This window comes from Panicum hallii, chromosome 3 (assembly GCF_002211085.1).
Source record: "Panicum hallii strain FIL2 chromosome 3, PHallii_v3.1, whole genome shotgun sequence".
In the NCBI taxonomy this organism is placed as follows: Eukaryota; Viridiplantae; Streptophyta; class Magnoliopsida; order Poales; family Poaceae; genus Panicum; species Panicum hallii.
Genome location: NC_038044.1, coordinates 3,143,765 through 3,256,602, shown reverse-complemented (window position 1 = coordinate 3,256,602; position 112,838 = coordinate 3,143,765). Strand labels below are relative to the sequence as shown.

Below are 112,838 nucleotides of genomic sequence, written 5' to 3'. Positions count from 1 at the left end.
TTTATCTAATATTAGTATAAACGCACATTTAGAACTTCACTATGCGTACGCGTACATTGAAGTGAATCATCTATCATTAATTAAATCAACTTGCTTAGACTACAAACCCCAATCCTGGAGGTTAAGGCTATGCTTAGTTTTATCTCTTGACGTTGATTCCAAGTAAAGTGCCATTTTTAAACTTAGATCCCATGAATTACGCAATCAAATACGTGTTAATTTGCTATCGCTCTTGCAGTTAGCTAGATTGAATGTATACTCATTTACCAATTGATTGAAAATGTGATGTTTATGAGGAACAAGGTGGATACCCTCGAGGAAATGGGTCAACTCTTAAATGAAGAGGATGCATATTACCTAACTGAATCTTACAACTTAGATACTACCATTGAATAATAATTAATGGGTTTTAGGCAAGATGCCAAGACACATGCATTGTCATAGTAAAACTCAATGTTTCTTTTTGTCTTAAAATTTATTGTTTTTATTATGTTTACTTAGTACTCACAATGCTTACATTGTTTGCCACCTACATTTTTCTGAGAACAAAGAGGCCAATCTAGTTAGATTGCTAGCAATATCGTATAAGATTTGATATCCTCAACACGTTACTAAAATCTTAACCACCATGTACTTGTAGGCGGATTTGATTTATTTGCCTGAAAAGGAATACAAAGAGCTCCCCTTTGAAAAAATTGGGCATATCGTTTCCATGCTAACACCTTGAATAGTCTTGTTACTGTGGATGACGATTTTACTTGAAATTATCTATTATTCTTCTCCACTTGGTGTGAGATGACCACAGGTGGAGTATGGGTACGACGAATCCTTGATGCAAATATGCGGTGTTAGTGTAGCAGTTTTGGGACGTGTAAAGGAGGTGTACAGCAAAAGCGGGAAGCAAAGTTGCCGTTGCAGCCTTTGCGCGCAATGGCATTATTTTGCTCTCCGAGCCCCTCGCTCATGTCCACACATCTCACTCGCTTTCCTTGGTTTAAGCGGCAAAGGCTTGAGCTTTCGTGTAATCTTTCTTTCCCTCCCGTAGCTACGCATGCTAACCTCATCGCCGCTCAAAATTTCCTACCGTTGCGGGCTGCGCCTGCGCGCACGCTCTCATGATTTCTAGCTTGTGCAACTCCTCACGCAGCTCTGCTTTTCGTGTATACCTCTTTACCTTTCACGGAAGAAGTTCAAGACTTTTGGCGCTGCTGATATACATATACCCTGCCCCGCATCAAAAAAAAAGGAAGAAACTTTGCTGTGAAAATCTGTGTAGAATACATGTATTCCCCCCCCCCCCCTCTCTTGCAACTACTGAACTACGTAATGGTGCCTGGAACTTGATTAGTAATTGGTTAGGTTACTTAACTTGGAACTTGTCCATTCGGGTTTGGAGTTTCCAACTCAGCGAGCCACATCTAACTTTATCAGCTTCAAGATATGCCGGCAAAAATAGAAACTACACTTGGTGATTGATTATTATTATTTTTTCTTTTTCCAAATAATAACTTCCAGTGGCCTGAACCGTGATGGAAGCAAGCGGCCGGGGCGGCAGTTGGAACAGTAGCGAGCACGCTCAGCTTAGTAGTAGGTGCCCGTGAGCGGCCCGCCGCCGCGATCACCGGCGCGGCAGCTGCACCGGCGACGACCTGTGGCTGGGGTCAGCTCGCTCGCCAGCCTGACCCCCCCTAATAAACTAATGGCTCATGATTAAACAGCCATTACCAAACATTCCTGCAGCCATGCATCACCTCGAGGCGACGGATCCTGCCACGCCACACTGCAAGTGCCTGAAAAATAAAATTAAAGGTAAAATAGTGTCACGCGCCCAACCCATCATATCTCCTTCAATTTTTCCCAACCTCTCCGTCCTTTGAGCCCGTGCTCTCCAGCCCTGAACTAATCTAACAAATTAAACCCTAGCTGCTAGTGGTAGTGGCCACACGCGATACGTGGACTGCATCGACACGAATGGGACAGACGGTGTTGCAGGGCAGGAGCCGGTCGACCACCAAACAGTGGTTAGCTAGCTACTTCTTGGCCACCTGCAACAATTAATTAAGCTCCCGTTTGGTTTGGTTCGGGTTTATTTGAGAAAGATCATTTATTTTAACTGTATACATTATTGTCTCTGCATGGTTTGATGTGGCAGCAGTATGCAATTCGATCGATCGACCGGCCGCTAAGTGCTAATAATCATCATCACATGCTATTGCTAGCTGCTTGTACCAACGTACGGGCTCTATGTGTGTTCAGGAATCAGTAACAATACTAATAGCGTCCAGTATCAATCAGAGCTCTTCATGTTGCCCGCCTGCAGAGATACGAGATCGATGCTGCATGAATGCTTGTTTCTTGACGGCTATATTAAAGCAGTTCCAACAATTTCTTTTAAAGGTTTCTTTCTGATCGCCGCGCAACGCGCAGGCTTGCACCGGAGCGGCCGATCACGAAAGGTTTGTTTCAAAGAATCAGCTCTAATTTAATAAAATCTGTGGGGTATGTTAAAAAAAGTTTCAGCCAACCAGATTGGTGGTTAGCCACCTGCGATTAAACTAATTAAGCTCGCTCGGTTGGTCGGGAGTACACTAGTACTACTACTTGCATATATAGCTGTTTCCTAACAGATTTGGGGGTTGCAAAATAATAAACTATATGCATGCTCAACTAACCTTTTACCCACTCTAACGGCGCTGCAACTTATGAACATACAACTAACACCATTAATTACCTCGATATATATAACATGCTTAATGCAATCTTCTCCTAGCCGGCTAGCCTAGCTACTAGCCACTTGACAGACGAGCTACCTACTACTGGCCGTATACGTACTGTATACACTTGCACAGCCGTTCTACGCTAGCTCCTACCGATCATACACGGTGGTGGTACGTATACTAGCGTACACGCTAATATAAGTCGTCGCTTGTGCTATGCATGGAAATTTCACTACTGTAGAAACGATTTTTCGTCGTTCTCATTCGTTCCCATCAATTTTAAACCCAGGTTAATGAAAATGTTAATCCCGGGTCCAACGGCTAGGGGCCTATCGGGAGAGGGGAGGGTGGGAGGATATTTAGTCCCGGTGGAGGCTCCAACTGGGACTAAAAAAATATATTTATTCTGGATCAAGCCGACCACCGGGACTGAAAATGAAAGAAGTGGGACAAGTTTTTTTCATTCTCCGCGCCCCTCTATCCACACTGCTTATCTCTCCTCTTAATATTTTCCAAACCATCCTCTCCTTTCTTGCCCTGCCTTATCATCTTCCCTTCCCTCTCCCTCTCCCTCCCTTATCCTTTTCCTTTTCCAGGGGCGGCGCAGCCGGCCGGAGCTGCAGGGCCAGGGGCAAGGGCCGCCGCGGCCGGCAGAGCAGTGAGGCCAGGGGCCGCGTGGTGGCCGGAGCAGCGGGGCTTGGTAATGCTGCAGCTAGACAGTTTGAGTTTGCGTGAAAATAGAAAAGTATATATTCTTTTGGTGATGAAAATAGCAATACTTGTATGATTTCTTCATTTTCAGTTAAGTTTTGGGCGATGGTGCCATGGCTTCTTCGTTTTCAGTTTAAGTTTTGTGTGGGCACAGCTCCCCGCGGTGGCGAAGCTGGTGGCCGCAAGCAGGGCAAGCACAAGCACATGCCTTTTTTTATTATTTTTTAGTAGTGTTGGGTCCGGTTGGTAACCAACTCGGATTAAAGATTATTTTTGGTCCTGATTGTCTGATCTGAAATTAAAGGCTGGGATTAAAGGCTGGGACCTTTAGTCCCGGATTGACGATCTCAGTTGGAAAATCGGGATAACTAAATTTTCCCAACCGGAACTAATGGGCATTTATGTACCAGTGTTTCTCAATTGCCGCCAATACCACCGTGCAAGCTAGCGTGTCTGCGCACACACACACGTACACATGTGCTACCATAATATAATGATAGGGCATGTATATCTATACGAGATACGTACGTAGTACAGTGCTGCACTTTTGGATGGTCACGCTAGCTGTTGGCACCAAACGCTCCACGCGTGCAGGCAATAATGGCACGCCTAGTAGACAGGCACCTAGCTATAGCTCATCGTCGAGGCTTAGGCTAATTTCATTCCAGTTTCCTGCATGCTCTATGATTGTAGAGTACTTGTGCCTCTCCAACTAATTACCGTCCATGATGATAGCAGCGGTTCCTGTCTCAGGAATGGCACCCTACATCCATCGATCATTCGTGCCAATATGCATGGCGCACGCGCCCAGATTTGTTAAGAGCAAATTTAATGATCAGGAGCAAATTGGTTAGACGCATCAATGCAGATTTATTTATGTCCGATCGAGTAGCTCCAACAATGAGTAGCCTAGTGCTAGTGGCGCCCAACACACAACAGAGCGCAAACAAACGAGTAGCCGGTAGCCCCTGATGAACATGGGCCGGCGTAAAGGAGATTTGGGCCGTATTCAATCGGGCCCGCTCGTCACTCGACAAAACGCCAACCGTAATGCTGCTAGGCCGGACGCACAATGGACTGGACTGACGGCACACACGTTGGAGGAGGCGCCGGACTCGGTGGGCCCGATGCCGCCGGTGGACAGCACCGCGCCGGGCCGCCGCCGCTGCACCAAATCTCCACCGAAAACGTGAATAGGCCAACAACTGGATGGTGCCGACCTGCCGTCAGTCCTATCGCTCGCGCTCACGCCCCATGCCATGCCAAAATGGCCATCGACCCAGCCGGGCTTCAATCCAAACACAAGGCCAGCTCTAACAACTAGAAAGAGTTCTAGTTCTACAAGATAGTATCACTAAAGCTAATTTCTCTAACGTATTATCTCTAAATTTTCCTTTTATTGCTTTTTATTTACTAATGGTTGTATTTGTGTCGCAGATGACAAGGAGTCGGAAAAGATCGAGCCAAAGAACTTGTTGACTCTTATCACGAGGTCTTGTGAACGAGTCTACCATCGGAGATAGCTTGGTTGTCTTTTTTTGCCTTCTTATTCGTCCACGTAGGATAGGACAGATGATCACGTGTGCGTGCTAAAAGATGCTAGCTCAGTGGCAACCAACCGAGAGAAGGCGCCAAAGGTTTCATTTATTTCCGTTGACTAGGTAGATGAGCTCCGACCTACCTTACCTATTTAATGGCAAATGAATAAAGACCATGATGTATATATCATTCGTAGTGTTGTTGATGTTTTTCTTTTCTGGACCCAATTAATGTCATCAATTATTATTTTTTGCTATGCTTCCTTTGTAAGAGTTCGACATGACCGCTGAGCTCGTGAAACAAATTGGAAAGTTCAAATTAACTTACAGTTGGATCCTCGTCTGACTGTATCGCATTCGCCAACTCCTTAAGCTCCCATGGCAAATTTTCTTTTCTTTTTATTAGACTAAGGAAAAAACAAGAGTGGCTAGGTACGGGGTAGAAAGGCCATACGCTTTCATACGCAGGGGTTGAGCCCGGAGTAGAAATAATGGTAAGAGCATCTTCAAGAATTTTTTCTAAAATCTACTTTGTAAATTATCATTTAAAGAGTTATTTGAGTATAAATTATTTTATACTCTTCAACAACTTTTCTATATCCTGTGTGCAGTTTAAAGATCAATTCTCGCTCTCCATCTTTGGTTAGCGAGAAAATTAGAAAAAAGAGACTGTTAGAGGATATTTTTTAACTCAATCTCTATTTCTAAAGATATAAAGAGTCTTTTAGAGGTACAGCTCGTCAGTTTGTGGGGCCGGCTGGCCCGATCAGTAAAGCTTAGGAAGATGCATGACACCGATCCTCATAGTCGATAAAAACACCACTTTGATCTTGACAACACAACCATCAACTACTCAGATCATGTTTTCTTTGACGTTTGTTACTTGAAAAATAAACTAATCAACGTCGTCGAATATTATAGGTGGGTGGCCGGGAATATACGACAATTATGGTTTTTTTTTTAATGTGGATCCAGGCCGCAACCATGTGACTGGTCCATATCGAACTAAACCGTCCCAGCCGGCCCGGTCTCCACAAATGGCCGCAATTAGCATCGAACCGGTGGAAAACCAGTCGTTGGTTTTTCGTTAAAACCGAAGCACGTCAGGTTCGAATCAGGCAGGCTATTATTCCAAGGGTCCGACAGATCGCCCTTGCCACTCCACTGTCCACCACTCCTCCGTTACACCTCTCTTCCCTTGCGGCGACGACTGGGCTCGCCGGCTCTTCCCCGGCGACGAGCACCCCCAGGTATGCCCGCCCCCTTCTCTTCCCTTCCTCCTGCCGTGCGAAATCGAGCATCCCGACGTCAGAGAGAAACGAGGAGATCGAGAGAGAAAAAAATGTCGCTACATCTAGCGAGAGTCGACAGCACGCGGTTCGACGCAGCGGGTCCAACCTACGCCGTTTCACGCGCCAAGCGAGAGAATGGAGAGACGGAGGGACTCCAGCACGGGGCGAGGGGCAGCGCCGCCGAGCTGTGCTCCCACCACCCGCCCGTCGAGGGGTCAGGGGAGGCGGGGCGGATCGAGGCCGCAGGGGCGAGGAGGGGCCAGCGACCTCCAGCGCGGGGCGGGGGCTGGGCCTGAGGGCGAGGTAGAGCAAGGTCGCCGCCTAGCAGTTTTGAGGACGGGCGGAGCTTCGCTAGCCGCGCCGCCGGCCGAGCGGGCCGGACGGAGCTCAGCCACCAGCGAGGCGGGCAATGGAGGAGAAAGGGAGGGAGGGAGGAGGAGAGAGGATGTGGCTGGGATTGTGGACGACGAAGACTAGAGAGTATTAAACAAATACGATATGCTATAGCAGGACTACTGGACAGGTGGTATACAGTACTCCATGCTATATCCTACGTGGACACCGTTATAAAGATCACTTTACTATAACTATTGCGGGTGCCCTAATGGTCGGCTGTTTGTTTTCGGATCCGATCCAATTGCAGGTCGGTTGGTTAGGCAGTTCGGACCGGCGGCGCGGCCATGGCTTCCGACGGCATCGCCCCCAGAGGTATTGTTTGTTCCCTCCCATCTGTTCAAGCAGACTTCAAAGCCGCCTGGGAGATCTTGGGCAACGACTCGATGAGCATGCCATTATAGTTTTAGCGATCTGACATGCTGGGAGGCGGGCTTCGGTCTGTTGGGCCGAATTTTTGAGTTTATTATGTAGATTGCTTGCAAGGATTGGTTGCTTTCCGTGTAATTCTAGTGCCTGTCTGCGGCCATGGGGAGTTCTGGGTGCTCCATGCTCCTGCTCTTATCCAATTATCCTTGTGTTCCCCATAATCTGTTCGCTTGATGGCGCCCATTGCTTTCCAAAGTTTGTTGATAGTAGAAACTTCTGATTTCACTGCAAAATTCGTACATGTTAGCACAAGTTCTGTTTTCCCCCTTTTCGGGCTGCGCAGAAGGGAGTGCTAAACATGTACTTTTTTTTAAGGGAGGGAAGTGTTACACATGTACTTGGTTGTAGCAGCTCCTGTGATTATTTTTGTTTCATTATAATATAATGCCAACTGTAGTGTGGTATTTGCTTTCCACGTTTGTTTGTACCAATTGATGATGGGAGGCATGGTTTGCAATATATTGTAGATATAATGGGAGAGAGGTGTATTTTAGATGGTTTTGCTATATTCTGCTATCACTAACTTTTTCTTGCTTGCTCACAGATGTATGTGTTGTTGGGGTTGCACGCACACCTATGGGTGGTTTCCTTGGTGCCTTGTCTTCCTTGCCTGCAACAAAACTTGGCTCTATAGCAATTCAAGGTGATACACACATTTTCTCTGCATGTACATCGTCACTGAACAAGATGTAAATATTTGTTTTGCCCCCCACTAGCACACTGACATGACCACTGGTTGGGGCTGTTAGCCGCTCTGAAAAGAGCAAACGTGGATCCGTCCCTTGTGCAGGAGGTCTACTTTGGAAACGTCTTGAGTGCTAATTTGGGACAAGCTCCTGCAAGGCAAGCCGCTCTGGGTGCAGGGATACCAAACGCTGTTGTCTGTACCACTGTTAACAAAGTCTGCGCATCTGGCATGAAAGGTTTGAACCTAATTTATTTGTCCAGGCTATACTCTGCTCACAATTTACACAAGTGAGACATTTTATCTGACATGCTCTTGCTCTTCTTTCCTCTGTGCAGCTACTATGTTTGCAGCACAGTCAATTCAACTGGGTATCAATGATATTGTTGTGGCAGGTGGCATGGAAAGCATGTCCAATGCCCCAAAATACATTGCTGAAGCTAGGTATGCAAAGCACTGTTTTGATACATCCAATATTGTGCTGCATAACTGAAGCATATGCTTAGGTTATTTGGTGGATACATGCATATTTACTTATTTAAGTTGCATTTTCGGCACTAGTTAGTATTGATATGCCCATCCTCTATTGGCAAGGCAATTGACAAAGACACATGTTTTATTTTGAAATGATAGTAGGTTCTTGGTTAAAATGGATTTCAGCTGCAATAATCTGATAAGCTTGCTGGTTACAAATGCAGGAAAGGGTCTCGTTTTGGACATGACACACTTGTCGATGGCATGCTTAAGGATGGCCTTTGGGATGTATATGGTGATTGTGCCATGGGAATGTGTGCCGAGCTTTGTGCTGACAATCATGCCCTTACAAGAGAAGATCAGGTCTCTTACTTCGGATAATAGTGTCATAATTTTATTTCTATATTTGTCAACACATAAAGTGGTGTTATTCAATAGTGGTCAATAAGGCAATTCTTTTGAGAGTGCACTGATTTTTCTTTTCAATTACCATCACTTTAAACATCTTCTTTCATTATCTTGGTTATCGTTGTGAATGGTCTGGATCTGTATCAGCATTCCCAGTATCTTATGATGAACTTGTAGTTTGGACCCTTTTATGAGCAATGGTGTTTCTATTAGGATTTTCGTATGATTGCTAGGGTGGGCTTATGTGATGCTCTAGATCTGTAGAGTAACCATTCATTTGCTTGCTTCCAAAGATGAAAGTAGATGTGCCATACTAAAATGAGTACTATTTGTATCCTTGTTGAAGCAATATAGATTTAATCTCTTAGGAGCTGCTCTTCAGTACACAACATTACCCTTCTATACATCAAATATTTTCTTGTAGCCGTTTTCATTTTTGTTATCGATTATTTTCCTGTATCAGTTGCCTAGGAGTCTTCCTGTATCTGATGCAATTTATTTTCTTCTATAGCGCAATAAATATATTTGCCATTACTGGCAAATTTGATTTTACATTTTTTCCGTGCATAGGATGCTTTTGCTATCCAAAGCAACGAGCGTGGAATTGCTGCTCGTGACAGTGGTGCTTTTGCATGGGAGATTGTTCCGGTGATTTTCTCTCTTTCTTGGATCTAAATATTATATGTTTTGTTTGGTTTTTTCTTATGCTCAATGTTTTGTGAACCAGATTGAAGTTCCTGTTGGGAGGGGAAAACCACCAGTACTTATCGAAAAAGATGAAAGTCTGGACAAGGTAATTTTCTCATGTAACAAAGTTGTTATGAACGAAATAAAATTTGTAGTTGGTTATGAACAAGGTAATTACTGGCATGCACTTTTATCATAATTCTTGCTTCGCAGGAGTACAACGGGCCTCCTTACATAAAGAGCTTTCCAAACAGTTATTGTAAGGTCAATACACATGACAGTTTTACTTATCTTGTGTTATTTCTATGTCTCTTAGTTTGACCCCGTAAAACTGAAGAAACTCCGCCCAAGTTTCAAGGAGAATGGTGGTACTGTTACAGCTGGAAATGCTTCTAGTATAAGGTATAACTGCTTGACGTTTATTTTATTTTGTGAAATGTTTAAGTTTTTCCTGCAATATGCTGTTTTTTTGAAAGGTCTGACAAACAAAATGTTTCATTGTTAACAATTAATTCTTTTATTATATCACGCATGCATTCTGTTCTTTTTTGTTGTTTTCATATTTGACTTCTGTTTGTACTTACAAATTGCTTCGCCTATTTATGTTTGACTGCTTGTTATGCTCTAAATTGTATCTAATTTCTTTAGGATTGTAACATAAGTTGGTGTAAATCATTTATATCACATAAGAAAGTAAAAATATCTTTGTAATGCCTCATTCCCATTAAATCAAGGAAAATTAGCCTACCTGTATAATTTCTTCTCGGTTGTCATAGACACTCTTTATCACACTTTGCACTGTATATTTTTCCCCTTGACCGGTACTGTCAAGTGTGCTGCCTACTGTTCGCTTGTGTAGGCTTTTGCAATTAGTTACATCTAATTTGTTTTACGTGGATCAGTGATGGAGCTGCTGCATTAGTCTTGGTGAGTGGGCAGAAGGCTCAAGAGCTTGGCCTGCAAGTCCTTGCAAGGATCAAAGGATATGCAGATGCAGCTCAAGTAAGCTATAGTAACAGTTATCTCATTTAAGAGTAGAGTACGTTATCTCATTTAAGAGTAGAGTACGCTTCTAGATATATCATCATGATCTTAATATTGAAGGATGTAGGAAGTTATTTTCTCTTGAGCAGTTTATGCTACTATTTTAGATATCAAATTTTATCAATTCCTGTCATTCGTATTCTAAAATAGTAACTTTTCAACTATGAATGTTGTTTATACAGGCTCCAGAGCTTTTTACAACCACTCCGGCACTTGCCATACCAAAGGCTATCGCAAATGCTGGATTAGAGTCATCTCATGTTGATTTTTATGAGATTAATGAAGCCTTTTCGGTATGTATTGAGAGTTTCTTTAACTGGTTACTTATCTTTTGGTAACAATATCTATTTTTACTTCTCAATACAGGCCGTTGCACTTGCAAATCAAAAGCTTCTCGGGATTCCTTCAGTAAGTGACACCTATATCAAACTACCATTCATTTTAAAACATCTATTTCAGAAAATACACCCTGGTTCGTTTGTTATTTGCTATGCAGCTGCAACATTTAGTAGCATATAATTCTTCAAAAACATTTAGTAGCATCTAACAATATATTAGGAATTAACAACAATGTGCTTGCAGGAGAAGATTAATGTTCATGGAGGAGCTGTATCTTTAGGTCATCCTCTTGGGTGTAGTGGTGCTCGGATTTTGGTCACCCTTCTTGGAGTAAGTTTTATCTTATGATGCTAATTTTTCTATTATTCTGAGTTACAATCCCTTATTTCTTTAAGATGTGGAACATTTTTCTAGTATAAAACTAGAAGTTGATTCGTAAATAATTATGAATTTTGTCAAATACTTGAGCATGTCATAGGGTTTGCCATGTAGGGTAAATCATCTTCACTGCTGCTAGTGGGTTCTGTACTTCTGTTAGTGATTTTTCAAAGTGCGAAAATATCTTCAATTGTGGTGATCCTAGATAAAACTGCATATCCAACTGATGATCATTGTTTCTCTCTCTTTCTTAAAAAAATAAAAAATCTTGGGTATCTTCTTTAGTCATCATTTTGGGACATCATATCTGGTTCCTCATAGTCCTTGGTTCTTTTTAAACAGGTCCTTAGGGAGAAGGGTGGCAAGATCGGTGTTGCTGGTGTCTGCAATGGTGGAGGTGGAGCATCAGCCCTTGTTCTTGAGCTCGCATAAGAAATACTGACCTGTAAGACTGAGCACACTGAATATATCTAACCCATTATTTTTATTGCATGATGAAGTATTAAAAATGACAGTAAGCTGTGCGAGGTGCTAGTGCTACTTTTGCATTATTCAACTGATTCTGATGAGTAATCATTCAATCTTACAAGTTTTGTGCCATTTCGCTAACCGCAACGACTTTGACATTGCAGGTGCAATCCTTCCAGTAGTTAGCACAGGCTTCCTGAGGCAACCTTGTACTATTATATCGGTGTTCATTTTATGTTGTAGCTTGTTGAACATTCATAGATTAATTTAGCAATAAAGTTTGTTGTGCTTCAGTTACTTGCATAGTATCCTGCAATAAGAGAAATGGAGCAGAATCTTTGTGCAGTTCTTGTATGAAACCTTTACATCTGGTTCAGGCACTCAATAGCTGCAGTTTTTTTTCTTGAAATGTTTGTTATTTACTTGAAACTGTGAGGATGCTACAATGGTCATGGCGGGTTTCGTCAAGGGTAGTTTTGGGAACTGGTGATGTGTAGGTGGCTGCTTGGCTACCAACACATATATATGGAGCCTTTAGTCATCCTCGATTTCTGCTGGCTTCGTGTGTGTGTTGAGACTAGATAGAGTGCGTGAATGTAAATGAACCACATGTGTGGCAGAACAGTCACCTATTGTATAGACACTTATTGTATTTGGGTTTGATTATTATTAAATAATGTAAATACGGTTGTAAAAAAAGCAATTGAACACATAGAGCATTTAGCATCGACGGCGTATTGTATTTGGGGCTCATTCCTCATTGGGATTTGATAATGCTACTGTCCACTCATACTTTTGCTCTTATTACGAGGAATGGTAGCGACGGCGTACACGTCGAGCAACGACGCTAGGTCTGACACCGGTTCGTAGCAAGAGCTGTCACCTGCTGACGCTGGTGTTAGGCTAGCGGAAAGGCTCACCCCTTTCTAGCAATTCACATAGTTCCGAGCCAACTATATTCAGATACGGAACGGAATTTTAGCTGTGAAACAACAAAACAATCACCACCACCAATACCTGGTCTTGATCTATGCGAATTCATCTTAGGTGATATTGTTGTTCTTGTTACTGTTGGCCATGCTGCATCATGGATTATGGTATGGTAGCCCATCTCTTATCAATTTGGGTAGGCATTATGTGGTGACAGGAAACCGAAGCACCAAGTAAGTTGATACTCGATATAAGATTTGATTTGGTTGAAGTTATGAAATTAAGCAACATAATTTCTTATATGTTGATTTGGTTATGTTGGACATGGGAGTGGGTTTCCAATTCACACTAAAAGTTTAAGCCTATAGATCATCATCTCTTGTACCATAAAAGATAACGTATCAGGGTGAATATAGTTCAGGTATTACTTTTGGAAATAAAATTAATAATTTTGGAGGGTTATGGTCGATAGTCTATAGTTCTTTAAAACATATGTGTATTTTTCTTCCTTCCCTCCTATTTGACTTGGAAGGGGCTAGATGTTTATGGGCAATTGCAATCTTATTCGAATATTCATGTGTACAGTAATGGTAAGATTCATTATGAGAAGGTAAATATATTTAATGATTTTTTATCAACTCAAATTACTTATTGGAATCTACACTACATAAAATAGTTTTTCATGTGGAGTAGTGGGCAAGAAAGTATGATTTCTTAAACTGTGGACATATTTTTTATCAACGAGATATGAGGAAGACAAATATTCATTAGTTGATTCTTAATTATTACTAAAATCTTTTTAAACCATCCACCAGTTTTTCTAGACTTGGTAAATTTAGATTAAACCTTATACTTTTATATGATGAGGATGATGTTCATAGTTTCTTTAGTTGTGCTTGTGCAGATCTAGATTAGGATGTTTATTCTTTGTATAGGTTTTTTCTCCTGCTAATTCTTGAGACACATGAGGGAAGGTAGCAGAGAAGAATGCATCGCTGTAGAAAACTATTGATGTCATTGCAGCAGTGTGTGTTGTGGTGCCCACAGTTTGTCTTGGGACTCAAGTACTACTTAAAATAGAATTTAACCGTTCTTCAAAAGAATAGAATTGAACCCAGCAGGAAGGCCATACCTATATATGTTGAAAATAACAATGCACATTCAAGGAGGTTTTAGAAGAATTTGAAAATGGCAAAAGAGAGAAATTGCCATGCTTCACGGTAAAATAGAAATTCTCTAGAATTAAATATTCTGCATGGTTGGATAAGGTTGAGAGAAAATAAATCTAGAGTTAGATATTTTGTAAAGAAGAATGTAAAAGTTGCCATAATTTTACTCACGCCCCTGTCAAACTATAGGGAAACCTCGCGATAAGTTTTAGTGTTCGGTAAGACCTTCTTGAAGGAGCTGATTTAGCTAGCTCGTAATTATATCACAACAGTTTTTATTCATATGAAGGAGAGAGAAAGAATATCAATCTCTTGTTTAAGAGATCTTAAATCAGCGAGGTTGATATGTTAATCTATCTAAGCGGAAGGGTTAGTGTTAGTTGCAAACTATTGGAAGGCATGTCTCTTGCACCATGTACGAGCTATTAGCTGACATTAACTTATTGGACAAGACCTAATGGAGGATTCAAAAGGTGAGCCTCGCTCTTAAGAATTAGATCAAATCAGGTACAGGTCAGAGCTGTCCGGCCACGTGGAGCCGGGAGTAGTTGACTCAGATGCGGGCGCGCTTGGGGCGTGATGTGCTCGCGTGGGCCGGAGGCGCCTATGGGCTATGGCCTCATATGCGCGACGAGCTCGCATGGGCCGAACGCGTTTCTGGCTGGCTGAGGAGGCACAAAGTGCTCGCGTGGGCCTGATAGAGTCCACGGTCTCCTGCCTGCCTGATGGCTGCGGGCGCTGGGCCCGCTCACCCCCACCCCCCCGCGCGCAAGGTACACCCGGCCCTTTCCCTTGCCCCTTCCCTTCCCTTCATCTTCATTTTCTAGATTATTCGTTGCGGCCTCGACCTCGATTCGCCCCCCCCTCTTCCTTCGATCGGAGGCAACAAGGAACCCATCCCTCTCTCCCTTTCCCCACGAACCAAGCACGAGCTCTTCCTCCTCTTCTTCCCAGAGAGACCGAGAGGGAGGGTTCCGCTCTACTCTTCCCCGACTCCACTCCGCGCGCCGCCGCACCTCCAACTTCCGCAAGATCCGCCGGGTGCCCGGGCTGTCGATTTCTCGGTAAGCCTCGAGGCCCTCGACCGCTGACTCAATTTCGCTCCCCGTGTGATCCGGGGCCGCCCAACCGCGCTTGTACCATCCGGTTCCCGCACGAGAGGCCCTTTACCGCGCTTGTATTAGAATCTATAATCGCAGGGAATTGTGCGTGACAAAGTTCGTCGTCTTGTCAACTGTCGTCTTGTTAGTCTGCGCTAGCAATCTAGCCCCTTTGCGCGCATATACTGACAATTCATCCGTAATAGTTGCTGAAAGAGTGCTAGGCTAGCAGGCTTACACACTGTCTGTTGCTAAAGTAACATGTTCAATGTCCGTTCAAGTTGCACGCTTACCAGTTACCATGCCAATGAGTATTTCGAACTTCAAGTTTGCATTGCGCCTTTACCCAGATATACATGGTTATTAATTCTATTGGGCTTAAATAACTGAAGACTGTACCTTGGATGTCTATTTCTCTACCTTCATAACCAGTTTGTCATCATGTTCATGAGCAGCATTTTGCAACCATGTAATCTCCTTTGTGTGAGTGTTAATTCTCTGGTGTGATGTTGCGTATTTGTAGCCTCAGTCAAGATGAAGACTGACCAACACTTAATAACTGATATTGTCTTTCCTTTCTTGATTGTCACATTGGTCACAAGTGTGAGCGCAATTATTTCTGCACCCGTAATTTATGCTCGACACTTCGAGTGCCTACTTTTGTATCTCTGCCTGTGTCTGCATCATTTAATTTATTTCATTTGTTTCTCATATTCTAGGGAGCAGGAGGGGTTAACCTTCGTGGGGGGAAACAATGGTAAGTCCTTTAGCTGGAATCATGCAATTGGCTTTCTCCTCCCACTTGGGAATTTGCTGATAGCACTGGACAGTCAAACAATGTCAAGAGATATTCCCTAAGGTCTACATCACTATCTAATGTGCATCGTGCAGCGGTGAATTCAGATCCCCAAAAATTCTTCCTTGATACTTGCTGCCATTGCTTGACCGATATAATAGCATTTGATTTTGGATCTGAACCAAGCTACAGTTTCTTTTATGTATCATGTATGTTATTGATGTCCAAAACTTGAGGAGTTGCCTGTCTCTTGACTTGTTTCATACGTGCATGTTTTCATAATGAATCGTTAATTATTTTTTTTGTTGTGGAACCACAATGCCGTGTCCTCAATCCTTATAAGTTTCTTCATGATGAATAGTACTTTGAAGGCTATGGCTACCATGGAAACACTTTCGAGCAGACATATCGCTGCTACCCTGCATCTTTCATTGACAAGGTTTGTAAATCTTCTTCAGATGAGGTGCCATATTTTCTATTTGAATATACGTTTCCACTTCATCCGCTACCCAGTTTTATGGGACATATGACTAATGAGATAGTTGACTGTGATCAATAATTTAATGCCCATTTTCATTCAATTGTTGAATGAGGAACTTATCTTTCCTTAATCAACATGAGTTTTGGATTGAATCAAGTAAAATATCTTTCTATCATACTTTAGTAGCGACTTGTTGGCATGCTTATGTTGAGTCTTGCCTTTGTAAACAATGTCACTAAATTATTTTTAAGCTTGTAATGTTATGATTTACTAGAATAGCATCCTGCAGTAAATTCTATCAACATCTATTGCTAGAATAATTACCACCTTTCAATGTAATATTTCTAGTTTGTTTGTTTGGAATTTATTTTAAAATATCTTCTTCACCTTTTTTTTTGCAGCCACAACTTGAGGCTGGTGACAAAAGTATGCTCTCTGTTCAATGAGTTCAGAGTTCTGTATGTATTTTGTTTGCTGTTAGAAGATTACATGATTATTACTTTTCTTCTTTTCAGTTATTATGCCACCATCGGCTCTTGATCGTCTCGGTAAGTGAGGCGCATTTGACTACTTCTCTCCATCTTACAAGTTTTTAGCAATTTTTCCCGCACTCATTTGACAATAAGTTTGGTTTCTCTGCAGCATCTCTGCATATTGAGTATCCTATGCTTTTTGAAGTCCACAATGCGGCAGCAGAACGGACTTCACATTGTGGTGTTCTGGAGTTCATTGCAGAAGAAGGCATGATCTACATGCCATATTGGGTACGTTGAGATCTCTAGGATACTGTTGCACTTCTCTGTATATTATTATGTCAATAAAGCTAACTTGATGTACTCCATCAGATGATGCAAAATCTTCTTCTGCAAGAGGGAGATATGGTGTTCATAAAAAATGCGAACCTCCCCAAGGGCACATATGTCAAGTTGCAGCCTCATACAACAGACTTTTTGGATATCTCAAACCCCAAAGCAATGTTAGTATTTTTCTTATTAACAATTTCTTATCCTAGGGGAACATCTGTTTGCCCCTTCTCTCCCTATGTGACTGCTGTATTGTGACTGGGATTACATGGTATGAGTAGTGAGTAATGCAAGTATGAAATTGCTGAAGAACACTAATGATATGTTTGCTTCATTCTTGCAGCTTGGAGAAAACTTTGAGGAACTTTTCTTGTCTAACCACAGGAGACAGCATTATGGTAGCGTATAATAACAAGAAGTATTACATTGATATAGTGGAGACAAAACCTTCCAATGCTATAAGTATTATCGAGACTGATTGTGAGGTTGACTTTGCTCCACCACTTGACTATAAAGAGCCTGAGCCTGTAAAACCTGCTGTTCCTGCAAACAAAGAGCCTGCTACAGGTAGTGCTCTTTTTCTATACATCACTGGATGTGGTTACCCTTCTTGATGCCTTTTATTTTGTAATTATTGCACAAGAAACACTGGTCCTCCAATTCTTTTGCCTTTTTTTCTTATTTTTTTTGCAGAAGCTCCAGCTGAAGAAGAACCAAAATTCATCCCCTTCACCGGTTCAGGAAGACGTCTGGATGGGAAGCTGTCTAAGGATAAAGATGTGCTGGCCTCATCCCCTGCAAAGCGACAAGCTAATGCAACCAATGGTGCGCAGCCGTCAACAGCCAGCTCGTCACAGGGTGGTTCGTCGCGTAAGACCGCAGGAAAGCTTGTCTTCGGCGCCGGTGGAAGTCGAGCTGATAAGGTTGGTATTTTTCAACTACACACCTTGTAACCACTGTCCAAGATACCCAATGATAACTGCATTTTTTTTTCCTTCTCTTTTGAGAGCAAACCACCTTTCGCTTCCTGAGAAGGAATGTTGTGCTGTATTGTGTTTACATTTTGTCCATCAACTTGTAGGCGCCTGAGAAGGAAGCGAAGGAGGAACCGAAGAATGAGCCGAAATTTGCAGCGTTTACAGGAAAGAAGTACTCGCTGAAGGGCTGAAGCATAAATAGGCAGTAATGTATATTTAGCAGTATATTCCCAGCGACAAGGCATAACCAGGGAGAAGAGCTTGATGAGCTACTACTGACTTCGATTATCCTTATGTGGGATGGGCATCTTTGTTTGGGTTTGTGGCGTGCGTCTTGAAGTCGGATGTCTCTTCTGTGAGAAACTGTGATCCTTCCTTATTTGTCAGGCCGCAGTGGAGCAACTGATGTATAAAGCAGTCCATCCCCGGTTCAGTTCATCTGGTGATAAGCTTATTCAGCTGGCCAGGTCGATACTACTACGTCAATAATTGCACCATCACGGAGCCGATTGAGCGAGCATGATGCGTTAGTTGCTGCACAAACGTAACACAGGAGATCGATCCCCAGGGATCGTGACACGTGCGAATGGATAATTAAGGCCTTGATGGAGCTTCTGTCACTTGGAGGACCGGCCGGGCCAGCTGATAATCTGTTGGGTCTCAATCATTGCACACCGGGCGTTATGAAACAGAAACCTGAACTCAGAACTCTACACGTAGCCCATGCATGGCCCTACTCCTTTTTGGCGGTGGAAGTGCGACCGACCTCACCAAACTAAACTCCCAATCAGTTACGCGCGCCGCCTAACATGGCCTGGAAGATATTATTAGTCAACTCGACATCGCACACACTAGCTACAAAAATCAAAATAATGGAGTAGACCATGAAAAGATCTGATGATGCCAATGACTGTGAGTTCACCCCAATCATCATCACATATAGAGCCTGCAGGCGGCTGGCGGCACAGCATGGTGCGGCAGTAGGAGAGCCAGCGGTGGTGTGGTGTCGCCCAGTGGATTAATTAACACACTAATAACGTCGGTCATTTCTACTCGTGTCATGCTACAGACATCCCAGGATGATTTTATTGTAGAATAAACTCAACCGTTATTTAATTTGCACGTGTCATCAAGGCCTTATTAGTACGTGTCACCGATGATCGTTATTTCTAAATCATCAAGGCCTTTCTTTTTCCTCCACTACGGGGCGAGAAAACCCGAATGCCATTACTTAGAGCAATGAAATTATACAAAAGAGTTGAGGACAAATATTTGGAGCTGATGATTCAACTAAATACTTGTGGATGCGCCACGTGAATTGAAAAAAAAAACTATGGAAATGAAAAGAGTGATTAGTAGCTAATAAAGTTGGTCTCAATCATATATTGATTTCCATAAAAAAGAAACGGAATACATGCGGGCATGGGCATATATACCGATATATGGGCCGCGCGGGGCACGGCTAGGGGTGGTAATATATTATGATCCTAATGCATGCTTTTCATACCATCCAACTTGATCTTTATACATTTTTAATTTAAAATTATTATATAAAATTAGAGTCTAGTCTTTTTATGATCTAACTCTAAAATGTGAATGCTAAAATTTAAGATCCTACGCACGGCTGGTGTACATGTACGTACGTGTCCCGGAGCGTTGAAGGGGAAGCAGGACTGTGGCGAGCGACACACGTGTTGAGTGTTGTAGAGTCGAATCGAGGCGAAAGCGATGAGGACGATGGCCGCCGGGGGCGAGATCCGATGCGGGTCGACGTGGCGGGAGCTGGACGGGCGGGCGCGATCCCCGGCGAGTACGTGGTGCCGCGCGCGGACGTGGAGCGCCTCCCGGTCACAAGCTCCGTGTGCCCCACCACCAAATGAACGCACCACGCATGGCCCACCAAAGATCTTTCTCTCAAGCCCGGTTTTGCGAGCGCACGCGGTCCCTCTGGTTTCACCATATTGCAGATCAGTCCTCCACGATGGCGTGTGGTGCGTTTACGTTACGTTGCGTTCCGGGCCATGCATGCATGCGGTCGTGTCGTGTCGCGCTGGTTTGATTTTGCCGGCCGCTGCAGTACACGTTTTACGTAACGAGCATGGAAGAGTCACATGCAGCACATTCGTTCGTCACAAGTCCGTCTTGACCTCCTCCTCCTCCTCCTCTTCTTACTGTCGATCAGCAAATCAAATGTGAATCGTTCTTGTTCACGACTGCATGCAGCAAGCGTAGTACGTGCGAGCAGTGCATGCAGCTACGTATATGATCTGCATCACATCTGCTCCCAGATGTTTGGCGAACCATCCATGCACGTACACGCACCCGTACGTGTCTATCCACCGGAGCGGGCGGGCGAGCCACGTGCACACGCGATCAGATGCCGGCCGGTGTCTGACGGCGGCCCCGGCCCCCATCACAGGCATGCCGCATGCGGGATCCATGGGAGCATGGCAGGTAACTTCTAACGAACCCCAACGATCGAGCCGCAGCCGCGAACGCAACCGCCTGCCGGCCGGTGGCGCGGCGAGTCCTGGCACGCAATATCCCGGGACCCGGCGCCCCGCCGCGAGTAAACCGGCCTACGCGGCGGGCCACCGTTGGCCGGCGCCGCTGGCCACCACGGGGGCGCCACAACGTGTCCCCTGCCGGGGCTGACTCCGCACCACAGCCACAGGTACCTCGGACGACCGGTCCGGACGCGACGCCGGCCCGGGACGCGCCCGGCGCCGCCGCGTGGCCGCGCCGCGCCGCCGCCACGTGGCCCGCCCGTACGGAAGGGACACGTCGCGGCCGGTGTCTCCCCTGCCCGGGCCTCGTATATAAACCAGGCTGCGGCTTCCCGCGGCTCCATCGGCAGAGCAGAGCACCCGGAGAAGAAGCTAGGAGATCGATTCGAAGCTGCGCGGGGATTTACGTATGTATTACGCGTGGGGTATTTAATTTCGGTATTTATACGAGTGATAATCTACCGGAAAAGGAGGAGCGAGAGGAGAAGCAAGGTGGTGTAAGGAAACCAAGAAGAATCCATGGCGCCGTTGGAGGCGGTGGCAACGACGACGATGAGCAGCAGGGTGGAGGCGGCTGGGCGGATGCCGTCCATGGAGTGGGAGCCCAAGACGCTGACGCTTGACCAGATCAAGTTCGCAAGGGTAAGCGCATACTGTGTCGAGCCGCTGCATATGCATTGTTGTCCGTGCGTGCGTGCGTGCATCATCATAGAATAGAATCCTTCAATTTTTCATTCATCCTTGTCGTGCCAAAAAAGTTTGCGATGGATCTATCGTATTCGTATGTCGTGACTCAAAGATCTATCTTTTACCTCATCCAAAGGGCTCTTCTCATCAGTACTACTGCAACGATCTTGATCATGAATTTGTATTCCCACATAAATCAATGCCGGCCTGATCCAAAAACAATCCGAATTCAAGGCCTCCATCCTTGTTTTTAAAGATATTCTTTCATTCTCTAATAAGCAGACAAGCACGTATTCACATTTTCTGCTTGATTGGCGAGTGGAATACATCGATCTGTCCTCCCATCTTTTTCCTTATGATGAAAATCATATACCTTCACGAACTGAACTTACTGTAAAACAATAGAAAAATTAAACAGTGTATTTCCTTCCGCAAGTACTATGATACAAATTTTAAAATAATTCCCACTAATTGAAGTGTCACTGTTCCGGAAAGCCTATTCACTTGGGCAGCCCCTTTCCACGTGCTTAGGTACCATTGCATATTTGCATCGCTCCATCTCTCCCTCTAATGACTCACCTATCGCCTATTATGTGTACCTTTTTCCATCCACAAATGCACCAGAAGATAATTCCAAAAAGGCTCAATTTTTTCTAGTGCTTTGCACCATCTCATATTCCTTGGCGTAACAAACTCATCTTGTTCCAGCAGTCGCTTGGGGTCAGATGTAATTTATATTTTTATTATTAAAGAAAACAAATTAAAGGAAATGTAGCATATGGCTAATTACGCAGGCGAGCTTGTAGCATGTGCCCACAATGATTGCCGTGTGCTACGTGTCCATGGCGGGTCTCTGTCGCTTGACCTAAACGTGCACCCCATGCGCCCGACGGGTCACACGTCCGCGGACGTGACGGAGACGTGCCGGGCACAATCTAATCGCTGTCACTCGCCTGCTGTTCCAACACGTTGCACACCATGGCATTGGACTGACGACTATTCCTATTGTACGCTTCTTGCTAGACCTCGCGAGAGTACGTAGTACATGCTGCGTACACATCAAGTTGTGTATCTTCCGTGGACCACTACGTACGTCGTACATACGTGTCTTTGCATACGTATATACTGTACACGTAGGCACATACGTGTTAGGTGTTAACAACAGCTCGAGCGCCCACTAGCTACTTAGGTCTGAACTAAAGTGGATTATCAAACGACACAACCAAAAGCTAAAGGAAGATGAACAGCTAGTGGTTTGACGTTGTTTTCTTTGTTTTTTTTTTCAGGAGGCGGCGCTGTACGTGGTGAGCACCAAGACGGAGGAGGAGGCGATCCGGATCTTCACCGAGGGGCTCAAGCCCGTGGAGGTGACCGTCAGGAAGTCCAACTCCTTCGACTCCTCGTCCGACGATGACGTCGACCTCGGCTGCTCCTCCGACTCCACCAAGCAGGCCCGCGGCGGCGGCAGCAAAGGCGGCGCCCGCGGCGGCCACCGCGGGTGCCGACGGCGCTCCATCGACATCGAGAGGGACGTCACCACGGCGCCCTTCTAGCTAGCTCTTAGACGACGACGCTTCGATCGTGCGTACTTAGGAAGGGTCTCTTCTTTTTTCGTTCCTTTCTCCCTGCAGTTCCCTTTTGGCTTCTGGCCTCTTTTTTTTTTCTTTGACAAGGTTGGCTGCTGGCTTGGTTTGGTTGTTTAGAGGAGCCGGCGTTTAGCAACCAGCTAGCTAGTTAGCGCGGCAAATTTTGAAGGCGCAAAGACTTTAGCTGAAAGTCTAGATGTGAAGAGCAGCTAGCGTCCGTGTAAATATCAGAAGCTAGCACTGTAAATTACAGTTTTTTACCTTCTCGCAAAGTTCAGCGCTCCTGTTTTACTACATTTACGTTTTGCTGCATTTGAATTGTTATCTACGGCATTAGATAGGACACCTGTCTGCGCTGACGATGATTGGAATCTCCTATTACTGAGGAACAGAGCGCTTGAGGTGCGTCTGCATTAGGGACGCAACTACTCTGGGTCTCTGGTTTGATCAATACTTATCTAAATTCTAAAGCACGAAATTGAACCTTACAAACTACCATGGTATTTTGCTGTTCGATATTCTTACTATAACCAACTGAAGGGACTATTCATAAACCTTTTTTTCAAACAAAATTGCAGTCGAACTGTACTAGCCAGTATCAACTCTTTTCTAAGTACAGGGACAACCATCAGCCGTTTACTACTATAGCAGTTGCTAGTTGGTATCGATCTGCAATAATTCATTGGGACACAGGAGGCATCAAACTGACTAGTGGGATGATAGACTGAATCCTTGTGTTCTGACTGAATATCAGGCTGCTTTGGGACGCAGGAGGCAAAAACTGAAATATAATGGGATGGTAGGGTGAATCCTTACGTGCTTGAGCAACGTACAGAAAAGATTCAGAAAACATTTGTGCGGCTGAAGTGTGTGCATATCTATATCTATCTAGAGGAAAGATTCAGAAACGAAACACTTAACGCACAAGAGAATGGCCTTGTTGGTTCGGCTGCGGGCCTGCAACAACTTGTAACTGCAGTCCTGGAGTTCAGAAGTGTCAAGTGTGATGTTGGCTTGTTCAGTTCTGCATCCTAGTCTCAGGCTCCCAGCTGAGGCTTGTTCGACGGATTTGGTTTCTTCTTCCCAGCGAGTTGCCGTCCGGTATAATCAACTCGACGCCCTGGATCCATGCACGGCGTCCGCCGCCGCGGCCTTCGTGTCCTTGAGGAGAAACATGCCATGCCCCCAAGCCCTGCACGGCGTCCTCCGCCGCCGTGCTGGAATCCTTGCGGGGAGCATTCGATCGAGGCGAGCGCGGCTCCAGCTCAGATCAGAGGTGGCCTACAACTAGGCAGTTGCGGAGGCAGCAGCGCCAATTGCTGAATCCGCCGCCGCATACGGATGCGTCCTGTTCGCGATTGGTGGCGAAGGATGTACGCTGGGACCGGCGGCGGTCACCGATGGCAGCGCGGCTTCGCTGCCCTCCATGTCGCCGGCCTGAAGATTAATCAGGAGCTTTTTGAAAATATCGGACCGATATTTTACATATAACCCTCTAATTCGGATCACGATTAGGAGTTATATGTAAATATGCGTACAGTATTTTACATTTACCCCCTACTTTCCTGTAAATTTCACAAATGAAGCCCTCATTTGGATCAGATCAGATTGGCAGTTCATTGTCTCGTCCTCTCGACGACCCGCCGGCGCGGCGGCCGCCGCACGGTTCCTCCAGTACCGGCACATGGCCCAGCCTGCCACGACCCGCAAGCCCCAGCTACAGATCTCCGTCCGCTCTTCCACTCCGAAGCAGATTCACATGCTTCTGCCGCAAGGACCGGAAGCTCGCGATTCGCCGGCATTATGTACGCGCCGCCGCCAATCTTCGCCGCCGTTTGCTAGGCATGCTTTCTTTTTTACTAACACTAAAGAAAGAATGGGTGTTACCAAATTTCAGGTTGTTGATATGTTCTGCACAAAGCTTGTGAAGGCGTCAGTCAGTCCTGGGCCCTGGCAGTGGCAAAGGCAATCGATGTTCCAAGATTCTGAACCAGTTCAGGTTTACCCATCCAAACGCCGAACATCTTTTTTACTTCTAGTAGAGGTTAAATTTTTTATATATATAGCTAATAAGAAAGGTAGGGTAATTAGTAAGATCCTGCTTCCTGCAATGCTGATCTGATTAGGAACGAAATGCTATTCATGGTTTTTTTTGAAAAATAATGCATGCATCCGCCTACTGTGGCAGCCCACAAGACCCATCGGGCCACCTGGATCAGCGCTAGGGGCCTTGGGGGAGGGCAAAGAGAGTCCTCATGTGGGACCCACCTACTACTGCCGCTTCGCCTCCACCTCAGCATCTTTCCCGCCGCTCCTCCGCCTACGCCTCGCCGCCCGCCGCCCGCGCCGCAGCAGCCAGCAGATGGTGCCGGCCGTGAGCCTCCCATCTTCCCGCCGACAGTGATGCCCTCTCCCTCACCTCCTGCCTCTGCCAGGTGCTCGTCCTCACTCTTCAGGTTAGGCATCACCCTTTCCTCTTCAATGGCATATCAGCGAGCGCGCGACCGAGCGTCCAATTTTTCCCGTTTCGGATTTTCACGACCGGAAGGGGAATATGCAGTAACACAAATCGTGTAATGTGAGGTGGTATGGACGTGTTGCCGATTGGTATTCCAACTATATAACCAACTAAAGTCTGAAGAGACGAATTTAATTAAATCCATTTACTCGTACCAGTTAGAAGACAAAATCTTACATGCTGCCTGATCCTTTTTTCAGGCGAAACCTGCACAATAGCTCTTGGTAGAATAAAAATGTACAAAAAAGGTGTACCCAGATTGTTGAAAACTGATTCCTATCTCCTCAGCATGATGTGTTTTAGAGGATTATTTTTTCTTTAACAGAATGTTAGAGCATATGACTGTCTTCGGATTCTAAGGGCACAACCTGAGTTAGTCTTATTACAATGGGAGGCATATCAACTTTTGTTGTTCATGCGTTTTTCTTGAAATTTGAATGCTGGTACTGGATAGTTTGATATCCGGATTACAATTGTTCATAGAGTTTTCCGTTTCTTTCGTAATTCATTGATTTGGAATTACCATACCATAGGTACAAGTGCAACAGAGTTCAAAATGGGGAAAAAGAGTTCATAGTTTAAGGGTACCACCTGTGTCTCATTTTATTGCAATCGAAAGCATAACAAGTTTTGCTGTCCATGTATTTTCCCTGAAATTTCATGGTATGGGATAGAGTGATAATTCACTTACAGCTGTTTTTAGAGTTTTCCAAGTATTATGCATAAAAGAAAACAAGGAAAATTCTGAGAGACCTTGTCATCAGAATGATTGGTTGTGATCATGTAGTGTTTGAAGTTACATAACAAACAAACCCATCTGTCAATTCAAAATCATTTTACCTATACCATTATTTTTCCAGCTCCTTGTATGCAAAGTACACAACATAGAAGGAAATACAGGAAGAGTTGATCAGTTAAAAGTCCATGAGAGCTGGTACATAAAGCGATATCAAGTACTCAGCTGCAGACTCTAAGGAAAGAACTCTGTTGGCTGTGTCATAATGCCGTTGTGCGTCAACCAGGCCCATACATGTGTGATGAACTCACCACCTGTGGCAAGTTTCTTAACATGCTCCATCACATTATCCGATGGTGCGATAGACATGAGTTTCTCTGTCCACAGCATGGCAAGCATTTTCCATCGTGCTTTGTTGTCAGGAAACAGTCGAATGATATCAAATCCGAGCTTTCTTCCACTGGCCAAAATAGCTTCATACTTGTCATAATTGTCCTTTCCTCGGAAATTTCTGTATTGGGCATGGTCATCGTCATCATCTTGGCTGCCCTTTGGTTGGAAATTGGAGAGTTTATTTAACAACTCATCCGTAGAACGGCATCCTCCAAGGCACTGCTGCGCTGTGCTCTGCAGGACTTCCATTGATATTTGTGTGCTGCGGTAATTTTTCGTTACCAGTTCCGGTGCATAAAACAGAAGGTAAGCACAGTAGTCCGAGAGTGTGGTGGCCACCTCATGGTGTTTGATGGTGTCTCTCTCTGCTGCCACCATGCTGGCTTCTGATTTATAGCTACATAGTGTAGTAGCAATGTGCCAAATCAGCATGCTACGGATGACACTCTGATTGGAGATCGTTGGACAAAGCTCTTGAAGAATGCCCGTCTGAATTCTATCCACAGATTGCAAAGTGATCTGGCCGTGTAGAAGTGAAGATAAGCATGCACCATGGCTGTGGATTGAGTGCTTCACTGTCATGGGCAGATCCTTGCGAGTCATCATCATATTCCTCACCAGGAAACGTCTGATCAAACTGGGGAGCGGCAGGCGAAATATGAGCTCGTTTTCAGAGCGGATGCAGGTATGCAGAAGTGAGTACTGCCCAACCGAGTTGCTCCAGTACTGTCTTTTCAGTGTAACACGGCACATGAGACCTAGTAGCATCTCCAATATGGGACGCTTTTGCCACGATTTATTTTGGACATACCGGCTCAGCATTGTCACCTTGTGCCAGTCGGAGAACACAAGCATGGAGTACTGAAACGATTCCAGGAGCACAAACAAGATTATTACCATTCTAGTCAACCATATGTCGAAGCCCGTGGTGGAAATGTTCATGTCGCTGTCAGGGGAATGGTAGTTGAACAGGGTGAGGATGAAGAGGGTACAAAGACTTGTCGCCAGAACTGCCAAGAACAGAATGGTTTCAGGGACAAGACTTTCTCTGGGAGATGGGTACCTTGCATAGAAGAAATCGAAGAGAAAGCCAAGCTCGACCTCGACAATGCGGTACATCCTCTCCTGGGAGTCAACATCATTCCCAGTATCATGATCAGGAAAGATGTGTCTCTCATACTCAGCTGATCCATCAAAGTGCGTCTGCCCATGCAGGCGCAAAGAGCACCCACTGAGGCGTCGCCTTAGCTGTTTGAACAAGGCAAATGAGAGACAGAGATCTTTTAGTCTTCGTGCTTGTGGGTTGTCTGAGTTCAGTAACTGTCCCTTGCACTGCCAAACCATTTCGATGGTGACGACACTATTGGGGACATTGAACTTGTACTCCCCGCGCCCATCCTCCAGGTCTGCCTCACCGCTAACCAAGAGATTTTTCTTATCTCGCATATACATGGTGATGAGCCGGTTCTCGATAGAGAGGACTCGATCCCTACCAACTGACAAAAAGCTCTTCACGCGCACTCCAAGCTTGGCGACAATCAACAAGCAGATCAACAAGAGAATAATTTTCAGATGTGACGGCAAAGAACTGGCATAAGAAAAGAGGAGGAAGAACACATAGATGATCTGGGCAGTCTGGTTCAGCATGGTGCGGGCTTGCTGGTCAGAGTCGTCGACGCTGCAAGAAGCAATGCCATCGGCGCAACCAAGGAGGAAACAAGCCCAGACGACAATGAGCTCACTGCTGAAAGCGCCGGACTGCATCAGCCCAATGGTGTAGGACACCGCTGGATAACTCAACATGAGTGCTGACCAGACAACAAGGCGGAAGGCAGCACTGTGGCTGGCGCGCCGGCTGGAGCCTAGCAACACCAGTGTGATGAGGAGGGTGCAGCTAAGGGTGACCAGCACCTCCACACGGACCAGGCGCCCCACTGGGCTGGCCATCCATGCTCTCATGGCTTGAGTGGTGGAGGACCAGTGCTGCTGCATCTTTGGACAGTCTTGGCTTCTGTGGTTGTCAAGCTTCTCCCGGTGGATTTGTTAGAGCGCTAAACTCCGGGAGTCGCTGAAACTTCTGTCCTGACCCAGATTCGGAGCAAGGCACCTTAGAACAAAGCCTGTGGGGAGTCTCCTCCATGGTCCGTTTTTTTTTGTGGGGGGGGGGGTATTCTATGGTTGGATACTCTGATGGTCATTGATCAGCAACACTGCTTTAAGAAGGCTGGTAATCCTATCTTCTCTTTTGTTAAGTCCGTTTCTCTCGCTATTTTCAATAAGATGTTTGGTCAGAGGAGTCGGTGTGAATTATCATTTCACCAGCTAGAGTGTGCGAGCTTCTGCTGACTTGTTTTTTCTTTACATGTCTTAGAATGCGACATTCAATAGTTGAGACTTGGGGACCATCCTACTTAACTTTTTCTATAGCAGAGGCAGCATGGAACAAATGTTGGGTTTAGCTCACTTGCTGTTCCTTCAACCAATCAACCACCACATGCTAGTAGGTTTCCGAGAAACCCCTATGCAATCCCAATCTTGTACTTCTTTCAGGTCGGTAATTTTGTTTTGCTCATTTTGAATAATACCTATGTTTGTGTTCGTGATCTACAGCAAGATTGCATATCAGCTCATGAATCATCAAAATGTGGAGGTACGTGTGGCGCATGGAGTAGGTAACCCTTTTCAAGTCTCACGGATATGGATATATATATTGCTGATCGATCCACGGAAAGATTTTATTCTGATCGATCCCTAGTATATATATACACAACTTTTTTGAAGTCAAAAGGAATGCATCTTCTGTTCTTCTTCAAGGACAGGAGTGAAGAAACATATATGGCGAATCCGCTGACGTGCTGAACAGAGGTCAAAACCGTTTTGGGAGGAACAACTATCAGGATTTCCATGGAGCAGTTGCTGGTAAGTCATTTTGACAACTGTAGTCATTGTCTCTTGTGACTTTGATACACTTAGCTCTGCCGGCAGAGAGCCAGTCCCTAACTAGTTATTTGGCCTGTGTTTGCCAGCCGACCATTTTTATTTTAGACACTTGGCACAGCTGTCAGCTGACATGAAGTAATATACATTGCGATGACTCCACTCTAAAAAATATAATAAATAAATAAATAAATCAAACATAGACCAAACGGGATACTTCGGCCTCCATCTCTCTCATGATTTTTTGTACGGTTTGTTGCTTTGGTTTACTGCGCTAAGCACAAAGGGCTGGTTGCCACCACGATATGCCACTCCCGGCTCGGCCTGGGATGACGCCGTCATGGAGGATCACAAGGTGGCCACGACACTCTCAGCCTCTCCGGGCTGCTGCCGGACCACAGCTACTACGCTCATCTGATCTTCGAGTTCGAGGCCGTGCAGCTTTGACCTTGGAGCCTGACGACCTGTACCGAAACAAGCTGACGCGATCGTGAGGACGCCTGACTACGCCGCCATGTTGGCCGAAGGCAAGAGGCTCGGGGACAAGGTGGAGCAGAAGAAGCAGATGGATGATGAATCGGTACCAGCGGAGAGGCCCTTGAGATTGCAGTTGCAGGGGACGCTCTGCTTCTTCCTAAGAGCTTGGTGCACTTCCACGGTGCAAAGACCGTTGCATTTGATTGTTGGAGGGTCTTGTCTGGTCTTTTTCATGTGCGTTGCTAGTTGTGATTTGTTGTACAATCATTATCATGGTAAATGAAGCTTGTTCGTTATGTATTCGACTAAGATGGTGCATAAATCATTCGACTAAGCCGATCGGTGAGATGTCAACTGAAGCTTTATTTGTGTTCGAAATTGTTGCAGTTCGATCCTATGATGGAGCCGATTAAGCTCAATTGCCTCGGCCTCTTTGTGCTGCGCTTGTGAGTTGAGACTTCCTTCCATCTATTTTCGTGTCTTTTCTGGAACATGCCGAAGTTTATCATGTGTGAAATTGAATTGGCAGAGTTTCTCACTAAGGAACAGTCAATAAACAGAAGCAATAGCTCAGATTTAACTCGCTGTAGGATCCCTCCTGTTTGCCAATTTTTTGGATCATCCCCCAAACTGTGAAATCTCTCATGACTACTGCTTCCTGTTGGTAATACTCCTTTGTCTCGTGCCCACACTTCAGTCTCGCCCTTTCAGATTCTATCAATCTCCCTGCATCTCAGATGGATTTGCTGCTAGGAGTGCATGAGAAAAATCTCATCTTGGAAAATCGGTATGGCAGGTACTTCCACATGGTACATAGTGCTAGGGAAATGAGGTCTTACAGCCAGGACCAGTGACACAACAAGAGAGATTGAAATGATTCCAGGAGTAGGATTCAACGGGATTTGTTGCTATAGTGCTAGGGCTGCGTATTGCCAAGCATAGGAAACAAGTCTGACAAACACATATCATTAAAGTCTGCATGGAAATGAAGTCCTACAACCACGACGGTGACAGGAGGTAACAGAAGAGAGTTGCAACCAACAGATTCAAGGAGCAGTACAAAGTAACAAGATCTAGTGCTACAGAATAGAGTTGCAACTTGCAACCAACAGAAGACTCATGGAACAGTACATATCACAGAAGATATTCAGAGCAAATTGTCTGTCTTGTGAGGCAATCGCCAGTAGAAGTTGCCGACAAATGACGGTGTCTTCCGCCGAAGCTTTGGATGCCTCATGTTGTAGACTCCAGCTATCGCGACAAGAACTTTAGATGGTGTAAAACAGAGCATAATGGCTGCTGCCAGAGTAAAGAGCCCAAAATTGCTGTTGCTGTTGGATCCCTCCATGTTGTCAATGCATTAATCCTCTCCCCAAAGGATGCTACGTCTCCCATGACCCACTGTATCCTGCCGGCAACACTCCTTAGCCTATCATACCTCATCCTTACAAAATCAATGCTCTGAGAAGTAGGGAAGGTATCAAATTCCTCATCGAGCTCATCTGGATGTACTGTGTCTGCTAAAGATACCTTGATATCAGTGTGCGAAGGATAACTAGGCCGACACCGGTAGTTCCATATTGTAATGAAGAAGATATATAAGAGCATTGATGGGAGTATGAGCTGGTGAAACACAAGAGCTAGGAAGAAAACAGCATGTGCCAGCAAAGTGATTGCAGGATTCTGCCATGAACGACCATAGGAGAACCAGCTCCAAAATGTTATGAAGATTGAAAGGACTGACATGATTCTGTTCAAATTGACCTTGCTTTTCCTCATACTCCAAAAGTTGCTTTGTGCATCAAACATGTATTCCACGGCTTCCTTGCATAGGGGTGGATCCATCCGGCTCAGTCGGGATGCGACAATCTGGATAGTAGGGAGCCTCAAATTATCTTTCAGGATCACTGAAAGAGGGTCCTCATTGTGCATTGTTGGTAAAATCGAGGATGCATACATACGCACTGTGTTCACTAATGATCTTGTGGTAAATCTTACTGATAGGTACAGTTCACCCATTTTCTTGACCCCTGAAGGATGTAGGATGAGAAGAGGGTACCCGTGAGAATAGATCCGGCCAGGTTGGAGATTGGAAAGGCGTATCCTTACTTTCCCAATGTTGGCATCCTTGTACTTGCCTGAACTAGACTCTTACACCTGGCCATTATCAAACAGTCCAATAGTCAGGATGGTTGCTGTATCGTACACATCCCATGAGTACTGCTCATTGAATGAAGGATGGCAGTTGTTGATGATTGTATGACTTCGTACCCACTTCCGACCATATTTTGCCACACAATAGGGGTGCAGCGATAATCTCCCATTTCCTCTTCTTATAGGAGGAAGGCCTTTAGCTCCAAGAATCCAACCTCAAACAAGCCAACAAGTGGAGGATTTGAGGTTTCCTCAGCTGCTAGTCTCAAGTCGTTTCTGTACTCTCCAAAGCCATACTGGGCGTCATATCCACCATCGAGGCAGGTAGTGATATTAATCCGGCACAATGACTCAGTCAACTCATAATGATTAATGTAATGGATTATTCGTCTTCCACTTAAAGCATAGTATTCACCTAATTTCCAAATCTTTTTCATAGAAGTGATCGATGTGAATTGGATCTCTAAACTCCTATTTCTCATCCCATCAAAACTCTGGATCCCAGTGAACAAACAAAACTATTCTAAGCTTTATCTCTGAACTTTCATTCCCCAGTACAAATTACCCCTACCTTTACTACTCTTACCATCCTAAAATGTAAATATTTCTAGTCAACTGACCTTCAAGGAATAACTGCATTTACTTTATTAAACAAGTATTGTTGGATACATACAGTGCGCTCATCGATGAGTAGATATTAATACTCTTCCATATAAATTTGGCTAAATTTAATATAGTTTAGCTCAGAACAAAACTAGAAATGCTTATATTCTACGACAACTGAAGTAGTCCCTAATATGTAAAACAGAAAATCTGAACAATTGAACGCTGGATTCTGGGAGCAAGCTACGATAAGAAACCAAATTGTATGATTTTTACGAAACGTATTTGGTCGAAGCTCAATCTCTGGCGATTTGACTGACTCGAAGAGGCAGCAAAGGAGCATTATCATGGCTAAAGGTTCATCCAACAGGAGCATTATGCATGCATGGTGTCGATCAATAATACCTTGGGATCGAGCTTGCTCTCAGAGCTAGCTAGCTTAGCCTCCTCGGTCGAACGCTCGCCGCAGCAGGAACGTACGAACTCGCCCCAGAGTCGGCTCAGTCGTAGATCACTCTCGGAGCATAGATGTCTGACGGACGGATCGGGATGCGTTAATTATGTTTTATGTCGCCGTTGACCAGAGATGAAGCACGTATATATGCTTCGACATTGACAAATGACACCGGCCCGAAAGCGACAAAACCTGATGAACGAGAGTGGTTCATTAGTTGCGTTGGCTAAAAATGGCGTGTGCCAGAGAGCGTGTAGCGTGCAGCTCACGTGCACGAGCCTTGGCTAGGTCCAACGGGCAACGGCAAAAAAATGGATGAATTGAAGGATGATCGAGTGCACAACTCATGGGAAGACTAGACTGAAGAAGCTCCTTTATCTTAAAAGAAATGCCATCACCCCGAAGAAATTTGGGCTTGATGGGCCGCAGCTGCGGTCGCGATCGACAGCCATCCGATCGTGTTTGTGTGCTGCCAACAAAGTCGCATAGCTTGTCACTGTCAGCAAGTGTCACGCACATATATAGTATCATCGTGTTTGTGCAGTGACAGATAGAGTGCCAGCAGGTGAAAGAGAAACGAAAGAAGGCATGGCACACGATAAAGGTGATCGAGTGCCTTAATTTGGTTATTGCATAGAGGTTGGCGGCGTTTTGGCAAGAAATAATAAAGCAAAAAATGACTGAAACAACCAATGGAACACACTACGTTGGATCGTAAGCAGCAAGCGCAGCATGTGCGTGCGTGCATGATCCATCTGCTGGCTCTAGTGAGCGTCTTCCTCCTCGCAGTGCTTGGTGTACTTGGCGGCGTCCAGCAGGCCCTCCGCCGGGCTGCTGGGCTTCACCTTGATCATCCACCCCTCCTCGTACGGGCTTGAGTTGATCTGCATATACAATCCAGAGAGGAGTACCATGCGCATGATGGTGACATTATTGCAACAGCCATCACAAAGCATACTATTACCATCACAAGCAAGCATGGAGACAGAGAGACTACTTTGGCACCGAACAGGAAGTGGCATTGACGGCAACCGTATGTACGTACCAGGCCGGGCGTCTCCGACAGCTTGGAGTTGACCTCGACGACCTCGCCGGAGACCGGGGAGTTGACGTCGCTGGTGGCCTTCACACTCTCCACGTTGCCGAAGGATCCTCCCGCGGCGACCGTCGCGCCGGCTTCCGGCAGCTCCACGAACACCACCTCGCCAAGGTGGCTCTGCACCGAGTGAATCATCGAGGGGGTGGTTTCCGTTACGTTAAAAACATCCTCTCTCTCATGGACTAGCTAGCTAGACAGACCATATTGATTTTAACCAACCAACATATATATTTCTAAATAATTGTGTCTGCCTGTCTGTCTGTCTCTATCAAACTGAGCCTGCATCCGTCTATGATGTGACAATTCTGTCAGATTCTATATATGATGCATTGTTTACATACTGATGAGCTTTCTTCAGATCTTTTCTAGATAATAATTAATGTGCACTTTCTTCAGATAGAATTAATTGAAGAACACTGACGATGCATGAAAGTCTTCACCTGAGCATGGTCCGTGATGCCAACCGAGACGACGCCGTCCCCATGGTCCTTGAGCCACTCATGAGACGTAGTGTACGACAACCCATCATGAACTGCACAACAGCACATACCAAGCATGACCGTGTGTTAGGACATAGCTAGGAACCACCTGCATGCAGAGGCTGTGGTACGGTTACATTGCGGCATGCATTCTCGCTCGAAGACCAGCTAGCTTTCATCAGAGAGCAAGCTAAAGGTTCTAGCTAGCTAGCTACTCGATCTTTTGCAAGATCAGAGCTCTTTTGTTGCGAGTAGTTGTGACAGCAGCCACTCGATCTGAATGAACAGCTACCACATGTACATATACGAACAAATTAAGAAAAGACAAGTTAAGCTTGGCACAGTGCATGCAAGGATGTATATATAAATTGGAGATCACCAAGTATTTCTTTTTCCCCCGGAAACAGACAGAGTACCTTGATGAGTTCGATCTATATGATGATGATGACCTATAGAGAGATCGAGAGGGTACCACGCATACCTGTAGAGAAGAATCTGGAGATGGAGTAGGACGGAGCGGCAGCCCTGGCTCCGGAGAGCTTGAGCGCATTGGCTGCTGAGCTAGCCCACAGCCTGAGAGCCATCGTGTGTTGCACCAGCAACGCGAATGCGAGTGCTAGTTGGATCTTCTTCTTCTTCCCTTCTCTCTTAGCGTGCAGGATGGCCAGGCAGTAGTGATGGGCAGTGATGATGAACCAAGGGCACTGAGAGGATAGGGGTTTCTGATTGTTTGGCTCAGGAAGAAAGGGTGCGCAGGGATAGGGTTTGTATGGCCAGCCGCCGTTGCTCTTGGACGTTCATCACTGCAGTACTGTAGTGCATTTATCCCGGTACCAAAACAATGCTCGACTGCCCCTCCATTCAGTGCCGCCATATGCATGTGTCCCAAAACACTGGATTGGATTCTCGCTTTTTCCGAAACGCCAGACGGAGGATGCCACGGAACATCCTGTCTGCATCTCCGTGGAAACAGAATCCGGATTTTTAATTGTTGGCGCGAGCCTTCTTGTATATATCTGGACGGTTGCGATGATTATCAAGCGTAGCGATCTGTGTATAGAGGTGCAGTACCATTCTGTATTTTGGACGACAGGTTCGATCACACGCTTTATTTTATTTTATTACAAAAATTATGAGCTAGTTTTGGGTTTCTTTTAGAGGTGCATGCAGTGCCATCCTCTCCAAGGTGCCCCTGCCGGCCTGTAGCTCGTGCTCAGCTGCGCTCGTTTGGAGAAAGAGACGTCCAAGGGAGGATAGGCAGATCTCCTTCCTCATGGATCCGCCGGATCCTTCGTCCTTCACTTGGGAACATCTGATCATGAATCCAGCGGCTCAACTGGGTCCTTCACTTGCAAGAACACAGGAACATACATCGATCTTCATTCAAAATCGGGATCTGGTCTGTCTTGCTGCCGCCATGCTTAATTTGGACCAACCCGGAATCGACGGAGAGTCCATCCAGAAATGTGGCCCATGGACCCTGATGAAATGTACTAGTGACGACGGGCTGATGGCCCACTATAGGAGCCCATCGACCACACGGCGCGCATGCGGAATCTGATTGGGCTGGGCTGGGCTGGGCTAGATTCGTTGCTCGTCTCTCTGCTCAACAAAAGAACCTCGCCGCCAGCACACGGACAGAGAGGACCCACATGGACATGGCTGCGCGCTTGGGCCTCGTCCTCCCGCACGCGGCGCTCCTCGGCGGCTCCGCCGCTGCTTCCACCCGAGCTCTCAACCCGTCCCGTGCTCGCCTCCCTTATCCTACTCCTCCTCCTTTCCCCACCTGCTGCCGCCCCTCCTCCTCCTCCACCTACGCGGCGCGCCCCCGCTCCAGCCCCCGCTGCGGGTCGCCGCGTCTCCTGGCTGTCCGCGCCATGGCGTCGGGGAACCCCTACGCCGCCGAGCTCGCCGCGGCCAAGAAGGCCGTCACCCTCGCCGCCCACCTCTGCCAGGTGCCCCTCCCCGTCCTCCTCGTTTCTCCCCTTCTCTCTGCCTTTCGTGGGCGCGGCCCTCGCTGCTGGGCTCGTCCACACCGACTTCCCGTATCAGTGGCGGAGTGTCGGGAGGATGAAAAGTGTTGCTGGTTCGTGATTAACTGATTAACATGGTCCAGCCGCAGGCGTAATCCGCTGCTTAAGATTTCAAAAAATAAAACTTTCTGAGAACACAGAAATGGCCTGGAACCGTCTGAATTCTTGGGTTGTGCGCTCCAGGAACGGTGAAGACCCGTGCACGGTAGCGTAGCTTACACCTTACAGTTCGATATAATGCATTTCAAGGGACACCAGCTGCTGCAATGTATTCATGTTTTTAAGTTGTTGCCAAATTTGAATGCTGGTGTAGTCCTACAGGGCACGGGCTAGTATGGTCCTGGTAAAAGCCTTCAAATAGGACGATTGGGTCCCGTAATTGATTGTTTTGATTCTCGACACCGCAGTTTGAATCTATTGTATTTCTTTGTGTTTCCTCCTCAGGCAGTGCAACAGGACATTGTGCATTCAGGCATTCAGTCTAAGGCGGACAAAAGTCCTGTCACAGTGGCCGATTATGGTACATGCTGATCCTGCAAATGTATATCTGCAAGTGAATGAATTTTCTGTTTAGTAATGAACCATTGATGCTACTGAGTTGCATGCACAAGACTCCAAAACTTAAGTTGATGACCAAAAAATGGGAAACTCACTTATACTTCACCACTCATATGCATGCTTTCTTAGGTCTCAAACGTGGAATAAGGGTCGGCTGTAAGTTTTTATATGAATTGTGGCAGCTACGACTCCGTAGTAATGAGGAAAAGCAGTCCACTTAGCACCTCTGGCATGCGCTAACAAATTCACTCCAATAGCAGAAAAGCTTAAGTAATGAGGAGGGCAGATAATTCACATATAATTCAATATATGGCAGTACTAAAATCACATTTGGAGTTAGTTGAGTACCTTTTTAATGTAGAGATGTTTTTCCTCCAAACTTGCTGTTTACTTGTTACGTCTCATTTCACTCATGTAGGATCTCAAATATTGGTCAGCCTTGCCTTGAAGATGGAAGTATCACCTGGCCCGTTTTCATTGGTGGCTGAGGAGGTAACTATAAATTTTCTTTTACCTGTTTTTGTGTAGAACTCATGAATATATTTTGTAATTAACTGGCACTAATGCTTACATAGGACTCGGAAGAATTGAGAAAAGATGGCGCTGAAGAAATTTTGGAAGAAATTACTGATCTTGTGAATGACACCATCTTTGATACTGGTTCATATAACATTTCATTTACGAAGGAAGGTATTCTCTCAGCGATTGATGATGGAAAGTCCGAGGGAGGCCCATCTGGGAGACATTGGGTCCTAGATCCAATCGATGGTACTAAGGGGTGAGTTCAATAGCTTAAACCAACAGGTTCCAGATCCTTGTACTGCAATAAAATGAAAGATTTGTTGCACCATTCACCGCTCCATCTACTATAGCTTATGTAGAAATGTCATCCAGCTTCTGAAAACTAGTGTCACTGCTTTCATGTGCTCTTTTCTAATAGAATAAGGTAGCAGATACTACATTTATTTCAATTCATGGACTCGATTTTCTGGCCTATCTCTCTAATGTCTGCACACTAAGATGTGCTCATTTATTGTGATTGATTTCTTTATCACTGACATATAATGGAAACAGTAATCAATTTTTTTCAGATCTAGTTTAGATTGCACTAAAATTAGACTGTAAATTCAATATGAATAGAGTCATAGACAGATATGGCATGTGTGGACATTTTCTACACATGGACACTAGCTTTTATATAGTAAATGCCAAGTTATATTAATATGTATTCTTATTTTACTAATAATATACAAACAGCTCAGTAATTATCTATTTCATTATTTTTATGTTAGCCATAGACTAGGCACATAGAAACAGATGAGTTTGGTAAACTTAAAAATTAGTCATGGAAAACACTAAAAAATAGTACATCAAATTGTTACTTTCATAATGCTACATTGGAAAAACCTTTTTCCCCATTGACATACCATAGGACAAACAATTTCGTATGAATGATATAACATCTGACATGTCATAGCCCTAGTACCAGAACCATGAAGGCTGTGGAACCAGCAAAATTGTACCTAGTTGAATCACCAGTCTACTTAAAATGAACTACTTCTGAGCACACGTTGTGAGGTTCTCTTTCCAAATAAGAAATGTAAAGTGATGGTATACCAGTGGCTTCATTCCTATACTAGTTTCCAATAAACCATTGTGATATGTTCAGTCATAAACATGCATGGAATTGCTTCCAGTCATTCATTTTTCCTTTTTGTTTGCCTATTTGATACCACCTTTTGATACTACTGTTTATCATGCTAATAAATGCCCTTCTCTCATCCAAATTTTCTTTTTTGTAATTTGAATCAGTTTCTTAAGGGGTGACCAATATGCAATCGCACTGGCCCTGCTTGATGAAGGTAAAGTTGTTCTAGGTGTATTGGCTTGTCCAAATCTTCCTTTGTCATCAATAAGCAACCCAAATGGTAGCTCTTCGGGCCATCAAGTTGGTGCCCTTTTTTCTGCTACAATTGGTTGTGGGGCTGAAGTAGAGTCTCTAGACGGTTCTCCTCCACAAAAGGTTATAGCTCTTTTGATGTGATGCTTTTAACCTACTTCCTCCTCTCTGATGTTTATATTTTAATTTCTGTTGCTCATTTTTTGGTCTAATTTCTAATTTTAGTTTTTTTGCTGACTCCTGGCTGATTATAATTTCAGATTAGCATTTGCTCCATTGACAATCCAGTCAATGCCTCATTCTTCGAATCCTATGAAAGTGCACACTCCATGCATGATCTGACTGGCTCTATTGCAGAGGTTAGACCCGGACAATTATTTGCTTAGTCCAGGTCCACAAGAGTGCATACTTAATCCGTTGTTTGGATGCTATCAGAAACTCGGTGTCCTAGCTCCTCCAGTTAGAATTGACAGCCAAGCAAAATATGGTGCTCTGGCCCGAGGCGATGGTGCCATTTACTTGCGTTTTCCACACAAAGGTTACAAAGAGAAGATATGGGACCATGCGGCTGGCTCAATTGTCGTGACAGGTTAGTTTGAAGTTCTGTGTTTTTTTTTTCTTTTTCAAAATAACTAGTCCAAAATTTAGATTCACTCACGTTTTCTGTTGATGTTGGCTTTTACAGAAGCTGGAGGTATAGTAACAGATGCCGCTGGGAACGACTTGGATTTCTCCAAAGGGAGATTTCTTGATCTCGACACAGGCATCATCGCGACAAACAAGCAGTTGATGCCGTCACTCCTGAAGGCCGTTCAAGATGCTATTAAGGAGAAGAACCAGGCCGCCTCCCTCTTGTAGGCTGTAGCAGTCATAGTAATCAACAAAAAATGTTAGTTGCAATAATGTTTCATATTCATACTGCGTCATACATGTACCTGGCCTTTTGTTGTGACATTACAATTTCATGTTGTACCACTTGTGATGAGGCTCTTTCCTCTTGGCAATCAGATGTCTTTTTTATTACTGTTTTATGGGAAATTTTCGTTCAATTTGCTTCAGTATATGGTTCCAATTAATGTAAGTGGCTAAAATACTTCCATTTTTTTTTGCTAAAATCTTTCCAATTTTCTGGGGGCAAACTCACTCAAGCGTTTTCAAATACCCACATGTATGTTTCTTACGGTTATAATACAAATTTCTTACGGTTATAATACAACACATGTAAGTTTTATGTATTTTTCATGTTCCTTCTATGCTTATTGACCGTTCAATGTAGCTATCATTTGTTCTCTAATGACTCATTCGACATATACCACTAAGAAGTGCTCCTTGATGAATTGTGTAAAAGCTTACTCGAAGTAGTAAGAACCTAATCACCCACCTCAAGGAAAATATGATCGGTCTCAATGATAACATGCACGTGAGGGTATTTAAAAACGCATAATGCTTGCTAGAGTTGATTATAAGGAATTAAGTCATTAACGATTTTCAAAAGAAAAATATCTTGGAACTCACATGTCAATATAGATGATTTCGTACAGCTGTACTGTTTTGACTTTTGGTCCATGGAAAATTGTTTGCTAACCAAGAAAATCAAAATTCTTTTTTTAAAAAAGAAAAACTAACAACCCAGTTTGTTTCCATATATTTGATTATTGTGGCGTCACCAATGTTTGGCACGTGCGCGGTTTGTTTATTCCTTCCTGTGACTTCAGTCGCCAAGCCTACTCCGCCCGCATCCCCACTCTTCCCCACCATGTCGCAGCTTCCGGAGGTCGCCGGCAACCCGTACACCGCCGAGCTCGCCGCCGCCAAGAAGGCCGTCGCCCTCGCTGCCCGCCTCTGCCAGGTTAATTGGTTTTGATCCCACATCTTAACGCTCTGTTTTACACCGCGTCTTTTCGGGATCCGCTCGACTTGGAGTTGGATGGCACTTTGCCAGGACAGATCGCCCCCCAAGAGCACGTGGTTATTAGATTTTAGTTCAGTGAATGAGATGCAGTTAGATCGTTAGAACTTGGAACTTGCATAGGGGGAAAACAGGTCTTCAGTCTGTATTTGCCTTCTTGGAAACATGACTATGTTAGGGAGGAGAAAGATGCACAGAGATGCATGATGCCTTATTGCCCATTGCTTATGATCTTTGGCTCTTGGATGTGGTAGTTAAGTTTGCATTTGAACTTGAGAAGTCAATCTATGACTCAAAATGTGAACTCTGGAAAAAAATTAGAAATTCACTCGAGTTGCACGCTTTCTGAATTATTGTATGTTCCATTGGGGAAAAGATGGCAAGCCTTTAGGCCTAAGCCCTTCTTTCGTTGGGATGATAAATTTCATAGGGACAGGAAGATAGGCATGGATACCTTGCAAGCCGGTTCTTTTCTTGTCTTAGTTGTGATGATCAAATCGGGGTTACTCTTGAGATGGAATCTCTGACCCTAACAATTAACTGTAGCTTCTTTGGATACTTGCCGATAGCTGTTGTACTTACTTGTTTCCTCTTGCCCTGTGTTTCCTGCTGTTTCTTCAGAGAGTACAGCAGGGCATCTTGCAGTCTGATGTTCAATCGAAGGCAGACAGGACTCCAGTGACAGTTGCGGATTATGGTACATGGCGATACTTGATTTTTCTTAAAAATAATTATAGAAGAATTTGGAGAGCATGTTATTGATGTTTTGTTATTCATCAATTCTAGTTAATATGTGGAGCTCTTTGGAAGAGGAAAAATAAACATACAGCACTTTTTTGGTTCTTCTGAACTTTTGGTTTAAGTACTTTTTTTTTGTTTCATAACCAGGTTCACAAGTATTAGTAAGTCTGGTCCTGAAGAAGGAATTACCTTCTCACTCCTATTCAATGGTAGCTGAAGAGGTGACCCCCATATGCGCCCCTTTTGTTCCATTATTGTACGCAGACCACATAAGCATTTTCCTATAATAAATTGGTGAAATATATTTCTGCAGGATTCAAAAGACTTGAGAAAAGATGGTGCCCAAGAAGTTCTAGAACACATTACCAGCCTTGTAAACGAAACCATTGCAAATGATGGTTCATACAACATGTCGTTATCTAAGGAAGATGTGCTCGCTGCAATTGATGGCGGAAAATCTGAGGGAGGTCCATCTGGGCGACATTGGATACTGGACCCGATAGATGGCACTAAAGGGTGAGTTTGATAACTTACACCTACTAATTTCATGTTTTACCACTAATTATAGCTTATCCTGGCATGTAATGGATAGAACATGTACTCAGGTTCAGCAAAAGTAGGCCTTCCAAATTATATTGGCATACTGGGGTGAAGTCATCTACCATCACTTTACACTTTATCTCTGATTTCCTAGATCTCACTTAATTTAAACTAACACAATTGGAAGTCATAACATCAGATACACAGAAACAGAATTTTACATGGGAGAGCGGGGTGATATCCCATTATTTTTCTGTAAACTAGATACACTGGGCGACTTATTTATCAAATAACGATTTATATCATTTCAACTATTTGTTTTATAATACAAAATGCATCAGCTTCCCAAAGCTGAAGTTTTTATTAACACCTTGATTAACTATGAAATGCTTAAGATTAACAAAGTTGAATTTGTATTTTTAACAAATGATATTTGAAGAGATCATATAGTCATTCAATGCTTTTGTACCAATTAACGGAAAGCTACTGATAATGCAGCACCTTTGTTTACGCTGCCTTAATGTTTATTTATAATTATAATCTTTATCATGAAAATTCGATGCAGTTTCATAAGGGGGGATCAGTATGCAGTTGCACTTGGATTACTTGATGAGGGCAAAGTTGTTTTGGGTGTGTTGGGATGTCCAAATCTTCCACTGAAGTCAACAAACAAACACAATGGTGGCTCTTCTAGTGATCAAGTAGGTTCTCTATTTTTCGCTACAATTGGTTGTGGAGCCGAAGTTGAGGCCTTGGAGGGATCTGAGCCGCAAAAGGTAATTAGCGCTTTTGATTTTCTTAATGATCATAACCACTTCCTCATAAGTCCATTTCTTTCTTATTTTACCTCTTCTTTTTCTAACTTGCATTTTAGATTAGTGTCTGCTCTATCAACAATCCAGCCGATGCCTCATTCTTCGAGTCCTATGAAGCATCACACTCCAAGCGTGATTTAACTAGCTCCATTGCAGAGGTTGGTCCTTGATGACTATTTGCTTTGCCCAGAGATATCCAAATTATATAAGTAAATCCATTGTTCTTATGTTATTAGAAACTTGGTGTCCAAGCTCCTCCTGTTAGAATGGATAGCCAAGCAAAATATGGTGCTCTCGCACGTGGTGATGGTGCCATTTTTCTGCGCATTCCTCACAAAGGTTACATAGAAACAGTTTGGGACCATGCGGCTGGATCAATTATTGTCACAGGTATGATACAATATTCTATTCTAGAAAACTCTGAAAGATCCATTTCCTTATTGACCCAATCTGATGTTTTGCAGAAGCTGGTGGCATGGTAAAAGATGCCTCAGGAAATGATCTTGATTTTTCCAAAGGTAGATATCTTGATCGTGACAGAGGCATTATTGCAACAAATAAATATTTAATGCCAGTGGTTCTAAAGGCGTTTCAGGACGCTATGAAGGAGGAACAGTAGCGTGCTGTGCTTATGTAGCAATCTCTTCCAAAATTTCCTATTTGTATCACAATATCAGTTTTACACAATCTCATGTACAAAAAGGTACAACAATCACTGTTGCACGATATGCTATTATATCATGTTAATCATGTGGCAGTTACTTGTCCTTAACCTCAATAAATGGATATGAATTTATCCAATTGGGCCTACGGCTTACCATTCGTTATGTGCATTTTCCATCTTTCTAGAGAAATTCCTCGTGGAAATTGGTATTCCTGAGTTATCTTTGGGTCTACGATTGAAAATTAATTATTACATATGTGTGTGTGTGTGTGTGTTTAATACTGATTGTTAGACTGTATCTGTGCTTCCCTAGTATAAATGCACCGGCCTAGTGCCCTGTGCAGTATTAATGATAGTTATTAGGCTTAAACCTCTCTAGTATAGCGTTCACACTGTGGACCCTTGGCTCCTCAGCCTATTTATATGTAATCCCCTTTATACACCATGTATGAATACAAGTAGACAAGCTTTCACTGATTATTCAATTTTTTTAAAGAAAAGAAAGGGTAAAATATTTTTGGTACATATATATGTGTTTAATAATGATTATCATAAGCTTGCTATGATAATCGCATCAGGACAAAAGTACAGGCATAATATGGGAGATTGTGGTTCTAGTTCTGATATAGTCTACAGAACTGTGTATTTAGTAGCATGCAATATTTACCTTTAGATCAACTATTGTGCATATAGGGCCTTGAAATATGAAATTCAGATGTTCTAATTGTAAGTCTGTTATTCATTTTGTACTCCAACAATCCAATCTTTGGTTCTTCTCCTATCTCAACACATAAACAAGATATTGTCTCTTTTGCCTGTTTTGCTGTACAATGTTTTCTTTTTCCGACTCATCTTGTATAGCATCTTGTGGTCAGAGTTTTCAGAGTTTATTCTTTAGATGTCAAATTATGGAGGGCATCTGTGTGAATTCGAATAGTATCTGAACGTGGGAATTATTTGAGGTGATCTGTGTCTTTAGTTATATTTTGTGTTCGGCTTTAGCAGCTATTAAGGTATGTTGTGCATGCATGACATATCTCCTTATGACTCTATTCCACATAAATGCGAGCCACAGTACAAACATATATGAGCTTGTTGTAAACATCTGGCAGGTTGAATTATTGTTTTAGAGCCTATTGAATAAGGAGATTACTGGCTGAATCACTATATTGTTTATAATGCTATGGATCTCAATCATCACTACTTACACAATGATGTTGCTCATCTAAATCCTGGAAAACTAAACAGGTACATCAGTTGGGTAGTCTGCGGGGTGCTTCATGATTGTCTCCCGCAGCAATCGCTCTTGTTCTCGCAGGTTGGAAGGGATCTGATCATAAACATCAGTGAAAAGCTCAGCAATTGGTGGTTTTGGCATTCTTTCTGCAACCTGAATGGCTTGAAGAAGCTGCACAGAAGTTAACAGGCGGTTAAAAACGTATCACAGTGCTGTAGAAAGATGAAATCTTGGTTTTTAGACCTAGAAAGATGAATCTTTGTGCAGCAGAAATATTACCTCTTTTCTCACTCTCCTCCTTAGTTCAGATTCTTCAGCATCAGACCACCAGTCATTCCCCTGAACCCATTTTCTGTATCTGGAAATTGGATCCCTTGCTGTTCGCCAATGTTCGATCTCATCAACTGGCCTGTACTTGGTTGAATCATCAGATGTTGAGTGATGGCCGACTCTGTAAGTCAAGGCCTGAAAGTTCAATAGTCAATACTCGGATCAATTATATTATGAAATTTTGTTGTTTCAGGTAATGCAACTTGGTCGAATTATTCTGCACCTCAACTAAAATTGGTCTCCCTTCAGCTATAGCCATTTCTCGGGCAGCATGGACTGCACTGTAAACAGCAAGAGCATCATTGCCATCTACTCTGATACCACGGATCCCATAAGCCTGGCCACGGATAACCACTCCATCACCTGCATGAACACTTGATTTTAGTACGACATTCGTACCAATCACTTGTAAATGACATGGTTCACTATGATGAAACTTTTCATACTTCTGAACTGTTCAGTGGTCGGGGTGCTGATTGCCCAGCCATTGTTGCGGCAGAAGAAGACCACCGGTGCATCCATAACAGCTGCAAAGTTGAGCGCGGCATGGAAGTCTCCCTGAACATTTTTATCTGTCAGGAAGGCTGGATAAAATGTTAATGGTGAGCAACTGATTACTGATTGGTGACATTTCATCTACCTCACTTGTGCCGCCATCGCCGAAGTATGTGATGGCACATGCGTCCTTTTTATCCATCTTCAGAGAGTAGGCAGCTCCAACAGCATGAGGGAGCTGTGTTCTGACAAATAGCGAAGAAAGATAAGAATTCACTTGCCAGAATTTTCAGACATGAGAGAGATATTTCTACTTCAGACTTACGCAATAGGTGATGAGACCGTGAAATAGTTAAGACGGTTTGATCCATAGTGAATAGGCATTTGCCTCCCTTTACCATAATCCATACTGTTCCCAAAGCATTGGTTTGCAAACTCTTGCAGTGTGAAACCGCGCCACAGAAGAACACCAGGTTCCCTGTACTACATTTTGGCTCCACAGGTTCCAGAGAAGGAAAAGACAGTGGGTAAATCATTTGTATCAATAGTATTCCTAGATTAAGCTATACTATGTTGGAGTGATTGATGTTGTACCTGAGGCAGCACAATGTCGTCAATACTAAGTGCAGCAGCAGATGCTATGTTTATCGCTTCCTCACCATTGGAAGTGAGATAAAAGGAGATTCTACCCTGCCTCTGCGCTTCATAGAAGATGTTATCCATGATCTGGAGGGTGACCATCTCGATGTACATTTTCAGAGCCACCTCCTTACTGACCTGACAAGTGTGAGTAACATTAATCTTCAGAACAAAAGTCTTTCTCACAGTATGTCTCAAGGAATTTCTGAAAATGGTGCAGTGAGCAGTGTACCTCTTGGAATCTACTACCAGATATTGTTCTGCCATCATCGTCAAGAACACGATAACAGCTGATCCTTTCCCCGTGTGACTCCGGAAGGAAGTTCATTTCAGCTACAAATGAAACCTTCCCTCCAGGGAAGTCAATGGCCTGCAAAAAATTAGCAGTGCAAATTAAGCGTCACGTGTACGGACAAATTTACCTCAGCATCACTGACAGAAACCTAGTACCATTGAACTGAAAAGCACAGCAACAATAGTCTACCATTGACCTTGAAAGCAAGCAATGGACAAATTTACCCACGTTGAATACAGTTGACCACCTTGATCACGGAAAAGACAGCAGCATCAACAATTGTTTAAAACTAACAGAAATAGGGAAGACCTGGAGAGACTACTAATTTGAATTCGAAAGGGAAGGTAACATTTATTTCGAAAAGGTAAAATAAAGTTAATGTAAAACTAACATTAGTACATTATTACTTTATTAGTAGCAAGCACACGTTCCTATCTAGATTAGTATTTACAGACATCAGCTTACCGCACCTACCAAACCCATTGACCAAAAGAATCTGTCATCCTTATCAGCTTAGTTTACTGGTGGTTGTCAATTCTTTCCACAATTGTACTCTGCAACACCTTCCTCCACTTTTCACATGCCATGCTCGTGGAAAGAGTTGGCGATGATCTGATTCTGATCCACCACAAGTTGATCGATCAACGTGGACAAGTTTGGGACTGCAGGAGGAGAACGTGAAGAGTCCTAATGCAGTGGAAGAAATTGCTGAGAAGGAAAAGAAGGCGCCCGGCTACCGACAAATGACACCAAACAAGGAGCAGAAGAAGATTGGCAAAAAGATGCCCCGCTATCTTTTTCTGTACCAAAAAATCTTGTCAAACGCATATTCTAAGGCGCATCATCTTATTATAGTATCCAGGATGATCCTCCTACCTGCAATTTTGCTTAATCAAGGGGACAGCAATATTCAGAATTTGGGATTGTTAGTGCTAATCTATCCAGGTGAGACAAACTAACGGATTCCCAGGATAGAATACAGAAATCAAGAAGCATGTTACACGCCAGCCAGCGCGCGTGGGGGCCGGGGACCCATCACCTGACCGCCGCCGGCGAACCCGTTCTCCGGCTCCTCCTCGTCAGCGGCCGCGGCGGCGGCGCTGCTCTCCCCGGCGAAGCGCCGGACGGAGCAGAAGCCCCGGCGGGCGATTCTCTCCAACGGTGGCAGTGGTGGTGATCCAAGCACCGGCGGCGGCGCTGCCACCGATGAGCCCAAGAACCACGGGCTGGGTTCGCCGCCGTGGCGCGAAGGAAGCGGCGGGAGCCTCCTCGCGGCGCGGCGCGCCAGCTGGGACGACGCTCTCGCCAGCCACAGCGCCGCCATATCAGACGCTGCCGGCTGTTCCCAAGCTTGCTCTCTCAGCTAAGCTGGAATGCCCTCCAATGGTGGAACCTAGCTAGCTATAGCGCTTAGCTCCAGCGGATGTATTTATAGGTGGCCGTGTTGGAATTTGATAAAGCTAGACGACATGAGCAAGCAATGGAAGATGAGGGGGACAGAGGCACTGAGCTGGAAAGATAAGGGTGCGGAGAGGAGAGCGCGGCGGGGAGCATGGAGAGGAAGGGCAGGGAGGAGGAGCAGACGGGCACGGCTCACTGGGAGACGGAGAGCGACGACGAGCAGGTGGGCTCCCGGCCCACATGTCGGCGAGGGAGGCGGGCTAGGGGAACGGGACGCTGGAGGGTGGGGCCGGGACGGGGTTGATGAGCATGGGCGGGAGTGGTAACAGAGAGCGACGTCAGCTCCATCCTGGTAGGTTGGAGCTGAGGCAGGAGAGGGACCGGTGACAAGGCATGCTCATGAACAATGTGCTGTGAATACTATGATGTAGGGTATTTGAGAGTGAAAGAAAAGGGGAAAAAAGGACCATACAAAGAAATCAGTATTTTTCCAACCAGAGGAAAAAAATTTCATTTTAAAGAAGGACAAGAGTTTTGCGGCGAGTTTTATTCGACGAAAAAGAGGGAAAAGAAGGCAGGGATGGTGACATGGTGCAACCTCCTACGGCCAAGCTAAGAGAGAAAATTAATCTTCCTGCTTTGTCTAAGTAAACCAAAGTTAATATTCTTGTTCCGCCAAGGATTTTTTTACTTCGGAACAAAAAAATATTTTTTTTACTTTTTAATAAAATATTTATTATTGATCAATTGTAGACTATATTTTTGCATAATAACATTTTTGTCCATGTTATAACGCGTGGTGTGCAAAAAAAGACTAACACCATATGCATAGTGACAAGTTGTCCTACACTATATTGCGTGCAGAAAGGTTTTCCAGCTTATGTTCGTAATATACCATGTCGTGGGTTAGATTGAGAAAATGCTAGAATATACTGATATTAATAGAATACCGTGCGAAAACGAAATTAAAATTACTTTCCCTAAGAATAATGTGTGGCTGGGAGACTGGAACAGTTAGGTGTTTAGTTGTTCACTAATAACGTTTAGAAATTGTTGACAGGATCATGAAACTGTCGCGTCAGGATAAGAATTTCTTGTTCAATTCTCATGATTTGATGAACCATGTTTCGAAGGCGTATGATGTGTGCTAGTTGCAACATTTTCAGGTTGCGTGCTTATACATTAACTTGTGAGACTGGCATGTGGGATCCAGGTGGTGACATGACTGGCCCACCAGCTACAAACTTCAGCCGGGTCCGGGCGAGGTACAGCGTTGCTCACTAGAGAGTATTTTTAATCTTCTTGCTCCGCCAAGAATTTTTTTTTACTTTGGTACCAAAAAAGTTTTCTTTTACCTTTTTATTAAAATTTTTATTATTAATCAATTGTAGGCTATATTTTTGCAGAATGATAAAAACTTTACTATTAATCAATCTTAGACTATATTTTGCCAGAATAACATTTTTATCTGTGTTATAACGCGTGGTATGCATAGTACGATAAGTTGTGCTACACTATATCGCGTGCGGAGAGGTTTCCCAGCATATGTTTCTTTTTTAATTACACAGTACAACTCGACACTCACACGTGCACACGCACACGCACTCACCCTTATAAACACACGTACGCAAACCCTACCTCTATGAGCATCTTCGAAGACTGAGTCGGTAGATTCTCGAGATTGATGAAATCACCATAGACGCCTCGCTAATATGCCAAGTCATGGGTTAGATTGAGAAAATGCTAGAATAAACTAATATCAATAGAATAACATGTGAAAAGTAAATTAAAATTATTTTTCCATGAGAATAATGCGTGGCTGGGAACTTGGGACAGTTAGTTGTTTAGTTGTTCACTAATAACGTTCAGAAATTGTTGACAGGATCCTGAAACTGCCGCGGGATAAGAATTTCTTGTTCAAATGCTCATGATGTGATGAACCGTGTTTCGAAGGCGGCTGATGGGTGTTAGTTGCAATATTTTCAGATTGCGTGCTTATACATCAACTTGTGAGACTGGCATGTGGGGCCCAGGAGTGACATGACTGGCCCACCAGCTGCAAACTGCAGCCTGGCCCAGGAGGTACAGCGTTGTTCACTAGAGAGAGATCGACTGGTGACAAGGCAAGACATGCTCACGCGTCGTGCGTTGCCCGCTCCTCCTTATCTCCTCCATGGTCCACACCAAGGATGGACACAGGCGACCAGACGAGATTCACTGGGCCGGAAGTCGTGATCGACGACGAGGTGCCGCCTTCATGGATGGAGAAAAGAAACAGAGGTTTTCCGTATTCGCGTCAGGACTTCGTGGACATGCTACTCAATCAAAGTGAAGCACAAGATAGCATCGATCAGCATTTATTTAGGAAAAAAGATTCACTAAAACCTCACCATCTTAACTATCTGCTTGATGATATCTTACTAGAACTTCCCGTCAAACAAAATTTCTTACTAGAACTGTCGGACCTTAAACCTCGCCGGAGAAGATAACCAGGGCCAAAAAGCATGAACCTCCGAGCGAATCTTTTTTTTTTTCTTATTGGTACTTCGATGTGAATCTTGCCGCTACAGATGGCCGTCCACCCTCCACACACGCAAAAAAACATGCACCGTGTAAACAGCAGATTTGTTTTTAGTAGATCGACTCAAAAGTCAAAACAAAATAAAAAAAGGTGCAACTTCGATTCGTCAAGCAAATTTGTTGCCCCGTACAACCTATAAAATACGCAGAACATTCGAATGCAAGCTCCTCTGGCTCTAAGAATAGTGCTGAACGATCTGAATACAAACTGCCATGCTCAGCAGAGCACAGGACTTCAATGTTGAAGGGCATCGATCGATTTGCATTCTAGTTACAACTCAACTTGTTCGGCCGATTCCAGTTTCAGAGCATCCACATCAATGGCAGGCTGTCGCTTGTGCAAGAGGCCTGGAAGGCACTATAATTCAGAACACTTTTGCCACATTGTACAGATACCCAGTCAATTGAGCCCAGCAACAATCACAAGTTTCTCTCCTGCATCTAATGGTGAAACTACACCTTTGACCGAAGCCAGATCACAATTCACACCACATATCACAATTCACCAGATCACAATTCACACCACATATCACTGCGCAGTGGAAGTATTAGCCTCCCCAGCTATGGGTCTCATCTCATGTAGCCCAAACCTTTCAGCTTCTCCACCAGCTTCCTCTCCGCAGCAGCCTGAAATCATGAACCAGTGACCGTCAGATACACAACTTCAGAAAATTGTTATGCAGAGTTGAGCGCGCCTGTGAGTACCTCGAGCATGGGGCTATCTTTTGGGATGTTGCATGCCAGGACTATGTTCAGACCAGTCTTCAGCACTGAAACATGAAGTGATGTAAAGCTTGTTGTTGTTAATAAGCTACCATGAATGCATGACTATTAGTTAACTGACAACAGAAGCGGTACCTAGACGGCGGGCCATCCCTGATCCGGTGTTATCAGATGTTCCTCCAAGTACAGAGGTGACACTCACTCTGTTATCCTGCAATGGCCACGAGAAGGCAACATAGCAAAAATGACAACGAAACCTCAGTTTTCATGAGGCAACACATGAAAAAGACAATGAAATAATTGAACATCATCTTCTAAGAATGAAACAGTTACCACTTACAGGCCTAGTGGTTGCAGCAGCATACAGATGGCCAAATTTTGCTGTGTTGCATCCAACCCACACATAGATCTGCACCAAAACGAATAAAAAATAAAGGCTCAAATATAATCACTCACATAACTATTCTATATAAACCAATTAAAGCCTGAGAGGTTACACATTGCAAACAAGCTGAGAGGATTCAAAGGAAGATTGAAGGCTTTGAGCCGACCACCTCAAATGATATGAAGCATTTTCCCTATCATAACAATGATATATAAATAAAAACTTCAAGCTTTGCTCATAGTGACAATGTGGAACAGCCAAACACTTAAGTGACATGCTTTCATTTCATATGAAGAAACATACAGGACACGCTTGTAACTTCAGGGCTCAAATTTACTTGATTTTGTAAATGAAACTTGATAGACAACAGGTATAACATTCTCCTTTTACCCAGATGGCTAACACATAGAAGTATAGAACAAGCCACCAAAACAGCAACTACTATTAATACCATTCGCATTTCTCATCCAGATGAAGTTTCTTTTCCCAGCTTATCTATAACTACTTTTCCTTTTTGTCTTGCACTTGGCTGTACAGATTGGCCAACATTCAAGTCTACCATTAGAAGTAGCACAAGCATTTTTTATCGTAACAATGAACTTGTGATACGTCATGAATTTAGAGAAGTTTCAGTTTGATACTTCGATTGGAACCAAGAAACCTTGTTTACCTGTTTAGAGAACCTCACTATCTGAAAATGAAGCGTGACATCATGAAGGTCCTCCGTGAAACAAGTGACTTGGAGGCCCCCCTCGGATGACGAATCGCCAGAAGAATTAGTTTGGCCCTCTGTCCGGGTTGGCGAACTCACCACCAAATCTGAAAAGCTTGTCCTCAGCTCCTCTGAAGACATCATGCGCCTTTAAACCCTGAAATAAGATCAAACTACTTCAATTCCGTGCTTAATGATATAACAAAGTGGATAAAAACATGAAGCGGTTGAGAAGTTTTAGTTATTTAATGCCAACGTTTGTAACTTTGGATCCATTTCCACAATCCGCTTCTGAAACCAAGGATCAGTGACATTCAGCATTGTGCAACATGAGGATTATTTAACTTAAAGTTAGAATTGATTTGTGCTGTTCTTAATTCTGGTTCTGTAAGTGAAGTTGGTCGGGTTGATTATCAATTCAGTAGTAGCAGGAGCATCACACTGTATTGGTCCTCTTCATTATGTAATTATAGGACAATTGAACAAATAAAGTACAGGATGCAACATAAATATAATGGTATTTCGTTTCAATGTGTGCTACTGTGCTAGTAGCACACATTGAAAATTTTCGTTTTGATAGCCTAAAGTGTAGGTTCATAGCACATAATTGAGTATCAACAACATAAAATAGCAAGAAAGATTTCAAATCAGTAGTGGCACTGCCACTCTTCTTACTTTTCATAGTTCAGACATACAAATTACAAGTATTCAAGTTTTAGAGAGAGAAAAATACTCACTGCATTTCTGCTAATTTTTTTCAAAAATTCATAAACAATCACAAGTTGCAATGACACATTTTTCACGAAATATGGATAAAGTCGTCAATCCTCACCTTGGTTCACTTCACTGGCTTGGTTTGAGGACGATGCCCGTTGCCTGGTCGCCGGTCGGTGGTCGCTGCGCTCCGTAGGCCGTCGCGTTGCCGCCTCTGGCTGGCTCCCTGCTCTGCGCGTGCGCTGTGCCCCTGCGCGGCGTGGGCGCGCGGCAGGCGGCCGGAGCCTGGCTCCTGCACGAACGCGGTGCGGCGCGCGCGGGTCCCGGGGCGACGAGCGCCGGGCGGCCGCGCGCTGGCCGTTGGCCGCTGGGGCGAGACCGGCGGGGCGCAAGGCGGCGGCCGGCGGGGCGACGGGCGAGACGGGCAGACGGCGGCGTCGGGGGGAATCTGGAGACGGAGGGCCGGAAGAGTCCAGGGGCCAGTTTGGCAGAGGTCCCAAACCTGATTCTCTGCTGAATCCAGTAAGAACTCTGCCAAATAGTTTTTCAGAGAGAAGTGATTCTCTGCTGATTCTGTGGAATGATACTCTAAAATGAACTAAGAGGCTGGGAGCTGAAGTAGCTTCTTCTGATTCTGTGAAGTGATTCTCCATCCTAATTTTAAGAGTTTATGCTAGAGAATCACCTTCAGCTACAGAATCACTTCTCTTAGAGAATCAGATTCCACAGAGAATCAGAATCAGTTGGAGCTCTACCAAACTGGCCCAACATCAGACCTGGCTGCCGATTTTGTTGGGCCGCGTGTGGGCCGGCGGTGGGCAGATGGGACGTGGCCTGCTGAGATTTTTTTGGGCAAAGGAAAGATTGGGAAGGAGTTTGTTGTGTTATTTTTATTTTTTAATCATATATATAGGATATGTTTCATATATAAAATTTTTGGCTAAAAATAACGCAAAATTCAGGTCGCAGGGGTGCGAGTGAACGCGTCGCACAAAGCTCCACCTCGCTCCCTGCAAGTGGGTCTCCTCGCAACTCCGGCCCGTTTTGGGGAGTGGGAAGCTGTCAACGATAAAAAATGGGTTAGGGTGGGAGGTGGGGGACCAGCGAGAGGTGGGAAGTGAGGGAGCTGCCGGCGGCGACGTCGTCATCGGTCGGGGTGTTGGTCTAAGTGGCGGTTAGGGTTAGAGTTTCTAGAGTTTTGGTTTCGAGATTTTACGGTAACGGGGTCTTCCATGGCCGACGGCTATAAAAGGTGAGGTCAGAGTGGCGGTGGTCCAGCGTGGTGGCGGTTCGGCCGGTGGTGGAGGCGAGATGGCGCGGAAGCGCCAGCCGGGCAGGGCTCGACCCCCGCTGCAGTGGTCGGCTAGGGGGGGGGGCGCAAGATGAAGGCTGGGGTTGATGGCCGGCGGTGGATGGACGGGCAGCACGGTGGCGGATCTGGCGGCCCGCCATCGGAGACGATGGAGACGACGACGGCAGGGGCGAGCACATCGTAGGCCACCGCGTGCCTTCTGCAACGTCTCGTCTTTCGGTTATGGGCGTTGCTCCTAGTAGGATCAGAAAATAATAGATATTTAATTGAATATTCTTAAATTTAATGGGACGCGCTCTACTAATTGTAAGTTCAATCAAATTGGAGAAGAGATGGGGATTGGGGAGGAACTGAACAAGAGCTGCCTGAGGGGCTGCACGTGTAGTGGAGGGGAAGCCCGTTGCCCGCAGCTTGCTCTGCATCGCGTGATGGCGCCTCCTGCCTCTGTCTGTCTGCCTCTGGGGCCGCTCGCCGGGATGGCAGGCGCCGGCGCACGTGAACAGGAGATCAAGCAACCTGGCTCAAGCGGATGCGCAGAGCCGCAGATGCAAGGGAAGCCTCCGGCTCTCCGCCCGCTGTGGCCGTGGTCGCTGGTTTGTCCACCGTCGATCTCGTCCCACGGTCCCAGCGGCGGCTAGGGTTCTGTCTTCGCCTCTCGGTGTTGACGGGGACGAGACCGACAGATGGAGCCAGGGAGCAACAGAGACGGGCCGGGCCGAGGGGGTCGGGTGGACGCTTTGACCAATCCGCATTGTGTCAGCCCAGAGGCCCAGTAACGTGGAGAGCAGGCCGAGCGTGTGAGAGGAGGCCGTGCCCATGCGGAAGAGGAAAAACAGAACAGATTTTTTTATGGTCTTTTTCAGGATATTTTCTCTTTCCCTCTTGATCTCATGTGGTTTTGTATCTTTCTGTGTTCTTAAATAATTTATAAATTAGTTTTTGAATATATATCACAAGAAGCTTAAATAGAAAATATTCTAAAATGTTCGACAGCGCTTTGTGCTCTCCGGTGATAGTGAGCTCCGGTTGATCCTGTCAAGGTCGCTTTCTCTTCTTTTAATGAAACATACGCGTGATGCACGTTCTCTAAACAAAAATGTATGTGTTAAATTCATAAACACTATAAATAAGTTTATTCATAGAGTCCATGAAAAGAACACGTATCTAAAGCTGAAGAATATAACAATCCGAAGAGATCACATCATTTGCCCATGTTGGTCCGTGAGGTGGAAGAAAAAGTTACAAGAATACAACGCGCTGCAGCGCCCTCACTCAAAGACGTATATTACAAACAGGGATACAATCAGAGGGAGGAGGAGGCTTTTTTCATGGCCACATCGTCTTTGCAAACAGCAGCTTCTCGAATTCCTTGAGGATTGTCACCTCCGCACACACCACCACCTGCACGCCGCCGCCGCCGTCGTTCATCAGGTACACGAACCCCGAGCGCTCCGACTCGGCGCGCACCATCAGCTGCGGCTTCCCCCACCCGTAGTCCGCGTCGTACACTGGCATGCCCAGCCAGCTGATCACCCTCAGCTCCGTCTCCGGCAGGCTCCCCGGAATCGGCTTGCCGTTCTGCTCCGCGTGCTCGAAGTAGTCGATGGCCGACCGCACCACCTCGTTGTCCATCCGGCGGACGGCGCCCCTGATCCGGCCGGCGGTATCGGCCAGCGACTCCGTGGTGACGTCGCGCACCACGCCGGACGTCCCCACCCAGATGAGCGCGTTGCCGAAGTAGCTGTCCGGGACCGGCGGCTTCATGCGGCGCCGGACGTTGGCCGGGAGGGTGAGGCGGGTGGTGGCGTCCGCCGGCAGGACCCTCGCGACGCACACGCACCGCCACACGTGGGCGCTCAGCACGCAGAAGGTGCTGACGCCGCCGCAGGCCTGCTTGAGAGCGGCGACGTGGTCCTTGGAGACGGAGAAGACCTTGCTGGCGACGGGCCCTGAGGGCTGCGTCGTCAGGGTTAGCTTCGGGCAGAACACGGCGAAGGCGTCCGGGTTGACGAAGGGCGGCGACCGCGCGCGGAGGAGCCCACGGTCGTGGCACGGGAGCTCCGTTTCCGCCATGGCGCCGCCGTCGCGCCCGCTGCACAGTGCCGACCACGCGTGGAAGAAACTGAACGAGCTGATGGCGTCGCCGGCGGCGTGGTGCAGCGCCGTCCCGAAGGCCACCCCGCCACACTTGAGGAAGGTCACCTGTATGGCGAGCATGATGGACGACGGCTCGACGCGGGGAACGAACAGCTCCTTCAGCTCCTGCGACGGGCTGACGTCGCGGAAGTCGTCGACCGTGAGGTCGGAGCGAGCCACGGCGAGAAGCGCGCCCTCGGCGTTGCAGTCGATGACGAACCGGCCGTCGGCGTCGGCGCCGAGGCGCCCGGCGAGCGGGTAGAAGTCCACCAGGGCTCTGGCCATGGACTCCTTGAGCCGTGCCACGTCGAAGAAGTCACCGCCGGCGGCGGCGGGGCGGTAGAAGTAGACGGTCGGGGTGTGACCCCTGTTGACCAGCAGGAGGTCGAGGGGCGAGAGCCAAAGCTGTCCTCTCGGCGTCCCCAGGCTCGGGGATACAAGGCTGCTCTCCACCACTTGCACGTCGTCAGAGTACATCGCCATGGTATCGATCGATCTGGCTGCTGGCTGCTACTGCTCACTCGCACACGCATCGACGACTCACGTCGCCTCTTATATATATAGGGCTGTTGGATTATATATCGATAATTGGTGAAGCAACAGGATGTGTTGTGGTCAGGGACCTGTGTACGTACGTACGTACATGTGCTGCCACGCATCTGCTAGGGTATCCACGATCCGGCTAGACCTTTTATATAATCATCTACGAATTCAGAGGCTAATATTAATAAGCGTCGGTCGGTAGTAGGTTTCGCGACAAGAAATTAAAGAGCGCCCCCATATCATGCACAGTGTCACGTCATCACCGGCGCCGAGCAACAACCCAACTCATTCGTCGCTATAACTGGACATCGGTCGGTAAAGAGTTCTAGCGTATGGGCCTCGGGCAACAGGCCATGACTGAAGCCAACGGCCCACGATTCCACTCGCTCTCCAGCCGCCGCCGACTGCGACCCGCAAGGGCCATGGCCCTGTGGCACTGGCGGCCGAAGGAGCCCCACACCGCCGACCGCCGCCGTGGCCCTACGGCGCCCCCACCGAAGAGGGCCCGCGCCGCCGGCCACCGTTGAGGCCGAGGCCCCCGCCGAAGAGGCCCCGCGCCGCCACCCTTGCCGAGTCCCCATGCTGCTGGCCGGCGGAGAGCCCCCAAGCTGCCAGCCGTTAAAGGTAGATGTAAGCCTCGTGCCCTCCCTTGAACCCTCCCCTTCCTTGCAATGTGGATCTGACAAATTGTGTGTTGGTGAAGCTACCTCCTCCTTGACGAACTCGTAGACACCTTTGATTTGTGTTACAAACTTAAGGCTATTCATCAGTTATATCACTACTAATGCTGCACGGCATCATCATGTTGCGGGAAAATCAAAGGATCTTTAGAAATTTAGTTTAAGATGAGCACAGGTGTGATATTATTATTCGCCCCTTTGCAACTGTAATTGTGTCACTTTTCTTTCTCTCTATAAGTAGAATCCAGTATATTTATGGCCCTTACTCTTTATAATGATGCTTGAAGAAGCGGTGTATTGTCAGTTTTCAGTTAACATTGCATTGCTTAGCCTATTTTTCCCTTACCAAATTGTCTATTTTCTCCCCAAAAATATTTTTGCAGTAATGTATTGGCTGGAAATTTGTTTGGCATATCACTTCGTGTAACATATTCTCATGCTTTTGTTAGCTCGTATATGGTCAGTAAAAATATCCTTCCTGTTATGAATGAATAAAAGCTTTCACAACTACAATAATTTTCTTCACTGGAGAGCATTATTTCTGTGCATACTGTAGTTGCATTAGTCAAATAAAACCTCTGTTCTTCACTACAGTGCCTGTTAGCCCCATTTTCAGGATTCAGGGTAATGTTTTAGCCATGCTATATTTCTTTTGTTGTGTTTTTAGTCCGATGTGAAACCTATGGATTATCATTTGAGCATAGTGACTCCTTTTCATGTCATTATTGTACAATGTGCACAACAGTTGGTACTGTTCTTTGCATTCGGATCTACAGAAATTCATGCTTAGATACAGATTTAGAAAATCATGCTTAGATACGCATTTTGAGGGTACAATTTCTTTTTTGTGCCATTTATTGCTAGTTGGTTCTTTCTTGATATAGTAATACTTTCGAACCTTTCAGAGCCTTGATGAGATCCCAGACAAGACCCTCAGAAGCAAAGATGGTTGAAGAGTTTGCCAGGAATTTTTTAGTTTACTGCAAGAGTGCTTCAAAAGATATAGTTGTGATTGCAGAACCTTAATTGTTGCATTGGTTTAGTTGCCATGGTATTGTTATGTTACTTGTTTCTCTTGATTTCAAGTAGCAGATTCAATAGGTGGTGTATTTGGAAGTGTTATGGGCTTCCTAACAGGCGTGTTTACTCTTGTTTACTTCTAGCGCGCGCGTATGGATAAATTTTATCTACACTTGCTTGTAGCTACTCTTACTTACTATTAGTATACCACCACGCGTATATCCACATACTCATTTATCACGTGCATATGTCCACGTACTTATTTATCACTTTGAGTATGTTCATATACTAATTCTAAGATACTTCAAAGGGGTATGTACAAAAAATTTTAAAAGTATCCCTATTTTTTAAATATATCATAATATATATTAGTACTAGTATATAAAAATGAGTATATTCATATACTCCATGTATGGTCACATATTTAAAGTATATACCATATTTAAAGTATATATCATCACAGATGATCTAGTATGATCACATATATCTCGTATATATCTTTCGTTGGGTCAGATACGCCCTATATCATGGGATACACATGTAGAAGTAGCTACAAGCGCGTGTAGAATAGATTTTTTTATAATACATATATATAATACATACATATATATATGTATATATATAGTAGAGTGTCTATTTTGATACCGATTAATATGATATTATGGGCCTTGCACTACATAAATGAATGAATGTGTTGATGCATACTTTGTATGGTTAATGTGGTTACTGATATGATCAGATTAGGTTTTCTTTGATCCATTTGAATGATCCTATTGAACCATCAGTCGATAATATTTTCATATAGCGTTACATAGTTGGTTGGTAAAAGCTCGTCGGTCGGCAAAATTTTATCTTGACGCTACTTTTACCGATAAATAGTTAGGGTCGGCATAACTTGATACTGACTGATGATTCGTTGCTGCAACTACTTATAACGACGACAATGCAGATGGCAATTCGGGGCTGTGGTACAGTAAGTATCCAACAGAATTCGGATCTTGTCGATAATGCCTGCCAAGGTCGGCCCGACCCATCTGCCTTGTGAACTTCATGTTCATGTGGAGCCAGGAGAGCCAGGAAGCACGCCCGTGAGAAATCGCATCGATCATCAGTTACTGCACACCCGTGAGAAATCCTCAAGAGCATGCATGTGTAATGTATGGGTCCTGGTGACCCTGATGGCGATCTGATCTGTCGAGCTCGACGACTACTGCTACTTCTACCCTAAATTATTAGTTATTTAGCTTTTCTATCTAGGTGCATAGTAAAATCTACTTATCTAGGTGCATAGTAAAATCTACTGCGCCAATGCATATCCATACAACAGTGTTGAAACCCCTACATCGCGCGCATTCTAAAACAGTCTCATAATATTACGAGAAAGGAGCCAAATGTGTGTGATGCTGATGAATTCACAACTTCTAAAACAGACTTTTATGTTACATGCACGTTATCTATAATCCCCTGATGTATAAATACAAATATATGTGCCCACCTGCCCAATATATACAACTGGTACTATTATACTCCTTCATATAATGTTCACGTCATGTTTCACAAGAGCTAACCAAGTGAAAACGACCAGATCAAAGCCAAGTTCAAAATATGCACACTACACTGGAGCCTGAAATCGACTACGTCACATGTTCCTGCACTGCACTTCTGCACCACATACTGGAACCATCACTAGTCCAAACTTTGGCGCCAGCCTAGAGCGAGTGGATGCCCTTGGCCTTCTCAATCGCCTCTTTGATCTTCCAAGTCGGCTCTTCAAAAAGCATCGCTGGATCGTCGAACTGCGCTGCGAGGCTGGGCTCATCGAGGAACGCACAGAAGGTGTCTGCGACGGAGCTGGAGAGCGACTGCAGGTTGTACCCTCCTTCTAGGAAGAAGATGCAGCGGCCACCGCAGAGCTCCTTTGCAAGCTGCTTGATGCTCGATGCCAACATATAGAACGTGCCCGTTGTGAACTGCAGGCCAGCCAAGGGGTCCAGTGCATGCGCGTCATACCTGAAAAAGACATGAATAAGTTCAGCTTCCATAGCACCAATGAAGATCAAGGTGTGCTAGCAGCCGGGTTTGTGGAACAAAGGGAATGCGAATTTTCAGCGTTTTTAGGTTCAGAACAGTTTGGACTTAAGCTTGGATTGTGGAAGGAGGATCTCACCCAGCTGAAACAAGGATTATATCAGGCTTGAATCGTTGGGCCGATGGAGCAATGACCTCGTCAAAAGCACACCTCATTGCGTAATCGCCTGCGCCACCAGGAAGTGGCAGGTTGAGCGTTGCACCTTCGCCATCGCCCTGACCGACTTGGTTGATCTTACCAGTCCCAGGATAGCTTCCAAACTACACCAATCAAAGATATAGAAAACAAGATCGTTTGATGGTAAAGTTCAGCGCCTAGCTATGCAAATAGAAGGTGCAGAAAACAGGGATAAGAAACCTGGTGAGTTGAGAGGAAGAAGATGTCTGGATCATCATAAAATGCATCGGATGTCCCATTGCCATGGTGAACGTCAAAGTCTATTATCATCACCCGCTTTAGTCCATGTTGATGCTGAGCGTGCCGAGCAGCCACCGCAATGTTCCCAAAGACACAAAAGCCCATGGGACCTTGAGGAACAGCATGATGTCCTGGCGGCCTTACTAACGCAAAGCCAAGGGGTGGATTAGGACCTAACTTTGATGCGGCAACCTAGGAAAACACACAACATTTCTCGGGAAACCAGTACTGCAAAGGAAAATTTACTCAATCCTAAAATAACAAACATACTGAAACCACCAGTAAAGTCAACAGAGAGAAGATCAGTTACCACTGAATCAACCAATGTGATTCCGGCACCAGCTGATAGAAGTGATTCTTGGAAAGTCTACATAAAGAAAAATGGAACAACTAAAAAGGTGATACCGAAAATTTTGCTGATTCTCATTGCATGCACATCAGTGTGTGAAGTAAACTATGAAACCAATCATGACTAAAACCACAAAATTAATACCACAGAAAACCATTTTCATTTAAGATGAATTCAACAATGCTGTATTGTATAGCTTGTGACAGAACAGCAGTGAGCCAGTGAGATAGTACAGGACATGTGCATTTAGTCTCAAAAGAATGTAACAAGGAGAAAAGGACATGCATAGAGCATTACAGTCTCTGTAGCGTATGTTGGTCCAGTTCCTTCAATGAATATAAGACCCTCTTCTGAAGCTTTACTCATAGCCTGCACCCATAAACTCTCTAGATAAATCATTCTACCACATATTATGTAAATAGCAGCCTTGTTTCTAAATCCTATTGATATGATTTCATCAGTAGAGAAAAGCAACTTCCAATCCTCCTCTCATGCTAAAATGTAATTAAGAGCAGCTTGGTGACAAGTACCTTTTCGAGTCCAGTGATGTAAGATCTTGAATGAACTCGTGCAACATCATCTAAACAAGCAGGGTTGAAATTTTGAATTTCGAGAACCTGTGAACCACGATGCTGAAAGCAAAACAAATAAGATACTATGTAACCTAGGCATACTCATCCTTTCCCATTGAAAAGTAGATAATATAAGCAAGAACCATGCCAAAAACTGTTGAGAGTTTAAATGAAGAACAAAAAATTATCTGTTGAAAAATAATGAGATAAGAGTACTAAGTTACTGTCCTCAATAGTTCATTACCAGGGTAAAGAAAAAAGTCATTTCAGTGAGAATATATCATATGCATTGTCTAGGGTGGTTTTGCATTTTATAGATGAAGAGAACGTTTGCCCTATTCATTTTATCATTTATTAGATTTAGTCTTTAGCATGGATTTATGCTGAATGTAAAATAAAAGAAAATTAAGGTAATGCGAAGTAAGATAAAGTCCCGAAAGTTGTGAATATTCAGAGTAGTATTGCAGATATACCTTGGGGCTAAGCTCCAATTTCTCGAGAGCATCAACTATTGCAGGCACTCTTTTGTTAGATTCTGGATGTGCTTCCTGAATACCAAAAGAAATGGAAAATTATGATATAAGGCAGATGAGACAATTTACTAAACAATGAATTCAATGCGTCATTTTTTCAAGATAAAGAACAGTCTTTACTTACTAATCATATACAATGGGCTAGAAATACTGCATGTTGTTCAGCAACTCCGTACTTAAGTTCTCAACCATAACGCCAAACCAAATCAACAAAATGCACTCTTCAAACATGAATTTTAGGAACAGTTATGATTAATGAACAATAAAATGGAATACTAATGAGTTTCAGTTAACAGGTTGTTCATGACAATGAGCACCACAACATGAATGTGAATTCTGCTGTGAAACAGAATAAAAAATTGCTTACTTTGTTATGACCCAGGGCAGGAGAGGTACAATAGAGAATACGAGCATCGAGAAGTGAATTATCAGGTAATGCTAATTTCTTATGAGGATTGTCTTTCTCTGATACAGAAGCTCCCTCATTATCTGCCGAGCACTGTGCACTCCAACTCCTGATTTGTTTTTGTTCTCTTCCCGATGTTTGGAAGATGCTCCTCCAGGTTAAGGGATGATGACTTCCAAAGGCACAACAATGTCTGAGCAAAGGCAACATTCTCCCTGGAAAAAAAAGGGCCAGATTTCTTATATATGTATTTATACTGTTCGTTACTATTCACATGTGAACAGAAAATAGAAAGTTGAAATCAATAGCCAAAGCATCGACTGCACAGTGCACACTACATTTGGTGACTTGGAATAATAATTATTATCACCCCGATGCAAGAAAAGGCTTATTACAGCCAATAGAATAAAGACATGCACCGTGCTTGTTCAAACTCCATCCTTCCAAATGATAAGCCAAAAGTTAGGAATGATGGTACAACAATCGGAACTACCACTTCGTATTCATACCTCGAATCATCTTTACTGGGTTGGTGGCGGTGAAAACTAAGAACCAACTTCCGAAGGAAATCAGGGTATTCCCCCAATCATTTTCTTCCATCTTACTAGGTTTTACGCAGAAAAAAGAAGTAACTAAGTTTTGTGATCACAGTCCACTCCCTTCTACCATAACATGATTACATCATGGAGCCACCGTGAAAAGTGATGCTTTTAGCATTTCGTTTCAAGCAGAGGCAGAGCCAACAATAGCCCCTCTTCATTCCTAGAGCTTCCGGGCATGTAAACCAGTAACCAGCATGTCATGAAACTAAATTGGTACACATAAAGAAAAATCCCATCTAGCTATGGTAATTCAGCTTCACGCGAGCATTTCCACGAACAGATGGTAGGCATGGCTCGCACTTACTGCGGTAGCACAAGGAAGACGAACCAGGAAGAGCCAACAGAGCAGAGGGTTTACCTACCTCCAAGAATCGGAAGGGATGGCACCCACAGCTTCTCCATCACCCGCGGCAACAAAATCTCTGCGTCCTTGTCCGGCGTCTGCTCAACCCTCGTGTCAGGCAGCCGCCGCGGTCGAGTCGAGTGGTGGAGGAGCCGAGGGACCGGGCATCCACAACTGACGAACCCACAACTAACGCGGGCCGAGGTGGGCCGCCACGAGATCCTGGTATGGGCCGGCTGCTAGTCACATGTGAACCCAATAGGCCTAGATGCTGCGTCTCTTCTCGAAAGCGTCTTCTTGAACTAGCACGGCACGGGTGCGTGTCAGAAGTCAGAAGACGGCACCGGCGGCCGTCTTGAATTGGTCCGTGCGGCGGCGGCGGCGGCGGGAGGAGGAGGTAGGCGAGGGGATGGCGCAGCCGAGCAAGGAGCCGTGCAAGAAGGAGGCGTGCGACATCCAGGCCTGTCTCTCCAAGAACATTTTCGACTCCAGGAAGTAGGCACCCCTTCCCCCAACCCGAAGAATCTGATTGCTGCGTCAGTCCATGGATATTTCTCGATTTAGTTCACATGAATTGGTGGCGACGTGGGCGCGCTGTTCAGATTTTAGGAGCGGGGAGACCTAGAGAGCCATTGGTTTAGGGGTTTAGGAGTCACAAAGAACTCGTGCTATTGTGGACTTGGTAAATTTGCCCTGTACTCATCGTGTTAGGGATTGATGGTGACCACGTTATTGTTAGCAGCTAAGCGTGGTTCTCGTAACAAAGGTATGGAGGATTCTGGGGCTAATTTCTACTTGATGGCCATGGGCACTGCCGCACTGGGCAGCAAGATATTGCTTGCTTCAGATATTTGCTTGCATGCTCAATCATGAGTTTGGACCTTTTTCTCCTGACCTTGTTTTTGGCTGATTCTGGGGACAAAGGGTGGTGTCTGGATCCTAAGTTTCTAACAATTTTTTTTTACAATGTGCTATGTTTATCTGTGAGTAGCATTTTCTTAAGAAATTTGTTAGCATCATGCTGCTGTGGAGGAACTTCTACTCTAGGTTGGATGGTAAATTGATGCTATTCTGGGTCTTTGCCTTCCCTTTGTATCATTTTATATGCTAAACAGATTGTGCTGATTCATTTCTGCTCAGATCATGTTTCATAGGTTTTGCCTGTGTAAGTTTAGATTGTGCCTAGGTTTCTTTCGTAATTGTCCTGGAATCCTGGATTTTGCATCAGACAATTTGTAGAATGTACATGTGTTTGCCACGGCTCCAGAAATTAGTGTTTAATCCTTCTTCCAGGCCAATGAACATACCTCATTGCTTTTTCATTACAAGGAATACTATTCATGATCAATGACCACAGACCTTGATAACTGATTTGAGCATGACATTTTTATGGTTAGTTGGATGCATAATTAATAAATCATATGTCGCTAGGACAATTCCCCAGTAGCATTTATTTGTCTAATTGACTGAGAATCGATATGCTTGGCATGATTTAGGATTCTATTAGGGGTGGTGCCATGCATGAAAGTTAATTAAGATGAACAAGATTTGGGGCTTATTTGGTTACTCAGTATTTTTTGGAGTTAAGATTCTAGCTTCTCAATAGTACGGAGTACTGTGTTTTTAAATTGAGATGCTTGGGCGCAATAGAGATTTGACTTATATAAGCATTAGGATCTTGAACCGGATGAGGTGTTTGGGTAATGATGAGTGACTTGTTTTTAACACTAGGACTACAATAAACGTCATGCTTTCTTTTCTCAGCACTACAAAAAACAGTGGTTTTTGAATAATTTTGTTTTTTGATACTGTCAAGTTTTAACACAAAAGCACACATTTAGTAACTGGTGATACCATGCACTTAATTCATGAATCATTTTTCAATATGAAAATTAAATAAGGATATATTAGATCTTTTGTTATTATAATCATGTGCGCTTCATTTCGTACTCGTTTTATTTCTACAGGTGTGTGAAAGTTATTCAGTTACTTCAGTCATGTTGTGAGCAGTGTGAGTACAAATCAACACACTGTGGTTCCTTGTCTGGATTACTTAAGAACATTTCAAAGTGAGGAAACAATGCTGATACTGCAACGATTGAATAAAAGTAAGTTTCAAGACATTTAGTAATTCTATGGTTACTGAAATTTTAAATTTAATTTTTAATTCTTGTGTTGAGATTTCTATCTCTTAGTTTTATGCAAACAAGAGCACAACAGATTACAATGAACTTTGAGTTATTCTAGTAAATGCTGTCATACTTTATTTTGATCCTGAGAGCACCCCTTTTATCATCTCATGCTTTGTGTATGTCAATATAATAAGGTCATAACTATGAGGTATTCCAAGTATATACTTGATACTTCCACGGTTCCTCCACAAAATCTGTGTGGATATCCCTGAACCCTGATCACCAAAGTTTATTGATATATATGGTTGAACGATAAAAACACATACTGAAAGCTAAACATAACTGAAGGGAGAATTCGACAATTTCTTATACGAGAATCCGCCTTGCATTTATTCTATATGGTCAGATTCATCAAGCAAAATCATGTGGCGTGTTCTTAGATAACTGCATACCAACTTGACCATATGCTGCCATGTGGGGCCAAGGATAGCGGTAGCCAGGCAAATCCCACTTTCTTTGCTCTGCACATGAAGGAGAAGAGTATCAAGGGAAAAATGTTCTCTAAAAGTGGAGAATTTTTTTTGCTGCTTTTAAAGTTTTGAAATATTGTAATAACTTTGTTATAACCACAGGATTTTCTGTCTCATTTGGAGGTTGAATTTGTGATACAATTGACACAGAATTTTTCTTTTACAGGTTCTTTTCGGTTAGCTTAGGAGTTCAGGGGGGACATCAATCTCTCTTATGGATTAAGGTATTCTATAATGTGGCAGTTCACGTTGCGTTCTGTACTGTTCACCTAAGCCTACTGTATTAAGTTTCAGTTTCATGCTATTATAATAACGAGTCACATGCATTGCTAGTTGACTGGGTGAATTCTAAAATGTTTCCTCTTCACACAGGATGACTCGTAGGGGCATCTGTAATGCGGCCATCCTCAACCTGAATTATGCTCTGGTTGCTTGGTTATTTTGTACTGAGTTGAACGGCGGATAATTGTTTCTTTATGATCGATTCTGGCATCTGTTTACCTTTGGTACCCTTCATAGTTGTGCTCCTCTACACATGTAATCCCGGTTCCCTTCTTGAACAGCTAAATAAGTGAACCCACCCCATGTATACTGTACAATTATCCATACAGAGATGTTGTAGTGACCGCCGAAGTTTTTTGTGCCATTTCAGTGCTCACCCTGCCATACTCTGTGGCAAGAACCTCAAAATCTGGATAAAAACGTCTTGGATGATAATTTGATGTTTTCAGCAGAAACATGGCAAACGCACGATATCATAAACTTGGGCTGTAAGATATGGTGCCAATAAGGAACTCTGTGAGGTCATTTGATTTCAGTATCGAATTTGTGGTCAGTTCCAGGTTGCTGAGAAATACCAGTACCCTAGTTGAAGCAATTCAGTGGTGTGCCGTACTGCCACGCACATGAGTTCTCTACTATCTGTCTATCTGTAGCCAACAACCTTTTTGCTTGTGGAATGGAACTTCTATTTCTGAGTGATGCAATACCTACCAAGCGAGTGTGTAGATTGGTATGCAATGCGATGACTTCAAGCTGACACGCACAATACATTCTCTACAACTAATCCTTGCTGTCTACTTGGGACCAACCGGTTTGTTGGTGTGTCCTCCACTACACATGGCCGTTCCTTAACTTGTTTCTCATCTTCGATTCATGTCATAATTCAGTCAGGCATTATGTATGCACAAGAGGGACCGATAATATTCGGTCCATCCCTTTTTGTACTGATCGGATTGTATTCATTAAAGCCACTTTTATTCTTCTTTACGACGGATTAGCGACGTCTAAACGGTTGAAAGTTGATGCACAAAAGGGTCTGACTAGGAGTGCATTTTGAATTTTGCAAAAATGTGGGTTCTCCTTTTTTTTGTCATTTCCACTACTGTAGCTGAGACAGATAGTCTTGATTTCTGGTCAGAAAAGTTAAGTACTTGGATTTGGTGATGTGATTAGCAAACCTAATTTAGATGTGCTTCAGTTTACATTTGCACAGGTCAACTGAACAATTGCGTCATGAGCCCATGATTTCAATTGAGGTGTTAAAATTGGAAACTTTTGGCTGCACTTCGCATAATAATGCCAAATAGGACAAAAAAAGAAATTATATTGCAATTTTACAAAAGTAGCAAATATATTCTCTTATTGTTCCGAAATTTCATATGGCGCAAGAACTGTGGAAGTTCAGCCATGAAAGAATTTGACAAAATAGCAAAATCAGCCTGATTATACAACATTGTTCGATGCAGAATTCTTATAGCCGCCCCGATTCGGCAAGTTCTAGCAGCTAGTCACAATTAAGCCAAACCCAAGGCACAACCAAGACTTAGGTGGATCAGGCTCTGAACAGCCACACAGACAAGACGAACTTCTAACAGAGAAACAAGAATATTCATCAGCAAAAAGCCATTGCCACTGACAGCTGTGAACCAAGTTCTTGGTCCTTTGCTAGCGAGAGAAACATCAAACATGTATTGATGAATCGATCGCTCTCGTATGTACACCTGATACATCATCATCCATGCACACTCGAAGACTCGATTCTTCAGCTGCATCAGATCGGCGGCGCCTTCCTCGACGGGGCGCCGCCGGATTTGTGCGCCAGGAACAGCTTCTTGAGCAGCCTCAGCATCATGAGCAGGCCCATCCTTCGCCTCCGGACGACGGCGTGCTTCCGCGTCTCGCCGGCGCCTTCGTAGCCGTCGCCAGCGAACCAGGGCTCTTTCGTCGCCGCCCACGACGGCGTCCCCTTGGTCAGCGGGCACGGCTGCGCGGCCCGGGCGAGCTCCTCGTTGAAGTCCTCCCACAGCATATCCATCTTGTCCTCCACGGCGAACCTCGCCGAGCCGTGGTGTTGGCCGTCGTAGCCTCCCAGGTGGTGGTGGTCGTCGCTGCCGGGGGTTTGCTGCTCCACGGCCGAGAAGCTCCTCCGGTGATCGTGCTCGTGCACGGCCGTGTCCACAACGCCGCCGGGGACGACGAGCCACGGCGACGGGGAGGCGAAGTGAGGGGAGGGGACCTTCTTGGCGGCGTTGCAGTGCTCAAACGGGACGGTGGGGAATGTGAACTCTTCCATCGCTGCTGCTGGCCTGCTGCTACTCTCTCTCAAGCTCTGACTCTACAGAAGTTTGGGTGCAAAGATGTATAAGCGGAGAGGTCATGGAGGTTGCAACTTCTTTATCTACCACCTCTGGACGTTCCCAGAGATGGAAAGGATTAGAAACAGAGATGTAGGAAGACAGGGAGAGGAAGCGATATGGCTTGCTAATTGTCTGAAGTTGAAGTGATGGTTGGCAAGAGGGGTATTATAACATGGTGATGGAGGTTGGTAAGATGCTTGGCCGCTGAGGTTGCTGTGTCAAGTAATGCCAATCAGACAAGCACTAGGAGCAAAATTGAGGGCCCTAGCTGTTTGATGCTTAATGATTGCAAGGTCATTATATACAAACACAGCTAAAGTTCAGGAGCAAAAGAAATTAACTGGATGGGGCCTAAGAATGTTCAGACATAACTTTACTTAGCCTGAACATTAGCTGCAACTGCTGGTGCTGAGCAAATATTTGAAAATAACAAATAAAATTAGTGTGAGCTGCAACTGCCGGACTAACCAATCATTCGGGAATATATCTGGCCAGATTGCGCTTTCTTTGTGATATCCTCAACTGTGATGTTTATCAGCTGTTGTCGGAGGATTTGTCCGTCTTATCACTTGCAATTTCTTATTTGCAGAAGATGATGTTGGAACAGTGAGGAGCTGATTTGAATGGTTTTGGAGGGAGGAGAGGAAGAGCATAGAAGCTGGCAGGCAGTGCTTTTCAGCTAAAGGTCAGCGCTCGCCGCTCACTTTACTGGCAAAAGGGAAGTAAAGATGGCGGCAGTGGCCGCGTCAGCATCCGAGGTGGCACCAGTTTGAACGTTAGGAGGCAACACCTCCCTCTCTTCTTGTCTCTGAACGGAGTATGACGTAGACGACTCGTATATAAATCGTCATAATGCCAATATCAGGTAGTATCAGATTCACCATTGGTAAAACGAGGATTGATCACTGATCGATCTGATTTTGAAAAAGAAAAAAAGGCCACCCAGGAGAAGCAGGGAGAAACGAGGGATTTGCTTTTGCCCAACGACACGACCGGCGGCGCATCGGGGGTTTCGCCGCCCACCATCCCAGTCCCCGGCCGCCGGCTGGATACGGCGCCTTCGAAGCACTGCTCCCCCGCCAGCACGTCGGTTGCAGCTCTTCCGCCGTCCCCCACCCACGCTGCCGGATTTGCCTCTGGGACACCGGACACACGCAGCCTCTCGGCAACCTCACCGAGCGCGCGGCTTTGGCGGCAGCAGCGCGCCGCACTGGCCCACGTGGCTCGCAAGTCTCCGGCGACTCTACGGCTCCTTCCTCCAGCGCGGCCTTACGGTTCATCTTCTCGGAGCCGCCATAGCCGGCGGCCGGAGTTCCAGGTTGTTTTGCGTAAAACCCCCTCACCAGTTATCCAAAATTTATAAACCCCCTAAATCGGATCGCGATCCGATCTAGGGGCTTTTGTGAAAATATAGGGGATTGATATTTACATAAAACCCCCTAGAATCGCGATCCTATTTAGGGGGTTTGTGTAAATAGTTGGACCCAACTATTTGCAAAATGCCCCCTGTTATCTCCCCGCCATCTGAGTCTCTTCCCGTTCCTCTCCGGCGACGGCGACGGCGTTTCGAACGGATTTCCGCAACTCCTTCGGATCTCCTCAACCTCCTGCATGCCGGATCCCTCCCCTCACCCTTCCACCGCGTCCGATTCTGGCTCGCCTTCCCCTCCTAGGGCGGCACCTCACCTCGTCCCCGTCACCCTCCTACCGTGGGGAGCGCTTCGCCGGCTCCACTGGTCCTCTGGTCCCGCAACTCGTGGAGGAGATAGATGCCTCCACCCCAGTACCATCCTTCCCCTCCCGGCCGGCTTCCGTGTCGAGGTCGAGGTGCCCAGGCTGTCGTCTCCCCTGGCACCACGCGGAGCTCGGTGCCGTCCCCAGGCTCGATTGGTTGGGAAGCCTTGAGCCATCACAGGGCTCCGCGCGGAGGAGGCCGTCCGCACCGCGGTGGCGCAGCATTGGGGGGAGCGGGGCATGCGCGATGCTTTGCATGCGTTGCTGCTGTCAGTTGGGGATTACTCTGCATCGGCACCTGATAGATGGGGAGGCAGAGAATGATTTGGAGGCACTGCAGAACCAAGAGACGCGGTGCAGGAGAAGAAGAGAGTTTGCTCCATCCATGTCCTGACGAATTCTGCCGGAATTAGCTTATCCAATCGCACCTTGGCTCCATTGAGAATGGGGACGTAAAGCTTCCCTAGGTTTTCATCATCAACCCGGGAGCCGTGCTGTACGCCCTCGCCGTCGCCATCTCTTTTTTATAGCACAGTGCTTGATGTCTATGGCTTTGGTGTTGTGCTCCAGGAGCTCACAACCGGCAAGAGAATTTACCGTGTCAAGACGAAGGATTACCGGCAGGGTAATCTTTACCATGAATAATCAATGGCTGCCTCATAACTATGAATATCATCCACACCTCTGCAATTGAGAGTTCATGAAAGCAATGGAAGCTGTCTCCAATCACCAGAACATCTTTTTGAAGACCAGGTTCTGCACCTACTACGAGGCTGTAATGCCTAATGGTTCAACCTACTTCTGTAAAAAATGCTTAACTTGAGTGGCAAGATTTTCCAAATTGGGAGCCAGGAGAAGTTTGCTCGGGAAGTTGAGGTGCTATGTAAACTGACCAATTCCAATGTCATGGTTCCATTAGCCTACATCTTGACTGTAGATTCAGCCCACCTAATCTATGAGCGTGCATACAAGGGCACAGTGTCCGATTTACTCCATGTTGAAAAGTCAGATGTTATAGACTGGCCTTCACGATATAGCATTGCTTTGGGGGTGGCCCAAGGGCTGACATTTCTCCATGGGTGTACTCAGCCAGTTTTGCTTCTTGATCTGTCAACAAGGACCATCCACTTGAAGTCAACAAATGAGCCTCAGATTGGAGATATCGAGCTTTACAAAATTATTGACCCTTCCTGAAATACTGGAAGCTTTTCGACCATTGCTGGTACAGTTGGTTATATTCCACCAGGTAGGACGTACTATTGTGATTCACTTTTTAGTCCCTGAATTTTAACTTTAGGCTTAAACTGTTGAGAATTGAGTAGTTTTCTGCCATTCTTTCTCGATATCATTTTATCTCATGCTTTGAATATCTATGAACTTGATATATTCTTTTGTTACTCTTTAGTTCACCGCAGTAATGTCATGTGACTATTTTATTTGGCCATCTATTCATCCTGTGTCTCAAGAACAATTTTTTAATTTCATATCTGGTATTTGTAGCAAAATGATCCAGTAAGCTGCTTTACTTCCTGTTTGAGTGGCAACTGAGGTATTCAGTAGACCAGAATGTTGTCCAAGCTGAATGAGCTAGTGTTGTTTTTGAAGTTTAGAGAACACTTAGTTTCCTCTGTTCTTTTAACTTAATTACACATCTTTCCTTATGGCATTTTCCATTGCCAAAATAGAATGTATTTTCTACTTCTGGTCAGGATTATTAAGGATTAGGACTCAGATCGCTATGAAAAGGAACAAGATTTTAGGATTTATTTTCTGTTTAAGTTTGAAGAATTGGCTTAACTATTTCAAAAAACTGTGAGAGTAAATATATTATTCTAACCTTAAATTTTCCTGAATTATGGTTGCAGAGTATAAAAATGCATACACTATGAGGCTGCCAATGGCTGGCAATGTTTATAGCTTTGGAGTAATTTTACTGGAGCTGTTGACAGGGAACATCAGCCAGTGATGGCATTGAGTTAGCCAAGTGGGCACTCAAGTCTTTCAGGCAGACCTGATCAAAGGGAGCAGATCCTTGACACCAGGGTATCAGGAACTGCAATTGCTGTTCACAGTCAGATGTTGTCAGTCCTGAACATCGCATTCTCTTGCATTGCATTTTCTCCAGATTTTCGGCCAAAGGATGCGCAGCGTCTTTTTTTTTTTGAAACGGATAATAGAAAAAAAATTTGATGCGCAACGTCTTGGGGATGTTCTTCAATGCAAATTGAATCAGAAACAGCCTACGATCATGTCAGATATAAAATTGGGCGGAGTTTGATCTTCGCTTAGTTTATGGATGCCAGTAATATGTATACATGATGTTCTTGTATAGTTCCGTAGAATATAGAAGCCTAGTTCAGAGTAAATCGGAATATGCTTGACGAATCGAGTAATTAGTTATCTATCTAGGAGTGAGTCACAATGTGATTTCTGTGCCATAACGTTTCAGAGCTGGTTATGTTATAAGCAAAGCTTAAAAGGTCATGCTCATAGAAGTAGATGATCCATTGTTTTTCTTTTTGAAGTTAATCCATTGTTTTGCTCTGTACCTATAGACGACTAGTTCACAAAAGCTTGGCATTGGCCAGCGTCAGCATCCGAGGTGGCATCCTGACTGCTGACCCTTTTTGTTTGGTCACACCGCACCAGCAGCCGGAGGTCACTGTGACCGGCGGCGCATCGCGGGTTTCGCCGCCCGCGCACACCATCCCAGTCCTTAGAAGCACTGCGTCGCGGGCCAGCGCGTCGGTTGCAGCTCTTCCGCCGTCCTCAACCCACGCCGCCGGATCTGCCTCTGGGACACCGGAGTACCGGACACACGCGGCCTCTCTGCAACCACACCGAGCGCGCGGCGCTGCCGCTCCTCCACCGTGGATTTGGCTGGCGGCGGCAGCGCGCCGCACTGGTCCATGTGGCTCGCAAGTCTCTGGCGACTTAACGGCTCCTTCCTCCAGCGCGGCTAAACGGTTCATCTTCTCTCACTCAGCACCGGGGAAGACGATGGCTCGATGCCACCGCTGCCGCCTCAGGTTCTTTCGCTTCCTCCCTTCTTCTCGTTCGAGCGCCTAGCGCGGAGGCTCGGGATTATCTGTCCGGTGCCGCTTAAAGTGGAGGTCTGTGCTCTGAGGCGTGCTCGGAGCCGCCATGGCCGGCGGGCCGGAGCTGCCGGTTGTTTTGCGTAAAACCCCCTCACCGGTTGTCCAAAATTTACATCGCGATCCGATTTAGGGGTTTGTGTAAATAGTGGGCCCAACTATTTGCAAAAAGCCCCCTGTTTTCTCCCCGCCATCTGAGTCTCTTCCCGCTCCTCTCCGGCGACGGCGTTTCGAACGGACTTGCGCAACTCCTCCGGATCTCCCTCAACCCTCCTGCATGCCGGATGCCCCCCCCCCCCCCTCCAAAAAAAAAAATCCGCCGCGTCCGATTCTGGCTCGCCTTCCCCTCCTAGGGCGGCACCTCACCTCGTGCCCGTCGCCCTCCTACCGTGGAGCGCACGCTTCGCCGGCTCCACTGGTCCTCTAGTCCCGCAACTCGTGGAGGAGGAAGAGGCCTCCACCCCAGTACCGTCCCTCCCGCCCCGGACGGGCTTCCGCGTCGACTGCGCAGACCGTGAGGTGCCCAGGCTGTCGTCTCCACTAGCACCACGCGGCGCTTGGTGCCGTTCCCAGGCCCGATGGTGTCCGGCTCGCCGGAGGCGGAGTCTATGGCTCGACTGGTTGGGAAGCCTTCACGCGGCTCGGAGGAGGCCGTCCGCACCGCGGTGGCGCGGCATTGGGGGGAGTGGGACGTGCGCGACGCTTTGCAATGTGTTGCCGTCGGTTGGAGACTGCATCGGCAGTCGGCACCTGATGGATGGGGAGGGAGAGAATGATCTGTGGGCAATGCAGAACCTTAAGAGATTTGGTGCTGGAGAAGAAGAGGGTTTCATCCATCTATGCTCTGACGAATTGTGCGGGAATTCGCTATCTAGATGGGGGGAGGTAAGCTTCCTTTGTTTTCATCGTCAACCCGGGTGCCATGCTGTGCGCGCTCGCCGTCTCCACCCCAGGTAAGTACAAGCCAAGACCCGATGCTTATACAAGTCACTCTAGGTATATGCAGCGTTCATCACACGTTCTTCGATCAGATAGTCAGTAAAATGCATTTCGCTTTGTGTTACTCTCACTGTCACACATTAGAAGAAATAGCTGAAGCAGTACGCCAGTCAGTCAACTCTGGACCCGTCCAAATTACCCAAATGAGGGGTCGGAGGAGAACATCAGGAGAATTATTCTTTGAACTTTGACTGATAATGATATTTTGACTGTTTAGGTATAAAATAGAAGTTGCATGGTTAGATTTGCCAACAAAGGTATTTTGCAAAATAATGTATATTTCAAATGACTCTGTTAAATTCTTACAAAACAGAGTGACCATAAAAATTGACAGCCTTACCACATGCTCACTCTCTTTCAAGCACCCTGAAGAACAAAACCCAATGAAGCCAATGCCGAGCACCCTGCACGCCAGCTGAAGTATCCCAAAAAGTTTTTCCCCCTTTGTTGAGCTGTTGAAGATCAGTAGGAGTTAAGGGGGAGGGAAAGAGGCCAAGTGATCAAGTGACAAGTGGAGACCAAGACGCAAGAAGGTTCAATCAGATGACCATGGAAGGGGTGAGGAGGTATTGTCTCTGCGCCAGCCATGGTTTCTTCCTGCTCGTACTTCCCCCCAGCTTGTTCTTCTTTCACCATGCGCCCATGGCTGCCGCCGCCGATGCCCCGCCTCCCCTTCCACCGCAGAAGGCGCAGGACATCTTGATAAATCTCTCGAGCGTCGTGGGTACCAACAGGTGGAACTCCAGCACACCTGTATGCGACTGGACTGGAGTTACCTGCACGCGTTCTGGGTCCGGTTCTTCCTTGGCGGTAACCAACATCACTTTGTCCAACTACGGCATCTCCAACCGCTCCATCTTTGCCTCCATATGCCCTATTTACACCTTGCAGTCCCTTGACCTCTCAAGAAATTCCTTCACCGATTTGGGGGACCTATTATCCACCTCTTCTTGCCGCATGAAGGAAGGACTGCTGTCCCTTAATCTGAGCAGTAACAAGTTATCTCACAGGCTCAGTGATTTGTCGGGTTTTCCACAGTTGGAGGTTCTTGATTTGTCCTTTAATCTTTTTCCTAGTGAAAATTTGAGCGCATATTTGGGTTCTTTTCCCAGATTGAGGAGCTTGAATCTTAGCTCTAATAAATTGATTGGTGATATTCCTGTCAGTATGGCCGGCTCTTTGGCTGAGTTGGTGCTATCTGGTAATCAATTCAGTGGTTCAATTCCTCTAGCTTTGTTTAATTATGGAAATCTCTCGTTGCTGGATCTCAGCCAGAATGATCTGAATGGTGCTGTCCCAGATGAGTTCAAGAGTCTCCCCAAGCTACAGACTTTGCTCCTTTCAGGAAATAATTTGAGTGGCAAAATACCACCGAGTCTGAATGTGACAACACTGACTCGGTTTGCAGCTAACAAGAACTCCTTCTCTGGTTTGATCCCTACCTGGATTACCAAGAACGTCAGAATGTTGGATTTGAGTTATAACCATCTTAACGGGAGTATCCCACCAGATTTCCTCTCTCATCCTGGGTTGCAGAGCGTTGATCTTACCAGTAACATGCTTGAAGGGACTATTCCCAATAGCTTATCTCGAAGCCTCTTCCGGTTGAGGCTTGGTGGAAACAAGCTTGGTGGGAACATACCAAACTCCATTTGTGATGGCATGAGCTTGGCTTATCTTGAGTTGGATAACAATCAGTTGATGGGAAATATACCTTCAGAACTTGCTAAATGCAAAAAATTGTCTTTGTTAAATTTGGCTTCAAATCAGTTACAGGGTCCATTGCCTGATGGAATCAGTAGCCTTGAAGAGCTAGTGGTTCTGAAGCTTCAAAACAACTCTCTCAACGGACATATCCCGAATACATTTTCTGCAAGCCTGAGCACATTGAATCTTAGTCAGAATTCATTCACTGGACAGATACCAAGCAGAGTTTTCGAGCTGCAGAAGCTCTCCACCTTGGATTTGCATGGCAACAATATCGGCGGTGGCATTCCAATTTCAATCAGCTCATCTGTGTCTCTAATTGAGCTCAATCTGGGGTATAATGCTCTGACTGGTACCATCCCAACAATGGCTACCACTTTAAGAACTTCTCTTAATCTTAGTCACAACTATCTCAGTGGATCTATTCCTTCAAATCTTGGCTCTTTAATTGAATTAGAGATTCTTGATCTTTCATACAACAACCTGTCTGGTGAGGTGCCATCTTCACTGGGGAGCATGCAAAGCTTGACACAGCTGGTGCTTTCTTATAATCATCTTTCTGGGTCTGTTCCTAGATTCCGTCAAGATGTGGAAATCGATATAGAGGGGAATGCTGATCTTATAAATGGTAACGGAAACGATAATAGTATTTCTACTACTGGTAAGAAAAAACCGCACAATGCTGTCATCATCATCTTCACTATTGCCGGTGCTGTTTTTGGATTATGCATGCTCGCAGTTATTGTTACGATGTCATTGTCAAAGAGAATTTATCGTGCCGAAGGCGAAAGGCGATCTGCTGGGGAGGGTGTTTCTCAAATCATCAATGGCAGCCTCGTTATGGACAACCACCAAACCTCTGCAACTGAGTTCATGAAAGCAAAGCCAGATAACTGGCAGATCACACCTTTCCAAGCTCTGAACTTCGAGGTCGCAGATATACTCCAGGAACTAACGGAGGAGAACTTCATCGGCAGCGGCGGCTCAGGGCATGTGTACCGTGTCACGTACTCCAACCGGTACAACAGCAGCACCGGGGTGGTGGCCGTGAAACAGATACGCAGCGTTGGGTGGCTGGATGAGAAGCTGGAGCGTGAGTTTGAGTCCGAGGCGAGCATCCTATGCAACATCCGGCACAACAACATTGTCAAGCTGCTGTGCTGCCTCTCTAGCTCGGAGTCCAAGCTCCTTGTGTACGACTACATGGACAACGGCTGCCTGGACAAATGGCTCCATGGCAGCGTTGTCCGCTCAGGGCACTCTATGGCAAGGACACGGTCTGTGCAGCATGTGCCGTTGGACTGGCCGACGAGGCTCATAGTGGCTGTCGGGGCCGCGCAGGGGCTGTGCTACATGCACCACGACTGTTCACCACCCATTGTTCACCGGGATGTCAAGACAAGCAATATCCTACTGGACTCGGAATTCCGCGCTAAGGTTGCGGACTTCGGGCTGGCCAGGATGTTGGTGCGGGCAGGCGAGCCCAACACGATGTCTGCAGTGGCAGGATCTTTTGGCTACTTGGCTCCTGGTGAGGTTCTCCCTTTTCTTCCTTTTATGATTCAGCAAATGTCACACTCATTTTGTCGGATTCTGTACAGTAACTGGAGCAGTAGTTGCTGTGGATATCGCAGGAGTGCCGGACCTTATATTGCAATTTTCATGTTTATGTGCAGAGTATGCTTACACGAGGAAGGTGGATGAGAAGGTGGATGTCTATAGCTTTGGTGTGGTGCTCTTGGAGCTCACAACCGGCAGGAAGGCCAACGATGGCAGCCAGCTTGGTTGTCTGGCAGAATGGGCTCGGCACCACTACCAATCAGGGGCGAGCATCCAAGTTGTTATAGACAAGAGCATCAGATATGCAGGGTACCCTAGCGAGATTGAGACCGTGTTCAGGGTAGGCGTGCAATGTACCGGCATCTTGCCATCTTCACGTCCAGCCATGAAGGATGTGCTGCAGATTTTGCTCAAGTGCAGCGAGCAGACGCTCCGGAAAAGCAGAATGGAGTTTAGCATGGAGTACGAAGCAGCTCCATTCTTGCTGCCATAGCGGAGCAGCTGTCGGTAACAGATGTCCAACGGCAAAGGAAAGAAGTATCATTGAAGAGAAGAGTGCCTATTTCGTTTTCAGAACTTGATAGGAGTAGGACATACTTTTCAGTCGAGTTGCAGTAGTAGGCGTGCGTGAGTATTTTGGAGCCGTTCTTGTATCCTCTGTTTTTTCACGCTCACTCAACAGCTACAATCAGGGAAGTTATGATCTCAGAGTGAATTACTGGCTGGTGATTTAGTTTGAATTCCGATCGAGTACTATCCGTGTGTATACTGATTATAACAGTTCTTACATCAAATCATGATGTCGATGGAAGCAAAATTGATATTGAAACATTTTATCCGACTGTCAATCCACCACGGGCCCATGCATTGCCACGTGACACAAAAGTCTTTGCCTCGGAAACGATACCCCCCCCCCCCTACTAGTACATGTTTATCTTTTTTTGAAAAGGAACTAGTACATGTTTATCACAATCGGCATCGGCAGGCATCATCATCAGCAAAGAAGCTGCAATGAGAAAACCAGAACCATAACTGAGCTCTCGATTGATTATTTCATGGATAAGCATCTCTATTACAACAGAAAATGGCACATAAGCAGGGATCGAAGTTTGATCCAGTGGCACCTGAAGATTTTGGATAATAGCACACACATATATAAGGAAGATCAAGTTTTTCTAGTGGCATATATATAGAGAATTAACTAACCCTAATTGTACTGCCGGTCTGTGCCTGTGTTTCACCAGCTATGTTTATGTTTATTTGCAGCAATGCGAAATGTGTGTGTGTGGTATTGGAGACGGAGGTGTGCTCGTCGGCTGCCTCGACCCTGCACGCGCATGCAGATGCATCAGAAACGTAAACCCTACATGCATGCAAATCATCAGCTTACTAATTCTCACCTATAATGTTTAGCTCTAGCAGCTTGTGAACTGAAGAAAAAAGCAGGGGCCTTGGCGCTAGTACTTACCTGCTTGCGCAGGCTCAACATGCATGACGAGAATGGTGATGAGCACCGCGGCCAAGATCGCCAAGCGCAGAACCAGCAACGAGGGAGGCGCCTTCTTCATCATATATTTTTCTTCCCTTGTGTGCTGCTGCTCTCTATTATTTGTGCCTGCCTGCTGCTCTCAAGCTCGCCTCTTCAATTTGTACTGGCGAGCTTGCTCTCGGCTGCGTGCATAGCTGGACCGGTCCGGCGGCGGCGAAGGCAGCTGCATGCCGTCAACGATTCAGACGTTTCGTGCGGGAACCGCGTTAATTATTATTATTTGCGCATGCATGTGGTGTGGACCGTAGAGATGAGACGATGATAGGATGGACTGCGCGATTGGGTTGACCTGTTCGTTGATCCGATTTGCCTTGATATACTAATATAGCTTCTCTCTGTTCAATATATATATATATATATAAAAGTGGTTGAGAAGAAATGCAAGATTTCTAATTAAAGTAAATGAGCCAAACCGAGTGATGACTGCGTTGATTTGGTCTTGATGGTGATACCGATATTTATATTAGTGGTAACGGATGATGGTTCTGGTGCATTTTTCACAATTCAACTTAACTCTTATATATTTTTATCTTAAAATTGTATAAGATTAGAGTCCGATAATTTTAGCGCCAGACTCTTAGATTATCTAGACTAAAATTTAAGGCTAAGGCCCTTTACTACGGTAACTATGTGCAAGGCTGAAAAAATTGCTCGTGGCTCATTAGCTTGCTCGATTCGCAGCCGGCTCGGCTCAGCTAAGCTCGGCTCGGTCCAATTCTTAACGAGCTGAGCACAACTTTGTGCTCGTTAGTATGACGAGCAAGTTCGAGCCAGCTCGCGAGCCGAACGAGATACACGTACAATATGATTTCCACCTACATTACAGGTTGTCTAGAAGCCAAGACTCGATATTTTCTTTGTACCTTTGTGGTTGTCCAATGTCCATTGAATGGACCCATCAATTTATGTACCCGAGAGACCAAAACTTAGTATTTTGTAACCTCTTTGCTTGTGATAGGCTTATGGGGATATGTTATTGATGGAACATGTATGGTTGATGAATTATGAAAGTATCACATGTGGAATTATATATGGTCCTGAAAATATGGAAATGGAACCATAGGTTATCCTAATATTTATTTATTTGATCTATATGGATATATATCACCTGAAAGAGTATGTCAATATTTGGCTCACGAGCTGCCCGAGCCAGCTCGCGAGCTGGACCGAGCCGAGCCGGGCCAAACAGGCTTTTGTGCTCGTTAGGATAACAAGCTAGGCTAGACCAAGCCGAGCCGAGCAGGCTTTTATGCTCGTTAGGATAACGAGTTGGACCGGACCGAGCCGAGCTGGCTTGTTATCCAACCCTAGCTACGTACCGCATCTCTGTCTCAGTCCCTTTCCACTTCTTGCAGAGAGTTTCGATTCAATCAGAAAATTTTCAACTCAAATTCGAGTCTTTCAGCTAAAAAACTGAATCCTCTTACTTAGATGCTTTAAATTGAAAAGAAATTTTGGACCCATATAAGTACCGTCACTTATCTCTAAATCATAGTTTTACACAATCCGGTCCATGCATTGCTACATGAAACGAAGTCTTTGCCTCAGAAACCATGCGGACCATAGGCGGGCCGAGTATTGATGCATGAGTATTTAAGCTGAATACCTAAAATTTTTGGCAAAAAAATTATATACATAGAATATAACATGTATATATATTAAAAATAGAAAATAACATCACAAAATAGGCTTCCCAAACTCATATTATCTCTGGGCTCCAATAGCTCACTTCTCAATCTCATTTTGGATTAATTTATATGCTATAAATATATATTTTATGCTATCAAATTTTTTTCACCCTTAAAAGTTTTGAATACCGAGATCTCAAATTCTGGACCCGCCCCTGATCCGGACCCCTCCAAATTTTACAAAGAATACACCCTCGCCATGACGTTGCTTGCTGTACTAGGATTTCGGCACCGTGCATTGTACCTGGTGGAGAAGCTCAAATCAGAGTGCAGCACACTCAACACACTCCTGAATAATCTATAGTAGTAGCCTTTTGCTAACTGCTTGCTGGTAATCCGTTTGAAGAAGTGACAGCTTCACATCGAGACCCAAAAAAAACTCCAAGGATGGTCGCCTAATCCTTGAGAGCGTAGAGCCTACAGTTACACTTACAAAAGATGGCTTTTTCTCCGGCTCCTCTCCGTCAAACACGGCTTGTATGTCTCTCTCTGATGCAAAAGCAAAGGTGATTTGCAGCCTTGCTTTCGTCTTTGCTGTTGATTACTGCCCAGTTGGTACGGCCATCCTTCCAATTTTTTGGAGGCAGTGTCAGTCACGATATGATAACGTTGGACGCAGATCTGATGAACGGGCGACGAGCGGCGCAGCAAGCGGAGGGGATGAGGTCCTCGCTCGAGCGGGTTCGCGAGGATTCGCGAGCGCCCAAGTTAGCGGCTTAACGGGCGAGAGGCTCGCACCGGTCCGTATCGAACGGTCGAAATCGACAGCTGATTGGATTCAACGTAGAGGACTAACGGGCGACGTGGCGTGATGGATTCACCCGGTTTGAGCCCGGAATTCGTGTTTAGAGAAAATTCCCTACTTTTATTTTAATCTGAATAAATAAACTGAATGCAAATATTTTCATTTAATTTTATTTGGTGAGAGCGGAAACTCCAAAATTGTGGGGGCATCCATTTCTAGCATATGCAATTGGAATTGATCCAATCGCCGACGCTGACGCCGACGCCCCCGCCTCCCCCACCTCCGGCTCCAGCTCCGCCGCCGCCCTCCACCGTCGCCGCCGCTAATCACCTCCGACCGAGCTCCCTCACCCGGTCCCTAGCCCACCGGATGTCAAGCCGCCACTTCCGGCCGGCGGCGTCCCCCTATCGTCCGCCGCCAGGCTTCCCTACCCTCCTCTCCCCTCTTCTAAAACCGCCGGTGGCCAGCGGCGCCCCGGCAACCCCCCTCCTAAGATGGCGGCTATTAGCGCTGCAAGCTGGAGGAGAAAGAAGAACAGTCGCGCGGGCCCGCCTGCAGCGAATGTTCTCTCCTTCTGCGACTGCGCGCGCGATGAATAGACGTCGCCAAAATTGCTGCCAGATTTTTACTTGCAACGTTCTCTAGATTAGCCTATGATACCTATTGAACAAGGTTCACCACCATTAGCAAAGAAGCTGCACTGCAACCAGAACTATGAGGACCGAGCTACCGGAGCGTAGCTCGGTTGGTTGGCTTCCCAGGTGTGGAAGCCAACCCGCCCATGTTGGAGCGCGTGGTTGGACGTGGTGCCTCACATTCTCTCTCTTAAGTAACGGACCAGTGCTCCAGGCATCTTTAAAAAAACAGAACCATAACACACTTGACACTTTGGAGAAACCTGCAAACCCGTGTGGCCGTGTGAGAGAACGGTGAAGTCTCCGTTCAAAGTCTCCTCGTCAAGTGTGTGGACATGAGAAAATGACATCAACAGCTAGCATAGCCATATTCTCTCCCTTTCCCTCTCCTTTCCTTTTTTTAGTTGCAAATTCCCCAAAGACCGTAGCTTGTACTACGGTTGAGCCGTGGAACTCCTTAATTAGTACTAAACTCCAGTTTAAGAAATCCATAAACTCTTTTTTGCAGTGGTATGTGGCCAGTGCTCAATTTGACAATAATGCCCCTAGCTACATTTTCTTCTCCCTATCCTAGAATATTTTTCAGGTAAGCCAAAGCCACTCTAGGTCTCGGTCAAGCTTCTTTGGCATTTCCAACGCGTCACCATCTTCCTGGGTTCAGTGGGTTGGTCCAGGGTTCGCTTTGGACTAACCTTTTCCTTTCCTGCGTTTGTGTCAGCAATCCCGTTCACGTTTCCTACCTGGATCCAGTGATCACAGTTTTAGCTTATTAGGACTAGTCCTTTTCAGAATTACTGAGAGGCTCCTTGTTGTCGCTGAGCCAGAGCACCAGCTTCTTTGACCAGGCATCTGGAGACTGCAAGTGAAAACCCAAGGTCGATTTGCAGTTGTACACAAAATATTTTTCACACGAGCTCGGAGAAAATCGCAGCATTTGAAACGGAGTTTTTTTTCGCGCTCTTGATGGATTCAGATCACTGTTTTAGTCATGATTTGAGAAGAAAATAATGATTACAAATCTTTTCAAATTTTATGGTCACCAATTAGTTACTACGTTAAATGTTTCTCTTGGTTTGTGTAGAATGTGGCACACTGTTCGTTTGAGATACTGTGAAGCCAAGAGTGAATTACCGCTTTATAAAAATGGCAGCCATATTCTTCTGACGAAGTGCTCAGGAATATAATGTTTCTTGCTCCACTTGGAATGGCAACTTTCATGTCCATCGTCATGCACCAATCTTGTTTGTTTAGGGTGGAAGTTTAAATTCTCTTCATTTTTCTGGAACACTAAACCACTTTTTTTTTCCTAGTGAAACTTCAGAACTGCTCAGTTTTTAGCGAACTTTGAAGCTACTCTATTTTTAACACAGTTCGAAAAAAAGTTCTAACCTTCTATTGAAACTTTAGACCTGGTCAGTTTCTAGTAGAACGTTAAAGCCGCTCTATTTTTAGCTAAGATTTAAAACTGCTCATGTTTAGCGGAGCATTAAAGCTGCTACATTTTTAGTGGAATAATCAATAATGAAGCTGCTCTATCATTATTTTTTGTGAAACCGCGAAAGCTTTAGGAAATCCAAATTGAATTCGATAAAATTTGTGCTCAATTCTTACGCTGTCAACATAGACAACATAGAAGAAATTATGCAATATCACTCATAATTATAGCAAAGATAAATCACACAATTAAAAAATAAGACATCTTTGGCATGCAAAACATGAGAATAGTAAAGGATAACATTCTGCAAACGAGCCGAGTTGTCCTCAAATTCCATTCCGTGCAGGCCCCATGGACCAGCCTTTGCTCGAGGGTTTTCAACAGCTTTTGGTCGCTCTCATATGAGAGTAGACGGCGGTGTACGTCAGTCAGTCAACGCTGGACCCAACCCAAACCCAAGAGAAGGGGCACCAGAAAAACATCAAGAAAAATTATAAGAAATCACAGCATCAGTTCTCTCTCAAGAACAAACCCAAGAAGGCCATGGCGGAGCTCGCCCAGAACCGCTAAACCTAGAGAGAGACGAAAAATCTCATTATTCCTTTCCTGCTAGAGCCAGTGAGACCAGCAGGGAGTGAAGGGGTGGGGAAGAGTCAAGCGGAAGCCAAGAAAGTTCGATCTCGTGGCTATGGTGGAGAGGAGGTATTGTCCCTGTGCCAGCCATGGCGGCTTCTTGATGCTTGTACTACTTTTCTTCTTGTTCTTCTTTCACCATGCGCCCATGGCTGCCGCCGCCGATGCCCCGCCTCCCCTTCCACCGCAGAAGGCGCAGGACATCTTGATAAATCTCTCGAGCGTCGTGGGTACCAACAGGTGGAACTCCAGCACACCTGTATGCGACTGGACTGGAGTTACCTGCACGCGTTCTGGGTCCGGTTCTTCCTTGGCGGTAACCAACATCACTTTGTCCAACTACGGCATCTCCAACCGCTCCATCTTTGCCTCCATATGCCCTATTTACACCTTGCAGTCCCTTGACCTCTCAAGAAATTCCTTCACCGATTTGGGGGACCTATTATCCACCTCTTCTTGCCGCATGAAGGAAGGACTGCTGTCCCTTAATCTGAGCAGTAACAAGTTATCTCACAGGCTCAGTGATTTGTCGGGTTTTCCACAGTTGGAGGTTCTTGATTTGTCCTTTAATCTTTTTCCTAGTGAAAATTTGAGCGCATATTTGGGTTCTTTTCCCAGATTGAGGAGCTTGAATCTTAGCTCTAATAAATTGATTGGTGATATTCCTGTCAGTATGGCCGGCTCTTTGGCTGAGTTGGTGCTATCTGGTAATCAATTCAGTGGTTCAATTCCTCTAGCTTTGTTTAATTATGGAAATCTCTCGTTGCTGGATCTCAGCCAGAATGATCTGAATGGTGCTGTCCCAGATGAGTTCAAGAGTCTCCCCAAGCTACAGACTTTGCTCCTTTCAGGAAATAATTTGAGTGGCAAAATACCACCGAGTCTGAATGTGACAACACTGACTCGGTTTGCAGCTAACAAGAACTCCTTCTCTGGTTTGATCCCTACCTGGATTACCAAGAATGTCAGAATGTTGGATTTGAGTTATAACCATCTTAACGGGAGTATCCCACCAGATTTCCTCTCTCATCCTGGGTTGCAGAGCGTTGATCTTACCAGTAACATGCTTGAAGGGACTATTCCCAATAGCTTATCTCGAAGCCTCTTCCGGTTGAGGCTTGGTGGAAACAAGCTTGGTGGGAACATACCAAACTCCATTTGTGATGGCATGAGCTTGGCTTATCTTGAGTTGGATAACAATCAGTTGATGGGAAATATACCTTCAGAACTTGCTAAATGCAAAAAATTGTCTTTGTTAAATTTGGCTTCAAATCAGTTACAGGGTCCATTGCCTGATGGAATCAGTAGCCTTGAAGAGCTAGTGGTTCTGAAGCTTCAAAACAACTCTCTCAACGGACATATCCCGAATACATTTTCTGCAAGCCTGAGCACATTGAATCTTAGTCAGAATTCATTCACTGGACAGATACCAAGCAGAGTTTTCGAGCTGCAGAAGCTCTCCACCTTGGATTTGCATGGCAACAATATCAGCGGTGGCATTCCAATTTCAATCAGCTCATCTACGTCTCTAATTGAGCTCAATCTGGGGTATAATGCTCTGACTGGTACCATCCCAACAATGGCTACCACTTTAAGCACTTCTCTTAATCTTAGTCACAACTATCTCAGTGGATCTATTCCTTCAAATCTTGGCTCTTTAATTGAATTAGAGATTCTTGATCTTTCATACAACAACCTGTCTGGTGAGGTGCCATCTTCACTGGGGAGCATGCAAAGCTTGACACAGCTGGTGCTTTCTTATAATCATCTTTCTGGGTCTGTTCCTAGATTCCGTCAAGATGTGGAAATCGATATAGAGGGGAATGCTGATCTTATAAATGGTAACGGAAACAATAATAGTATTTCTACTACTGGTAAGAAAAAACCGCACAATGTTGTCATCATCATCTTCACTATTGCCGGTGCTGTTGTTGGATTATGCGTGCTTGCAGTTATTGTTATGATGTCATTGTCAAAGAGAATTTATCGTGTCGAAGACGAAGGATTATCAACTGGGGAATCTGTATCTCAAATAATCAATGGGCACCTCATAACTATGAATAGCATCCATACCTCTGCAATTGAGTTCATGAAAGCTATGGAAGCAGTCTGCAATCATCAGAACATCTTTTTGAAGACCAGGTTCTGCACCTACTACAAAGCTGTAATGCCTAATGGCTCAACATACTCTGTCAAGAAGCTTAACTCAAGTGACAAGATTTTTCAAAATGGGAACCAGGAGAAGTTTGCTCGTGAAATTGAGGTATTAGGGAAACTGACAAATTCCAATGTCATGGTTCCGTTGGCCTACATCTTGACTGTAGATTCTGCCTACCTAATCTATGAGCATGCATACAAGGGCACAGTGTCAGATTTACTCCACGGTGAAAAGTCAGATGTTATAGACTGGCCTTCACGGTATAGCATTGCTTTGGGGGTGGCCCAAGGGCTGACATTTCTCCATGGGTGTACTCAGCTAGTTTTGCTTCTTGATCTGTCAACAAGGACCATCCACTTGAAGTCAACTAATGAGCCTCAGATTGGAGATATCGAGCTCTGCAAAATTATTGATCCTTCCAGGAGTACTGGAAGCTTTTCGACCATTGCTGGTACAGTTGGTTATATTCCACCAGGTAAGACATACTATTGTGATTCACTCTTGAGTACCTGAATGTTTACTTTAGATTGCAACTGTTGAGAATTGAGTAGTTTTCTACCATTCTTTGTTGATATCATTTTATCTCAGGCTTTAATATCTCTGAATTTGTTATATTCTTTTGTTACTCTTTAGTTCTTGTCAGTAATGTCGTCTAAATATTTTATTTGGGCATATATTCTTCCTTTGCCTGAGTAACAATTTTCTAATTACATATCTGGTAATATGGCAATATGATCCAGTAAGCTCTAAGATGCTTTACTGCCTGTTTAAGTGGCAACTGTAGTCTTCAGTTAGCCAAGAATACTGTCTGTGTCAAAGCTGAGAGCAAGTGTTGTTTTTTGAAGTTCATCAAACACATAGTTTCCTCTTTCGTTATTTTAATCTCGCTAACGTCTTTCCTTATGGCATACTCTATTGCCCAAATAGAATGTACTTCTGGTCAGGATTTTTAAGGATTAGGACTCAGATCCACTATGGAATTGAATGAGATTCTAGGATTTTTTTTTCTGTTTAAGCTTGAAGAATTTGTTCTAACAATTTGGAAAAACTTTTGAGAGCCTATATACTATGCTAACCCTAAATACCACTGAATTTTGGTTGCAGAGTACGCATACACTATGAGGCTGACGATGGCTGGCAACGTTTATAGCTTTGGAGTCATTTTACTGGAGCTGTTGACAGGGAAACCATCTGTCAGCAATGGAACTGAATTAGCTAAGTGGGCTCTCAGCCTTTCAGCCCGGCCTGATCAAAGGGAGCAGATCCTTGACACCAGGGTCTCAGGAACTTCAATTGCAGTTCACAGCCAGATGTTGTCGGTTCTGAACATCGCGCTCTCTTGTGTTGCATTCTCTCCAGATGCTCGGCCAAAGATGCGCAACGTCCTGAGGATGCTCTTCAATGCAAAGTGAATTGGAAGCAGCCTGCAATCATTGAATCATGTCATAGATACATTTTTGTGAAGTTTCAGCTTCACTTCGTTTATGGGTGTCAGTAATCAGTATACAGGCTGCCCTTGTATAGTTCCATAGAAGGTAGAACTCTAGCTCATGGTAGATCATTATATGTTTGATGAATTGGGTAATTAGGCATCTGTTTTGGAGTGAGTCACAATATGGTTTCTATGCTTTAACATGTAATAGATTATTATAAGCAAAGCTTAAAGGTCATGGGTATGCCAACACTTATATATAGAATTATAGAATAGAAGTAGGTCCATTATATTGCTGTGTAGCCTAATTCAACTAAAGCAGTCATGGGTAGTCCAACTAAAAGAGCTGAACTCGCCCTTTGAAACTGACAGTAATCATAATCACAGATCCTGTGGCCTATTTGACATAAGCTTGCAACATATGTAATTACTATTTATACATGCTAATGGTTTCCTTGTGAAAATAATTTTGCTTTGGTTATGCTTCCACTTGCTTTAATTTATCAAAAATTCTTCTGAGCTTACATTTCTTGTTCATATGATAATTGCTATATATCTGTTGCATCGTCTTTCTGGAAAATATCTTTCAAATTTTTAGCGTTCTAGTTCGAGGGGGAAGTTATAGACGGAGAAATTATGGTCCATGTAGAGAAATAAAAAATTTCCAGAAATATTGTAAGATTTTTTTTTCATTTCACCTGCCTTTCCGGCATGGCCCGTGAGAACAAGGAGAGATGGTCAGATGGGTGAACCTGAACTGTTGGATCAATCCAACAGTTAGAAAAGTGACTGGTTTACAATTGAAAGTCCTACTAATGACAAAAATAGGCAGCCCCTTTCTCATATTTCCCGCATCACTACAAATAAATGAAAATTGCGAACAACACAAAATGGAGAAGAAGCCAACATAAAATGAATGGAATCTTAAATTTATATAACTATATTGTATCTCTCTCAGATGAAATAAGAATATCTATTGCAAAAGGAAAACAATGTGTATATATATATATATATATATCTCAGAAAAAAGAAAGATAATATTGGTTCGACCTTGGGCTTGTTGCTGGACCTTGGAGCAATCCCCGAAGCCGGGCTTAGCTGCATCGGCAACGACCAGCCCAAACCTTTCCACCATCGTCGTCCTCGGCTAATCCGCCGCGCCTCCGATACTCCCAAGGCAGCGCCAGCGGGAACAACAGCAGCAGCAAGCTAGGAGCAGCCGCCATCTCATCAGACTCCTCGTAAAGCCTCCCCGCCACGCCCCCCTTTCCACCCCCTCCCCCGCCACCCCGCAATGGCCGGCCTCCTCCACCTCCACTCCACGCTGCTCCCCTCGGCGTCCGCGCTCCGCCGTCGCGCGGGCGCGCCAGCGCCCTCCTCGTCCCGCCGCCGATGCCGTGTCGAGGCCAAGATCCGGGAGATTTTTATGCCGGCGCTCAGCTCCACCATGACCGAGGGCAAGATCGTCTCCTGGACCGCCGCCGAGGGCGACCGCCTCGCCAAGGGCGACCCCGTCGTCGTCGTCGAGTCCGACAAGGCAGACATGGACGTCGAGACCTTCCACGACGGTTTCCTCGCTGCCGTCCTCGTGCCCGCCGGTGAGTCCGCGCCTGTTGGCTCCGCCATCGCGCTCCTCGCCGAGTCTGAGGAGGAGATCCCGGCCGCCCAGTCACAGGCCGCCTCCTTTTCCTCCTCCGGCGCCGCCGCCTCATCTCCTCCACCGCAAGAAACGGCCGCCCAAGAAGCTTCCGCTCCCCCGCCACCGCCTCCTCCCCCAGCACCGATCGCAGTCTCTGCTCCCGCGCCGCCCTCGCCGGCAGCACAAGGCGGGGCGCGCGTGGTTGCGTCACCCTACGCAAAGAAGCTGGCCAAGGACCTTGGCGTCGATCTTTTCTCTGTCACGGGGTCAGGCCCAGGTGGGCGAATTGTGGCCAAGGATGTTGAGGCCGCGCTTGCTGCACCCAAGAAGGCGGCGCCAGTGGCTGCTGCACGGCCGGATGTGCCATTGGGCTCCACAGTGCCATTCACGACAATGCAGGGTGCTGTGAGCAAGAATATGGTGGAGAGCCTTGCCGTCCCGACATTCAGAGTCGGGTACACCATCACGACTGATGCTCTTGATCAGCTCTACAAGAAAGTGAGCATCTTTTCAGAATATTTAGGAATGTTGTTTTATTAATTTGAAGATTGGATAAAAGAGTAAGCTTTTTGCAGATTAAGTCGAAGGGGGTAACAATGACAGCACTATTGGCTAAGGCAACGGCAATGGCACTAGTTCAGCATCCTGTGGTGAACTCCAGCTGCAGGGATGGGAAGAGCTTCACATACAGCAGTAGCATCAACATTTCTGTGGCAGTGGCCATAGATGGTGGGCTGATTACGCCGGTGCTTCAGGATGCTGATAAGGTCCAACACTTAGTGTAGTTATTTTGCTTACTGGATACTAATGTCTGTGATGATATATTTGTTTTAATAAATGGTCATTATTGGTTTATTCAGGTTGACATTTATTCGCTGTCAAGGAAATGGAAGGAGTTGGTAGATAAAGCGCGAGCAAAGCAGCTGCAGCCCCATGAGTATAACTCAGGTATTTTGTCTGCTTCACATACAAACTTGAATCCACAGTGCATTGATGTGCATCTTTTCTATGTTCTGAGTAGATGCTATAGGATTTAACTGTTGTGTACTGCTCAAATGCATATTCAGTGGTTCCTGAACAACAGAATTTGGTACATGCTAGATATTGCTTTGCTTCCATATAACTTAGTTGGATATGGTATGAAAAGTGTGCAAACCTCTGTATTTATGCCTTGTGACTCATACGATTCCCTGATACCCGAATGAAGTGCCATACCACTTATCACTACTGTGATATATATCAGGTCCTTAGTTGTCTGTATGACACTGGTATGTACTAGACCTGTGTTAGCCTATTATCTGTTATTCTGTTATTAACAATAAAGCCCTGATACAATCCTTATACTTCCCCTGGTTCTTAGCCTGATAACAATGTAGTTCTCTTCATATTGGGGGGAGAGGGAAGTAAATGGCAGTTAAGATTCATACTTTCATATGTTTTTATTTGTCTATGCTTCTGTGGTCTGTGGAATGTTAGCATCTGGTACTATGCTTTTATCTGTAGCATTAACTCTTTAATTATTAATGGCATTGATAAGCTATGCTTACTCTTCTCCCTAATACATGTGATTTGCTGAGTCACAAACTCACAATATACTTGGTTTCGGGAAATGCCATGTCACTGTACTCTTGTATCAAAGAAATTTGTTGAACTTGATTCTTTTGATGGCTGCTGCGGAAGTTAAGGATAGCGCCCTTATTATTCATTTTATGTATCGAATAATAAATAGCAGTGTTCAGGTTCTATGTATGCTTATAGTTGTATCTCTTAGCTGAATCACGATCTTGTTTTCATTTACCAGCTAGTTTTTGCCGTTAAACCAGACATCCTGGTTTGTCCCGGCTACACCATTAAAAAACTGCCAAAACCAACCAGTTAAATAGGATCTGTATCAAATTTGGTTGACTTCAGAAATTTGGGAGTTTTCTGAATTTTGCAACTTCACATTTCTTTGGCTGGTTGCAAGTTACCAGTTGCAATATTTGTATGGAACCTTTGTTCATGAAATCGAAGAAAGCCAAAAATAGTTACTGGATTCATCAGCGGGCAGTGACCTCTGGTGAGTTTTATCTACCAAGAATTTTAGCCCTGGTATCAATATCCGTAAGAGTACCACATGCCACAATAGTTTTTCTTGCTGTGACTTCTTCAGTGCTTTTCTTGCCTGTACCCTTCTAATATTATAATCTAGGTGTTCCGCCATAATTATCAATACTCCATTAGCTGCAGTTCTAGGGGTATAGTAGAATGCTATTTCAATTACAAGTTACAAAACTGTTGAAACATATGAGAAGTACTGTTGATGGTATGGTTATGTAGAGCTATTCATTTGTTTGTTTGTTTACATGAGATCTGGAACAGGGCCTATTAACAGGCATTTTGATTATAATTTCAATAATTAGCCATGATTTATGGCCTGCAGAATTTGACATGATCTATTGGTTCTTATGAAATAAATAAAGGGGTAAGACAATGCATCAGATCTTTGTCAAGTTATATCCGTATGTAGTATTGCTTTTGTGGAGTATACCTTCTTTTGTGATTTTCTTTCCAGCTGCTCCCTCTTCTGTATGCCTCTTCAGAATGAAAAGAATAAGCAGCATGCCTGTGATAGATCAACCTTCTTAGTTGGCATGTACAGGATTCATTTGAATGTCAGCTTTGTCAAACTGGCAGACCTAGCCCAGATCTTTTTGAGCAATCTGATGTTTGTTTCCCTGCTTGTGAAATATGGTATTCAGTCCAAATGGTTATGGTAGACTGGAGGGAAGCTTATTTATTTCCCCAATAAAATAGCATGATTGAAATTCTAAAATCTTTTTTGCGGAGATGAAATTAAGAGCATGAAATAAGAATATGAAAACATATACTTATTCACCATTTATATGGCGTTTGATTTTGGGAACGAGGTGATCCATCATCATCATCTCACTCACATTCTTGTTTGGTTTGAGGAATAGAATGGGTCCGTCAATCACCAATATTCATGGGGTCAACTCATGCGGACCATCCCATCTATTAGAACTGATTCCTGAAACTCAACACCTCAGTAATGTGCTACTGATCTAACGTTCATTGATGTTTTGTTTTGAAACTGAAAAAATGCTTCTATGCCTCATAATCATTGTCCTGGCTAAAATTTGACTGGTTGGATATCAACTTGCTTAGATTCCTATATTTCTATTTGTTATCTCTTTTGCCTTGTTAGTGCTCTGGGTATTATTCACAACAGACATGTACCATGTGACAACTGTGTTATTTGTGTATGCTAATAGCCTCTCATGTTCAATCTACAGGAACATTTACTCTTTCAAATCTTGGCATGTTTGGAGTTGATAGATTTGATGCAATCTTGCCACCTGGAACTGTAAGAAGAAATTTCTTTCCTCCATTTCTATTTTCATACATTGCCGCACACCTTATTGAAGTATCTGGGTTACTGAAAATAGGGAGCAATCATGGCCGTTGGAGCATCACAACCAACTGTCGTTGGTACAAAAGATGGTAGAATTGGGATCAAGAACCAAATGCAGGTAAATTACTTGTACCATTTGAACTTCTACCATTTTACGTTCTCACCAACTGATCTTGTATTGACGATTTGTTTGCTTATAATTTGATAATTCCCACCTGATCAATACATCTAGGTCAATGTTACCGCTGACCATCGGGTTATTTATGGAGCTGATCTTGCCGCTTTTCTGCAAACACTCTCCAAGATTATTGAGGATCCCAAGGATCTTACATTTTAGATATACCCATGGATTGTTTTTCCCTGGACAATCACAATTGGGTGCTTCTCACCTGTCAGTAGATGTGTAGAATGTGGTCTGGTCATGTGGAATAGTGGATTTAAGCTGTCACCAGTGTTAGCATCAGGTAACTTGCTCTGCTGGTTACCTTCTCATCATTGGCTTGCTTGTTTTTCAATAAATTCTTTTTTATCTTTTTACCCCTTAATTCAAATAGGTGTGTAAGGATGGGTATATTTATCATTTTACTGGAGCTTTCATGGATAGTCCGATTTTGTTGAGCTCATCAATGTACCATAACCTTGAGATACAAAGAATGAAATGTACCTTGTACCACCCTGTGGTTGATTTCACATTCCTGTCAACAGAAATATGGTTGATGCCCTTGCAAGGGTGCCAAGATAAAATGCCCAGATCTGTAAAAATAGCTCACTTACATGTTTTTTTTTACAAGTGAAGTACCATGATTTCTGCCAACCACTCCCACGATGCGAAAGGTTGTACAGTAGTATCTGATATATCATGACCTGTTGTACATTACTGGGACAGCACAAGATAGCGTCCCGCCTTTTTTGCGCAGAAAGCATTCCTATTTCAGCTCGTTGTACTCTCCCTCGTCTCTACTTGAAGTATCCTATTAGGTGGCGAGTCTAGCGTCTTGCTTGCTGGGTTTGGCAATCCTATCCGCCATTGTAGTGGAAGCAAAGCAAGCCGCCATTGATCACCTCCATAAAACCCCTCCAGGAGCTCTTGTTCTTGCCTCCCAGTCCCTCATCATAGGCTGCCGGGACGCCATCCCTGCAAGCTGCAGCAGCGGCATGGCGTCGGACCGAGGAGAGGTCGACACCTCGCGCGCCTTCAGGTCCGTCAAGGAAGCGGTCGCTGTGTTTGGGGAGCACATCCTCGTCAGGCAGGCACAGATCAGGCCAAATGGTGGTGGCCATGGCGACCGTCGTGTCGGCAGGGAGGTGAATCCCAGGGCAGATGGCGTCGCCGTTGCCGCTTCGGATGAGAAGCTTGAGCGGAGTGATGGCGTCAGGGCTTCTGGTCTTCACCCCAGGGAAAGCTACTCCAAGCCAAGTGTCACCTTCAATGCCAAGCAAGAAGCGAGTAGCAGCAACAACAGGAGTGCTTCAACTTCAAACGAACTGCCGGTGCCGGTGCCAAGACCGGTTTCAGAAGATGTGCCAATGTACCTGGTGCCCACTTCGCCGCCTTTCTTCGCCTCATCACCATCGCTGGCGAACGACGACGAGGAGCAAGAGCGCAAGGAAGCCGACCTCATGGTCCTGAGCTCCATCAAGAAGCTGGAGGAAGAGGCGGGCAGGACGAGGCAGGAGGTGTCGCAGCTCAAGAGGAGGCTGGCCGAGATGGAGCTGTCCATGGCGACGCTGAACGCGAAGCTCCACCGGGCGCTCTCCAAGGTGGCGCACATGGAGGCCGACAACGCCGCGGCGGCGCGCGCCAGCATCGAGAGGGGCCGCAGCGGCGACATGGCGCTCGCGGTGTGGGCCGAGCGCCGCGCCCCCAGCAGGCCGCAGTTGGGTCACCTGCTGAGGCTCGGCGAGGCCGACAGGGACGCGGTGGTGAGCGGCGGCGGCCGGGCAGTAGTGGCGCCGGCGAGGAAGGTGCAGAAGCAGAAACCGATCATACCGCTGGTTGTTCCCCTCATCAATGGCGTGCTGTTCTCCAAGAAGCGGAAGACGAAGGACAAGGAGAGCATGTACATGAAGGAGCTTTACAGCTTGCTTAGGCTGAGTTGATCACTGGCCTCCATGCCAAATCTGTGGATAACATGCATTGCAGTTGTATCAGCCAACTAATTTTAAATCTTTTTTCTTTTAGTTTCTGTGACTATACTACTTATGCGAGTGGAGTGTGACCGTGTGAGGCTGCAATTTGCAACTTAATACAAATCTGCATTAGCTTTATTTGTACATTCAAATTAAGAAAACTCAAGGAACAATAGTTGTAATTCAGGTACTTGTTTGCAAATTAAAAAATTTTATCGCACGAGATGCACGGGTATGCTATTATAGGGTGTCCTCAACTGCCGCTCCCTAGTTTTCAGTTACCTTTGGTTGGACATTTCCAACTTCCTCTCAGACATGCGCCACAAGAGCAACGACACCATCAAAGATCAAAGCTTTTTGCCTCTTGGAGATCTCAGATCATCGGCGTCCAAGAACAGGAGTTGCAAATTAGTTAGTTGATGACATTGTGAAGACAATCGTCTGATCTTTCAAGAACAAGTGCCGTTGGGTTTGCAATTTATTAGTTGATCAGGCTGTTGGATTTTGCTGCCGGTTTGATCGGTTTGGATCCGATCGGGAGGGATCGATGGGCCCTCCGCAGAGGCAGCAGTTGGATCAGGCGCGGCCGGCGGGGAGCGCGTGCGTGTGGGTGGTGGCGGTGCTCCTCCTCCTCGCCGTGCTTGCCGGCGGCGGTTGCCTGGTGCTCTACCTCACGCTGCCCCCGGCCGAGATCCCGCACTGGCTGCCGGCCGCCGGCCTTGCGCTCGTCGCGCTGCCCTGGGCGTTCTGGATTGCCACGTGCGCGTACCGGTGCTGCTGCTCTTCGGACACGCCGGCGGCGGCGGCGAGCAACATGGAGCGGCAGGCGTCGTCGAGGAAGGCCGTGGCGCCGGCGCCGAGCAGCACGAGCCTCAAGGGCGCGCGCAGCGCGAGGCACGCCGCCGACGGGAGGTCCCCCACCGCCAGCAGCGCCGCGCGCCGGGTGCGGTTCGGCGAGACCACCGTGCTCGGGGAGGACCGCGCCGCCGCGGGGGACAAGGACGACGACGGCTCGTCGGTGCACTCGAACGAGAGCGAGGCGGCGCCCCTCGCGTACAACATGCAACCCTCGTCCTGATGCCTTCTCCCACATCTATCATGTAGTGCAGGTAATCAATGGATCGATACGCAGATCACTTTGTAATCAAGCAGGGAGGTACAGATTGATCTTGCTCCGTTGTGCTTTTGTCTCTGTATATATTAGTGTAGTTTTCATTTCTTGCGTATTCTGAAAAACTGTAACGCGAGGTAAAATGCTAGTATCTCGAATAGGAAACAAAACCGGCTGCAGTACTAATCTAGCTAGATTAGAATTATAAAAAAAGTCTTGTTCTGCAGCGTTAGGACGATGTCAGAGGATGGAGACGCAAGTGACGTTCAGAAACTGTCATGCAGAGCCAGATGTGTGCATCCGTGAAGCACCGTGCATAGCTAGAACCTAGATTTCTATTCTGAAGCCCCTTGTAGTGTAGGAATTTAGTATGCTCTCTTTAGCGGTCTAGATGGTAAATCGATCGTGAGGCCTAGAATTCAGAGGGTCAGTTCAATCTTTCATTTAGCAGCGAGGCCTTTTTTAGAGGAATAACAGCAGTGTCAATGCTGCACAATCTCGATGAAAGGTGACATTGCCTGTCCTTTTTCCAACATGGGCCATGCCTGAATTTCATTACTTCAAAAGCAACGAAGTTACACGGTTTTTAGTGCCATAGAGTTTAACCATCCGCACAAACAAAAAGAAAAAGCAGTACCACAGAAACCCAGAACCACCATGCAAAATGATCACCAAAGCGAGCACAAGTGCAGACAGAAGAAGTAGCGAGTTCCACCCCCGCAGATTCAGTGAAGAAGCACCACCCCAGTATCGCCAGCTTGAGCCTCATGCGGGTGAAAGTGTAGGGCTGCCTCTTTGAGCGCCGCTCCGTCCTCCAGCTTCTGTCTATCTCCTTCCGGCTGCAGCTCTGCCCAATAAGGTATGAACGAGGATGCTAAGCAAATGATCTCAGTCGGAGACCTTACCACTTTGTTATCAAAGCAAATGTTATTTCGTGTTCTCCAGAGAGCCCAGCATATTGCTGCAAGGCCTACATAAAGAAACTTCCCGCCCAGTGGTAGAAAACGTTTAGCCCAGATGTCTACATTTGCTCCCACAACATAAGCTATCAAACTCCAAATGTATCTGGCCATGGAGCAGTCAAAATACAAGTGAATGATAGACTCATTTTCCAGACAGAAAGCACATCTTTGGTCCCCCTGCCACCCCCTCCTCGATAAATTGTCCCTTGTGAGGATAGAGTTATTTTCAACCAACCACATGAAAATTTTTATTTTAAGAGGGATTTTTGCTTTCCATAATTTGGTATGAGGGTTCCCAGGAACCGAACTGCATAGATGAGAGTACATTGATCTGACAGAAAACACACCTCTCCCATCCGAACACAATTTGGGTATATCTTTGTTCATAGATAGAGCAAAAGAGGAGACCATCCCTCTCTATTGCCTATATTGTTCCTGATTTTGTACATCAAGCCATCTCCTAAAGGATAGTCGCCACCCACTCCGAGCCATTGTTGAAACTGTAATGGAGGGTTCAGTGCACATAGAGAAAAGACCAGAAAACTTTTCCTTCAGAGAAATACTGCCACACCACGCATCCCTCCAGAAATCAGTAGCTTTGCCGTCCCCCACTACCATGAGTCTCCCTTTTCAAATAGAGATCTTTTGCTTTGAGGAGGTCATTCCATACAGATGACTTAGAGGGTTTTTTCTGAAGTTGTTGCAGGCAGAGACTTTTGACATATTTTTTCCTAACTATCTCCTGCCACATGCCTTCACCCCTCTCCAACTTCCACCACCACTTGCACAGAAGACTGAGGTTTAATTTCCTCAAATCTTTGATTCCCAATCCTCCCTTCTTCTTGGGCACACAAATCTTATCCCACTTGATAAGATGATATTTCTTTTTTGTCCCCCCTTCCTGCCAAAAGAACCTCTTTCTTGTTCTGTCCATACTTTTGACCACAGTTTTGGGGATGAGATACATAGACATAGCATAAACTGGAATACTACTGAGACGGGGGTTAATCAAAGTAGTTCTCCCACCAATTGACAGAATATTTCCTTTCCATCCATCCAATCCTTTCATAATTTTCTCATCTAATTTTCTCCAATCCACCACATGTAATTTTGACCCAGCTACTGGTACTCCAAGGTACTTTATTGGCCATTTTCCTGTAGCACAGTTGAACATTTCAGAGTAAAGTAGGCCCTTCTGGTCATCCTCTTATCACCGTCACCACCTCACCTTTGTCAAAGTTTATTTTGAGGCCAGACATTTGTTCATAGAGGTAGAGCAACAATTTAGTATTTCTAGCAACCTCATTATCTTTCAAACAAAGAATAGTATCATCAGCATATTGTAATACAGCAACCCCATAATCCACATATTCCTCAACTAAACCTGTGATAAGCTGATTTGATTGTGCCCTATTTATCATCTTGGCTAGTACATCAGCAGCCATGTTAAATAGCAAGGGGGAGAGAGGGTCCCCCTGCCTCACTCCCTTGCCACACATGAAGTATCTACCAAAATTATCATTAACTCTCACACAAAGAGTACCACTGGTCATGACCTCCCAAATCCAATCACACCACTTCTTGTTGAAACCTCTTTATTCAAAGCACTTTCTTAAGAAGCTCCAATCACACAAGATTTTTTGCCTAAGGTGGCTGAAATTTGGGGAGAAGTTGTAAGAGCTAGGGATACAACTGAAGTGTGGAATATAAAAATTAAAAGAGTGAAGAAATTTCTAAAAGGTTGGGTATGAGTTTGAAGGGACGTACAAAAAATTACAAAAACATCTTGCAAGAAAAGCTCCTGCTGATAGAAAAAAGGGAAGAAGACGGGATACTACCAGCCCATATCTTAGAAAAGAAAACCTTTATCTTATCATAAGCTTTTTCAAAATCCAGCTTCAAGACCAGCACATTTTTTTCCTGACCTTAGTATCATGTAGAATTTCGTGGAGACTCATAATCCCATCCATGATATTTCTTCCTTTAATAAAGGCATTTTGAGATCTGTTGATTATTTTTCCCAGAATTGCCTCTAGTCTCAACATCAACACTTTGGTGAAAATCTTGTAAACCACATTGAGTAGGTATATAGGCCTGTACTGCTGAATCTTGTTTGCATCTTTTATCTTTGGGAGCAGGGTAATGGTCCCATAATTGATTCTGTTCATTTCTAGCTTATAATGAAAAAACTTCATGAACATTGACAAAAGCTCAGGTTTAACAATCTCCCAGCAACTTTGGAAAAACTCAATAGGCATATGATCAGGCCCTGGGGCAGTATTCTTTTTCATATCAAACACAGCTCTTTTAACCTCTTCTTCAGAGAAAGGTGCTGTCAGAGTGGCAGTATCATCCTCAGAGATTTTATTCATGTTCATCACAACAGCTGGGGTCCAACTCAATCGCTGAGTTTTCAGAGGAACCAAAGAGGGATTTGTAATACTGAGTATCATGCTCCAGCAGCTGGTCACTTTCTTTAATCGCATCATCATCATGTTCAAAACTGAAAATGGTATTCTTCCTCTTTTTCCCATTGGCAATTCTATGAAAAAAGCCTGTATTATTGTCACCCTCCAGCAACCACTTATTGTGCCAATAAAGCTCCTCCTCAGCTAGTAACCTCAACAACTCAGTCTGGATAAAGGTTTTCTTTTCTAAGATATGGGCTGGTAGTATCCCACCTTCTTCCCTTTTTTCTATCAGCAGGAGCTCTTCTTGCAAGATGTTTTTGTACTTTTTTGTGTGTCCCTTCAAACTCATACCCCAACCTTTTAGAAATTTCTTCACTCTTTTAATTTTTATATTCCACACTTCAGTTGTATCCCTAGCTCTTACAACTTCTCCCCAAATTTCAGCCACCTTAGGCAAAAAATCCTCATGTCTCAACCAAGCAGTTTCAAAACAAAAAGGTCCTTTTTTTCCTCTCAGGTTCTTGTCCAGAGCACAACAACAGAGGGTTGTGATCTGACATAAACCTAGGAATTTTCCTCAAAGTAGTAAGGGGGAAGTCATTCTCCCAGTCTTCACTCTAACACTCTATCAAGCCTCTCTAGAGTAGGTTCTTCCTGATTATTGCTCCATGTGAACCTCCCTCCATTGCAGGACATTGCCTGTCCTGCAATGTTTTTTTACCCTGTTCCTTTCGTGGACTGCAAGAGCTGCTTGGATGGTCGATAGGGGTGGTTGTGCGAGCAGGAAGGGAGCGAACATGCCTACTGTGGAGCAAGGAGAACTGGAGCTTACAAAATCATGCATCAACCGTCCAAAGAGTTTATAAGATCTGGAAGAGGATCAGCACAAAAATTTGTGTGCTCTGTGCCCCAACTCAAACCAGTAGGAGCCAATTCATGAGCGGTATAAAATAGAACCTCAACGCCTACAAAGTTGTGCATTTCAGCCTTGGCCTCTCCGAAGCTTGCTCAAGTAATTTCAGCCTAACCTGCTCCAGCTCCAAATGCTCGCCAGCATCGCCGGCGGCGCTCCCTGGAGATGGCGGACGTGCAGTCATCTTGGGACGCCACGTGGCCTCGTCTTCTCCTGGAGATGGCGCCGTCCCTCGAGACCCTTCACGTCCACATCGCGGCCGGCGAGGTGTTAGCAGCAAGGTAATGGGGATAGAAGTAGAGAATGAATTCAGGTAGAGGAGCAAGAATTGGGATGAGATCAGACGGATTTCGACCAACGAGATCAGGTTAACTTAGGCAAGGAGTAGCTTGTTCATACACGACGTCGTCTCCTCTCATCCTCTCATCTCTTATCCTGCTCGCAGGCAGGTTACACACGCACGCCACTTGGGCTGGGCCCACTCTGGGCTGATGACCCTCCTGTTTGGCCGACGAGCTCTTGGACGATCCACGTCAATCACTTCATCAGTGGTCGGCGCAGCAGCCGAAGTCGATGCCGTAACATTCCCCCCTCATAAGAGCCTGCTTGACCCAAGTAGGGGCCTGGGAAAAGACTGCTTGACTGCTTGAAAATCTTCCCAAGTTGCAAGCTCAGTGGACATACCAGACCACTTGATTAGCACCTGTTCCACAGTATCAGGGCCACGAGCAATGAGCTTTCTTGAGAAGGGACACATGGAACACCGGATGAATATGCGCAGACGCTGGCAAGGACAACTTGTAAGCAACAGAATCAACTTTGGCAGCAATCTGATAAGGCCCAAAGAACTTGAACGCCAGTTTTTGGTTGGCACGAGGAGCAAGCGACGACTGCTCGTACGGTTGTAACTTAAGGAAAACCCAATCGCCCACTTCAAATGACCGTTCAGAACGATGCTTGTCGGCTTGATTCTTCATGCGACGCTGAGCGCGAAGTAAATGTTGTTGTATCAGACGATCCATTACTGAACGATACTCCAACCATGGTCCCAATTCAGAAGTCATAGGAGTCGGTACAGCATCAAGACCAAAGCAGCGTGGCTTATAACCATACAGAGCTTCAGAGGGAGATCGGTCCAAGGCAGAATGCAGGCTAGTATTATACCAATACTCAGCAAGAGAGAGCCACTGATTCCACTATGACGGACACGCATGAATGAAACACTTCAAAAATATTTCCAAGCATTGATTGACGCGTTCAGTTTGGCCGTCAGATTGCGGATGGTACGCTAAGCTCATGCACAATTGGACACCGGCCAACGTAAATAATTCTCGCCATAAGCGACTCAAGAAGATCCTGTCGCGGTCAGAGATGATAGACTGCGGCAACCCGTGCAGCTTATAGACATGAGCCAGAAACAACTTAGCAACAGATAGTGCAGTAAAAGGGTGTTTGAGAGCTAAGAAATGTCCATACTTCGTAAATTTGTCCACCACCACTAAAATGGCATTAAATCCTCCAGAAGACAGAAGTCCCTCGATGAAGTCCATTGAAATAATATGCCAGGCAGATGATGGTATTTGCACTGGTTGAAGAAGACCAGGGTCCTTGGCTCGGTCAGGTTTTGCTTCACTGCAGACACTACAAGCTGAAACAAATGTCTGAACAGATATTTTCATGGCCGGCCAGGCAAAGTACTGTTTAAGTCGACCTAGAGTGACTGGTACTCCCGAGTAACCTCCAATAGGTGAATTGTGCAAAGCTGAAAAGATCTTGTGTTGCAACTGATGATTGGAGCCCAACCAAATACAATTATGATAACGCATAACACCATCTCTCAAAGTGAAGCCCGGGACAGCATCAGCATCAACAAGAAGCTGAGTGATTAGGTTCTGAGAATTGTCATCATGTACATATCCTTGGATCACTTCCTCCAGCCAAGCAGGAACAACAGTAGCCATAGTATTAATTTCAGCAGATGTGGAATGTGGCTGCCGAGATAAGGCATCAGCCACCCTGTTGTCAGCACCGGCCTTGTATATAATTTTATATTGAAATCCTAGCAATTTGGAGAAAACCTTCTGCTGCCAGTAGGTATGTAACCTTTGCTCATTCAAGTGGTTCAGACTCTTTTGATCAGTGAAGATGTGAAACTCAGCAAGCTGAAGATAATGCCTCCATTGGTCAACATCAATGAGAATAGCAAGATATTCTTTTTCATAAGTTGATAATCCTTGTGTTTTTGGCCTAAGGCCTTACTAATATAAGCTAATGGGTGCCCAGCTTGCATCAGAACTGCACCAACGCCCACAACACATGCATCTGTCTCAATAGCAAAAGGAAGAGAAAAGTCAGGCATGGCTAGCACAAGGGCAGAACACAAGGCTGACTTGAGCTCTTGAAAAGCTACTGCTTGTTCTGATGTCCACACAAACACAACATTCTTCTTAAGCAACTCAGTGAGGGGTCTTGCCAGAATAGCAAAGAATCTCACAAACTTTCTGTAGTACCCGGCTAGGCCCAAAAAACTCCTCAACTCTTTAACATTGGTTGGAGTAGGCCATTGAGAAACAGCTTTCACTTTACTTGGATCAGTTGCAACACAGCCTTGACTAATGATATGGCCCAAGTACTGGATCTTCCTTTGGGTTAAGGAGCATTTAGATAACTTAACTTGCCAGTGATCTTGTGCCAACAACTGCAAGACAGCTCTCAAGTGCTCAACATGTTCCTCGTAGGAATTGTTGTACACCAATATATCATCAAAGAAAACCAGCACACACTTCCTCAATAATGGTGCCAATGTGTTGTTCATGTCCCCTTGAAATATACCTGGTGCTCCACAAAGGCCAAATGCCATCACTTTAAACTCAAAATGGCCACGATGAGTCTGAAATGCAGTTTTAAATTCTTCACCAACTTTCAACCGGATTTGATGATAGCCTGCACTGAGATCCAAAGTAGAACCAACTTGCTTTGGCCAGCTCATCCATTAACTGATCAAAGACTGGTATTGGAAACTTGCTCTTCGGAGTTACAACATTTAAGTATCTATAGTCAACACAAAAATGCCAAGATCTATCCTTCTTTTTTACCAACAAAACAGGAGAATCAAATTCACTCACACTGATTTGGATTAACCCCTTGGCAAGCATCTCAGTGACTTGTGTTTCAATTTCATCCTTGAGGGCTGGAGGATATCTGTAAGCCCTTACATGAACAGGTTTAGCACCAGGAATCAAAGGAATGGTATGGTCACAAGTTCTCTCCGGTGGCAAGGAAGAAAAAGGGGCAAACACAAACTCAAAATCAGACAAAACAACAGCAATTTCTTTAGGAATGGCAGAAACAGCATCACAGCTAGACTGATCAACAACCAGGGAGCACAACTGAATGACAAAAATCTCTGGTAATTGAGGGAGAATGCCCTGAAGAATTGTTGTAGCCCCTTTGTAAGGCAACTTCATCCACTTGTGTGCCTAATGGACTTGCATCGGGCTAAACTCTTCTAACCAATCCATTCCAATAATTAGGTCATAAGAGTTGAGAGGCATGTTAGAGTTAATCTTGTAGTTTTATTTCTGTTGATCTTGTGTCGTGCAACGTGGTGTAGTGGCTAGGATTTGCAAGTGCATGCAGATCTCGGCAGCCATGATGTGTGTATGTGTGTCAGTCGTGTCCAGGTTAGCTATCGTGTACATGAGTCTGTGAGCAGTCTTTGCGTGCGTGTCTGGCCGATTCGTGCGGCCGAGCGTGGAGTCCGTCAAGTACGCGTACGTGAGCTACTTGGAGATAAGGCATTTGGAAGTGGTCAGCCCGTGCATGCAGCAACGTGCGGAGATAGCGTTGCATGCAAGGCTGTTAGTAGTGGAGTGAATTCCGGATCGGCAGCTATGTGAGCCTCGGCGGTTCGGCTATTTGAGTCATCGAGTCTGTATCAGTGGGTGGTGCTCGCGGTGAAGAGAAATAAAGTGCAACTGCTGGTGCTGGTGTGCAGCACCGAATACCCTCTCTGTGTGCTAGTGCTTGTCTCAGAGTCTATGTTCTTGCGTAGTGCGTGTGTCCTTTCATCCATCCGAGCGTTCATAGAATTTGTGAGTTCGTGAAGAGGCTGATCCGCGTGATCAGTGCCAACAAGGCAACACCTTCAAGTCTGAAGTGAACTGATAGCCCTGCACAAACCACTGCCCTTGAGGTAAATGAGCCTCACAGTACATAATACCACCATTGGCTACCTGCACCCTGACTGATGACTGAAGAGGCAACAAACCAGGTAATTGAGCAGCCAGTGTTTGCGAGATGAAAGAATGTGAACTACCTGAATCAATCAGAATAGTCACACTGTGCCTTTGAATATCCCCCTGGAATTTCATTGTCGTAGGACCAATTGATCCAGATGCAGCATCTTGGACAAAGCCATGTACAACTGTTCCCCGGAAGCCACAGACACAGAATCCACATCCTGATCCACACTGAAAAGCTCCAGTAGTTCTTGGACCACATGAAGCTGCACAGTTGGAGCACATTTGTGATCTCGGCTCCACTTTTCAGCACAGAGATCGCATAGCCCCTTAGCACGCCTGTACTGCCGCAGAGCTGATAACTTCTCACCCATGGACTTGCTGGACTCCGACAATTTCCGTTCCTCGGGCAAAATGACAGGTGGAAGCTTATCAATGCAAGGAGGAGGGGGTAGTGGATGAGCACCTCGAATAACATTTGGGACTCTAGTCGTGAAACTGGCATCAGGCCTATGATAATCACGTTTCCTGGACGACTCCGCGACCTCTTCCTGCAAAAGGGCGAGCGAGCAGGCAATATCAAGATCGGGGTCAGTTGATATCAACCAACTTAGAAAACCCTCAATGAAACGCATGGTGTAATAAATGGGGTCAGTTGTGTGAGCATACGCGACCAACTGATCAACCAACTTAGAAAAACAAGCAACATAATCGGCCACAGAAGAAGTTTGGCAAATGCTAAAAAGCTGACGGATAGCTAACTCATGCTGCTCGCGACCAAATCGGTCGGTGAGCTGACGGCTGAAATCCGCCTAGCAGAGTTCAACTTCTTCTCAACTGATTGCCACCAACGACCAGCAGGGCCCTTAACGTGCATAGAAGCAACCCGGATCCACATGTTTGTGGGCACGCTGTACATTTCAAAGTAATTTTCACAGCGCGACAACCACAACTTGGGATTATCATCCTCAAACAGCGGAAAATGAAGTTTAGGCAAATTCCCCACCACACCCACACGAAACGAATTGGACTCGTCAGGAGGTGCAGACATATCAAGTAAATCAGCTTTGGGGAAAGGAGCAGTGAACGCACCCTTGCCCGGGGAGTGAATCAAGGTCGTAACAGACCCAAACTCACCCTCCCGGATGTGGTTGTCGGAGCGGTGCCCATGGGGCCTGTCGGCTGGTAGTCCGGTAGACGGATGCCCGGCAGCCAACAACGGCGTAGTAGGAAGCAAAGGCGCCTCTGGAGGAAGCTCGAATGAGATGTGCTCGTAGTGCTTGTTCAGCTTCTTCACCGCCAGACGAATGTTGTCGACGGAACCCTCCATGTCTTGCCGCTCGCCCTCGAGGGTATCAACGACCCACTCAAGCTTGGACAGGCGAGAATTGGTGGCGACCTCAGCATCAGCGAAATGACGCTCCCACTTGTCGCCGTTCTCTTGGAAGCGCCGCTCCCACTTCTCGTCGTCCTCGGTCAAACGCTTCTCCAGACGAGCATCTTGCTCATCGAAGCACTTCTTCAACTCATCGAGAAGGAACTTGGAATCGGGATTCATGGCGCCCAGCGAACGCTGAAGGCGGGTGAAGTGCTCATGAGGGGAAGGTGATCCAGAACGGCGATTCACCACAAATCGACTCGCGGGGACAAGGAATTACGAGATCAGGCTCCAATCATAGCAGGGACAGAACCTGAGAGCACTACCGGATCCAATTTACAAATCAATCGATGGACTACCGAAAAGCCGATCAGAGTATCGCGAACGCCCAAGAAAGACGAATCTGATACCCAGATGTTAGCAGCAAGGTAATGGGGATAGAAGTAGAGAATGGAATTCAGGTAGAGGAGCAAGAATTGGGATGAGATCGGATGGATTTCGACCAACGAGGTCAGATTAACTTGGGGAAGGAGTAGCTTGGTCATACATGATGTCGTCTCCTCTCATACTCTCATGTCTGGCATTGTATCCGCTGCGCACGGTGAGAAAGCGCTCAAATGCGCACATTGCTATCCCGCCGTCCAACTCCCATCCAAAGGTGCGATCCGTTTTTTCGTTTTCCGCCTCCCGCACACAGGGACCGAAGCAAACTCCGTGGCTTGTCGTCTCCCGCGAGAAGGATCTCCCGTTCCCGCGCAAGAACGGAGCAGCGCGCGGGACGACGGGGGCGGAGCGCGACCAGCGGGGGAAGGAGCGGCGCGCCGGCGGGGGGGCGAGCGCGAGCGGCGCGCGGCAGCGGAAAGAGCGGCGGGCCGGCGGGGGGCGAGCGCGAGCGGGACGGCGCGGCGGGCGGACGGCGGGCGGACGGCGCGGCGGGCGGTCGGCGGGGCGGACGGCAGGCGGACGCGGCGGGGCGGACGGCGCGGGCGGACGCGGCTGCGGGCGGTCGGCGGGGCGGACGGCGCGGCGGGCGGACGGCGCGGGGGGCTGACGCGGCTGCGGGCGGTCGGCGGGGCGGACGGCGGGCGGACGGGGCGGTTTGCGGACGGCGGGCGTACGGCGGGCGGACGGGCGGTCGGCGGGGCGGTCGGCGGGCGGACGGGGCGGTTTGCGGACGGCGGGCGTACGGCGGGCGGACGGCGCGGCTTGCGGACGGCGCGGCTTGCGGACGGCGGGCGTACGGCGCAGCGGGCAAGCGCGAGCGGCGCGCCGGGGGGGGGGGGGGGGGGGGCGAGCGCGAGCGGCACGGCGCGACGGGCGGGCGGCGACCACGAGCGGCGCGGCTAGCGGACTCGAGCGGCGCGGCGCAGCGGGCGGACGGAGCAACCCACCCTGCGCTGGACGGAGCGACCACTCTGCTGCTAGTGTGGGTTAACATAAGGCTGAAAGCGTGGTCTGCTCTGCGTAAGGCTTAGGCAAGAGTTAACTTTTTTTTCTTTGGTTAACAATCCAAAATTGCTGTTACAGAAATTGCAGAATGCGAATTTGAGAACGGTGGGCCGACCAGGGCTGCGCGGGGCAAGCAACGAGGGAATGGCGACGACGAGCGAGCGTGAGGACACCGTGACTGGCGAGCACGGCATGGGCGGAGCGGCGCTCGGCCATGCAGGGCTGGGCGGGGCGCGCGGCGAGCAGGGCATGGCGATGGCGAGCGAGCTAGAGGAGGGCGCGGCTGCCGTCGACATCTCGGCCTCTCCACAATGGGAAGAGCCTCACAGTGTCCTCCTCTCCATGGTACGACGACCCCTTCTCCTCCTCTTGAACACCACGGTGGAAACTCGGCCATGCATTGTGATGTCTTTTATTTACATAGGGAGCATATGGCAGTGGCGAGGATCCCCTTCTGCTGGGGCACGATGGTCATGGAGATGGGCAACCGGTTGGATCATCCTCTCTTAGTTTCAGTACACCAACAAAGAAACCATACATTCCCCCAACGGTAAGCTTGAATTTTACATTTTTGAAAGGATTGTAAGCTAGTGTGTAATAATTATTCATTATCTTATATTGCAGTACTCGCCGTTTAAGCCTATATGTGCGGATGAAATGAAGCCTGTTGTTGAAATGTCATTTGATAATATGGATGATGTGGAAAAGTTTTATAAGGCATATGCACATGATGGAGGGTTTGAAGTTCGCGTTGGTTCTCGTAATCTGTCACTTGATGGTCAAATTACAAATAAGAGGTTTTTGTGCTCGAGGAACGGTTTCAACAAGAGCAAAGACAACGAGACATATGAGCCCTCTAAAAAGAAAAAGAAGCGTGTGGTGAAAAGATGTGGATGCGATGCGCATATATACGTGAAGTTAGGTGCAGATAAGAAATATTATATCTCTTCAACGGTGGAAGAACATAATCATGCACTCGCCTCGCCTAGTAAAACACCTTTTCTTCATTTAAACCGATCAGTGAGTCAAAGAGCCAAGAATACATTGTTTACATGCCACAAAGCAAGCATAGAAACCTCTCTTGCATATAGACTTCTACAAGTCACGGACGGTGGATTCAACACTATTGGATGCACAAAACGTGACTTTCAGAACGAGGACTTAGGGACAAGATAAAGGATGCAGATGCACAATTATTTGTTGCACAGCTTGAGAGAAAAAAAGAAGCAAACTCAGCCTTTTTCTATGATTTTGTTGTGGATGAGGAGGGAAAGTTGGTTTATGTATTTTGGGCTGATGCAACAAGTAGAAAAAACTACAGTCATTTTGGTGATCTAGTATCACTTGATGCAACATATAGCACAAATCAATATGGCCTGAAGTTTACACCTTTTTACTGGTGTGAATCATCATATGCAAAGTGTCTTCTTTGGAGCTGGATTTCTATTGAATGAGAAGATCGAGTCCTATGAGTGGTTGTTCAAAACATTTCTCTCGGCAATGGGGGGCAAAGCACCGAGCCTTATTGTGACTGATGAAGATGCAAGCATGAAAGTAGCAATTGCCTCTGTTTTTCCGGAAACAGTCCACAGGTTATGCATGTGGCACATATTGGAGAAGGTTTCCGAAAAGGTTGGGCATGCAACAAGTAATCAAGAGGAATTTTGGCCTCTCCTGAATGCATGTGTGTGGGGTTCAGAAAATGAAGATGAATTTGAGACGCGATGGAATGCTTTCATAGCTAAGTATGCTCTCGAGCGGAATGAGTGGATGGCTAATAGGTATGCCATCCGTGAGTCATGGATTCCAGCATACTTGAAACATATACCGCTTTCAGGAATCCTCAGGACCACCTCAAGATCTGAAAGCGCAAATTCATTTTTCAAACGCTTTATCCATCGTAAGTTGTCTTTGGTTTGAGTTTTGGCTTAGGTTTGATACAGCCTTGGAATGCCAACGGCAAGAGGAGTTAAAGGAGGATCATGTGAGCCTACATACCACACCTCAATGGAGTACACCGTGGCCTATGGAGAAACAAGGTAGCATTCTATACACACGTAATGTGTTTAAAAGATTCCAAACAGAGGTGATAGGTGCTAGAGACCACTGCTCTGTTGTAAGTATAACACCATTTGAGAGTATAAAAATGGTGGTCATTAATGATGAGAGAAAAAGGGATAGGGTGGTTCGCTGGTGCACAACAAGTATATTTGGTAAGTGCTCATGCATGTTATTTGAGACGATGGGAATTCCATGTCGTCATGTCATTTCAGTGGCGAGAGGTGAAAAGCTTCATAAACTTCCTGAAGCTTACATTCTCAAGAGATTTCAAAAAAGATGCAAAAGGTAAAAACATTATTCTTTTCATGTCGTCATATTATTTTACTACCATTCTAAAGCTTATTATGTACTTGTTCTTTTAGAGATCACGTGTACGATGAGAAAGGCAACCTTTTGGATGAGAAGCCCATAGATGTTGATGAATTGGAGAAAAGAAAAAAGATAGCCACGGTGCGAAATAAAGTGGAAGATTTGATTCAACACGCAAAGAGTTCAAAAGAAGGCATGGATTTTTTAGTTTCAAGTGTGATGAACATAGAAGCTTCTCTTGGTTCCATTATACCTAACATAGTTCAAACTAGACAACAAGAGTATGAGGGTTTCATTGGATGCCAAATTCCAGAAAAAATAGAGATACATCCACCAACTAATGTTCGGTCCAAGGGAGGTTGTAAAAGAATCAAGAAAGCTAAAGAATTGCCCAAGCCACGGAAGCGGAAGAATGTCAAACAGGACCCACCAGCTCAGTAGGTTGCTGCTCCAAAGCTTTAGTAAGTCATGGTGTTGTGTTAATTCACATTATCAGAATTATAAGAAATCTTTAGTAAGTCATGGTGTTGTGTTAATTCACATTACCAGAATTATAAGAAATCTTTTGGGCATGTAAATTATAAGTTGTTAATATTGTAAGTCATGGTGTTGTGTTAATTCACATTGCCAGAATTATAAGAAATCTTTGTTATTTATAAGCTGTGAATTTGCATAGTTATCCTGTCACTTGTTGACTACTGCTACATCATTTTTGGCTGGATAGTATGCTTGTTTCTTTTTTTTTAAGCTAGTATGCTTGTTTCTTCTTAGCTTTTATAGCATCATTCAGATTCAAATTTGTTTTTCAGTTATCGGATGTGTCCATAATGTCAGAGAATGTAGAAATCCTGGTAAAACAGGTGGTTCCATGAACTTGCTAGGATTCATAACTTGGTTCTTGTAGCATCCTCGGCAAAAGATAGCTAACCAATGTCCATTTTGTGTCCAGCATTGACCGCTTCGGCTTCATGAGTTCAGGGAAAGCACTGGCATCCAGCAGCTCTTATTCACCGGTGAACATCACCATCTTCTTTATCTGCCTTTTTGCTGCTGAGTCCAATGAAGAGGTTTACAATGATCCCGTTGTCATCATCAAGCGATCCCATTCTCTTGTCGGTCCAACATCACTTGTTAGCCGGTCCTTGCGACTTAGCAAGCTCAGTCTAGGCAAAACAGCGGGATCATCAGAACTTGCAAAGTGCCTGTCAGAAGAAAAGGAAGGGGAACAAGGGCAGCTCAGCGATGAAGAGTTTGATGATTTTGGGCGTTGGGCTTGATGATTTTGAAATCTTGAAGCTTGTTGGCCCGCCGCCGCGCCGCCCCGTGCCTGCTCGCCCGGCGCGGGCCCCCTGCCCTCGTCGGCCATGCTTGCTCGGCCGCGGCCGCGCCGTTGCTGGGCCGCCGCCGTGCCGCGCCTGCTCGCCCGCCGCCGCGCCGCACGTCCTGGCCCGCCGCCGCGCCGCCCGCCGTCCGCCCCGTCCGCCCGCCGTCCGCCCCGCCGACCGCCCGTCCGCCCGCCGTACGCCCGCCGTCCGCAAACCGCCCCGTCCGCCCGCCGTCCGCCCCGCCGACCGCCCGCAGCCGCGTCAGCCCCCCCCGCCGTTCGCCCGCCGCGCCGTCCGCCCCGCCGTCCGCCCCGCCCCCCGCGCCGTCCGCCCCGCCGTCCGCCCGCCGCGTCCGCCTGCCGTCCGCCCCGCCGACCGCCCGCCGCGCCGTCCGCCCGCCGCCCCGCCGTCCGCCTGCCGCGCCGTCCCGCTCGCGCTCGCCCCCCGCCGGCGCGCCGCTCTTTCCGCTGCCGCGCGCCGCTCGCGCTCGCCCCCCGCCGTCCACCCGCCGCGCCGTGCCGCTAGCGCTCGCCCCCCGCCGGCGCGCCGCTCCTTCCCCTGCCGGTCGCGCTCCGCCCCCGTCGTCCCGCGCCGCTCCGTTCTTGCGTGGGAACGGGAGATCCTTCTCGCAGGAGACGACAAGCCACGGAGTTTGCTTCGGTCCCTGTGTGCGGGAGGGGTAAAACAAAAAAACGGATCGC

At 45.7% G+C, this 112,838-nt stretch overlaps 19 protein-coding genes, 5 long non-coding RNA genes and 1 pseudogene across 32 annotated transcripts; 15 read left to right on the top strand and 10 right to left on the bottom strand.

Annotated features, from left to right (window-relative positions):
• The first annotated feature begins 3,230 nt into the window (after window positions 1-3,230).
• Window positions 3,231-3,837, top strand: LOC112887808. Its single transcript, XR_003227629.1, has 2 exons — window positions 3,231-3,417; window positions 3,520-3,837. It is a non-coding gene; the product is annotated as an uncharacterized LOC112887808 (long non-coding RNA).
• A 2,227-nt stretch (window positions 3,838-6,064) lies between these two features.
• Window positions 6,065-11,965, top strand: LOC112884839 (acetyl-CoA acetyltransferase, cytosolic 1-like). Its single transcript, XM_025950437.1, has 15 exons — window positions 6,065-6,216; window positions 6,902-6,966; window positions 7,625-7,723; window positions 7,830-8,003; window positions 8,104-8,209; window positions 8,464-8,602; window positions 9,218-9,295; window positions 9,375-9,440; window positions 9,651-9,736; window positions 10,237-10,336; window positions 10,561-10,671; window positions 10,745-10,786; window positions 10,961-11,047; window positions 11,438-11,540; window positions 11,728-11,965. Exons 2-14 carry the CDS (start codon window positions 6,939-6,941, stop codon window positions 11,525-11,527), a joined length of 1,206 nt encoding a protein of 401 aa, XP_025806222.1. The 5' UTR covers window positions 6,065-6,216; window positions 6,902-6,938; the 3' UTR covers window positions 11,528-11,540; window positions 11,728-11,965.
• Window positions 11,966-14,455: 2,490 nt separating this feature from the next.
• On the top strand, window positions 14,456-18,268 carry LOC112884840 (ubiquitin fusion degradation protein 1 homolog). The gene is made up of 10 exons (XM_025950438.1): window positions 14,456-14,726; window positions 15,482-15,519; window positions 15,920-15,997; window positions 16,441-16,465; window positions 16,555-16,587; window positions 16,682-16,803; window positions 16,885-17,015; window positions 17,186-17,409; window positions 17,536-17,765; window positions 17,924-18,268. The coding sequence occupies exons 2-10, from the start codon at window positions 15,517-15,519 to the stop codon at window positions 18,008-18,010; spliced, it is 933 nt and encodes a 310-aa protein (XP_025806223.1). The 5' UTR covers window positions 14,456-14,726; window positions 15,482-15,516; the 3' UTR covers window positions 18,011-18,268.
• Window positions 18,269-20,661: 2,393 nt separating this feature from the next.
• LOC112886290 lies at window positions 20,662-22,876 on the top strand. The gene is made up of 2 exons (XM_025952147.1): window positions 20,662-20,968; window positions 22,300-22,876. Exons 1-2 carry the CDS (start codon window positions 20,846-20,848, stop codon window positions 22,564-22,566), a joined length of 390 nt encoding a protein of 129 aa, XP_025807932.1. The 5' UTR covers window positions 20,662-20,845; the 3' UTR covers window positions 22,567-22,876.
• Window positions 22,877-26,087: 3,211 nt separating this feature from the next.
• Window positions 26,088-28,238, bottom strand: LOC112884476. Its single transcript, XM_025949871.1, has one exon. It carries the CDS (start codon window positions 28,236-28,238, stop codon window positions 26,088-26,090), a length of 2,151 nt encoding a protein of 716 aa, XP_025805656.1.
• Window positions 28,239-28,619: 381 nt separating this feature from the next.
• Window positions 28,620-29,928, top strand: LOC112887530. The gene is made up of 4 exons (XR_003227575.1): window positions 28,620-28,746; window positions 28,857-28,896; window positions 29,066-29,165; window positions 29,463-29,928. It is a non-coding gene; the product is annotated as an uncharacterized LOC112887530 (long non-coding RNA).
• An 879-nt stretch (window positions 29,929-30,807) lies between these two features.
• LOC112887860 lies at window positions 30,808-32,271 on the bottom strand (annotated as a pseudogene).
• Window positions 32,272-33,437: 1,166 nt separating this feature from the next.
• LOC112883855 (glycine cleavage system H protein, mitochondrial-like) lies at window positions 33,438-35,254 on the bottom strand. The gene is made up of 4 exons (XM_025949109.1): window positions 34,931-35,254; window positions 34,411-34,502; window positions 33,917-34,087; window positions 33,438-33,755 (listed from the first exon to the last, which is right to left on the bottom strand). The coding sequence occupies exons 1-4, from the start codon at window positions 35,031-35,033 to the stop codon at window positions 33,636-33,638; spliced, it is 486 nt and encodes a 161-aa protein (XP_025804894.1). The 5' UTR covers window positions 35,034-35,254; the 3' UTR covers window positions 33,438-33,635.
• Window positions 35,255-36,087: 833 nt separating this feature from the next.
• Window positions 36,088-39,971, top strand: LOC112887766 (3'(2'),5'-bisphosphate nucleotidase). Its single transcript, XM_025954029.1, has 8 exons — window positions 36,088-36,404; window positions 36,927-37,002; window positions 37,459-37,532; window positions 37,616-37,818; window positions 38,853-39,063; window positions 39,201-39,299; window positions 39,376-39,529; window positions 39,626-39,971. The coding sequence occupies exons 1-8, from the start codon at window positions 36,102-36,104 to the stop codon at window positions 39,796-39,798; spliced, it is 1,293 nt and encodes a 430-aa protein (XP_025809814.1). The 5' UTR covers window positions 36,088-36,101; the 3' UTR covers window positions 39,799-39,971.
• Window positions 39,972-40,607: 636 nt separating this feature from the next.
• LOC112884814 (3'(2'),5'-bisphosphate nucleotidase-like) lies at window positions 40,608-43,765 on the top strand. Of its 2 annotated transcripts, none has more exons than XM_025950399.1 (8): window positions 40,608-40,789; window positions 41,471-41,546; window positions 41,738-41,811; window positions 41,904-42,106; window positions 42,696-42,906; window positions 43,005-43,103; window positions 43,182-43,335; window positions 43,413-43,765. In XM_025950399.1, exons 1-8 carry the CDS (start codon window positions 40,610-40,612, stop codon window positions 43,562-43,564), a joined length of 1,149 nt encoding a protein of 382 aa, XP_025806184.1. In that variant the 5' UTR covers window positions 40,608-40,609; the 3' UTR covers window positions 43,565-43,765. The 2 variants fall into 2 exon arrangements, with proteins under 2 accessions (XP_025806184.1, XP_025806183.1); XM_025950398.1 differs by having other exon boundaries at window positions 40,609-40,789; window positions 43,410-43,765.
• Window positions 43,766-44,643: 878 nt separating this feature from the next.
• LOC112884813 (2-oxoisovalerate dehydrogenase subunit alpha 2, mitochondrial-like) lies at window positions 44,644-48,016 on the bottom strand. 3 transcript variants are annotated; one of them, XM_025950394.1, is made up of 9 exons: window positions 47,645-48,016; window positions 46,543-46,680; window positions 46,266-46,448; window positions 45,997-46,154; window positions 45,817-45,916; window positions 45,623-45,734; window positions 45,400-45,539; window positions 45,126-45,311; window positions 44,644-45,017 (listed from the first exon to the last, which is right to left on the bottom strand). In XM_025950394.1, exons 1-9 carry the CDS (start codon window positions 47,927-47,929, stop codon window positions 44,850-44,852), a joined length of 1,470 nt encoding a protein of 489 aa, XP_025806179.1. In that variant the 5' UTR covers window positions 47,930-48,016; the 3' UTR covers window positions 44,644-44,849. The 3 variants fall into 3 exon arrangements, with proteins under 3 accessions (XP_025806179.1, XP_025806180.1, XP_025806182.1); XM_025950395.1 differs by lacking the exon at window positions 47,645-48,016 and adding an exon at window positions 47,071-47,614; XM_025950397.1 differs by lacking the exon at window positions 47,645-48,016 and adding an exon at window positions 47,080-47,614.
• Window positions 48,017-50,820: 2,804 nt separating this feature from the next.
• On the bottom strand, window positions 50,821-53,557 carry LOC112886076 (proteasome assembly chaperone 4). Its single transcript, XM_025951848.1, is given in 7 exon segments — window positions 50,821-51,163; window positions 51,166-51,213; window positions 51,292-51,356; window positions 51,445-51,520; window positions 51,650-51,718; window positions 52,365-52,563; window positions 53,239-53,557. Coding segments are annotated over 6 exon segments (492 nt in total). The 5' UTR covers window positions 52,551-52,563; window positions 53,239-53,557; the 3' UTR covers window positions 50,821-51,115.
• A 2,068-nt stretch (window positions 53,558-55,625) lies between these two features.
• Window positions 55,626-57,115, bottom strand: LOC112886631 (putrescine hydroxycinnamoyltransferase 1-like). Its single transcript, XM_025952585.1, has one exon. It carries the CDS (start codon window positions 57,049-57,051, stop codon window positions 55,759-55,761), a length of 1,293 nt encoding a protein of 430 aa, XP_025808370.1. The 5' UTR covers window positions 57,052-57,115; the 3' UTR covers window positions 55,626-55,758.
• A 288-nt stretch (window positions 57,116-57,403) lies between these two features.
• Window positions 57,404-59,044, top strand: LOC112886938. Its single transcript, XR_003227460.1, has 2 exons — window positions 57,404-57,966; window positions 58,697-59,044. It is a non-coding gene; the product is annotated as an uncharacterized LOC112886938 (long non-coding RNA).
• Window positions 59,045-60,209: 1,165 nt separating this feature from the next.
• LOC112885829 (histone deacetylase 14) lies at window positions 60,210-64,298 on the bottom strand. Of its 2 annotated transcripts, none has more exons than XM_025951496.1 (9): window positions 64,142-64,298; window positions 63,139-63,392; window positions 62,712-62,786; window positions 62,197-62,298; window positions 61,964-62,035; window positions 61,628-61,684; window positions 61,258-61,509; window positions 60,979-61,160; window positions 60,210-60,821 (listed from the first exon to the last, which is right to left on the bottom strand). In XM_025951496.1, exons 1-9 carry the CDS (start codon window positions 64,179-64,181, stop codon window positions 60,521-60,523), a joined length of 1,335 nt encoding a protein of 444 aa, XP_025807281.1. In that variant the 5' UTR covers window positions 64,182-64,298; the 3' UTR covers window positions 60,210-60,520. The 2 variants fall into 2 exon arrangements, with proteins under 2 accessions (XP_025807281.1, XP_025807282.1); XM_025951497.1 differs by having other exon boundaries at window positions 64,138-64,279.
• Window positions 63,072-63,613, top strand: LOC112885831. Its single transcript, XR_003227282.1, has 2 exons — window positions 63,072-63,203; window positions 63,323-63,613. It is a non-coding gene; the product is annotated as an uncharacterized LOC112885831 (long non-coding RNA).
• A 131-nt stretch (window positions 64,299-64,429) lies between the features above and the next one.
• Window positions 64,430-67,474, top strand: LOC112885830 (cx9C motif-containing protein 4). The gene is made up of 4 exons (XM_025951498.1): window positions 64,430-64,617; window positions 66,090-66,230; window positions 66,951-67,008; window positions 67,157-67,474. The coding sequence occupies exons 1-2, from the start codon at window positions 64,532-64,534 to the stop codon at window positions 66,193-66,195; spliced, it is 192 nt and encodes a 63-aa protein (XP_025807283.1). The 5' UTR covers window positions 64,430-64,531; the 3' UTR covers window positions 66,196-66,230; window positions 66,951-67,008; window positions 67,157-67,474.
• A 1,181-nt stretch (window positions 67,475-68,655) lies between these two features.
• On the bottom strand, window positions 68,656-69,595 carry LOC112887160. The gene has a single exon (XM_025953263.1). It carries the CDS (start codon window positions 69,357-69,359, stop codon window positions 68,838-68,840), a length of 522 nt encoding a protein of 173 aa, XP_025809048.1. The 5' UTR covers window positions 69,360-69,595; the 3' UTR covers window positions 68,656-68,837.
• Window positions 69,596-75,572: 5,977 nt separating this feature from the next.
• LOC112886913 (probable leucine-rich repeat receptor-like protein kinase At5g63930) lies at window positions 75,573-79,292 on the top strand. Its single transcript, XM_025952938.1, has 2 exons — window positions 75,573-78,489; window positions 78,635-79,292. Exons 1-2 carry the CDS (start codon window positions 75,795-75,797, stop codon window positions 79,009-79,011), a joined length of 3,072 nt encoding a protein of 1,023 aa, XP_025808723.1. The 5' UTR covers window positions 75,573-75,794; the 3' UTR covers window positions 79,012-79,292.
• A 238-nt stretch (window positions 79,293-79,530) lies between these two features.
• Window positions 79,531-80,195, bottom strand: LOC112886920. Its single transcript, XR_003227458.1, has 2 exons — window positions 79,987-80,195; window positions 79,531-79,845 (listed from the first exon to the last, which is right to left on the bottom strand). It is a non-coding gene; the product is annotated as an uncharacterized LOC112886920 (long non-coding RNA).
• A 4,839-nt stretch (window positions 80,196-85,034) lies between these two features.
• LOC112886914 (leucine-rich repeat receptor-like tyrosine-protein kinase PXC3) lies at window positions 85,035-89,198 on the top strand. The gene is made up of 2 exons (XM_025952939.1): window positions 85,035-87,836; window positions 88,466-89,198. Exons 1-2 carry the CDS (start codon window positions 85,259-85,261, stop codon window positions 88,771-88,773), a joined length of 2,886 nt encoding a protein of 961 aa, XP_025808724.1. The 5' UTR covers window positions 85,035-85,258; the 3' UTR covers window positions 88,774-89,198.
• A 664-nt stretch (window positions 89,199-89,862) lies between these two features.
• On the top strand, window positions 89,863-94,537 carry LOC112886915 (dihydrolipoyllysine-residue acetyltransferase component 5 of pyruvate dehydrogenase complex, chloroplastic). Its single transcript, XM_025952940.1, has 6 exons — window positions 89,863-90,930; window positions 91,008-91,199; window positions 91,293-91,380; window positions 93,729-93,799; window positions 93,882-93,965; window positions 94,080-94,537. Exons 1-6 carry the CDS (start codon window positions 90,088-90,090, stop codon window positions 94,182-94,184), a joined length of 1,383 nt encoding a protein of 460 aa, XP_025808725.1. The 5' UTR covers window positions 89,863-90,087; the 3' UTR covers window positions 94,185-94,537.
• A 52-nt stretch (window positions 94,538-94,589) lies between these two features.
• Window positions 94,590-96,028, top strand: LOC112886916. The gene has a single exon (XM_025952941.1). It carries the CDS (start codon window positions 95,003-95,005, stop codon window positions 95,945-95,947), a length of 945 nt encoding a protein of 314 aa, XP_025808726.1. The 5' UTR covers window positions 94,590-95,002; the 3' UTR covers window positions 95,948-96,028.
• LOC112886918 lies at window positions 95,950-107,596 on the bottom strand. Of its 5 annotated transcripts, none has more exons than XR_003227456.1 (3): window positions 106,708-107,593; window positions 106,082-106,166; window positions 95,950-95,968 (listed from the first exon to the last, which is right to left on the bottom strand). XR_003227456.1 is itself a non-coding variant. In XM_025952942.1 (2 exons), the coding sequence occupies exons 1-2, from the start codon at window positions 107,171-107,173 to the stop codon at window positions 106,135-106,137; spliced, it is 498 nt and encodes a 165-aa protein (XP_025808727.1). In that variant the 5' UTR covers window positions 107,174-107,592; the 3' UTR covers window positions 105,717-106,134. The 5 variants fall into 5 exon arrangements, 1 of the variants encoding a protein (XP_025808727.1); XR_003227455.1 differs by lacking the exon at window positions 95,950-95,968 and adding an exon at window positions 97,597-97,935; XR_003227457.1 differs by lacking the exons at window positions 95,950-95,968; window positions 106,082-106,166; window positions 106,708-107,593 and adding exons at window positions 97,592-97,935; window positions 98,398-104,275.
• On the top strand, window positions 96,260-97,125 carry LOC112886919. Its single transcript, XM_025952943.1, has one exon. The coding sequence runs from the start codon at window positions 96,525-96,527 to the stop codon at window positions 97,053-97,055; it is 531 nt and encodes a 176-aa protein (XP_025808728.1). The 5' UTR covers window positions 96,260-96,524; the 3' UTR covers window positions 97,056-97,125.
• Window positions 107,597-112,838: the final 5,242 nt, after the last annotated feature.

What these genes read in the sequence shown, in the direction of transcription:
- LOC112884839 (XM_025950437.1), top strand. Translation starts at nt 6,939, where the DNA reads ATGGCTTCCGACGGCATCGCCCCCAGAG. An exon ending in AAGATGAAAGTCTGGACAAG is followed by an intron (nt 9,441 to 9,650) that starts GTAATTTTCTCA and finishes TATGTCTCTTAG; the next exon opens with TTTGACCCCGTAAAACTGAA. An exon ending in AGATTAATGAAGCCTTTTCG is followed by an intron (nt 10,672 to 10,744) that starts GTATGTATTGAG and finishes TTCTCAATACAG; the next exon opens with GCCGTTGCACTTGCAAATCA.
- LOC112884840 (XM_025950438.1), top strand. An exon ending in ATCTCAAACCCCAAAGCAAT is followed by an intron (nt 17,016 to 17,185) that starts GTTAGTATTTTT and finishes TCATTCTTGCAG; the next exon opens with CTTGGAGAAAACTTTGAGGA. An exon ending in GTGGAAGTCGAGCTGATAAG is followed by an intron (nt 17,766 to 17,923) that starts GTTGGTATTTTT and finishes ATCAACTTGTAG; the next exon opens with GCGCCTGAGAAGGAAGCGAA.
- LOC112886290 (XM_025952147.1), top strand. Translation starts at nt 20,846, where the DNA reads ATGGCGCCGTTGGAGGCGGTGGCAACGACGACGATGAGCAGCAGGGTG. An exon ending in ACCAGATCAAGTTCGCAAGG is followed by an intron (nt 20,969 to 22,299) that starts GTAAGCGCATAC and finishes TTTTTTTTTCAG; the next exon opens with GAGGCGGCGCTGTACGTGGT.
- LOC112884476 (XM_025949871.1), bottom strand. Translation starts at nt 28,238, where the DNA reads ATGCAGCAGCACTGGTCCTCCACCACTCAAGCCATGAGAGCATGGATG.
- LOC112883855 (XM_025949109.1), bottom strand. Translation starts at nt 35,033, where the DNA reads ATGGCTCTCAGGCTGTGGGCTAGCTCAGCAGCCAATGCGCTCAAGCTC. An exon ending in CTCCAGATTCTTCTCTACAG is followed by an intron (nt 34,503 to 34,930) that starts GTATGCGTGGTA and finishes GCTGTTGTGCAG; the next exon opens with TTCATGATGGGTTGTCGTAC. An exon ending in TGTCGGAGACGCCCGGCCTG is followed by an intron (nt 33,756 to 33,916) that starts GTACGTACATAC and finishes TTGTATATGCAG; the next exon opens with ATCAACTCAAGCCCGTACGA.
- LOC112887766 (XM_025954029.1), top strand. Translation starts at nt 36,102, where the DNA reads ATGGACATGGCTGCGCGCTTGGGCCTCGTCCTCCCGCACGCGGCGCTC. An exon ending in TTTCATTGGTGGCTGAGGAG is followed by an intron (nt 37,533 to 37,615) that starts GTAACTATAAAT and finishes ATGCTTACATAG; the next exon opens with GACTCGGAAGAATTGAGAAA. An exon ending in CCAATCGATGGTACTAAGGG is followed by an intron (nt 37,819 to 38,852) that starts GTGAGTTCAATA and finishes AATTTGAATCAG; the next exon opens with TTTCTTAAGGGGTGACCAAT.
- LOC112884814 (XM_025950398.1), top strand. Translation starts at nt 40,610, where the DNA reads ATGTTTGGCACGTGCGCGGTTTGTTTATTCCTTCCTGTGACTTCAGTC. An exon ending in TCGCTGCCCGCCTCTGCCAG is followed by an intron (nt 40,790 to 41,470) that starts GTTAATTGGTTT and finishes CTGTTTCTTCAG; the next exon opens with AGAGTACAGCAGGGCATCTT. An exon ending in TGGATCAATTATTGTCACAG is followed by an intron (nt 43,336 to 43,409) that starts GTATGATACAAT and finishes GATGTTTTGCAG; the next exon opens with AAGCTGGTGGCATGGTAAAA.
- LOC112884813 (XM_025950394.1), bottom strand. Translation starts at nt 47,929, where the DNA reads ATGGCGGCGCTGTGGCTGGCGAGAGCGTCGTCCCAGCTGGCGCGCCGC. An exon ending in ACGGTCTCATCACCTATTGC is followed by an intron (nt 45,917 to 45,996) that starts GTAAGTCTGAAG and finishes GCTATTTGTCAG; the next exon opens with AACACAGCTCCCTCATGCTG. An exon ending in GCGATGGCGGCACAAGTGAG is followed by an intron (nt 45,735 to 45,816) that starts GTAGATGAAATG and finishes AAAAATGTTCAG; the next exon opens with GGAGACTTCCATGCCGCGCT.
- LOC112886631 (XM_025952585.1), bottom strand. Translation starts at nt 57,051, where the DNA reads ATGGCGATGTACTCTGACGACGTGCAAGTGGTGGAGAGCAGCCTTGTA.
- LOC112885829 (XM_025951496.1), bottom strand. Translation starts at nt 64,181, where the DNA reads ATGGAGAAGCTGTGGGTGCCATCCCTTCCGATTCTTGGAG. An exon ending in ATCCCTTCCGATTCTTGGAG is followed by an intron (nt 63,393 to 64,141) that starts GTAGGTAAACCC and finishes TTTTTTTTCCAG; the next exon opens with GGAGAATGTTGCCTTTGCTC. An exon ending in CAACATACGCTACAGAGACT is followed by an intron (nt 61,685 to 61,963) that starts GTAATGCTCTAT and finishes TTCTTTATGTAG; the next exon opens with ACTTTCCAAGAATCACTTCT.
- LOC112885830 (XM_025951498.1), top strand. Translation starts at nt 64,532, where the DNA reads ATGGCGCAGCCGAGCAAGGAGCCGTGCAAGAAGGAGGCGTGCGACATC. An exon ending in AACATTTTCGACTCCAGGAA is followed by an intron (nt 64,618 to 66,089) that starts GTAGGCACCCCT and finishes TTATTTCTACAG; the next exon opens with GTGTGTGAAAGTTATTCAGT.
- LOC112887160 (XM_025953263.1), bottom strand. Translation starts at nt 69,359, where the DNA reads ATGGAAGAGTTCACATTCCCCACCGTCCCGTTTGAGCACTGCAACGCC.
- LOC112886913 (XM_025952938.1), top strand. Translation starts at nt 75,795, where the DNA reads ATGACCATGGAAGGGGTGAGGAGGTATTGTCTCTGCGCCAGCCATGGT. An exon ending in TTTTGGCTACTTGGCTCCTG is followed by an intron (nt 78,490 to 78,634) that starts GTGAGGTTCTCC and finishes GTTTATGTGCAG; the next exon opens with AGTATGCTTACACGAGGAAG.
- LOC112886914 (XM_025952939.1), top strand. Translation starts at nt 85,259, where the DNA reads ATGGTGGAGAGGAGGTATTGTCCCTGTGCCAGCCATGGCGGCTTCTTG. An exon ending in AGTTGGTTATATTCCACCAG is followed by an intron (nt 87,837 to 88,465) that starts GTAAGACATACT and finishes TTTTGGTTGCAG; the next exon opens with AGTACGCATACACTATGAGG.
- LOC112886915 (XM_025952940.1), top strand. Translation starts at nt 90,088, where the DNA reads ATGGCCGGCCTCCTCCACCTCCACTCCACGCTGCTCCCCTCGGCGTCC. An exon ending in GCCCCATGAGTATAACTCAG is followed by an intron (nt 91,381 to 93,728) that starts GTATTTTGTCTG and finishes TTCAATCTACAG; the next exon opens with GAACATTTACTCTTTCAAAT. An exon ending in GGATCAAGAACCAAATGCAG is followed by an intron (nt 93,966 to 94,079) that starts GTAAATTACTTG and finishes CAATACATCTAG; the next exon opens with GTCAATGTTACCGCTGACCA.
- LOC112886916 (XM_025952941.1), top strand. Translation starts at nt 95,003, where the DNA reads ATGGCGTCGGACCGAGGAGAGGTCGACACCTCGCGCGCCTTCAGGTCC.
- LOC112886919 (XM_025952943.1), top strand. Translation starts at nt 96,525, where the DNA reads ATGGGCCCTCCGCAGAGGCAGCAGTTGGATCAGGCGCGGCCGGCGGGG.
- LOC112886918 (XM_025952942.1), bottom strand. Translation starts at nt 107,173, where the DNA reads ATGAATCCCGATTCCAAGTTCCTTCTCGATGAGTTGAAGAAGTGCTTC. An exon ending in GATTCACTCCCCGGGCAAGG is followed by an intron (nt 106,167 to 106,707) that starts GTGCGTTCACTG and finishes GCCCTTTTGCAG; the next exon opens with GAAGAGGTCGCGGAGTCGTC.